The 144,179-nt window shown below is 34.8% G+C and overlaps 10 protein-coding genes, 3 long non-coding RNA genes, 3 other non-coding genes and 1 pseudogene across 19 annotated transcripts; 9 read left to right on the forward strand and 8 right to left on the reverse strand.

The window, feature by feature from the left end:
* Positions 1 to 6,765: 6,765 nt before the first annotated feature.
* Positions 6,766 to 7,523, reverse strand: LOC142526977 (basic form of pathogenesis-related protein 1-like). The gene has a single exon (XM_075631676.1). It carries the CDS (start codon positions 7,497 to 7,499, stop codon positions 7,008 to 7,010), a length of 492 nt encoding a protein of 163 aa, XP_075487791.1. The 5' UTR covers positions 7,500 to 7,523; the 3' UTR covers positions 6,766 to 7,007.
* A 3,498-nt stretch (positions 7,524 to 11,021) lies between these two features.
* LOC142527229 (amino acid permease 6-like) lies at positions 11,022 to 14,721 on the reverse strand. Its single transcript, XM_075631968.1, has 7 exons — positions 14,394 to 14,721; positions 12,843 to 13,067; positions 12,526 to 12,619; positions 12,175 to 12,389; positions 11,942 to 12,084; positions 11,627 to 11,854; positions 11,022 to 11,542 (listed from the first exon to the last, which is right to left on the reverse strand). Exons 1-7 carry the CDS (start codon positions 14,473 to 14,475, stop codon positions 11,129 to 11,131), a joined length of 1,401 nt encoding a protein of 466 aa, XP_075488083.1. The 5' UTR covers positions 14,476 to 14,721; the 3' UTR covers positions 11,022 to 11,128.
* Positions 14,722 to 16,718: 1,997 nt separating this feature from the next.
* On the reverse strand, positions 16,719 to 20,086 carry LOC142527449 (protein SHORT HYPOCOTYL IN WHITE LIGHT 1). Its single transcript, XM_075632259.1, has 4 exons — positions 19,843 to 20,086; positions 19,517 to 19,756; positions 18,726 to 18,791; positions 16,719 to 17,155 (listed from the first exon to the last, which is right to left on the reverse strand). Exons 2-4 carry the CDS (start codon positions 19,697 to 19,699, stop codon positions 17,006 to 17,008), a joined length of 399 nt encoding a protein of 132 aa, XP_075488374.1. The 5' UTR covers positions 19,700 to 19,756; positions 19,843 to 20,086; the 3' UTR covers positions 16,719 to 17,005.
* Positions 20,087 to 23,413: 3,327 nt separating this feature from the next.
* On the forward strand, positions 23,414 to 33,911 carry LOC142526516 (pre-mRNA-processing protein 40A-like). 2 transcript variants are annotated; one of them, XM_075630972.1, is made up of 29 exons: positions 23,414 to 23,734; positions 24,878 to 24,930; positions 25,639 to 25,710; positions 25,809 to 26,135; positions 26,222 to 26,563; positions 26,686 to 26,762; positions 27,001 to 27,070; positions 27,334 to 27,386; positions 27,496 to 27,553; positions 27,657 to 28,009; positions 28,091 to 28,166; positions 28,283 to 28,381; positions 28,547 to 28,615; positions 28,689 to 28,766; positions 28,892 to 28,978; positions 29,111 to 29,145; positions 29,286 to 29,391; positions 29,621 to 29,701; positions 29,786 to 29,878; positions 29,969 to 30,022; positions 30,128 to 30,244; positions 30,324 to 30,422; positions 31,253 to 31,300; positions 31,380 to 31,472; positions 32,222 to 32,329; positions 32,420 to 32,472; positions 32,738 to 32,840; positions 33,114 to 33,386; positions 33,498 to 33,911. In XM_075630972.1, the coding sequence occupies exons 2-29, from the start codon at positions 24,898 to 24,900 to the stop codon at positions 33,639 to 33,641; spliced, it is 3,201 nt and encodes a 1,066-aa protein (XP_075487087.1). In that variant the 5' UTR covers positions 23,414 to 23,734; positions 24,878 to 24,897; the 3' UTR covers positions 33,642 to 33,911. The 2 variants fall into 2 exon arrangements, with proteins under 2 accessions (XP_075487087.1, XP_075487086.1); XM_075630971.1 differs by having other exon boundaries at positions 23,414 to 23,718.
* Positions 33,912 to 37,667: 3,756 nt separating this feature from the next.
* Positions 37,668 to 39,022, reverse strand: LOC142527524 (protein SOB FIVE-LIKE 5-like). The gene is made up of 4 exons (XM_075632354.1): positions 38,403 to 39,022; positions 38,214 to 38,300; positions 38,019 to 38,095; positions 37,668 to 37,869 (listed from the first exon to the last, which is right to left on the reverse strand). The coding sequence occupies exons 1-4, from the start codon at positions 38,841 to 38,843 to the stop codon at positions 37,845 to 37,847; spliced, it is 630 nt and encodes a 209-aa protein (XP_075488469.1). The 5' UTR covers positions 38,844 to 39,022; the 3' UTR covers positions 37,668 to 37,844.
* Positions 39,023 to 46,690: 7,668 nt separating this feature from the next.
* LOC142527226 (protein CYSTEINE-RICH TRANSMEMBRANE MODULE 13-like) lies at positions 46,691 to 48,178 on the forward strand. Its single transcript, XM_075631964.1, has 3 exons — positions 46,691 to 46,912; positions 47,026 to 47,209; positions 48,082 to 48,178. The coding sequence occupies exons 1-3, from the start codon at positions 46,861 to 46,863 to the stop codon at positions 48,125 to 48,127; spliced, it is 282 nt and encodes a 93-aa protein (XP_075488079.1). The 5' UTR covers positions 46,691 to 46,860; the 3' UTR covers positions 48,128 to 48,178.
* A 25,697-nt stretch (positions 48,179 to 73,875) lies between these two features.
* Positions 73,876 to 81,167, forward strand: LOC142526652 (telomere repeat-binding factor 1-like). 2 transcript variants are annotated; one of them, XM_075631176.1, is made up of 7 exons: positions 73,876 to 74,005; positions 74,498 to 74,685; positions 74,825 to 75,042; positions 75,853 to 75,937; positions 77,392 to 77,475; positions 77,615 to 77,962; positions 80,847 to 81,167. In XM_075631176.1, the coding sequence occupies exons 2-7, from the start codon at positions 74,536 to 74,538 to the stop codon at positions 80,868 to 80,870; spliced, it is 909 nt and encodes a 302-aa protein (XP_075487291.1). In that variant the 5' UTR covers positions 73,876 to 74,005; positions 74,498 to 74,535; the 3' UTR covers positions 80,871 to 81,167. The 2 variants fall into 2 exon arrangements, with proteins under 2 accessions (XP_075487291.1, XP_075487290.1); XM_075631175.1 differs by lacking the exon at positions 73,876 to 74,005 and having other exon boundaries at positions 74,037 to 74,685.
* A 9,199-nt stretch (positions 81,168 to 90,366) lies between these two features.
* LOC142527728 (uncharacterized) lies at positions 90,367 to 100,504 on the forward strand. 2 transcript variants are annotated; one of them, XM_075632633.1, is made up of 19 exons: positions 90,367 to 90,435; positions 90,854 to 90,916; positions 91,499 to 91,592; positions 91,752 to 91,860; positions 91,959 to 91,997; positions 92,220 to 92,303; positions 92,559 to 92,620; positions 92,812 to 92,914; positions 94,190 to 94,339; positions 94,751 to 94,819; positions 94,912 to 94,968; positions 95,048 to 95,314; positions 95,525 to 95,608; positions 95,684 to 95,794; positions 95,933 to 96,003; positions 96,867 to 97,058; positions 97,526 to 97,619; positions 97,881 to 98,196; positions 99,766 to 100,504. In XM_075632633.1, the coding sequence occupies exons 2-19, from the start codon at positions 90,856 to 90,858 to the stop codon at positions 99,792 to 99,794; spliced, it is 1,992 nt and encodes a 663-aa protein (XP_075488748.1). In that variant the 5' UTR covers positions 90,367 to 90,435; positions 90,854 to 90,855; the 3' UTR covers positions 99,795 to 100,504. The 2 variants fall into 2 exon arrangements, with proteins under 2 accessions (XP_075488748.1, XP_075488749.1); XM_075632634.1 differs by lacking the exon at positions 94,912 to 94,968.
* On the reverse strand, positions 98,033 to 107,706 carry LOC142527729 (uncharacterized). The gene is made up of 3 exons (XR_012815518.1): positions 107,396 to 107,706; positions 99,800 to 100,507; positions 98,033 to 98,162 (listed from the first exon to the last, which is right to left on the reverse strand). It is a non-coding gene; the product is annotated as an uncharacterized LOC142527729 (long non-coding RNA).
* On the forward strand, positions 103,376 to 103,447 carry TRNAP-CGG (transfer RNA proline (anticodon CGG)). Its single transcript has one exon. It is a non-coding gene; the product is annotated as a tRNA-Pro (tRNA).
* Positions 104,345 to 104,416, forward strand: TRNAP-UGG (transfer RNA proline (anticodon UGG)). The gene has a single exon. It is a non-coding gene; the product is annotated as a tRNA-Pro (tRNA).
* TRNAP-UGG (transfer RNA proline (anticodon UGG)) lies at positions 105,543 to 105,614 on the forward strand. Its single transcript has one exon. It is a non-coding gene; the product is annotated as a tRNA-Pro (tRNA).
* Positions 107,707 to 111,329: 3,623 nt separating the features above from the next.
* Positions 111,330 to 117,945, reverse strand: LOC142525783 (uncharacterized). Its single transcript, XM_075630074.1, has 10 exons — positions 117,892 to 117,945; positions 117,674 to 117,778; positions 117,519 to 117,594; positions 116,077 to 117,151; positions 113,476 to 113,488; positions 113,160 to 113,382; positions 112,887 to 113,050; positions 112,631 to 112,729; positions 111,761 to 112,540; positions 111,330 to 111,686 (listed from the first exon to the last, which is right to left on the reverse strand). Exons 1-10 carry the CDS (start codon positions 117,943 to 117,945, stop codon positions 111,330 to 111,332), a joined length of 2,946 nt encoding a protein of 981 aa, XP_075486189.1.
* Positions 116,012 to 119,608, reverse strand: LOC142525784 (uncharacterized). The gene is made up of 4 exons (XM_075630075.1): positions 119,200 to 119,608; positions 117,892 to 119,109; positions 117,674 to 117,804; positions 116,012 to 117,594 (listed from the first exon to the last, which is right to left on the reverse strand). Exons 1-2 carry the CDS (start codon positions 119,606 to 119,608, stop codon positions 117,959 to 117,961), a joined length of 1,560 nt encoding a protein of 519 aa, XP_075486190.1. The 3' UTR covers positions 116,012 to 117,594; positions 117,674 to 117,804; positions 117,892 to 117,958.
* Positions 119,609 to 120,701: 1,093 nt separating this feature from the next.
* Positions 120,702 to 125,410, forward strand: LOC142525785 (DNA polymerase kappa-like; annotated as a pseudogene).
* Positions 125,411 to 126,421: 1,011 nt separating this feature from the next.
* LOC142527464 (uncharacterized) lies at positions 126,422 to 127,743 on the forward strand. Its single transcript, XR_012815466.1, has 2 exons — positions 126,422 to 127,045; positions 127,565 to 127,743. It is a non-coding gene; the product is annotated as an uncharacterized LOC142527464 (long non-coding RNA).
* A 544-nt stretch (positions 127,744 to 128,287) lies between these two features.
* On the reverse strand, positions 128,288 to 128,896 carry LOC142527465 (uncharacterized). The gene is made up of 2 exons (XR_012815467.1): positions 128,778 to 128,896; positions 128,288 to 128,451 (listed from the first exon to the last, which is right to left on the reverse strand). It is a non-coding gene; the product is annotated as an uncharacterized LOC142527465 (long non-coding RNA).
* Between the last annotated feature and the right edge of the window lie 15,283 nt (positions 128,897 to 144,179).

Here is a 144,179-nt window from a genome sequence, read left to right on the forward strand (position 1 = left end):
ACAACAATGATCAGGCCCGGGCTATGGAGTTGGATTTGGTGGAAGAAAAAAGAGACTGGGCATTCATTCGCATGGAGGCATACAGGAGCCGGGTTATGAGATCATATAACAAAAAGGTCCGAATCCGAGACATCCAAGTAGGGGATCTAGTCATGAAGAAAGTCAACCCTGCTGGGGATGTTGGGAAGCTGAAAGCTCGGTGGGAAGGACCTTATAAAATTACCCAGAGGGTCAGCTCGAGATCTTTTTATCTAGAGGATACGCAAGGACGCTCTCTCTAGAGGCCTTGGAATGTATTTAATTTAAAGCAGTATTATGCCTAACAGATGTAATTGATTGATTGAAGATATAATGAGGATATATTTTTCTCAGAAAGAGGTGTTATATTTCTTGCATCTTAACTCGGGAAGTACGAGTTTAAAAGCCCAGGGCACTACACCCTGGCTCGGGGAACCACACCTCAACCATTCCCAAGTCCCGGGACCTGCTCCCCGGTACAAGGCTCCGTACATTGGTTCTTAAAAGCTCAGGGCACTACACCCTGGCTCGGGGAACCACACCTCGACCATTCCCAAGTCCCGGGACCTGCTCCTCGGCCCAAGGCTCCGTACCTTGGTTCTTAAAAGCCCAGGGCACTACACCCTGGCTCGAGAAACCAGACCTCGACCATTCCCAAGTCCCGGGACCTGCTCCCCGGCCCAAGGCTCCGTACCCTGGTTCTTAAAAGCCCAAGACACTACACCCTGGCTCGGGAAACCACACCTCAACCATTCACAAGTCCCGGGACCTGCTCCCCGACCCAAGGCTCCGTACCTTGGTTCTTAAAAGCCCAAGGCACTACACCCTGGCTCGGGGGAACCACACCTCGACCATTCCCAAGTACCGGGACCTGCTCCCCGGCCCAAGGCTCCGTACCTTGGTTCTTAAAAGCCCAGGGCACTACACCCTAGCTCGGGGAACCACACCTCGACCATTCCTAAGTCCCGGGACCTGCTCCCCGGCCCAAGGCTCCGTACCTTGGTTCTTGAAAGCTCAGGGCACTACACCCTGGCTCGGGGAACCATACCTCGACCATTCACAAGTCCCGGGACCTGCTCCCCGGCCCAAGGCTCCGTACCTTGGTTCTTAAAAGCCCAGGGCACTACACCCTAGCTCAGGGGCACCACACCTCGACCAATCTAAACCCTGAAATATGCTCTCTTACCCGACTTTTCTACTTGTTATACGCGCAAAGGTTTTATATCCGGGTTTAAGGTTGCTTACATCCAGTTCATTTACGAAGTGTGAGTTATTTTATTCATTACGGGGATCAATAACTTGGGTTCTTATTTAAAGTCACCGGTTAATCCAAAGCACTTAGAAGATTTTTAGGTTATTTACATATAAACAGTTATATCACCCGAGTTATTGAAGACATATCGGAATATGATTGCAGAGAAGATAAGGGGAAATGAAGATTTTCATTAATAAAAGCCCGAAGGCCAAAGGATTACAAGACAGGAAAATACGAATGAAAATACAATCCTAATCTATATCGACATCTTCAGGCCCGGGCTGCTCTTCTCGGGATGCTTTCTTCTCCTCCTCACCTTCCTTGGGAAGGGAAGCAATGGCCAGACCAAAATCGGGAAAGTTTTCCCTATCTGGAGATAGGAGTCCGGCTTCCTCAAATTGCTCCAGGCATTTTTCAAAACTGGTCTGAAAGAGAGGATAGGCCTTATCCACGACGGCCTTCTTGAACTCGGGAGATTGAAGGAAGGAAGCTTGCCACTTGTCTTTGTTATATTCAGCCAGGGCCAGGGCACTTTCTGGCCGCTCAGCCCGATGCAATTACCTGTTCAGAAATGGCGTGGAGGCTCGATTCCGAGACAGACAGAGAGCCTTGCAGACGTTCCTCTCGGACAAGGCCTTCAGTAATGTCCTCTTGGACCTTGTCCAGGGCTGAGCGCAGCTTAGCCACTTCTTCCTCATGGGTGGCTCGAGCCCGGGCTAGCTCCTCTTGCAGCCTCTCCTAAGCATCTTGGAAAGACCGGGCTCGCTTACCAGAGATAGTGGCAGCCCCTGCAACCTCCTCAAAAGCCGAGATCAGCAGGTGAGCGGCCTGTTAAAAAACAAGGTCAATAAGAATCAACAGTGATCAGAGTAAGAAAAGATTATGGGGACTAACAAAAAACTTACCGACGAGAGCTTGTTCGAGCCCTCAAAAATTTTGGCAGAAGCACGAGCATTCTTCAAACGAGCCTCCTCGTCAGGAGTGAGAAGCTATTTGAAAATCTTCATCCCCCGTGCCGAAGGCCCCTCCTCAAGAATATTTATTCTGGGAGGCTGCTCGAGGAGAGGAGGTTGTTGATTGGGTTGCTGCTCGAGCTCGAGGAGGTGAGGCTGTTGGTCAGATCGTTGGAGGGGAGGGGTGGTTGACCGGGTCACAGGAGAGGAGCTTTGACCCACCTCCCAGCTGTCCTCGGCCAAAATATGCTCTGGGCTTGTGATAGCCTTTCGCTTCCTCTGGGTCAGAGGGACGTGATCTTCAGAATCCTCCCGGGGTTCATCATGGGTGGCCTTCTCCTCCCGATGGGTCTCGGCCCTAGCCCGTTGTGCTCGTTGGGCCGCCTCCTCGGCCTGTTTCTTCTCCAAAGCAGCTTTCCTGGCTGCCAGCTTCTTTTCTTTGGCCGCCTTCTCGGCCGCCCATTTCTTGGCAAAAGCCTCCTGCATTCTCGAGTTATCTAAATAAATAGGGAAAAGAAACGTCAGTACAAATTGCAAATTCGCATAAGAAATATTAAAAGACGGGTATGAAAGGATATATACCAGGTTGAGCACCCGAGCCAGCAACCTCGTCGATCACCCTGTCCAAAGGGTCCTCTACCCGGGCACTCAACCCATAAGCCACCAGATTCTCGTTGGAGATGAGAACGGAGGATGAATATTTGTGGCCCTCCACCAGGGTTTGACTTGCGAGAAAAGGTTCCTCAAATTTATAAGCCTAGGGAAGGGCGGGTTGCGTGGGGAGAGAAGGGAGAAACTCGGTCAGACAAGGGAGAGGATCGGGGAGTTGAATAAAGAAATATCTTCCTTTCCACCCTTTCTGTGAGGAAGAGATGTCATCAAGGAATCGGGCATTTTGCCGGGCAGTCAAGGAAAATGCATTGTCCCCAAGCCGACAAGAAAAATAATAATGAAGAACAAGGGGGTTGATAAGAAGATTATTCATTTTAAAGAGAATATAGGCCGAAGCCATGATACGAAAGGAATTGGGGTGGAATTGGTTGACAGGCACACCAAAAAACTTGGTGACCTGAATATAAAAAAGAGGGAGGGGAAAACGAAGACCATTTTTGACTTGGTCCCGGAAAAAGGTGGTATAACCCGGGGGAGGGCTGTTTGCCCTATCAGAGGCCCCGGGGATTATGATAGAATAGGGCGAAGGAATAAACCCCAGAGTTCTGAGTTCCTCGTCCGCCCCCGAGAGCAGAGAGCTGCTCATTGAGGAAAACCAAGGAACTCCCGGGGTCTCCGTAGAAGGGTGGCCAGAAGCCCGGGCTTTGCCCTTACCCTTGTCCTTTTTAGAGACACGGGAGGTGCCCGAAGAAGAGGGTTTGGTTTGAAGAGTTTTTGATTTTTGAGAAGTCTGGGAAAGGAGGCGACGATGAGGGGGAGATGAGGAGGAGTTTGAGCGCAGCGCGGTGGACTCATCACTGGGAGAGCCTCGCGCATTGGCTCCAGAAGTAGAGGAAGTAGAATTAGACATGGTTGGGAGAAAGAACTTACGATTTTAAAGAGAGATGGGTGGTGGCAGCGACGGAAGTTCACCGGAGAAGAGGGATTTTGCGCAGAGGAGACTTCGAGAAAAAATTTTGCAAGAGCTTCGCCGAGTTTGTGAATTTGAAAGTGTTTTTTTCAAAATAGGAGGCCTAGTATATATAGGCGGTGGGGGAAGATCTCAGCCGTTGATCTAAGAACACGTGGACGATCGCGATGAGCCTTGAAAATTGTACCGGGCATATGAAAGGACGTGCACGATTATCAATGTGTCAGACTTATCGGATTTTCGGAATGCGAAACGATTTTCGGCGAGAGTTTAATGCTAAAGCATGCGCCATTATGACACCACATTAATTGCCCGAGAATATAAAACGGTGCTCTATTCTAAGCCCGGGAGATATGAGGTCCCGACACTTTATTTTAAGCCCGGGAGGTATGAGGCCCCGGCACTTTATTCTAAGCCCGGGTGGTATGAGGCCCGGCATTCTATTTTGATCCCGGGAGATATGAGGCCCCGGCATTCTATTTTAATCCCGGGAGATATGAGGCCCCGGCACTTTATTTCAAACTCGGGGGATATTAAGTCCTGGCATTTCAGTTCGTCATTTATCAGTTATTGTCAGCTAGTCTTATGTCAGTTATTTTGTTCAGTTCATGATATATATATCAACTGATGAAATTAAATTCTTGCAGCAAAGTTAAAAACAAAGATAAACTAGATAAGTATTTTATTTATTTAAAGAAATTTTTGTGGATTACATTGAAATACTCCTCCTCTACAAAAGCCATCCACATGGTCATCCATTTTTTTTACTTCTCCAGTGGACGTCTTGAGGAAACTATCGGAGTCGGTGATGTTCGTCAGAATCTTCCTCTCCTTGTGAAGCATCAATTGGTAGACGTAGTCATCTTCAAAGAGATTCACTATCTCGGCAACGTGCAGGCGTTCCCGATATTTCTCCAGCTTTGCCACCAGTCGAGGGGCGGTAGCTTCTCCACATTCGTAGAGAAACTGCAGTCCTTGCAGCTCCTCCCAGTAGCGAATGATCTTTTGGAAGACTTCATCTTCCATTTCAGCTTTTCGCTTTTCAAAAGCTGCGTTCATAAACTCCTCCGCCATATCAGAAGTCTTCGAGCTACTTGAACCTGCCATTATACTTCTCGGATAATAATTTGCTAATATGATTGAAAAATAGGTGGGTTACTATATATAAAAGAAGGAATCAATCTCCGCCGTTTATCTTAATCAAATCGGACGAACAAGACGAATCTAGGAAATTGCGCAGACAGGTGGAAGGGCGTGTACGGATATCGAGGAAACAGGCTCATTATTGCCTCGAAATATGAAAGGAATTTCGGCGGTGTAAATGCTAAAGCACGCGTCATTATGACACCTCTTGGACTGATCGAGAATACTAAACGACAAGAATTGTAGAGCCCGGGAGAGAGGAGGCCCCGGCATCTTACTCAAAACCCGGGTTGTATCAGATCCTGGTATCCCATTTCATATGTGAAATATTTGAAGACCCGATGCTCTTATTCACTCTGAGTTATATTTCAACAAGATTACAAGTATGACTGATCGGGACAACGAGTCAAGCTCTAGCCCGACTATTTTAGGGATGGGTGGTGATACCCCCATAAGAATCCGGGTCATTTCAGCGATGACCCGGGTACCATCAAGAACCCGGGCACTTTCTCCTCTTCTCGGGCAGTCATCACAGCCCGGGCTCTCATCCAAATACCCGGGTAATCGACTACCCGGGCTATCCTCGAGAATTGAACCACACTCGAGTATGATTGATACAGGCCGTCTAATCTGTCAGAACAACTTGGGCTTGGAGTGTCCTAGAAGCCATCAGAAGCTAGAGTATGGGCAACCGACTTGCCATACTTAGTACGTGGCACTGGAATCGAGGTACCTACCTCGTTTTCTTACTATAAATAGCAGGTATTAATGTCATTTATATATTCTGAAATCTTTGAACCCTAGGGATTATACATATTTTCTCTCAAATATTGCTTGTGTTCATCTTCAACCTGCTGACTTTAGCATCGGAGTGGCTACGTCGGACACCCCTCCGGCGCCCATTCACGAGTTCTTTTCATTGTTTGCAGGTGCTATCACAGCCATTATTCTCACTCAAAATTCCCAAACACTATAAATTGTTGATTCAATCCGGTGGAGCACCCGACCCTGCTCATCCATTTCACTAGGATCACATCACTATGCATTAAGCCTCATGTTCTCATTCTTTCTACATTGACTTGCTCATAGATAATGCAACGATATACATACTAGGTGACATCTCTTTTCATGTTCTTCTACCAAAACTTAGGTCTTAAAATACGTTACATCTTTCTGTCACCTAAGTGGATATTGTAATGAGTGCATTGAGCCTCATTAGTATGGCTACACACAAATTAGGAATATCTGGATCGAATGACTAATCTCACATTCAAATGAAGGAGTCACCATAATGAAACATGAATCAAAATTGATGTTATTGAGCCACTATGTTATAAGACTTTTGTTTATGAGAATTAGCGTCTATAACACTCCGAATCAACTTTGGTTCAACAACAATATGTGATAACCAGAGACGTAATTTTTGAAATATAGATATAGGATAACGTAACATCTGCAACTTTACGACTTAGAGCATCAACAATCACACTCATCTTTTCTGGTTGGTACTAGATCTCACAGTCATAATCCTCTAATAGATTCATCCAACATCTCTGTCTCATATTAAGATATGATCGAAAGAATAAATATTTCAGATTTTAATGATATAAATATATCACCAATTGTTCATGTCTCAAAATCTGATAATATTATCATTCTTAAAATATAGTTACAAGATTATTATAAAGTGGAAGATATTAATTTTGATATTGTCGTTTACTCATCATACAAAAGGGTAATTTTTAGATAAAACTTTTTCAATTAATTGTTCTGGACAGGATTTTCTAGTGTGTGTGTGTGTGTGTTTTTTCCCCTTTTGGTGCGTGTGCTTGTGATCAATTTTATTCATTCAGATAATTAAGTTCATGTTCTACAAAGCATCACTTCCTTGAAAAAAATGTGCACTCCCACAAGATTTTAACTAAATATGCAACAAATATTTGCATACACGCGCAATCTTTTATATTTGATCCATGATCCTCGTCATTATTAATTCAGTTTCGTTGCCAAAGGATAATAGAAACTTAGAAAAAGGACACAAGGGGAACCACGTTGTTCAATAGGGAGATTGGCCAATGACATTGCCTGGAGGATCATAGTTGCAAGAAACAAACCAACCCTCATTCTCACATTGAACCCGAGCACAACCGAGCCGAGCCGATTCATTCCAGACCACTTGCGTATAGTGTCCGCACATTCCTCCGGTGCAAGCGTTGGACGAGTAGTCGTAGTTGGACTTCTCCCCGACCCACAAACTCACCGCATCTGTGCCGGTTAACTCACCGCTCCCCTCAGCAAGATTCTCCCCGTATGGACCCGAGGAGTGCACGAGTTCGCAATCACCAGTGTGTTGATTCGCGTAGTCTTGTGCATAAGCCGCAACATTTTCGTCCCATGTCATAGGCTGAACACCGACCTCGGCACGGGCGGTATTGTGAGCGTTTAAGTAGTCTTGTGGGGTGTTTTGTGCTTTACCGGAGTAAGGTAACATGGTTAGGATAATGAAAAGACTGACCGGTGGCAGTGTTGTTTTTGTTAGACTTCCCATTGTGATTTTGGAGATAAATGTTTGGTGCGAAATCATGCACATGAAGTAGGGCTTTATATAGAGGAAAAAAAAACGTACAGCGTCCCACGGGTATTATGAAAGGCAATGAGTCGTGGTTGATTTCGTCGCTAACGTCTACTGCTAAATTGTCTATAAAAACCGTCACAAATTGTCTATAAATATCTACGTTTTCGATCCATTTTCATCTACATCACTTCACAACACTTAAAAATTTTCTCTATGACTATTTTAGTTTCGATTTAGGGTAAATTTTTTCGTTTCTATTTTTGGTAAATTTTTAAGTGTTAGTATTTTTAGCGACGATTTTTTTATCATGTCCGTCGCTAAATCTGTCGCTAATTAACGACGTTTTTTGATGAACCATCGCAAATAGTAGCTACCACAACTGATTTTATCTGTTGTCGTTGAACACACTTTCAACAACATCCTCAGTTACAACAATTTTAAAACACCTACGAAAACGGATTTTATCTGTTGTCGTTTAGCGTTTTTGACAGCAGTGAATTATCTAAATACTGATATAGGTAAATATCAAGAAATAATATTAAATATTTTGTTAAAAATCCATAAATATTCTGAAATAGATTTATATGTTAGCCAGAGGCCACATGTCCTTATTCAGGTACACAAGTGATGCAAGATATTCTTTTGGCGTTTGATATACGTTGCAAAAGCGATAGGCTTCTCGTGTCTCTCTGAGTGTCCACAGTACTACGTGCTGACAAATTACACTTAGATATGTGTCCCTTCTTACAGTTACTTTTCGTTTGTTTTTCGAACTCGACGAAGCACTATATCCCAACATTCTGCTATATATATATATCCACGTATATGTATATGTCATCACTGAATGTAATGGTTATCCAAACTGTCCATGTATGAACATCAATCAGCGAAAAGGCAGCACACTCAGAGAAATGGGGATGGTTGCCTTTGGTCTGAAAATATCTCACATTTTGTCGTCCCAAGTATTTTCCTTGTAACCTCGTACATAAATTTTCTCTTGTTCACACCATTTAGCTCAAATCTCCAGGAAAGAATAGAAATGAGTCAAGAAATTTCTTGACCCATGATTCATGCGTTACATTGGATTTCGTGCCGGAATCAGTTGAATTTTTTCTCGACGCATGATGGAAAAGAAAGAATTTATGTGAAAGAAGATACCCCATTCAGCGGCGGGTTATCAAATATTTTATATAGAAACAATATTTTTCATTACACTGGAATTAGATAATTTTGGTTCGCATGCACCTCTTTTCACCAGGGGTGTCACTGAGGGATGACAATTTTTTCCGAATCTTATCAAGAATTTGATACTTAAATCAAATGGAGGAATGTAAGGAGGAAATTTTTTATCCAATAATATAAATGAGTAATCGGATATGAGATATAGGCGGATCTGAAAGAATATTATCTATACCTGACCCCAATACCCGATTAAATCAATATATATATGTGTATGTGTATGTGTATGTGTATGTGTGTGATTTTTTAACTATGATGTCAATTCTAATATGTTTTTTTGAATGATATTAGTTGGATAAAATGAAAAAAAGTATTAGTGTAGAATTGATGCTATTTTCGTTGGATAATGATGTTAGGATAAATTGTTTATAATATTTTGTTATTTTTTCTATAGTGTTTAATTTTGTTAATTTTTATATTTTTTTTATTATTCTCAACAATTTAATAAATATATATAACTTACTCAAAATAATTCAAATTTGACAAAATGTAGCTATAAGTGGCAATATGATATTTGGGTAGGATATGAATATACAATTTGAATATCTGATAGAGATGAAAACAATTGGAGGGAAATATAATTTCAATATTAAATTTATTTCCCAAGATTAATTTTTCTTTGTTGATATGATTTTGAATATTTAAATATGATTTTGCATTTCTAGATAATTTGATAATTATGCTAAGATTTTTGGGATATGATATCTTTGTTTAAAAAGAGTTTGTTTCTAATAAAATATTTACTATTGTGTAGGTTTTCTTGTTGATAAACACTATAAACAAGAGTATCATCTCATGCAAGTGTGTGGACTTTTTATGCAGAAGCAATATACACTGTTGCACTTTGACACGCCATGAGCTTTAGAGAAAATAATCTACAAAGTTGATGTTGATTGAAGAGTGTTGAATTCACGTGTCGCCGTGATTGTTGGAGACATCTGCAGACAACATCTATGAAGGAGTTGGATGGAGATTTGTTTTTGTTGCTTCAATTTTTGGCTTCACGTTTTTGCTTTCTTAATTGTGTTTTAGTGTTGTTGGTTGTTTTAGAAAGCATTTTATTTGCTCAACGTGTTGAAAAAATTGATTTTTGATTAAAATCAATAATGTTGGTTTTTGTGTAAACTCGTTGGTTTTCTAGTGTTTATTTTTCCCTGAGGCACCACACAAGTATAATTCATTCTGGCTCATCTATTTTTTTAAAGTTAATTTATGTTACAAATTTATATATTCCGCTGCATGTTGTCTGAAATGTCGTAACATTTCGCACAATACTTAATTCTGATAAAACACAAATTTACTGTCACATACGTTTATACTCATCGTTACTGTCAAACAAAATAGGTCTCAAACCTTACAACAATGATATAGATAAATATAATAAATAGAGATTGAATATTGCTCATTGTATAGATAAATAAATTTTATGTTAGATTTGCGAAGCTTGCATATCCCTATGTTTTCGTAGGATATTTCTGACATTAATTAACACATAATCAAACTTTTTTCATGTCATATTAATTAAAATGGACAGAATATAAAAGCCACCTTTGACACACAAAAAAAGACGTATAATTGAAGATATTAAGGATAAAGATGTTAAATTTAATGCAGCGATTATGCCGCTGAACAAGGGAAGGAATAGCCGTAATTAATTCCAACACGGTGAATCTGCCTCATCACTTATAATATAATACACAAGTCCAATCAGGAAACATATTTAAATCAAATGAGATGATTTTAAGCAATTTATATAGGGATCAAAAGATATACAGGATAAATGGAAGCAATTTCTTAGATTTGAATGGAGCGAAATACAAAAATTACAGAGTATGTCTCTTGTGAGACGGTCTCACGAATCTTTATCTGTGAGACGAGTCAATCCTACCGATACACAATAAAAAGTAATACTCTTAGCATAAAAATTAATACTTTTTTATGGATGACCTAAATAAGATATATGTCTCACAAAATACGACTCGTGATACCGTCTCACACAGGTTTTTGCTAAAATTACATAAATATTTTAAATTTTTTTGTTGCCCCTACTGGATTACTTGGCAACTCCAAGTTAGTCAGTAAATTTGGAGTACGTGAAGCAAAAATATTGGAAAAGTGGATTTCATATTTAAAATCCGCTAGAACGTGCTGCATTGTACTAGCTAAGAAGTTCATGTTCGGGTTTGAAATATTTATAGATATGATATTTCCTCATGACTCATGGAATATAGTTCGAAACATAAACTGATCAAAGCTCGAGTGTTTTCTGTAGGGTACTTCACAAAGATCTAATAACTAATACAACATACTTTTTCCTTCCCAGCTGCGAAATTCATTCGTTACATAGAGCAAACAACACAAGCTCACGACACCGAATGGAACGGCTTGTAGGTCGCGAGGGACTTGAACAGTCCATTGATGGATCCAGCTGCAGCGAGCAGCGATATAATCAGGCAAATAAGACTGAGAAACTGCATACAAACCCAAGCGGAAGAGCCTCGCCTTATCTTCGCTCTCGAGATGTACATCTCTATTGGTAAATAAACAGTCAAAGGCCAAAATGTAATGGCTCCAACAAGCCCCACAAAGTCATTGAAGAATGGAAACAGCATGGCCACAACTGTGGTAGTTATCACGTATGTTGTTCTCCAAACCAGCCTGAATAAGTTTAAGCTGAAGGTGTCACATATTGGGAATTCTTTTGTGATGAATTTACTATTTCCCCACTTGGTTCTGGCCCAGGTCTCCACAAAACCAAAGAGTGGTTGGCTATATACCTATATATGTTGAAATCAATCCATTTCCATTGTTTTTAACCACGGGATGATCGAAACTCGAATCAAACGATGACGAAAATGTACCTGATAAGCTCCAATGAGGTGAATGACAATGCATAAGTTAGCTATGTCAATGAGCCAAAAAGGTTCATAGAAGCCAAATCCAGTCAGAAAATTTCCAGGTGCATTGTTGCCAAATGCAGCATATCCCAAAATCCCACACAACATGTAGAAAATGGTGGAGATTGAGATTCCAATTAGAGTGGCCTTTTTCATGACAACGTTTTCATGGCCTCCGGATTTTATGGTATCCTACAAAACATGCAGAAATGCACTTAACTTCATGAAAACAACATCCGAAGTAATACATATAAACGAAATTTAAACCGAATAAACCACCTGAATCTCGACGAGAACTTGAGGGAAAGCATAAGCAAATGCAATGTTTCCAAGAGCAGAAAAGGTGTTCCACATCTTCCCCATGCTTGTCATGTTATCTCCAATTGGTATTCCAATTAGACTAGTCTTAGGATGCCCTCCCTCTACATTACAAACAACATGTAAAAAAGGGCATAGTTAACTATTTATTCAAATCAAAGTACTGGGAAATTGCTTTATAAAATGGTGATCACCTGCGATTTTCGCCATGGAAAGAGAGAGGCCGATGGAGGAATAGGCGAAAGACATGACAGCAGCCACGATCGAAATCAGCGAGAGCTTGTGAAAATTCGGTATTTGGCTCAGAAATATTTGTATGAGTCCATTTGTCATAATGTAGACATTGTTTGATACATGACAACCGGATTTATGCCCTTCTTTGTGGAAGCAATTCGACCTCTTCACCGCCCTAACATACAACAAAAAGACTTATAGATTAGGCACCATACATTGATTTGGCTTCATGTATGCAATCCAAATTAATGTTCATTTGGACTGATGAAATGTATAATTTTCAGCCTGCGGCGTCGACTTCGTGTACTTACACCATGCTGATAGAGGTGGTGATGGAGTATCCGATGGATACGCCCACTATAGCGCCATATTGAGCTATCACACAGAGCAAGATCTTGAATCCTCCTGCATATATACATGACCATGCATGGTAAAATCTTGAAAGTCTACAAATTATTATTCATGTTTTTTCACTTTGAAAACATTGATGACTAAAAGTGGTTTCACATTTTCTTTGAAGAAAAAAAAATTGATGTTTTTTCCCCATGAATATAAAGTTGTAACACCAAAAGTCTCGAGTTTGGGACGTAGTTTCGGGTCCGAGACCCGTCGCATGACATAATATTACCTAAATAAGACTTGACAGCAGCTCGATAGGTAGGATTTCTCTTGCCATCAAATGATCGATAGCAATCCGCCATTAAAGTTGATGTAAACCAGGTAATTACAGAAAAGGCCAACAGAGAAATGGGCCCAGCGATCCAGCCCAATTGAGCAATGGTCCAGGCCAGAGATAATACACCCGATCCAATTACAGCGGTTATTATGTGAGCGGTGCAAGTCAGCGTTGTTCCTGCATCATTGGATAAAATATAATATATTAAAGTGTAGGTTTCTGGTGAGACGGTCTTACGAATCTTTATTTGTGAGACGGATCAATCCTACCGATATTCACAATAAAAAGTAATACTCTTAGTATAAAAAATAATATTTTTTATCCAAATAAGAGATCCGTCTCACAAAATACGATCCGTGAGATCGTATCACACAAGTTTTTGCTATATTAAAAGCCGTCATTCTCTTCGTCAATGATCATGATTTCAATTATTTTCAACATTTTTCTGATGAGTCTGTCATTTAGATTTTGTTCAATATTCTTTACCGGACCAGCGTAGTTTTCAAGATACATTAAGAGTTTACCAAGTGCGCGCTTCAAAAAATATCGACTCCGGGTTCATAATATTGATGGACTTTATTTTATATTGTGTTAGTACATAGAATGTTAAATTTAACATCATTTTCTATTAGACAGTGCAAATTTATATCATCAATATTATTATATCTATTAGTCTATTAATTAAAATATATTAGAGTAATTAATCTCAGTGTAATAGTGAAGCCTTTTTGGCTTTGTCTAAAAAGCTAGTTTAGTTTTTAAACGTCATCTTGTAAAGATTAATAATTATTTTTAAAATATTTAAAAATGAACCAATATATTTTTATTTATTAATTTTTAAAAAACTTACCTTATATTATACAAAAATTAAAATATTTATGTAATTTATATTTTATCCACTATTTTACACAAGCCTATGAAAAAATATTTATTAAATATGAAATTATTTTATCCAGCGGTTCCATCAGAAGCTGATATTGAAAATTGTTAGTGAATGTAGAATTTTGTTAATAGTTTCGGGAAAAAAATTATAATTCGTTGACAAGAAAATAAAATTTAAAGAATGTAGAAGCTCAGAACTTCAATTTCTAATTAAAAAAATATAGATACGTTAGAGAATTGATTTAAAACTTAAACTGAACGTAAGAAAATCCATAAAAAATTTGGATTAAAATTTCTCAGAAGGAGAGAATGATAAAAAAAATGGATATATATCATAAAAAGTATTTTTAAAAAACAAGCTATATTTCCCAGTATTCTAAAGATGGGCAGTCACTCACCGCTCCTATTTTTAGAAGTCGCCTAATATAATGTATAGAATTTTTTATCTTTGATTTTTTTAAAAAAATTGTTTGACATATTTTTCAATCAATTTGTGTCATACAAAGAGGAAAACTATGTCATTTTGAGTTTGAATCCGATAAATTCTTAGAGAAATACTGAAATAAACAAAAAACAATTAGATATATATATATATATATATATCGAAAGAAAAAAAAATACCTGTTCTTTTGATGCGACCATCGTCATCGAACTTGGAAAAATCAGCTCCCACTTCAGTCCTGAAACTTGCCTCCGTCGTCATATTTGCTCAATCGGACTAAATATCTTTTATACGAAATCGGAGGAATATGCGACGATTTTTTTTCCAAGAAATTGTGCACCACAAATGAGAACTAATAAGGTTGTACCCTAGATTTTTCTACACACCCCTCCAACTAATGCATTGAAAAAATTCAAGAAATGTAGTCATGGCGTGTGTATATATGTGTGTGTGTCGATATATATATACACACGAGTGTGTGTGTGTATGTATATACGTATATAGTAAGAAGACCAAAGACATTGAATACTTTGGCTATATTTACATAACAATGCAAAAAATATGCATGACATAATATATATATATACATTGAATACTTTGGCTATATTTACATAATAAATATATATATATATATATATATGTATGTATGTATATGTATATATATATATATATAAAAGACCTAAGAAATTGAATATTAGGCTATGTTTAGGTAACAATACGTTAATTTCTTTTTAAAACATTTGTATTTGAAATTAGAATTTTATTTGTATTTTATGAATAGTTTCTAATAAAGTCAAACGACGATTACTATAAGATCGAGGGTGGGGAGTCGCAACAGATTCGGAAGAATCCAAAAGGTTTTCCAATATAATGGATAAATTGGGTCATTGATTATATATGGATTTTATCAAAAACAATAACATGGATTTTATACATAAATGAATATTGATTTAATGGGGTTTTCAAAGATTTCAACAATAGTAAATTTTTTTGGAGTATGTCTCTTGTGAGACGGTCTCACGATTATCTGTGAGACGGATCAATCCTACCGATATTCACGATAAAAATTAATACTCTTAGCATAAAAAGTAATATTTTTTCATGGATGACAGGAATAAGATATCAGTATCACAAAATACGACTCGTGAGACCGTCTCACACAAGTTTTAGCATTTTTTTGAAGCTATTTTGAGATTGATTCTTTGTAGACTAGATTTTATACTAGTAGAAACTTGTGTCACTTGATTTTATACTACACAAATATAATGTTTGAAACAATTTTTTTTTATTATTTTATATGTATATTAAAATTTTCATGCCCTGAATCATTTATGAATAACGGATATTTTCCTATCATAAATGAATGAGATATGGCTTTTAACGTACCTAGATTAATCCCAAGGGGTTATCCATTTATTCAGATGATAGTCACATTTTTTCAAAACATTAAATAAAAGAGTCTTTCTTTTATGAGGACGGACTCACATATTTTTTTCGTGAGATCGGTCAACCATATTTATATTTACAATAAAAAATGATATTTTTTATATAAAAAATAATATTTTTTCATCGATGACCTAAATAGAATATTCATCTTACAAAATTAACAAAAGATGTCGTTTCAAAGGAGTTTTTATGTAAATTCAATTACATCTTTGAATTGAATAGAAATATGAATGAAATGACACTTATATTTTATTCAATTATTGATATTAAAGAAATAATAGAATGGAATTATTTTTAATAATCAAATTTTTTTAATTAAAAATTCAAAAAATATCTTGCTCAATAATAATTATTATTATTAAAATAAGAAATAATTATTAACACTCTATTAATTATTTTAAAATTAGCGTTATCATATAATTATATTATTATTTTACTTGATAAAATACTATCATTATATAAAATATTATAATAATTATTACTAAATAAATATTTATTTCATATTATTTTTTTTATATGTTTATATATTAATATTATTATCATCATAACTGACTTATTATTTTATTTATTTTAATTATTAACATGAGTATTATTACCAAATTATCATCATTTTATTTTTTATTATTAATATAAGTATATATTATTTTATTGTTAATATAATTATTTATTATTATTTTCGTATTCTCATTAGAATGAACATTCTCATTCCAATGTCTTACTAGTCATGAGTTAAGAAATGAGACAAAAATGTTCATTCTATTCTTACCTAATTTCTTCTACCAAACATGTCCTTGACCTAATGATCTAAAAATGACATCTAATTAACTAAAAATTAGTTATATGTCCAAATTAGATAAGACAACTGAAAATGGTACTTATTAGTGCCTTTGCCTGACAAGAAGGTCCGAAGGTACAGCTTATTATTTTCTCTCTTTAAGCTCTATATTTGTGTTTAATTTTGGTTTTAATTGAATCAGAATTGGGACTAGCCTTTGCATATAATAAATATTCTTGAAATTTTTTTGAACATCTCTTGGTCACATTCTCTGGTGTGCCGGTTCATTGAAAACTGCTGTTATTGCTGGGTTCCAAGAGAAGACAAAAGCTATTACTTTGGTTACATAGTTACATTACGAATCAAGACAAGTACAAAGATTTGTGGTTTTGACTTCTACTAATCTTTATGGACCAGCAAGCTTGATGAGGGTGAGATCTGAGTCGGCGACGAACCAGAAACTTCGCATACAGTCTTACAATGGAACTGTAGACTATGTTTATCTTTGTGTCAGGTGTCCACTTAAGCATGAGTCTTATGAATTTTTCTTCTTGGTGCAAATGATCAAATTCAAATGGCAGGTTGGGTGCCAGTCCAAGCTTCAGGTTCATCATCCTCTGCTCTATAACTACGGCTTTCTTGGAAGTAGGAAATCCCAGTCCATATTCCACGAATCAACAGAATACTTGTAAAAACGACACTGCCAAGGGTGCATATTACCTAAAATGATACACAAATGAGAAGGGAATGTAGGAAGTTTGGAACTGAAACAATCCGGTGTAATGTAGAGTGCCCCCCAAAAAAATTATGAATATAATAAGAACATTGATCTTCAAATTGGAGATCCCAAGTATCAAAACTAGCATGATTTATAGATTATCATGCTCGAACAAAAAAACTGAAGGAGAACATACACATTGTATACGTACATACATATTGCAACATAATGTAGATTATGCATCCAATCAGTTGGTGTCATCATGTTTTAAAAAGCCATTGCCAGAAACTGCTTTTCTTAGAGCAGGAATGCATGATTAAAATCCATATGGAGAGAGAATATTGCACATGAAATGTGGATTGATGGATCATGTATTGGGTAATATCCAAACCACGACAACTCAACTGCAACTTGGTGCAAATTCTAGGGATCATTCTTCTCGAACAAATCCTACTGCCCCAAAGGAGAAAAATTCTGTTCGCATGGATACACGATAAGGAAACAATAAATTTGAAGCAGATAATGAGGTTCAATGCATTATAATGAATTGATTTTTATAGACTCTTTAATGTTTCGCAACGAGAGATTGCTGAATCCCTTTTGTAACCTGCATGACAGAAGCTTGATATACTATGAACCCATGTTTATTATCTAATATCTAATAATTAACAGGAAAACCATCTGCAATTCAAATTTTTCCACCCGGCTATTTTAAGCCTCAGGAAAGTCCACAAAACTATTTTGTTATGCTTCGTAAGCAAAATATGCCTTTTTTGAGTTAAAAATAACAAAAAATAGTGGGAACATTCTAGTATTGGGTGTGCCATCACACCAAAAATTATAGTTGACAGTAAAGACAACTCAAATATTTTAAATCTTAGTGGATCAAGACACTAGGGGCAATGGTTGATAAAAATATAAAATCAACCTCTGGTTAAACGCAGCAGTTGAACCTGTCAACGAGAGGGTTATAGAAAAAAGATTCCCCAGATGCTCCGATGAGTGTGAGAAATTACAACTTTGTTATGGCCGACAAAAGCATAACTCCCACATTGAACATCCTTGCTACTACCCAACCTTTGAATATATTAAGGTTGCACTTGGATTGAAGGATTTTTTAATTGGTACGAGAGATTTGATTTGAGGAGGGATTTAAAGAATGAATTTGAAATCACACCCAAAAATGGTGGATTTGAAATTCATCCACCAGAAATTCATCCAAGCAATGGATTTGAAATCCGTCCAAGCAAACCATAAAAGCATTTGTTTCAAACTATCTTTGATATTGACATCCTCAATCAATCAAAAATAGGCCTACAAACGTAACAAAAGGTTTCAAAAATTAAGCCAAAAGACCATAAAAAGCTTTGTTCTAACAGGTGCCGCAAAACCCCCAGAACCAAGGAACGAACATACATGCTGTTAAATGATCAAAGCTAATCACGAATAACAGAAAAGTTTTGTTTCCTGCTAAGGATTGGTAGACGTAGAGGACTATAAAACCAACAGATAGAACGTGTAACATTCCCTTTGTACAAAACAAATTTGAAAGTAAAAGAGAAGAATTCATACCTCCAAGAATGCCTTCAGAACCCACAAAAAGGTTAGAATTATGATCCCATTGACAGCAAATCCCACCTGCATCCCAAAAGAAATAAACAACCACTTTCAAGAACAAAAACAATCTCTTCAAAGAAAACTTGAAAGCTGCTGTTTTAAACAAATAAAACAAACCATATAGTAAGTTTCTCAGCTCTATACAACCTTGATCAATACTGGCTGTTTCCTTTTTCCATCAGGTTTTGGTTTCTTTGAAAACAAACCTCTTGTATAAGTTCATATGACTTCCTTAAAACAGCTCTCTAAACTACAATTGGACCAACAACCATCTCACGATGTCATGAATCTAAAAAAAAAAACCTTGCAGCCATAATGGAAACTAGTTTGTTGGGAAGTCGCATCTAGTTTGACAAAACATTTTCATTGACTAAGCTCCACACATGTAAAAAGAGATTAAGATTTGGATGCCAGCTTCTTGATTCAATTTATTTTCTTTTTTTTAAAGGCTTGATTCAATTTCTTACAGTACTCGCAGTCTAAATGCTTGATGGCATTTTCAAACATCAAGATTGAGACAAAAAAAAAAAAGCACCAATATCATGCATTTCTAACAACCGAAAAATCATCAAATACCCAAAAAAGTCGAATTTACTCTCAATCATTCAAGTCAGGATAAATCAAATCTGAAATGAGAATTCAGCACCTTTATGGCAAATATAACAACTCCTTAACTAAGCCACCTTTCTGAGAGATGAGAACTATATTAAACAGACCTAAAAAAATACTAGATAAATTACTCCTACCAGTTTGGTGGAGATAGGAATAAGAAGAACAGATTTAACTGACTTGCGTGCTTTCCTCGACACCTTTTTGAACACATTCTCCACAAACCTGACCAGAAGATCCAAGCTCCTGTCTTCCTCTTCATCTTCATCATCATCCTCGTCATCTTCGTCAAAATCACCTCCATAGTCACCCATCACCATACCGCTTCGCGAGTTCACTCGCCAAAAGCCATTATCGCGAATTGGATTCCGACCTCTCTGTTCATTTTGAGAAATTAAGGTATTAATAGAATTGCATTATAATATGTTAAGTTGTTATTGCACACTTCGAGGAAGGGTGTAACCTGGAGGAGAAGAAGAGTAGCGGCGGGGCGGCAGCTCTGCAATGGCAGGAAGGTGGTGATTGGAAGATGGGAGTCGGTGGAGAAATAGTGCGATGGTGATTGAAATTTAGCGGACTAAGGCCGAGTTTGGACAGAGACGGTGGCCGCCGACATGAGACCGCCGACTGGAGCTTTCTCTACGGCTCTTCAATGCACTGAAACCTGGAAGGAACTAATACGTTTTGGAAAGTTGGAGGACCGATCTTTAATTATTCAGATTTCTTCTCACTTACTCTTTTCCATGAAATGTCCAACCCGTTAATACTTATAACAAAAATTTGCATGAGACAGTTTCACGAGTCGTATTTTGTGAGACGGATCTCTTATTTGGGTCATTCGTGAAAAAATATTATTTTTTATACTAAAAGTATTACTTTTTATTGTGAATATGATAGGGTTTACATGTCTCACAGATAAAGATTCGTGAGATCATCTCATAAAAGACCTAATCATACTTAAAACTCACGTCCGACACGATCTATATAAGAAGTTTAATAGGTTGGATCATTAGACTCGGTGTTATTTGCTAGTAACAACATGATTGAAGTAGGCAATCAATATAGATCTATCGAAAAATATATTTATATTATATTTTGACATATTAAACTTTTAATTAACACAATTAGAGTATCAATATTGAGTAAGTTGTTCAATTGATTGTTAAAATGTCAAATTTATGTTAAAACTAATGCGAATCGTTTCATTCAATTGCCAACTCAGCAATCGCGTTCAAATAAATGAACACGTTCAATTTTTATTTAATTGCAACACGTGTCAGACTTCCACCCTCTTTTTGAATTTTTTTAATCTTTTTTTTATTTGTGATTATTTTATTTTTAAAATTTTGTGAACATATTTGTTCACAGTACAACAACAATCCTTGAATTAGTATTTTATAACTTCTCTTAAGTTTAATTTTTATGTTGTTTTTTTTTAAATTTTTATGCAAGTGTGATTTATTTTTATATATTGTACTCTTTCATTTCAAATTTAAAAATGAATCTTCCACTTATTTGATGGGTTGGTTAAAAAGATATTTACAGTTGAACTATTCATTTCACACGGTTCCTAAGTGATAAAAGAAATAAATATTAATAAAATAAAATAAAAATCCAATTCTGTTCTGATATGACCTGTTCGAAAAGGAATCATACCTTTTGGTTATTAGCGGCATCTCGGAAACGTCCGGACCCGTATTTTTTCTAAATATTCTGCCAATTCTTCCAGAAACGATATCGATCGTGACCTTGATACGGAGCTGGAACTGCTAATTTTATTCTTAAATCTTGTTCATGAGATTGAGCAAAATAAATTTCGAATTGTTTGTTGACACGGACGAAGTCAAGGAAAAACTCCAGAAATGAAAAATTAATAATTCATATTTTAAATACACGACACTCATAAAATAAGATAAAATAATTTTACGTACTAAATAAATATACATATATTATCTATATAAAATAATAATAATTTAAATCGTGCACATAATTTTATCAAGAGTTTTATAAAATATATCTTGGCCACATTGTCAAGATTGGTCTCTTTTTTATTCTTAACGGTCCACTCAAACCAGTGCATCTCCATCATTTGTGAATCACCTCTAGAAGCTGCAACGACTGTGTTTGCCTTTACGATCTCCGTATGGCTATAAGTGATGACATATCACATGTTATCGTCATGTGCAGATAAATATGACTGCATAAGAATTCTCCAATCGTCATAATCTTTTTCAGAATATATTGAAATCTTGTTGAAAGATGTCATTTGAGTATATGTACATAAGAAGTCAAGAAAAGCCTGTTCTGATAGCACTTGTTGGAATGATGTTAGATTTTAAAAAGGATGAATATACAAATTTTAAAAGTTTCTCTATAATACTACTAAATAGTGCGACCGATAGTATTATTTATATAAGATCAGATTTTCTCGACACTTTTCGGACCACAGATTATGTGGAAACGGTATGATGATTCTTAAGATGATTATATACTCAAATATAGCAAGTAAACGATATATGTAAATGCAGTAAAGAAAATAACAAAATGATTTTATGGATGTTCGGAAACTTGAGCCCCTGTGTCACCCTTTCTTTCATTTAGGAATGATTTCATTATTAGACTTTGGTTTTACAACTCTATTTAACAACTCACTCCAACCTTAGGATTTATCCACTACCTAAGTCGAAACTCTTAGTTAAACTCATACAGTTGAGACACTTAGTCTAACAACCAATATAACACCGATAAAATAAAAAGATGAATCCTCATATTCAAACGTTCAAACAACTCTTTGATCTGACAGAAGCCTTTGATGCTTCTTGAAAGATCTGATGAATGTTTTTGATGCGAGGACTATTGAGAAGTAAAGACTGTATGAAGATTAAGAGTGCTTAGAATATTCTTAGAAAATGCAAGCTTGAATGTGTGTTCTCGTGAATTTTTTGTTTCTTCAATTCTTCTCGACATACTCTATTTATGTACCTTTTGAAATTGTTCGTTAACTATAACTTGTATTATTTCCCGAATATATGGACATGTCACCATCGTTGCTGCAACTGTCATTTATTGTTCATTAATATACTTTATGTTTTTGTGACTTTAAGTCCATAAATTATCAAAAAGCCATCATTATGCAGATTTTATGTAATTCGAAAATAGGTAGGAACTTTTCACAATCTTTCTACTTTAAGCTTTTTGCTTGTAATGTTACTTTGCAATATCCATATGGAAATTTAAAATTAGACCGTTTTTAGTGCAGTTAGGAATCAAATTTTATAACTTTACACACTGATTTGAATGCTTTCGACCGATCGAATGGAGAAATCAATAAATCTAACGATTGGATGACTCTGTATTATGAGGACGGTTGAATGAGACCTTGAGACCAGTTGAAAGAGTATCTTCTGAATCTTAATAGAGACGTGGTCGTGTACATGTAATACACTAAAAAAGATAACTTATACTTATACAAATATGAAATAAATATACACCTCCTATTTTCGCAATATGACTATGATAATCTATATTTATATATTCTACACTTAATACGTAAATAAAAAAATAAATAAAAGAAGATTCATTATTTTTATTAAATTCTATTTGTCATCGGTTTCATGCTTCCTCCTAGCCTGCCACTTCCTTATATTTCATGTCTATTAATAAAAGAAATCGAAATTTTAACATGATGCTAAAAATTGAATAATTGTCCAAACTTGAACTCTTGTAGGAAAGTAAACAAGAAAAGTAGAGCCGTAAATTAAACTAACCAAAAGAATTTACAAAAAAAAAATTAATGTGAATTGGATCGTTTTACGGGTCAATTTTTTGGGACATATATCTATCTGATCAGACTAAATTCGTTAAACAATATAAATTTTTATGATAAAAGTATAACTTTTTAATATAATTACGAAACAAATATAGATTTGCGATAGTATCAAAATAAAAACATATAATATTATTATTGTATGAAATGAAAATAAGAAGTATTTTTTTGAATCATCATGGAAGAAAAGGGGAAGAAAACCCACAAAAGCTACACCCAAAACCGCGAGAAGGGAATGTCCCGTTTGTCAGGGCGTATATAAATAAGAAGACAGCGTTCAGTTTCATACCACCAAATCCACAGCCCCGTTTTTTTTTTTTTTTTTTTTTTTTTTGGATTCAAAATTTTCCGCAAAACAACTCAGAAATTATTCAGAATCACCCTTTTGCTTTTGTTTTATCCCAATCCTACTCACCTTTCCATTAATTATTCATTCTCCCCCTGCCGTGATATATTTGACGCTGGGCGACTTGGTGCATTCACAAAACGGAGTCTCTTCTCTTCAATTCCAATGTAATTTCATCGCCTAGTTAGCCTACCCATGATTTGTCCTTGCAATGGGTTCTTGGTTTTGTAGTTGGGTTATGGGGCTTTTGCATTGTTGATTGATTTTTGGTACCTTTTTCCGCAGAGGATTTCTTGAGCTTCTTCTTTGCAAAGAAAAAAAAAATGATCTTTTTTTATTGGGCTAGAAACTACTTGAAAAGCAACCTTTTTCTGGTAGTTTATATTGTGTATTGGTTGTTTCTTTAGGGTTTACCTTAAAAAACAGGTGTGTTTGTGTATGTTTTTTAGAATTCAGTTCTCCTTTGGCTGCTGAGTGATGAACTGTGGCAGTATCAGTCATGATTAACTTGATTGAATTCTTGTTTGACGAAGCCAAATTCTTGACTTCTTTAGGTACTCATGGTTAAAAGCGTGTGGTTTTGTGTGAAAATGGAGAATTTTTGAATTTATAAAATGACAAAAAGAAGAGGTGAAATGAAAAAGAAAAAGAGGAGAATTTCATGAAGATCTTATTTCCATTATGAGATGTATGTTTCTTGTCTGTTAAAGATAACTTTTTTTTTAGTTTGATCCTCTGATCTGTAGGGTGGATTTGAATTTCTGTACTTTATGTTAGATCAATTTGCACATCTGTAAAATAAAATCCTTATTGTATATCTCAGTCATTGATTTCCTTTTACAAGTTATGAAAATATAAAGTTTTAGATGAAATAATCTCCCCTTGCTGATAATACCTGATGATATTAGTAGAGGAATTGAGAAAATGCTATTGCTCTGAAATCTTTTATTATCTCTTGGTTGATCAATCACAAGATTCAGAATCTTTTTGTTGTCGGTATGGATCATGTGTGGAGTGGACATGATTTTCTATTTATAAGTTTTTCAGTGTTGGCCACGAGGAAAATTAGCAATGATTGTTATCGCAACTAAATTAACGGTTATGTCCAGAACTAGTTACTATTAATTTTTTTAAGCGTGGTCCACTAACTGTGTCACTTTATGGATCATCTTCCTTATATTATTCCTCCTTTCGCATTTTATTCTGTGATACTAGGTTTTATGGTCGTTATCCATTTTATTTATTAACAAAATTTTATTTTCGTATGGCCGTTAGCTTGCTCAAATATATAAACTGACATTTGGTGCGTTTGCATTATTGTTTCAGAAATTGGCCATTATCTTAAAATGGCCAACAATCCTCAGTTCACTGGCATGCAGGTATGGATTTTAGATGGTCTCATAAACATTTCAATTTGAGATTTTTTTCTAAAATTATCGAAGAAATTTGAATATTCTGTTTGTGGCTTTGTGCATGTAGGCCCTTGTGCTTTTATATTATTTTCTATGTAGTATGTTATTCTTATGTTGGCTATTTAGCTTACTGTATTAAACATCTCATAATACTAAAGCAGAAAGGAATCTTCAGGCAATTAACTCAAACAACTAAAAGAGAAACATGTATCGTATCCTACTAATTAAAATTTCTTGAGAAGCCTGCCGTATCCTAGTAATAATAATTTCTTGAGAAGCTTCTACACTTTCAGTCTGTCACATTATTATGCGCCGAAAATTATAAAGTTCAAAGTTATTTTAAAAGATTATAAGTTTCAAATTTTTAGCAATATGAATGACGGTTAACTAAATTTTGGGGATGGACACTTGTAGCCTTGCAATGTGTTCTAGTCAGATACACGTCAAAAGCCGTAACTGCCTTATTATTTTGGAACCATTCATGGCATCTCTGAATGCACACTTGGATTTGCTTCTATAACTTTGATGATATGTCACCACTCATGCATTGTTTTCAGTTTCTAATGGTAAATATCTTTTAGCACTATTATTTTCCAGCTTTTTTTATTTATGAATAATTATACACGCAATGAGCATTATTCCTTTTTTTTATTAACATGATATTGTGGAAAATAGCCTCTCCGGCCTCGCATAGTTGGTGGTCACGTGGGCCCTCCTCCTAGCCCTCTTCCTCCCATGTCGATGCAAGTAAGGTTTTCTTGGATCTTATTTCAAATGAGGTATTTGTAAAGGTTTTCCTTGTAATTTTTGCCCTAGAAGAACTATTAATTATTACTTCATTTCAGTTTCGATCAGCAGTTCCACCCCCGCCGCCGCCACAGCCACCTCAACCATACATTCCTGTGACTCCTCAGCAATTTCAGCCTGTTGGACATTCAAACATGGGGATGCCTCCTCATCCCATGCCAATTCAGTATCCCCAAGGAGCGCCACTGCCTCCCCCACTGCCCCCTGCTCAAAGAACTGGTCTTGTTTTGCCGCAAGGACCACCTCTGCCTCTGACAGATTTCCAGCCTAATAGACCTGTGATGCCTGCTCCTGTTCAGCCTCCAATCTCGAATAATTTCATGCCTAGTTTTTCTGGTCCTGTTATTTCTCCAGCGGCATACACTGTAAATATCCTCAGAAGTCCTCCATAGTTGTGAAGTTGTGTCTTTCAAGGTTATTATTTATTAACATTTATGGCCATGTTTTTTAGGTATCCTCGTCATCTAGTGGCCTGCAGCAAATGAATGTAGGCTCAATATCTCAGAATCAGTCGATGCCCCAGACTAATGTTCCCAATTTTTCTATCAGTGGACACTCATGGTATCCTATGGGGAATCAGAACTTGCAATCGACTATCCAACCACAGCAAGAGGTGGAACTTAGTGCTGGAGGACAACCATGGTTTGCAACTGGGAACCAGAATTTAAAACCTCTTACCCCTTTTCAGCAGACCGGGGAGCAAAATACTGGTGCACAACAATTGATTCCAAGTACAAATCAGAATGTACAATCAGGAATACCTTTTCGGCAGACTGAGGAACTCTCTGACACGGTCAGTCCAGTGACAATTTTATGAAGTAGTTGTGATATTCCTTTTCTGCAGTGTGTAAAACATAGTTGGCTGCGCCACTTTCTTTTTGCTAGGACTATGATTCTTGATTTTTTTGATTTCAGGAGAAACTTACCAAGCCTGCCGTCATTGAAAAGGCTTTATCAGAATGGAAAGAATACACCTCTCGTGATGGAAAAAAGTATTTTATTTATTAAGCAACTTATATCATGCTATTCATATTGATTGAAATGCTCTCTGTTTTATGGTATTTGAGCTTGTGAACATCTATGCTATATGTATTTGATGATTAATACATTAACTTATGATACATTCTAACAATTGATATAGTTACATCTGCAAGAGTGACTTGAAAGTTTATTCCATTCGAGCTATGATTTTTATTTCCGTTGTCAAATCATGATGTATCTCAACTGCAGATATTATTATAACAAACGGACAGGGATATCTCTGTGGGAGAAGCCTTTAGAATTGATGACCCTCACTGAGGTGAGACATACTTCAACCTCTGCTTTAGATTCGATTTATTTCTTATAATTTTCCATTTTGTGTGAGATCGAGTTGTCCCTGACTAAATTTTCGTAAATGTCTTGCCCTTGTGTCATTTTCCCAAGTATTTTCGATTGAGTCTTTTAGTGCATCATTGGAATCTGATTCCTCGAAATGAAAAATTCCTTATTCACGGACTTCCATATACTCCAGTTCTTTTCCCATGCACGACCGATTCATTTCGTATCATTGTAATATTACAGAGGGCAGATGCATCAACTGACTGGAGAGAGTTCACTACTCCCGAAGGAAGAAAGTATGTGACTTGATAGTTTTATGGTGTTTGCTTCTATTGTGGTAGAAGTAAAAGAAACTCATCCATTTTCTCTTCAACCCAATTATGTTTATTCAATATTTTTTAACAGGTATTACTTCAATAAAGTTACCAAACAATCGAAATGGGCCATTCCAGACGAAGTCAAGGTATTCTTATCCGGTTCACCAAATATTGAACTTGGTAAAATAGTAAAATAACTAAGCTACTTATTAATGATGTTTTTTGTCTGATGTCTATATGACTGTGTAGTTGGCTCGTGAAAGGGTGACAATGATTTCATGTGAAGGAAAACCATTAATGAAACATGTTACTTCCCTTGCCTCAGCTGGTGTTCATACTTCTGAGATCCCGGCTTCTTTTCCCAATGCAAATAATTCATCTTCTCAAGGTGGTAAAACAATTGTGTCAAGCCCAGTTTCAGTGGAACCTGCTGTTAATCCAGAACCTGCAGCCACTTCTGGATTATCAGGCAAACTAGAGGAGGCTGCTTATACACAACAAGATGTAACAGGGTCACATGATCCTGTAGAAACTGCTTCTTCTATTGTTGCGGCAGATACATCAGTCCCGATTGAGCTTGACAGCTCTATAACTTCACCAATGTATTCCATGTTTTCTTTAGTTATCCATCGAATATTCTCTTGATTCCTCAACATCTAAGATTAAATGCAATGCTGTTGCAGAAGAACTGCTAAAGGCATATCACCTCGGGAAGCTGCACCACCATCTGTTGATGAAACTTCAAATGGAGGTCTGGAGGTATTACTTCTTTACTCATACAATTAGTTTTTATTAATTTTTTTTGGTACATTAAAGATGCATTTTGTTTTCCCATTTTTCTTAAAACATGACGTTGCTTGTTTATATTTCTGCAGGAAACCAATGAAATATTTGTGATTTCTGGAAGCGGGAGCATCATTGCATCTGAAGAGAAAAAAGTAGAGCATGGACCTGTAGTCTATGAGAGTAAAGAGGTATTGTGAATTGGTTATGTTCCTGTTCTATAGCTATTTCACTTTTGCTTGAGGTATTAGCTGTATGAGGGAAAGATCATTTAGAAATTTACTTGTTATTCATTTATTTAGCTTAATGACATCATTCTCTCCCTCTTTGTCTCTCTTTTGCTGTTCTGGCTTTAGGAGGCGAAGAATGCTTTCAAAGTTCTCTTGGAAACAGCAAATGTCGGCTCTGATTGGAATTGGGACCAGGTCGGTTGCTTTTTTTTACACTTTTTGAAGATTTCGTGAGAAAATATTTGACATGGATACTGTATCTAAGCAGGCCATGAGAGTGATAATAAATGACCGGAGATATGGTGCACTAAGAACTCTCGGTGAAAGAAAGCAAGCTTTTAACGAGGTGATTTAGCGTTCACTACAATGATTTTGTTTTGATGGTTATAACCTCAGTTTAAATACCTCTAGCTGTTGTTTTCCATTTTCTGCCAATGACTTTTTTGAGCATGTTTGTGATCTGTGGTTCAGTTTGTGGGACAGAAGAAAAAACAGGAAGTTGAAGAGAGGCGTGCCAGACAGAAGAAAGCGCGGGAAGATTTCAAGAAAATGTTAGATGTAAGTAGATTGTTCTGACTTTACTAAAGATTGCCATTAATTTTTTTTTTTTTGAAATAACTATTTTTTTAATCATCAGTGAATGTTATGAATCTCTAATCAAGTCACTCACCCCAGTCATATTTTATGCAGGAATCTGAAGATTTGACTTCATCAACAAGATGGGGGTTTGTATTTGTTTTTCGGTTTCGGTGTTAAGAATCTTAAGATATCATCAATTCTGTTCGAACATGTTGAAATTTGGTCTAGCCTACTTTTCATACATTGCTGATTGATGTTTCGTAGTAACATTGGACTGATGTTGCAGCAAAGCAGTATCTATGCTTGAACATGATGAACGTTTTCAAGCTGTTGAACGAGCTAAAGATCGTGAGGACCTCTTTGAAGACCATTTAGAGGATCTCAAGAAAAAGGTATGGTCGATAGTTTGCTATTAGCATGTAAGAAAAATGAGGTGGTCGCGAATAGCGTAAACAAGCTTTTAAAGGAGGTTTTGGAAGTGGGGTGATCCTGTCCATCATTGGAAATCGAATAACTTGATGAGGAATTTACATGTGTACACAAGGATTTACATATCAATTGGACCGAGCATTTTAGAAACACCTGTAACTTTTTTCTTGCATATTTCTTTTTCTCGGTTAGGAACGAGCAAAGGCTTTGGAGGAGCGCAAACGTCACAAGACAGAGTATTTGGAGTTTCTAAAATCTTGTGATTTTATCAAGGTATTTTTCTCTCTACATTCATTGTATTAGTCCTTAAATCTGTGCAGCTGGCTAACATGTTACTTCTTTATTTTTATTGAAAAGGCGAGTAGCCAATGGCGGAAAATTCAACATCGTTTGGAAACTGATCAGAGATGCTCACGCCTAGAAAAAATTGAGCGCTTGGAAATCTTCCAAGTAAATATTAGTTCCTATATTCCTGTGAAATTGCCATTAAATCATTTTGTGCATGAGATATGTAGTCATTATTGTCGGGATGTGTTTTAGGAATATATACGAGATCTAGAGTTGGTAGAAGAGGAACAAAGAAAATTGAGAATGGTAATATGACCAGATTTTTTCTGGTATTTATTTGCACCTACTTCTCTCCCTTCCCACCTCCCCTCCCTTCTCTCATGTATAAACAATTTGTAATTGCTGAAATAGGAGGACATGAGGAAAGCAGAACGTAAAAACCGTGATGAATTTCGAAAGCTGATGGAAGAACATGTTGTTAATGGCATACTTACTGCCAATACTCATTGGCGTGACTATTGTACAAAGGTTGGTTCTATTGTACATATAGACATGATTTGACCAATAACATCTCGATTATTATGCTTTAACTTCAAGTTTGTTTTAGGTTAAAGACATGCCCGCGTATCTTGCAGTATCTTCAAACACCTCAGGGTCTAAAGCAAAAGATCTGTTTGAGGATGTCATAGACGACCTTGAAAAACAGGTGGTCCATCCTTTCTTTTCTGAAAAATGTTATGAATCGAAAAAATTATTTTCTGCCAACACTCGTCTTATGTATGACTAATATCTGGTTTTGATCATTGGTGACTTGAAACTTCTCTATCTTTGACACCATTATATATGTCTTCGTGCTCCTGGATGTGTTTTTCAAAATGGGAATTGAGATCCTGATGTGATAAAACTGCCGAAAAATATTCTACCTCCATTTGTTTGGTTGTAAAAGAAGTTTTCATACTTCGCTTAAAAATGATCCAAGTAACGGGAATGATGACCGAGGGTGTTGTATTTTAACTCAACATCTCATTGATCTTACATATTTCATTGCTTTTAGTACTTTCTAAAACTTTGAAGCACTATGTTCCGATTCTATGTGAGGTAAAACTTTGTAGATTATGGAATTTGAGAATCATTTACATTCATATGTGCCTTTCAAAATGCGATGATTTTCACTACCTATGCACTTGACGATCTCTCATGTATAATGTATATTATTTCTTCATGTGGAAAATAAAGACAAGGAAAAAAGATCGTGAACTTGAATTGTTGATGACGTGAAGATTCCTGGAGAATGTGGTAGAGCATTGTTAAATCTTGACTTGCTATAATCCACTTGTATCAGTAAACAATCATATTGTGGTTTTTACTCCTATTATTTCTTATTCATCGTTAGAGTTGTCATGGATCACTTTACAAGTTGTAGGAGGCAATAAAAGACACTGTAAATCAGTAGTTAATATACCTGCCGTTTACTTTCCTCCTTTCATTTGCCATGGTGCTTATATATTATGTGTTTATTTGATAACTCAATTGCAGTATTTGGAGGACAAGGAGAAAATTGAAGGTGCGATAAAGAATGAAAAGGTATTGTATTGGCGGTCCCTTTTAGCATTTTTTTGGGATTCTTAATTTATCAATCTACCAACTTAGTTTGTGGTTGCAGATATCCTTGTCTACATCTTGTACTCTTGAAGACTTCAAGGCTGCACTTCAGAAAGCAATTACATCAGCAAAAATATCTGAGATCAATTTAAAGGTATGCTGGCAAATTATGATTCCATACTAATACGCTGTCAGAAGATTCAGTTAAATGTTATTGTGAACCTTTTTTCTCATAATAGACCTTTTAGGTAGTTTTTTTTATTGTTGGCAGCCTGGCGTACTATTATGAAGATGGCACCAGTTAATGTCTATTTCCCTATCTTTGCTTCTAAAATCACGTATTCATGTAATTGTACCTGAATATATAATTATAATTAAAAATGGCAGCAGAAATTCTTGTGTCACTCACAAAATTTGCATGGAGTTATTTACCTACACGTTTTAGGTCATTTCACCTTCTAGATGGTAGCATGGAAGTTGTCTATACTTTTACTACTGGGCATCTCTGAATGACAGTTTTCAATAAATCTTGATTGACAAGATTTAATCAAACAAATTGAAAATTCTTCTTCATTGCTGAACCAAAGCCAAAAGAGAATTTTGAAATCTGATGTCTGGAGCGACCAAATTACAATCTCTCCACACCAAACTTTTTTATGCGAGCTGTAATTTCTATCACAGACTGTTTCTGCTCTTTTCATTACTTCTCACCTGGTAATCTGGCTCACTGTTGCCGATTTTTTTCTTTCCACGTATGATATATCTGTTGGTCAGCATATTTTATCTATTAACTATAAGTACTTGAACCTGGTTGCTAGTTCTTTTTTCTTTCCTTTTCTGTCATTGCTTGTATATTGTCTAAGTTTGCAAATATATGTACTAAATAATTTCCAAATATTGCAGCTTGTGTATAATGAGTTGTTGGAAATAACTAAAGAGAAAGAAGAAAAAGAAGCTAAGAAGCGTAAACGTCTAGCTGAAGATTTCTATGACTTCCTATTCACTTTAAAGGTACACTAACCTATGTTGAATTAGCAATGCAAGTTCATTAAGTTCCAGATTTACTTTATAGTTGTCCTATAACAATGATGTATTAAACAGGAAATAACAGCATCCTCGAAGTGGGAGGATTGCAAACCACTTGTTGGAGATCGGTACACCTCTAATTTACTAAACTATTATAACTTCTGTTGTATTCAATAGAGAAAATTAGCCTGTTGTAGCTTTTGAAGATTTAGCTTCAAACCATTTTTCTTTTCCTGCTCAAATCTTGTAAAACATGAATAACTTTGGTGGCACAAATTTTTTTCAGCTATGTAAATGTAGATTTAATGTTTATGCTTTCTACTTTATCCTCTGATGCTCCCCTTTATACCCAACCTTCTGTCAACCAGTTTGTATGATTATGCCCTTGGACAGGTTTCTTGGAGATGAAAGCTTTTTCCAGGAAATCTTTGACAACTTCATTATTGAACTAAAAGAAAAGGCAAAAGAGAAGGAGCGAAGGAGAAGAGAAGAAAAGGTATTAAAAGTTCTTATCACTTGTGTTTTGTTACATAATTTGTGGGATTCGTATATTTCAGTGAAGAATTGTGCTATAGTTTCCGAGAATAAGACGATCTTTATTTTCTTTTTTATATGCAATCCCACACTATTTTCAACCTTTTATGAATGGGTCGAGCCACTCTCGATGATTTACTTAATTATTGCTTCTTCATCTTTCCTTGGGCTGATCAATTTAATCTATATATTATGTTTACCGTGCAATATGTGGACTGAACTATGTTCTTCACAGGCAAAGAAGGAAAAAAGAAGAGAGGATAAGGAGAGAAGGAATAAAGATCGGAGAGTTGAAAGCAAAAAGGGTAGAGAGAGACGTAAGAAAGGTGAAACCGACAGTGACGACTCTAATTCTCACAGTTTTGAAGAGAATAGAAGGTCGAGAGACAGAAGCAAGAAACATCGGAAGCGGCGCATGGACTATTTTGATGATACCAATTTTGATGGTGACGATAAAGATAGGTCTAGGTCTCATAGACACATCACCGATACCAAAAAATCGAAACTGGTATCTCTCGTTGCTATTCGTTAAATATTATGAGACAACTGAGAATTATTTTGCTTTTCAGCGAATCATAAGCTTGAACAACTAGAAGTGATAATCATGTAAATTTGATAGATTGAGAAGCAATCTTGCTCCGCGGATGTGGATACTGAAAACGAGAGTAAGAAACACAAAAGGGATAATCGGGATGGCAGGAACGAGGACGTTGATGTCGAGGAGCATAATGAAGAGCCGTGCGAGGATGGAGAGGTTCGATAGCATCCAATCCATGCATATCTTCACCCTCTTACTAGCATCTTGTGTGTAATATGCGTCTGCTAGGGATCTCTGTTTTGTTTAGAACTACAAAAATTTTGCATATCACCTATATTGGTCCTTTAGACTAATAGTAACTTAATCTCATCCAACTTCTTTTATAACATGCTGTTGTTCAAAGCTTGACATAGTTAGTAATTTGGAACTTGAGTCATTTCCAAACTTGGATATATGTCGATTTTTTTAAAGGAGGATATATGTCGATTTCATGCATATTTGCTGTCTGCGTAGATTTTACTCTCATTTCGGTGTCTATAGTTTCAGATAATATTTTCTGCCTGGTTAGCCCCCTATTTCGAGTTTCTGTTGGTTCTTTCTTGTGAAGCTGTGTTCTTGTGTTCTGTTATGGTCTTATATGAAGCATTCTCGTATCTAAAAAATTATCGGTGACATAAATATAATAAAATGCACCTCAAATAATGAAGTTTCCTCCAACATTAAATACACTATATCAAAAGCTATACAAGGATTGAGATGTCTAAATTGTTGGGTACGTAGATAGTGAAGTTGGGTCCCCTGCACGAGTGGATGCATGCATGGACGATGGGATGATTGATTGACCACATTCATTGAACCCCAACTTGCATGATTCAATCCCCCTCCCTCTTGCTTGTACTTTGTAGTACAGTCGTCATCGTATTGATTTGTGGTCCTCTGCACTCATGTTACATAGCCTGTAATCTACTCCTATCCTCAATCCACTCTAAGCATATACATCTCTATACCGCTGTTAATATTTCGATTGAGTTCTTGATATCCTGAATTCGATGAAAGGTAATCCTAAAAGACAGGTTCGATAATGTATTCACTAATCTTGAAATGATATATTCCCTATATTCAGAACCGTATGTAATCCACGTTACATCAGTAAATACCTTAACTTCAAGAAACGGGGAATTAGACCAATTCTGCAATGTCACTGATCCACAGCACATGCCCCCCTGGAGGCCTGCAAACAAAATGCTTTCAAGTAATCATGATAACATTTACAATGTACATACATATACATACATACATACATATATACACACACAGAGGGTGGTCTGAAAAGTGATTAAAAAAAGAGATAGATGCAGAGATGAAGAGTAAAATGCCATGAAAGTATGCAGTGGGTGTAATGTAGGATTGTCAAGTGGATTGGGAACAGTCGTAGGTGAAAAATTAATTTGGGCACATACCAAAATTGGCCTAATGTTCGAATCATCTCTTACAAACTGTGACAGAGGATTGGAGAGTTTGTCTTGGTTGCGACAAAGATGCTGTCCTCCATGCTCAGCTTCGATCCTCAACCCAACATTATCAATTATTAATTTATTGCAGAGAATGAATTGTCCAATCATCCTTTCCTTTCCCTTTTTTTGGTTCGGGTACAACGCAAGGGACATTTGTAAGATATTTTGTTTCTTGCTTTTTATATTATAAAATAAAATAGTTTTTTTTGTTATAATTTTCTTTTGATTGGGTTTGCAGTGCATACACACTAATTCATCTTTAATTCTTTTTTTTTCCTTCTTTTCTTGTCGCATATTGTATGCATATATGTATGTAGGTTTCACTATCAATGCATGAGGAGAGTTATTTATATGCTTTATCATTGGAAAATGATGATATATATAATGAAAAACTCGCTTTTTCGGAAAATTAATTATCATTAAACATCGGAGATGTATCAGATAAAAAAATTTAGGGTCGAAGAATTGTCGTTTTATAAAAAACTATGACATGTTACAACAATGTAACTTAAATCATTTAAATCATACAAACAGCTCAAACGCTATGTTACGATACCAAAAGAATGATTGATCAAATTCTGTCATCGAGATTCATTGTCTATTTATTTGTTTTTTTTCCTTTCGGGATGACATTGAATGCTTATCTTTGTTGCATTCAGCATATTTTTACAACACATTCGAACCCACAAAAGGGCCATGAAATGAAATATTTTAATTTTAATTTTGATTTTATTTATTTGGCTAACACCATGCTACTTCCACTTGCAAAATTAAATGAGGAAAAATAATTGACAATATAAAATTGGGGGCATGTTGCATTAGGTCAGGAAGATATGAGGCAGGATCTCTGCACTTTAAAAATATGAATTATGAAATATTCCAACATATTATTTTGTCATTTCCCCTCTTCTCTGACTGCCCATAACCTAGGATTAATTGTTCAATGATCATCCTCAAAATATATTGCAGCCTACAATATGTAAAAAGTCCACTCCTTATTTATCTCAAAAGAGATGCAAGTTTTGTCTAGAATATTAATATCATTTGTTTAATACGAATTAAAATTTTTAAATCCCAATGCAATGTTTTTTTTTTTTTGAGAAAAAAATTAAATTTTATTTTTTGAAACAGATTAAATAAATAACCCATTCTAATTAAAAAAAAGAAGCAAAAGAATTGGAGAGTCGGCCCTTGAAATTACCCATTTTCTAGAAAGTTTAAAATTCTAAATTATTTTATTTGATATAGTTTTTAGGTTGTATGTTAGAATTCGAATAAATTTGTTTCGTTTGTATCTATATACAGAGTAGGTATCTTGTAAGACGGTCTCATTAATCTATCTGTGAGACGGGTCAACCCTACCGATATTCACAATAAAAAGTAATATTTTTAGCATAAAAAGTAATAATTTTTCATGAATGACCCAAATAAGCGATCCGTCTAAAAAAATACGACCCGTGAGACCGTCTCACACAAGTTTTTGTCATATATATATATATAAGAATAAACTCTAGGAAGTAGTCATCCTTTCTTGCTCGGACTGAGCCACTTTTATTAAAAAGAATTGAATTTTCATCCTGAAAAATATTCATAGAGTATGATACCATGTCATTAGCTCATGTCATATTACTATAATTTAGAGAAACGTTATTTTCATTATAAAATTACACCTTATTAGTCAGGAAAAATTACAATTTTTGTTGTAGTGTTTTGCGATTTTGGCCATTTATGATATCAATTTTATTCTTAATCTTGTATGTATCTTTTGAATTTTGATAATTTAATTTATTCATTTTTATTGGGAGTGTTGACGTAATACTCCACATGTGAGCTCCGTATCAACGTCGCACGGATGCACATCAACGACATGTCTGAAAAAAAAGAAAATTTGTCAAGAAAAAGATAACATATTAAGACTCTAATTTGATAAGATAAAAGACGAAAATTGCAATAAAACAAACATACAAGACAACAAAAAATACAATTTTCCGTCTCCGAACGCTTGACATCTAATATGGAGAATGTGAAAGTATTTACTATTAATATAGAGTTGCACGAACATTGGACAGAGGAAGCATGTTATTTTATTTTATTTTATTTTAATTTGTTTTTTGGTTTGAGTAAAAGCATGTGATAATTTTGATTTATAGGAATGTGTATTGGCTGTCACATGTGATTATAACAATACTATTGAAGGTTAAAGTTGTCTCCCTTTGAAAATTGTTGTAATAATTAGTTACGAATTTATTATTATTATTATTATTATTATTATTATTATTATTATTATTTAAAGAATTAGTTGGGGGAGTACACTACAATTTAATGAGCTGAAAATCAACACAATTCATGCATGCATCTTCACAAATCACAATCACAAGAGATAAATATTCAATTCCTCACAAATGGAATTCTAATTCAAACATATATTTTATTTTGTATATCCAAATATTGATAATAAAATTATTTTAAAATTTTCTTTAAAATATGTATATATATTTTTATTGCATCAACTATAAAGGACAAGAAGATCTTTATTTTTCTTTCTCTTTTTTATAGACAATATGATCTTTCCCTTGTTAAATATATATAGGGAACATGGGGGCTCCTTAAAAAAGACAAAAAAAAAAAAAAATTTCAAGAAATATTGAAATAAATTGCTCAAATATTTCATTATTAATTTGTAGACAAGAAATAATGGTAAATCTTTAAACAAAATGAAATTCAACTGCCACGATTTTTTCTTTCATCTCTTTTAATTTTTTTCCCCTTTTCCAAGCTTAAGTCCCACTAAAATATTCAATCAAAGCTACAAATGAAGAGAAAAAGAAAACAATAAAGGGAAACATCTCTTCATGAATTCTCTTTGACTTAGGATCAGAGAACCAAAAGTGCTGATATTCAATGTTCTTTGGAATCACCATCGCTTCCCTTCAAACCACCTGCAAGAATTTGAGACCAAAACGTAAATAAATGTAAGAGAAGACAAGATTTTAAGACACTTGTATATATTTAACATCCAAATAATTTAATAAATTTAAGGTTAGGTTAAAATATATATTTGAAGAATCTTATATGAAACAAACGTAACTGGTCTTGGTAAAGCTGATTTCCAGAAACTGGAGACTGGAAAAAATCAAAAGTCTCGTGGTAATTAGGAGCTCTTCCCTGAAAAATAGTGAATAGTAAATCACTGATTAGCAACAATAAAAACCCATAAAATAAAATAAATTTATTTTTTGAAAATAAAAAGAAAATGAATGTATAAGAATAATATATATCATACTTCAAAATGAGTCGTGGAGTATCCTTGTGAATATTCCAACTCATTCTCCATTGAAGCCTGCCTCGATCTTGTGTGAGTTAATCTTTCCTGTAAATTCACATTTATGTCAAACATTAAGTAAACCATTCACTACAAAGAATTAGCAACATAAAGGAGAACAAGAATCAAGAATCAAGAATACAAACTTACGGTGGAGAAGCCAAAGAAAGGAGAACTGGCAGTGTCATCAAGCAAATTAGAAGAAGACTGATCTTTATTAATATCCTTGATTCGACGTCGATTTTCTTCTGTTTTCTGTCTCTTGAGATTCTTTCCAGACAATGCAGATTCATTAATATTCTCATAAGGATAAAAACATCCTCCATTGTTGTCTTTTCCAGTTGAACCATAGCTATCTTCTTCATTCAAGTGTGGAGGTCCAGACGAAGCGTCGGAGACCATGGATAAATCTTCATCTTCTTCTACCTCATGGTAAACACGATTTCTTCCTGCGCCGAAGAAATCGTGTTCTTGGTTGCTGAGAGCCTGTGGAGAGGCTGACGAGTGCCCGAGGTAAAGCGTCCAGCCTGACTCACACCCACTACTGCTGCTGATTTCTTGATTATCTTCAAACGGGCAAATGTAATCCATTCTTGCGAGTTTGATTCTTGAATTTGCGTGCCTTTTATATATATATATATATATATATATATAGTATACGTGTGGGGATGGGGTAGGGTGAGGGGCAAAAGACGAAAGAGAATGAGAATGAAATCTTACAAGGGTTTTGTCTCCGAGTTAGACTATTGAGCGTCTCACGAATGCCAGTTGGATTTGTAATTTGTAGCGTGAAATATGGATGGTGGATGTGCTCTATTTATATATGAAAATTTTGAGGGTTTTATTTTATTTTAATATATATTATTAGCATGTAGGGTGTGTGTATATTAAAGTATAAAAGATAGAAGATTTATGTTCAAGATTTCGTGTCATTTATTTGTTTCTTACAGAAACAATTAAGAGTATACCGAGGGGAATTTGTGAAAAAATCGATGAATTTAATGTTGGATCATTTTTATTTACCTAGATTTATATGTGAATAATTATTTGTTGTGAGTTGTCTATTAAGTTAAGTCCAAAATAAAACGATCAGTTAAAGTTTTGGTTATTGGACTTTAATATATGTATCTAATATGCAGTGAGATTTTAATGTATAGAGACATGAGTGTGATTTTTGTTTTTATGATGGGTTAAAACAGAAATATCAGAAGATCATGATAGAAATATATGAATCATGGTTCCTAGATCGTACGACATCACGTTCCATATTCTATTCTCCATTAAGAAAAAAAATTCAAAAGAGAAAGCTAAATGATTCTCTCAAGGAAAAGAGCGAGTAGATCTGTAAGATCAAGACACGTTCTAAAGAATTTATGATTATGACTTCAGAAATGCTTCTACTTAAATTTTAGTCAAATTCTTAATGATTTAGCGCGATGGATTCTGTGATCAACACCCGAAAGTCGAAAAAAAATCCATGTTGCATGCATGTGTGTTTTTTTTAAAAGAAAATATAACCTCATAATGTTCACCTTGGTCTCTTAATTATATGTTTGAGAAAATAGGTGGAATACGTGTGTCTTGAATTATTAGAAATTAACAATGAAATTCACTTACAAATTATTGGTTAAAATAAAATTGTTGATTTCGTGCCTTTTCGATAAAATTGATTGTAGAAAAAGGGGATGTATCTTGATATATATATATATATATATATATATATATATATATAGGAGGAGTGAGGGGGTTCACATGCAAGACAGCGAGGCTAATAACAAAAGGGGGTCACACCTCCCCATCTCCTCCTCCTCCTCCTCACTGTTTGGACAACTATACCTTTAATTATTTTCTTTTTCTTTTTTTAAATCGACACCTATATATAATTTTTGAAAAAAAAAAATATTTGAATGGTAATATTACACTATATTATATAGGGAAAAAAAACTCATACTAACATAAATTCATATATTATTTTCGTTTGACTCTATATGCACTGCTCGTTATAAGTTGGAGGTTGCAGAAGAAAAAAATGACGTCATTACTAGAATTTTATGTTATTTTAGAACGCTCATATTTGCTTTATGTTTACACCAAAAATAAATTATTAATCAAGAAATGGTGAATGAAAGTCCAACAAGTTTGAAAATATTGGAAAATTGTGGGAAATAAGTGCAGGGAGTTGGAAACCGTGGACTGAACAGAAAGAAGGGATCGTCAGAAGGTGATAGGAAGAAGAGATCTCTCATACAAATTCTATTTTAGCAAACTCCATGCAGAATTTTCATTGTCTTAGTCGAGCGTTTTCATACCAGAGTTCAATAGTTCAAGTCATTTTTTCTTTCAGATTTCAACAACGTTCTTTTGATTATATTTCAATGTTTTGTAAATTCCTAAATTTCGTTGAAAATATAAATCATGTCATGAGTTTATCTCTCATTAATTTTCAGTAATTTTTCTTTACTTTTCTTCGTTTATTGCGTTATATTTGCTTAGGAGATTAGATCGAACGATCAAGTTAGAAATTCCTTCTCATTTGAATATTCAAGTTAGATATTTTATCATTTTCACATAAATTGTTGCATTATTGTGTTTGGTACGCCCACATCATCACAAATATTGTGTAAACACTTTCAAAATTTTCAAAAGAAAATAATATTTTGTTTTGCAAGTTGTATATTTTTCATTATTGGTCATATTATATGTCAATTAAGGGAGTGTTTGGTTGGCAGGATTAGGGGGTATTATTTTTTTTATCCTGCCTAGTCAGCTGTTTGGTACGCGTGATTATTTAACCAAGTCAATCCCTCCTATGAATGATTAGGTTATATTAGGTAGGTTAAAATAATACCTCCTCACCCCCTAGGATTATTTATCCAACTCTTAATACCTCATATTTTTCCAATTTTACCCCTCTATTATATTCAAACTCACCACCACTTCCCGCCACCGACCGCCGCCACCGCCACGATCGCCGCCGGCCTACCACCGGCCGACCGTCGGCCAATTTTTCCGGCTGGCCGTTTCCGGCCGCCGCCCCCGTCAGCCGTTTCCGGTCGGCCGCCGGCCCCCGCCGCCACTGTCGCCGTCGCCGCCGCCGCGAAGGGGAAGGGCAATTTTGTCTTTTCATCAAAAAATTCAAAATTATCCTACACTTAAAAATCTTACCAAACATAATATTATTTTACACCATATATTACAATCCTACCACAATCATTTTCTTCATCATTTACATACTAATCATTAGTTTATCATATCCTTCCAACCAAACGTAGCCTAACAAGTTTATTAATCTTCCTTTCAATTTTAGTTATTTATCACCGGAATATTGATATGACATCAGGTGTAAAATGACTAAATTCTTTTTTTATAAAAAAAAAACAATTAGTGTGTTAAAATTATGAATTGACTGAAAACATGACCAAAATAGAAAATGTATATGTTGTCGGACAACTCGATATTTTAAATGAAAACTAAAAGTGAGACTACAATGATTCATCACACATTTTTTTATTTTTTTTATACTCTAAAATGTGGGAGAGAGATGTGATTCTTATCCATTAAAAAATAAATCTCAAAGCCCACAAACAAAACCTAAAATATAGTATTAATTAATCCAACTATATACTGTTCTATACTTTAACAAATATATATATTCTTACAAGTGTGAGTTCCAAAAATAGATCATTATTTAATGTAATATTAAATTAAATTATTGACTACGTAAGAAGAAAATTTAAAAAATTAAGAATAAAAAAACACAGTCTAAAGTATAAAATATGTAACCAGTTAAGAACTAAGTCAGTTTGACTGTGAAATACGTTGAAAAAATATATTTATTTTATCCAATAAAGGAAACAACAATGTACTTGCTAGAAGTGCAAGTGTACTCAAGAATACGACAATAATTGATTATATATGTAAATACAAAACTCGACTACATTCACAAGAATAATATATTAATATTAATTTTTTTAAACCATAAAGTAATAATTTAAAAATTACTCCAAATAGTATTGGAACAATATCTGATTTTTATTATAATTTGGATTGTGATATTTTAATGAAAAAAATTAACTTAGAAAGAATATATGGGAGAATTGGAGTGCGACAACATCTAGATTTTTACTATCTCGTTTGACACTCGTGGTTGAATGTTGCCAATACTCGCCATTGCGGTTTTTCGCTGTATGTTAGAAGAGTTTTATGTCACTGCATCACAAGTAACTGAGGTAACCCGTATCACAGATAAAGATTCCTGAGACCGTCTCACAAGAGACCCACTATATATATATAATGGGTCTCTTGTGAGACGGTCTCACGAATCTTTATCTGTGAGACGGGTCAACCCTACCGATATTCATAATAAAAAGTAATACTCTTAGCATAAAAAGTAATATTTTCTTATAGATGATCCAAATAAAAGATCTGTCTTATAAAATACGACTCGTGAGACCGTCTCACACAATTTTTTGATATATATATAATAACAAGTATTAAAATTAAAAATTGTTGAAAGGGGTGATTCATCACATAAGCTGGCCACTTCCTCTCCACTCCAGATTACACGCACTCACACACACATGTATGCACGTGTGCATATATGGCATTTAGAATTTCCAAGAGATATACACACATGTTTGCACGTGCGCACACATCTCAATCTAGAGAATAATTTTTTTTCTTGGGTAAATTAATTTAATTTGGGTTAATTATTTGAATTAAGGCCTTAATTTATTTCTAATTGTCTGTTATTTTTTTTTTACTGAATGACTGGACAGGACAGTTGGATTGCATTGAGCATAATGCATATGCTTCGATGGGGCATTGGTTCTTTCGTTGGGTCAAATGTTAAATAGAAACATCATGTGATTCTTTGGATCACTCGTTAAATATCATTTTTATTGGTCATTCTTCACATACCAATCCAATTTTTCAATTGGGATTATTCAATATGTTTTAAATTTTTTTTTTTTAAAAAAAGACAACAGTTGAAAATAAAGGCACAAAAAATGAAGTTTGTCTCCTTTGAATACTTCATTGGAAAAATAATTTTTCTATGAATTTTTTGTTCTCAAATAATCTCTATATTCTTGTTTGCACAATATTTCGATTTACGGACGTGTCAGGTGCAAAAATGCATCGATTTGTGTAAAAACAATGAAAATCTAACTTCTAAAAATCACGACGATTATAGACACTAAATTTGACCGTTCGTTATAGTTTTCTAAACTAATACAACACCAAAACGAAAGAAAATACAATAGAAATTGATGAAATAAACTCTCAACATGAGTGTGTATCAACAAATCAATAGTAAATCATAAAAAAACATGAAAAGTATAACAAAATAGTGCTAGAATATGTACGAGGATACTAAAATATGACTGGAAAAGCACGAAAAAGTTTGACTAAATTTATTAGAATTATGCAGAGAGTTGTCTGGAGTTGTGCAAGAGATTGTTGTGTGTTCTTCTGTGTTGGCCGATTCCTCATTTTTCTTCACTGTGCGATACGGTTTCTTCCACTCCCCATTACTCACGATCTTCTCCCATTTTCTACCACGACCTCATTCTTTTTCCACGATCTCCTTGCTTGGACGTTATCTGCTTATTTAAATACACTAATAGGCCTATTGTTTTTCTCTATTAATTTAAACTTTTGGGCTTAGAAAATAAATTGGGTCCAATTTAATTTTTGGTGCAAACATCTATATATATAATATATATATATATATATATATATATATATATATATATATTGGTCTGCATCACATCCAGCTCACACATGGGATCGATCATATGTCGACAATGCTGATAATTGTTTGCTAACTTGTCTGCCTGAACCGGCCGGTTTAATCAAGAAATTAGATGAATTTAGTACATGTAATAATATAGAGACAAACTAATCCTTTACAGAGTGTTGGGTTTGGGATTACAACTTTTCCCACAGGTTTGGAGCCCCGTGGAGAAAACCCGAAATGACATTGAGGATTCCCGATTTTTTCGAGTTTGAGTTCGAGTTCGGGGATTTTTTTAAATCTCCGATATAGTTCGGGACGAGTATGAGATTATTATCCTCATCCCCGAACCCGCCCCGAAAATAATATTAATAATAAAATAATAGTATTACTAATATAATAATAATATTATTTTTTAAAATATTAATAATATTATAATTATTAATATTGATATTAATATTAATATTAGCATTAATAATAATAGATAATAATAAGTTTTGATTTGAGAAAATTTTCGAATCCATCATCGTCTTACCATATTGATATTTTTGAAACGGGATGAGGGTGGGGATCGGAAGTTGATCTCCGAAGTTTCAGGTTTAGGGATTCCCTGAACCCGAAAAAGCGGGGATCATGGCGGTTATGAGGGTGGGGATGGAATTCAGGGACGAGGATGGGGATGAGAAACCCACCCTCGCCCCGTCCCATTGCCATCCCTAGTTGGGTTATCTTGCATACACGCATATTTTATCGCATCATAAAATTAAATAGTTATTCAATCTCTAAAATTGATCTAATTTTAGATCCTACTATACACGCAGAGCCGTACCTATTGCGAGGCGAGAGAGGCCATCGCCTCAGGGCCTGACCATCACAGGGGCCAAAAAAAAATCTCATGTTGTTGAGGTCTGCACCTAAATAGTATGTGCATTGGACATTAAAAAAAATGGACATTGACCCATTGAAAACATGATTAAATATGATGATTGTGTTCATTGATGATTTAATCAAATTATGTAGAGCCCAAACAATAAAACTACACGGCTCATTAATTAAATTTTTAAAAATTTTGTATGCATAAAATGGTAATGTTTGTCCAATATATTTATTATTTTATCTTGCGTCAATTCGTATGTTAAACTTTTATATTTTACTTGTCCATTATTTGACATCTTTTCTTAAATTTATGTAGTTGGACACATTTCAAAAAATAAAACACAAAAAATTATGATACTTACCTATTTTACATATTTTTATTTTTATTTTCTTGAATAAAATATTATATTCATTATTTAAAATAAATCATATATTTTTACAATATTGGTTCATTATATTTATCATTTTGTATTTGAATAGTTTATATTGATAAATTTCAATTTTAGCAATATATCTTACAATTTTTGCCAATTTCAATCTTTTTCCAATATAATTATTCATATGACACTGCATTACGTTAAAGTCATGCTGATGTTGTGGCGCACGAAGAAAAAAATCGCAAAAAGATAAATATATAACTCGTAAATTATATTTTCCTTATATCTATTATTTGGTTATTTTTAATTTGCAAACTGAGCTTTACGATTATTTATCACAACAAGATTTTTTTTAACATATCGTCTTAGGCCTTGTGAACCACAGGTACAGCTCTGTATACACGTGGTCGATATTGTAAGACGTTACAATAGTCGACTTGTAAAAATATCGGTTCCCTAAAACTTAATTTGAATTCTGTCACGTCCTCGTCTCTAACAAAAGAAATACATTCATAGAGACAACGTATACAAAACATGGACTGTATAATTAGAGACATCATGTGCCCACATGGTGGAATTCAATATTTTGTTGGGAAATTGAAAAACCGAATATATATATATATATATATATATATATATATATTGGTGGTTTATTTAATAATATGATATCCCTTAAAAAGGAAAATACATATCGGGTGGCAGTTGTACACGTGGGAGGTGGTCTCCGATTGGGTCCCACCATGTTTGTTAATATAATCGTACGGATTCCTATGTACCAAACAATGTGTGTGTTATAAATAAAAGGTTTAAAAACGAGACTCTCTCCCATTAGTCATTGGACCTAATTGAGCCCAATCAATGTTTCCCTCCTTGGCCCAATTGATTACAGCTTTTGGGCTTATTCTAGGCCTATTTTGGCTCGAATCCCAACTTGATTTCTAGTTGTTAGATCGTTACACAAATTTTTTTTAAAGAACTTTTCACGCTGTCAATTTTGTGAAATGAATATCTAATTCGACTCAGCTTATGAAAGAATATTATTTTTTTTGTTAAAAATATTGTTTTTTCAAAGTAGATATATGTCAACTCGACTCGTCTCAAGAATGTAGACTAGTGAGACGATAATTATGTTCATAATATAATTAAGTGTTGATTTGCTCATATATTTCATTTGACAAAACTCATTTCCAAGTTTTTCATGTCAGCTTTCCATTGTAATTTCGACTCATACATTAGTTTTCAAGTAAGATTGACAATCAAGTTATCGTTAGTATTGAGTGTTGATCATGGTTATAAATATGTATTACAACTTCTGTAAATTAATAATGTCGAAAGTATGCAACTTTTGTTAATTTAAAGGGTATCAATTAATTTTATCGAATAATAATTGTAAAAAGATGGCCATTTTCAATATATTTTTTGAAAATTACGATGGCGCATGCATCCTACTTGTTCCATTGGCCACCGGATTAAAACAGCATAACCAACCAAAGGAAACTCGTCCTTCTCGCCTTCAGATTTCTATCTCGCTGGCGATCATATTTCCAAATCCAAATCTCCCTTTTCCCATCAAAATAAAAGAAATCTTAGCGAAGAAAGGAGGAATCAAGAACAGATCATGAGTTACTACAACCAGAATCAACCCCCTGTTGGTGTTCCTCCTCCTCAAGGCGAGTTCTTTGATTCGATTTCCGTATAGCTTTTTCTTGATTGTCATTGATTTGAACTTTTTGGGGGGTAACGATTTGGCCTTTGTTTTATTTTATTTTATTTTTATTTACAGGATATCCGCCGGAGGGGTATGGAAAGGATGCGTATCCGCCGCCAGGCTACCCGCCGCAAGGGTACCCACCGCAGGGCTACCCACCACAGGGATACCCACCTCAAGGATATCCTCCGCAGTACGCCCCACAATACGCACCGCCACCTCATCAGAAGCAATCCGGTTCTGGCTTTATGGAAGGATGGTAAGCATCCGCTCCGATCAAAGTAGTTTTATTCTGTCTATTTGTTGCAGGATGCATGTACATTATTACGTTTACGTGTTATAAAATTTACGGTAGCTAATCTACATCCATGCAGATCTGGAGATCATCTGCGATTTTATATGTAAAATTTTAAATTTTAGGGGTTTTTTTGTTGGATTGATCTCGGATGAATTTCTTCCCCTCCTCAGTGTGTCTTTCCGGGCAAGAATTGGGTTCCCGGGAGACCTTTTTTTACGTGAAATGTTGGCCCCTTCACACCCACACACACATGTGTGTGTGTGTGTATATATATATATATATAGTCCAAACTACTGTTTTCTAGCACGTTGTCCTCTTCTGTGAGGCTTGATAAACAATGTTCGTCTTTTCCTCTCTTTTTTTTAGGTTATATTCTTCAAAGGTTTTTCTTCTTTTTCAAGAGCTTTTCTTCCTTTCTTAATATTTAGATTAAAATGTTGCTGCCCCTTTTTATGCTCTTCAGGTTAGATACGTGCATGGATTGATGATAAGTTCGAAACAATATTCGATGTCGTCAATCAACTAATATTTCATCCTTCGAAATAATTTAGAAGTATTTGCACTTTTATCATCATGAGACGTAAAAACTATCACGGTTTATTACACGGGCTTTACTTGAATTTAAGAACACAGCCATGGCAAACACAGTTATTGATTATTATAAGTCTTGTTTTCGAGTAATACTGCGTACTCGTCATTGTTTCTACTAATTTTTCTCGCTTTGATCTCTAAGCAACTGACTAGCTCCTATAGTATTTGTAGCCAAAAAAATTGTCTTCATATCTTTAGCAAAGTGAAAACAAAATTTGATATTCTTGCTCTTATTTGTACAGTTTGGCTGCACTATGCTGCTGTTGCCTCCTTGATGCATGCTTCTGATGAAGAAACACTGGAGGAGAACTTCTTTGGTTGGTTGTTCTTCCAGAAAAATAACTAAAAAAAATCGACGTCCTCCTATTTTTACATTCATTCAAGGGATCTTGATTCTTGTCAACGATGTCTATGGTTTGCCCATCAAGAATTAGTTATATATATATGTTCTGTTTTCTAATTAGATTTCTATGTTTTCAGTTTGTGTATATTCTCATGATGTGGTGTGAGTATGACAATGCTTTAATTTCTTGGATGGTTTCTTCTCTTGTGTACATTGAGTCGAAACATTATCAGGTGTTTGAGCTGGTTGGTGTTGTAATGATCTATTCAAAACTTCATATGAAATGCAGATTAATTAATACATGTGAAAAAACATATTATAAAAAGTAACATAATAAATTTAGTTTTTTTTCCTTCTAATTTGTTAGGTGAAAATCTGTTGTAAAGTGAATTGGTATAGACAAATCAATATATTTGTCGTAATGAATTTGAATTATTTGGTTTCATATCGACCAATTTAAACGTCACGAAAATTAAACTGAAATGGTCTAAACAAATCAATATATTTGTTATAATAGATTTGAAATCTTTAGTTTCATATCAACCAATCCGAAAGTTACCGAAGTAATGAAGTACTTGTGTTATACCTAAAACAAGCTAAGCCTACAAGAGTTACCAAAGCCCGTGAAATTCCAAGCCACAGCCAAATAGAAGCTAAGCCCACAAGATGTGCAAGCAGTTGGTCCAAGAAAAGCACGATGCGGGGAGTTGAGCCATGACCCAACGTGAGTGATCGTGGAATGCGGTTGAAACTCCCCCGTGGAGTGTGACAAAAGCAGTAGGAATCAGAAAGAGACACACAACACACACATCCAACAAATCTACAGCAAACTTCTGCAGAATTCTATCATTAATTGTTTGCTCATTTTCAATTTACAAGCAGTCTATTTTCTAATTCCTTCAAATTTATTGTAAAATGTCGATCAAGTTCATATCAACATAATTATATTTAATGTTGTTAATGGATTCCTCCTGTAATTTTGTCATATTTCTCATTTTTTGTTTGCGCTTTTTGAGCCATTTCGAAGGAGTTAGAACTTACGACCGAATCGAGACCTACAACGTTTGGTTAAATGAGTCAGATTATTTCACAACTTTGGCACGATCACGTGCCTGGCACGCCCCGCAATTTTCGTGACAAACAAATTGGCACGCCTGGTGGGACCCAATGCCTCCAAAGCATACTGAGAAGAATGAAGGAATTCCTCCATCACATGAGAAAAGTCATCGTTCACAGGAAGAAGAAACTGATACAGATGGAAGAGCAGTTGAAATACTTGTACACCAGTTCGAAGAAGAGGCTGTGAAGGAAGGAAGTCGCAGTTTCTGGTGGCGATGGGGCTTCATCAAACATCATGTTGACCATGGAGAGAAATATCCGCAATGATCGCAAAGAAATGACCAAAGCTTTCACTACTGTCATGATGGAATTTATGGCAGAAGTAAAGAAACTGAGAAAATCTGCACAAGGTGAGATTATTACATCAGAAAATGATAAACTTCAAGAAGCTGACATTAAACTGTCTAAAGATCAAGGCCAGGGATCAGGGATTTCTCAAGCAGGCGAAAATCGCCGTTTGAGAGAAGCACTGATTCACGAATCTACCAGGGAAGGAAGATATACTCCTCCACACAAAAGGGACGAGGAGTTGGGGTTGAAATACCAAAATTGCAGTAACAGTAAACAAATGACTGGTAATATATTCTTTATGACGTCTTTTAACTTGCATCCGCGGATGTATGGTGATGGAGGAATGCTCGGTTATGCAGTACCAAATGCGGAGAATAACACCCGGGGGCAATCTATTCTCCACACCAGTTACGACAAACTCCAGTGTTAGATTTTGAGACGGTACATGATGTTATTCAAGAGTTGTATGGCCCAGGAGTGAGGCCAATCAACCGACCAGAGTTTCACAAACCGCATCCTGATATTGTTGATCGTGACAACCCTTATCCACGAGGATACCGCATTCCAGACTTCACTTTATACTCTGGAGAAGATGATCAATCTAGTGTGGAACATGTAGCAAGGTTTACAATCTAGTGTGGGGAATTAGCGAATTTGGAAAAATTTTCCAATTACAAGCTACGTCTGTTCCCAAATTCTTTGATTAGCACTGCTTACACGTGGTATGCGACGCTACCTCGAAACTTTATTATGACTTGGCATGATATAGAACGTCAATTCCATACACAATTCTTTCGAACAGTACCTTAGATTAGTATAGCGGAATTGTCAAAGGTGGTCCAAAAGCCGGGGGAATCTACTAATGATTTCATTTGTAAATTTAAGAAAGTAAGAAGTAGATGCCGAGTATTCCTTCTTGAATCAGAGTATGTGAAAATGGCACAGCGAGGGATTGATTTTGGACTTAGGAAGAAGTTCCAAGGGATGGAATTCCACGATTTTTATGAGCTTGCTGCCAAAGTATCAGAATATGAAGAATTATTGTGGGAGGAGAGTTATAAAAGGAAATCTACAGTAGGCTCTTACTTCCAAGAAGTTGAGGAAATTGCCTTGGCAGAAATGGTAAATTCCGGATCACGCACCGTACCTTTCTTGAAACACAAGAGTGAAGAATCTGCTAAGAAAAACATTCACCCAGTGAAACACCATATACTTTCGATGTGTCAAAGACGGAAGAAATATTTGATCACTTGGTGAAGGAAAAGTTTATAACATTTCCCCCAGATCATAAGCTACACACCAAGGAGGAGATGAAAGGAAGAGATTACTATAATTATCACAATTCCTTCAACCATAATACTAATGCTTGTTGGGCTTTCAAAAATGTCTTGCAGGAAAGAATAAAAAAGGGAGTCCTGAAATTTCCCGAGAGAAAAGAAACAATGATAGTGGATGAAGATCATTTTCACCCGGTAGCAAATGTGAATGTGAGCAGTACTGACTTGCATTTCTTAATCAATAAGAAGAAAAGGGGTGGAGGTGAGGGCAGGTCCATTAAAGAAGTGTCGAGTGCCTCAGAAAATGATATTTCAGATTAAGGAGAAGAAAACAGAAATTTTTCATGAAAAAGACCGCTATTGCAATGGGAGTGGTGTGCATTATAGTGGGAGGAATATGAGGTATGATAGGGAATCTATGGCCAAAAGGCCAGAGAACCAGTACCTCAGAAGGAGCTCGTTTCCTGGGTTGGCGAATGGCGAGAGAAGAAGGGACCCACAGTTGGTCCAGAAGATAATACAGAGGCCAGAACCTCTAGGCTCTGATAAAACATATGAAAGGAAACCTCGTTTTGTTGTTCCTCCCAGAGCAACCCCCGACGGTAGATGGAAGCGGGTAGAACATCCAAAGTTCCCAAAACCTCTTTCTCGGACCCAAAAATGACGCGTGTTGAGAGAAAAAGCTGCTGAGCGCAGGTCTAATGGAGGAGTCATTCAAAGAGAAGAAAAAATTTGGGAGGAAGGCTACTGAAGATAATGAGGAAGACGATGATGACTTGTTATCAGAGGAAGACAATGAACTGGTTAAGAAGGCTACTCTCAAGGTAGGACATATTCTCGTTTCATTCGAGTGTGCCACTGCTCATTAATGTTGCCAGAGGAGTTTAAACGCAAAAGGATGTTTGAATCCGATGTATCCACTGGAAACCAGAGTGTTACGGAATCCATTCAAACCAATATTTTGAATGATTGCGTTGGTGTTCTTGTTGATGAAGAGAAAAGAGAGTTGATGAAGCGACCTACCAATGAGATGACTAAACATATCAAACCACTCTATATTATAGCACATGTTAATGGAAAGCCATTGTCTAGGGCGCTGATAGATAATGGGTCTGCTGTGAATATTTTACCATACTGAATCCTTCAGAAGTTGGGGAAGAATGTGGAAGACTTGATTCCTACCAAAGTCTCTGTGGTGGATTTTACTGGAGAATCTACGAAAACTTTGGGAGTGTTGCCAGCAAATGTTACTGTAGGGTCTCGATCCTCGCTGTCAAATTTTTTCATGGTCAATTCCAGTGATATTAATATGAGTCTAAAACATATATGAACATGATCGTAAGTAGCCATGTTAGCCCGGAACCATCCAACGTCGCCTACAACATGAAAATGTGAGAAACAAGTGTATAATCTTGACATGAACATAAATCTTGAACATACTTGCATGAAAATGTTTCTCACAAACATGAATGCTTGAAAATCCATACTATTACTTGATTGATGAGAAAAGAAACGTAATATACATGCCTTTGGTCTTGAAACGTAAAGAATCTCGCAAATCTCGACGATCCGGACACGAGGAAGAAATTTGGAGCTTCTTGCTATTCTCAAATGGTAGAATCGATGGAGATGGAGCTCAAGAACACTTGAGGAGAGAAGGGTATTAATGAGGGGAAATTGAGGAGAATTGATGGGGATGTGAAGTTTCTTCCGGAGAAGACTTGGCCGAAGTCTTGAAATTTGAGGCAAGTGGGGTGGTTTTAGAGATTTTAGGGATAATTTAAATATATTGATTATGTTTAAACTAATTAATCAATATATGGTGTAGTCCAAATAAAATTTTAGACTACTCGAGGCTTGAAAACTGATACATAAAATATTCCTAAATTTACAAAATTTGCAAAACAATTAAGGGAAAATAAAATACTAATTGTCAGAAAATAAAATACTCCATAACTTAAAATAATTTTTGGGCAATGAATTTGGCTCAAAAATAAATATCTCAAATATCATATCCTCGGTCCGATCTCGTGTATTTGCCTGAAAAAATGAAACTCAAATAATACAATTAAATTATACATGAATAAAATAATATGTAATTACATAAATATATTTATAACAATTAAAATATGGTGCATGCATAATTTAAAATAATATAAATAAATCATGTTTGATTTTACGTGTACTATTAAATTTTCGGGGCTTTACAATCTACCCCCTTAAATTGAATTTCGTACCCGAAATTATAACTTACCAAATAACTCGGGGTAACGAGCTATCATCTCGGCTTCTGACTCCCATGTAGCTTCTTCATCTGAATGATGCAGCCACTTGACTTTGATCAGAGATAACTTTGTTCCGTAATTTCCTTTCTTGTCTGCCTAAGATTTGAATAGGTCTTTCCTCATAAGACATATTAGGAGTAAGCTGCAATGGTTCAAAGTTCAAAACATGCGAAGAATTCGCCATGTATTTCCTTAACATAGAAACGTGAAACACATTGTGCACTCCAGCCAGATTCAGCGGTAGAGCTACACGATAAGCTAGTGTCCCCACCCGTTTGAGTATCTCAAATGGCCCTATGAATCTCGGGCTCAACTTGCCTTTCTTTCCAAATCTCATAACACATTTCATAGGTGCTATCTTTACAAACACATGATCTCCTACAGCAAATTCAAGATCTCTCCGCCTTCTATCAGCATAACTCTTATGTCTACTCTGAGTAGTCTTCATCCTGTCTCGGATTTGTACTACCATGTCTGCAGTCTGTTGAACAATATCTGGCCCAATCTCTGAACTCTCGCCAACTTCATCCCAATGAATTGGCGATCTGCATTTTCTTCCATACGGAGCCATACCTATCGACGATTGGAAACTATTGTTGTAGGTGAACTCCACTAGAGTCAACTTCGATTCCCAACTCCCATAGAAATCGATCACACAAGCACGCAGTAAGTCCTCCAAAATCTGAATCACCCTCTCTGATTGTCCATCTGTCTGAGGGTGGAAAACTGTACTGAAGAGTAGCTTGGTTCCCATGGCTGTATGCAAACTCTTCCAAAAATATGATGTGAACCTTGGGTCTCTGTCAGACACAATCGAAACTGGGATCCCAAGAAGTCTGACTATCTCCCAGATGTATAACTCTGCATATTGTGTCATGGTAAAAGTCATCTTAATCGGTAGAAAATGAGCATACTTCGTAAGTCGATCGAATATCACCCAAATGACATTAGATCCCCTCACTGATCTAGGAAATCCCACTACAAAATCCATGGTAATGTTCTCCCACTTTCACTCCGGAATAGGAAGTGGCTTGAGAGGTCCTGCTGGTCTTTGATGCTCTGCTTTAACCTGTTGACAAGTTAGACATTCAGATACAAATCGTCGAATGTCTCTTTTCATACCTGGCCACCAATAGAGCAATTATAGATCCTTATACATCTTTGTACTCCCTTGATGAATGGAGTACGAAGACATGTGTGCCTCAGACAAAATATCACTCCTGATCGAATCAATACTAGGCACTCACATTCTACCTCTGTATCTAATAATCCCATCAACCATTGTATAGATCATTCTGCCATTGGATTCATCTCTCAGTCTCCATTTTTGCAACTGATCATTAGAAGACTGTCCATTACGAATTCGATCGGTTAAGGAAGACTGACTGATCAGTGTGGATAATATAGGAATTGTGTCACTAGAACAAACCTCCAGGTTCAACCTCTGCATCTCCAAATAAAGAGGTCTCTGTACTGTCAACTGTGCTACGACTACTATTTTTCGGCTCAAAGCATCAACAACTACATTAGCTTTCCCTGGATGGTAGCTAATGTCACAATCGTAGTCTTTTACCAACTCTAGCCACCGTCTCTGACGCATATTCAATTGCTTTTGAGTGAAGAAATACTTGAGGCTCTTGTGATCTGTAAATATCTGACATTTCTCAACATACAAGTAATGCCTCCAAATTTTTAAACCAAAGACAACGTCGGCTAACTCAAGATCATGAGTAGGGTAGTTCTTCTCATGTACTTTCAATTGTCGAGAAGCATATGCAATTACCCTGTCATGCTGCATCAGAACTGCACCCAACTGAGCTGGAAGCATCGATATACAACACAAAATTTCCTTGCCCCTATGGCATGACTAACACTGGTGCTGTAATAAGAGCTTGCTTCAAAGTATCGAAGCTCTTCTGGTATTCAGTGCTCCACAAAAACTTGACATTTTTCTTAGTCAAGGAAGTAAGAGGCACTGCAATCGAAGAATAATCCTGAATGAACTTTCTGTAATAACCCGCCAAGCCAAGAAAACTGCGAATCTCTGATGCGTTCTTGGGAACAACCCATTGTTTCACTTCTTCCACTTTAGACGGGTCAACTTCAATGCCACTACTTGAGATGATATGACCCAAAAATGCCACCCTTTCCAACCAGAATTCACACTTGCTAAACTTTGCGTACAATTTATGGCTTTGCAAAGTTTGCAACATCGTACACAAATGCTGACTATGTTCCTCACGGCTCTTTGAATAGATAAGAATGTCATCAATGAATAATATGAAAAATTGATCTAAATACGGATGAAACACGCGATTCATGAGATCCATGAAGATCGCTGGAGCATTAGTCACTCCAAATGGCATCACTAAGAACTCATAATGCCCATACTGAGTCCTGAAAGCTGTCTTGAAGATATCAGAATCTTTTACCCTCAACTGATGATATCCAGAACGAAGATCTATCTTCGAGAACACCCTGAAGCTGATAAAAAAGATCTCCAATCCTTGGTAATGGATACTTGTTCACCGTCACTTTGTTCAACTCTCGGTAATCAATACACAGCCTTAAACTCCCTTCTTTCTTCTTTACAAAGAGAACTGGTGCTCCCCATGGTGAGAAACTAGGGCGAATGAAATATTTGCTCAACAACTCGTATTTGTTGCTTGAGCTCGGACATTTCCTTGGGAGCTAATAGATACGGTGCCTTGGAAATTGGCACAGTACCTGGAAACAGATTAATAGAAAATTCCACCTCTCTCTCCAGTGGAATACCAGCAACGTCATCTGGAAACACGTCAGTAAAATCCCTGACCACTGGAACATCTGATAAAGACTGGCTGGGTACTTCGGGAGTTGAAATAATACTGGCCAAGAAAGCTTGACACCCCTTGAGTATGAGTTTCCTCGCTTTAATAGATGAAATAATTCGAGGTAAATTCCTGAACCTATCAGGCTCAAACACAAATGGTTCCGTGTCTATAGGTCTCACCAAGACTGTCCTCCGCCGAAAATCAATTGAAACTTTGTTCTTGTCAACCAGTCCATCCTTAAAATGACATCGAATTTTGGCATTGGTAGCAAAATCAAATCAGCATAAACTAGATGGCCTTGCATTTCAAGATCTATGTCTTTGACCATACTATTAGCCGATATTTCTTCTCCGGATGGAATTAATACAGAGTAATTCACTTCTATTCTAGTGGACTTAACATTCAACTGACTTGCAAACACATCTGATATAAAAGAGTGAGTAGCTCCAGAATCTATCAGAATCTTCGAGACTACCCCAGATGGAAATATCTTTCCTGTAATAATAGTAGCATTGCACCAGATATATTTAATATCCTAAAATTCCCATAAATTGAAATTTTCATCTAGATAATTACCAAATTAATCAGCATACTAATATCACTAAAAATTCAATCAAGCAAGAAAATCTCAATACTGATAAAGTACTTAAATAAAATGTTACCTGTGAGAAGGGTAGTGTCTGGGTTTGCCTCCACGGCAGCCATAGTAAACACCCTGCCCTGAGTCGGCTGACCTCTCCGTGGGCATTCCTTGAACATGTGGTCGGTAGAACCACATCTGTAACATTTTTCTGATCCCCATCGGCACTATCTAGTATGCCTGCGCTTACAATTCGAACATTGAGGAATATTATAGGGCTGCTGGTTATTTGTCCTCTGTTGTTGTGGTCCTGGACCCTTAAATGGCCCAAAAATTTGCCTTTTGTTTTGTTGTTGACCCCGAGGCACCTGAAATGTCTTCATGTGCTGCTGTTGCGACAGCGTCGCCTGGAAGGGCCGTTTCCCATGTCGATCATTCTCAATGTCCCTCAAATCCTGCTCTGCAGATAGAGCTCGGGACACATCAACTTCATAGGTAGTGGGGCCAGCAACCCTAAGATCTTTGCGCAAGATAGGTCGCAGACCATCCAGGAAATGCCGCATCTTGGCATTTGCATCATTAGCAATTAGGGGCACAAAATTACACCCCCGCTTAAATCTTCGAACAAATTCAGCAACTGTAAGGTCTCCCTGCTTCATAACCATGAACTCCCTTGTTAACCTGGAACGTACATCCTCCGTGAAGTATTTGGAGAAAAATACTTCCTTGAATCCTTCCCAAGTCAGAGTAGCCAAATCCAAGGATACAGATGTGCTCTCCCACCAGAGACAGGCATCACCAAAAAATAAGAAAGTTTCACATCGGACTTTATCATCATCCTCCATCATCATAAAAGCAAATATCACCTCGATGGATTTAATCCATCCTTCAGCAATCATGGGATCAGTCGTTTCAGAAAATTCTTTTGGTTTCATCCTCCTGAACCTCTCATAGACAGCCTCGGACCTAGCTTGCCTGGCTGCAGCATCATTCCCCGAAAACTGTGCGAAGAACATATTCATCCCAGCTAACATCTCAGTATTCGTATCTGGAGGTGGAGGTGGTGGTGGATCTCTTCCCTCGGGAATTTCACGCTCCCTATTGCGTCTAGGAGACATACTTGTTCCACAATTATTCCACACGTAAATATCATGCATGAAAGAAAATTTAAATAGCATGCTAGTATTGGTTAAAACATGAGCGTGCATGAAATAAATGTCGTAAACTTACAGACTTGAGGCGTGATTTCCTGAGTTTCTCGTGACTGGCAGTCGAAAAAACCCTAAGAACGACCGCTCTGATACCAACTGTAACGACCCATACTTTTTTTTTGCGGAAGAAATAAAAATTTTCTTATTAATACAAACTCGAGTCGTTACTAAAAATAAAATACACTCATGCAACATAAATAAGTATTTTTACAATACACAACCCAATTTAATAATATCAGAATACTGCAAATTCAAGTTTATAAAATACATAAATAAATACAACACTGGTGGCCCTCGGGTTTTCAACTGCCACAGTCCGAGACCACTCACTGATCACCGCCCCTAGCCTCCTCATCAACAACATCTGCATCAATCAAGTATAGTGATTCTAAAAACTCAACATGCATATACGTGGATAATGAATAATACGTAATAAAAATCATTTTAACATATCTGATACATGGTAACTTGAACATGAATAAATAAATATGTATGACTTGGCTTCTATACATGAAAATAATTTCCTGAGAACAAACTGTAGTCTCAACATAAATATGCCATAATATGACGAGAACATAACTGACATGAAACTGTGTGAGGCTGGAATATACTGTTCATAATATTGAGATCTACTTTTCAAATCGTGGCACACATGAATCGTTTGATCAAACTATACCATAGTACTAGGCCTGCAAGGATCATTCAAGTTTTGGGTCTGGATGTCCAATCATAACATATATAACTGAATCTGTTGGATAGTTCACCAGATACGTGTACTCTGGGTTCCTAACCCGTATTTTGGAGTGTTCACCGGTCACGATACTCGGATTCCAAACCCGTAAAATAAGTGGCCACAAGACAGTTCAATATCTCAAAAATATACTTTTAAGACACGTCATACCTGATATCATACTTACAAACTTTGTAGACTTCGTTGGATTGTTCCCGGGTTCGCTGCAATTGAACTTGACATACAACTCAAAACTAGTCCCAAATCGTATACGTGTAACTCCCAAAATTCATTCGACGACTTAGGATCTACCGATTGACTCGATACTCGAATCAACCTTAAACAACATGTTAACTTACTGTCCAAAAACCTAAACCATGACCAAAACACTTTCGAACAACCCAAAATAAAATAAGAAAGCTTACGACTCTAGCCAATCCCAAGAAAGGACACTTTACAGCTTACGGAAACAATAAAATTTCTAAACACAAACCGACTCGAATCAACCTCGAACAAAAACTTAGACTTGACCCTAAGACACTTATTAAGACCATGACTTTGCTCAAAACAACTCAGGAAATGATCTCAAACCCGAACACACACCAAAAGCGTGAACAAAGATATTCTCGCACAATTAAGACAGCTTGAGCGGTTTTATGAGAAAAATCATAACTCTTTCGTTTCTTGTCCAAAAATTACGAATTTGACATCGAATCGAAGATAACACAATAAAATACAGTTTTTGTGTTGAAAACATTTTCAGAAAATGGATGGATAGATACCAGAATTTAAAAATACAAAAGATCAGATTTCAAGAGTTTGCTGTCAAAAATATTCTTCGGACAGATTGTGCGGTTTTGCAAGAAAAATCATATCTTCCTCATTTCTTATTCAAAAATTACGAATTCGGTATTGAATCGAAGATAACATGACAAACTACAACTTTTATGTTGAAAGTTTTTCAGAAAATAAATTGATTGATACCAGTTTTCGAAAAAATGAAAGTAAAATACACATCCAGAAACTTACTGCACAATGAACTCATGTTGTCAACTCTTACCACCCAAGTGCTATAAATCCTCAACCAACATACCAATATGGGTCTGAAACATATATGAACATGATCGTAAGCAGCCATGTTAGCCCGGAACCATCCAACGTCGCCTACAACATGGAAACGTGAGAAACAAGTGTATAATCTTGACATGAACATAAATCTTGAACATACTTGCATGAAAATGTTTCTCACAAACATGAATGCTTGAAAATTCATACAATTACTTGATTGATGAGAAAAGAAACGTAATATACATGCCTTTGGTCTTGAAACGTAGATAATCTCGCAAATCTCGACGATCTAGACACAAAGAAGAAATTTGGAGCTTCTTGCTATTCTCAAATGGTAGAACCGATGGAAATGGAGCTCAAGAACACTTGAGGAGAGAAGGGTATTAATGAGAGGAAATGGAGGAGAATTGATGGGCATGTGAAGTTTCTTCCGGAGAAGACTTGGCCAAAGTCTTGAAATTTGAGGCAAGTGGGGTTGATTTAGGGTATTTTCGGGATAATTTAAATATATTGATTAGGTTTAAACTAATTAATCAATATATGGTGTAATCCAAATAAAATTTTAGACTACTCGAGGCTTGAAAACTGATACATAAAATATTCCTAAATTTACAAAATTTGCACAACAATTAAGAGAAAATAACTAATTGTCAGAAAATAAAATACTCCATAACTTAAAATAATTCTTGGGCATTGAATTTGGCTCAAAAATAAATATCTCAAATATCATATCCCCGGTCCGATCTCGTATATTTGCCTGAAAAACTGAAACTCAAATAATACAATTAAATATATACATGAATAAAATAATATGTAATTACATAAATATATTTATAACAATTAAAATATGGTGCATGCATAATTTAAAATAATATAAATATATCATGTTTGATTTTACGTGTACTATTAAATTTTCGGGGCGTTACAACGCCTCTCGCCTTCGTCCGCCTCCCTCACGCCTTCCGCCTTCCTCTCTCCTCGCCTCGCCACTCCGACCTTGCCCCTCCTCGTGCATCATCCGCCATTCGCCCGCCGCCCCTTCGCCACACGCCACAGCTCGCCCTCCTCGCTTCCATCTTCAAGGTCCTCTAAGGCTTTAGGTAGGAGAAATGAGTACTTCACTCACCCTCTATACTTCAAGCTCCTCTACCTAGGGTCAAAACTTCATCCTCACCACCTCAAGCTCCTCTACTAAGCTTCATCCTTAGTAGAAAAATTATTAACCCTATGAACCATCACCCTCCATACTTCAAGTTTTTCACCATTACCACTTAAAGCTCATCTACTAGGCTCCAACCTTCACCTTCACGAGCTCAAACTTCTCAAATAGTCTTCAACCTTAGTAGGAAAAATGTGAACAATCACTCTCCACACTTCAAGTTCTCCGCCCTTATCTTCAAGATCATATACTAGACTTTAGTCATAGTAGGAAAAATAAAACTCTCACCTCCTCATCTCATAACTCCTCTGCTAAGCCGGGCCTTAGCAGGAAAAATGAAATTCCTTACCACATTGCCTCCCCACATAACTCCTCTGCTTGATATAGCATTAGTAGGAAATATGAAAGACCCTTTACGACCTCGCCGTCGACCTCGACCTAACTCCTCTTCTAGGTATAGTGCGGATAATAAAAGTTCCACCTCCTTACCCCATGACTCCTCTGCTGGGCGATACCTTAGCAGAAAAATAAAATTTTCACCTGATCACTCCTGACTCATCTGCTAGGCGATGCCTTAGTAGGAAAATAAAAGTTCCACCTCCTCACACTCTGACTCCTCTGCTACGCGATGTCTTAACAGGAAAATAAGAAATTTCAATAACCCAAATCTTCTCCTCTACTAAGCATAGTCTGGATAATAATAGTTCCACCTCCTCACCCCATGACTCCTCTGCTAAGCCGGGTTCTTAGCAGGAAAATAAAAGTTTCACCTCCTCACTCCTGAAAAAAATAAAATTTCTACCTCATCACCCTCTGACTTCTCTGTTAGGCGATGCCTTAGCAGGAAAATAATAAATTTCAATCTCCTCAACTCTTCTCCTCTACTGGGCATAGTTTATATAATAAAAGTTCAATCTCCTCACCTCATGACACATCTGCTAGGCGATGCTTTAGCAGGAAATAAAAGTTTCACTTCCTCACTCCTGACTCCTCTGCTAGACGATGCCTTAGCAGGAAAATAAAATTTCACCTCCTCATTCCTGACTCCTTTGCGAGATGATGTCTTAGCAGAAAAATAAAAATTTCACATCCTCACCCTCTGACTCATCTGCTAGGCGATGCCTTAACAGGAAAATAATAAATTTTCAATCTCCTCAACTCTTCTCCTCTACGAGGCATAGCCTAAATAGGTAAAATTTAATTTTCAATCTCCCAAGCTCTTCTCCTCTTTAGGCATAGCCCAAGTAGGAAAATTTAATTTTCAATCTCCCAAACTCTTCTCCTCTACCAGACATAGCCCAAGTATGAAAATTTAATTTTCATCTCCTCACCTCTTCTCTTCTACTAGACTCAGCCCCATTAGGTAAAATTTAATTTTCAATCTCCTCACATTTTCTCCTCTTCTAGGCTAGCCTTAAGTAGGTAAAATTTAATTTTCAATTTCCTCAATTCTTCTCATCTACCAGGCATAGCCTAAGTAGGAAAATTTAATTTTCAATATCCCCAACTCTTCTCTTCTACCAGGCATAGCCCAAATAGTAAAATTTAATTATCAATCTCCCCACCTCTTCTCCTCTACTAGGCTCAGTCCCAGTAGGTAAAATTTAATTTTCAATCTCCTCACCTCTTCTCCTCGACTAGGCATAGCCTAAGTAGGTAAAATTTTAGCTCATGTCATCCTCATAATACAACAACATCCACGAACTTAATACAAGAGCTTGGTTTTATTAAATTTCAACTGATTACGTAGACAAATTCAGAAACGAAATACATCAAGAATAAAGTCAAGGGCAATATTTTATAAGGTTGTAAGCATTCCAGAGCCTCTTTAAATCCTTCTCCTGTGCATTCTCCAAGTAATAGGCTCCAGAATTAAGCTTCTCGATCACTCTGAAAGGGCTTCACACTTTGGGTCCAAATTTCCTCTCTGCTCCTCTTGTACCTCCCTCAGGACCAAGTCACCCACTTATAAGCTTCTCTGAATGACTTTATGATTGTAAGACTGAGCTATATGATTTTTAGAAGCTTCCATGCGAATGCTCGCGGCCTCTCTTTTCTCTTCCATTAGCTCAAGGTCAGGGGCTATCTTGAGTGTCTTTTTCTTCGGATCCCAACTCTACAATCTCAGGTTCTTCGTACGCTATCTTCTGAACCTCCTTCTTCAATACGGGTAACCCGCTTCTTTCCTTCATAATCATGTTGACTTCTACATGTGCTCCTTTTCCATCTTCCTTTACTACCCCTTCATAACACCGAAGCGCGACTTTTTGGTCTCCGCACAAGACTCCAACTCCTTTTCTCCACAGGAAACTTAAGCTTCTGATTATAGGTGGAAGCTACGGCTTTAAAATTCTTTAGGGTTGGCCGTCCAAAGATTCCATTATACGATGATGGAGTATCTCCAATCGTGAAGGTTATCATCTTTGTTACCCGTCGAGGATCACTCCTCATGGATAAGGGAAGAACAATTTGACCCAATGAGTGAATGACCTATCCCGCGAACCCATACAGAGGGGTAGAGACCGGCTCAAACTCAAATCCTTCCTCTCTCATCTGATTCAACGTTCTCTTGAACAAAATATTCACGGAACTTTCATTATCAATAAATATTCTTGCCACGTCATAATTGGCAATGACAGTCGTCACCACCAAGGATGGGATCTTGTGGTAAGTCCGCATCCCTGGATATCTCAAAGTTCTCCAACCTTCTTCTGTGTGCTCTCCGAACTCGCCCAGAGTCTCCATTGGTAGCACCTCCCTAGACCATATGAATTCGTAGGAGGGTTGTCCCCGTTCATTCTTCTCCTTGGATCGGTAGGCTCTCGAGGAGCATCTTGACATCGCCACTCTTTTCTCGGCTCTATTACCCTATGATTTATCTAGGGAGGGCTCTGACCTCGCCTAGGGGACGGGCAATACTTTGGCCGAATCTCAAATGAGGATCCCTCTCGTTTATCAGGCAGAGGAAATCTAGCATCATTTTCAACCTTCTGCAATTTTTCCCACCTCCTTTCTGCCTCCCTCACCTCATTCACCTTATCTCGATTCTTATTCAAAGTAACGTGGGATAAGAATTGTCCTTTACCTTTAGCTTTATAATCTTCTCTCTTACCGGTACCTCTCTTCCTACTTCCTCATTTCTCCCTCAACCCTACTTCCCACAGGTCGCTGCTCCATCCTCTTGTGCATCCTCCATATTCATGTACTTTTCTGCTCGAGCTAAAAGATCATCATAGCTCAACGGAGGTTTCTTTACTAGCGATTTGAAGAATTCCTCTTCTCTCAGTCCTTGGGTAAAGGCACTTTCATGATGTCAAGGGTAGCTGCTGGTATCTCCAGCGCTGCATCGTTGAAACGCTGGATAAATTCTCGCAATGTTTCAGCTTTTTGCTATTTCATCGCGAACATGCTCAGGTAATTTTTCTGGTGCCTCTTGATGCTAGCAAATCGGTGCAAGAAATATGTGGAAAGATCATCGAAAGACCGTATAGAATTGGGTTGCAACGTATTAAACCACTGCTGGGCTGATATCACCAACGTGCCCAGGAACACCATGCACATAACACCATCTGAGTACTGATGTAACAAAGCCGTATTTTCAAATCTTCCCAAGTGTTTTTCTAGGTCAGTACGCCCATCATTATCTCCCATGATTGACTGTCGAAACCTTGGGGGAAGCCCTTCCTCCAAAATGGCGGGAGAAAAAGGACTCTCTTTCTTGGGCGTTAAAGCTCTGTTTCCCAATTGCAGACTCAACATTCTTATCTCCCTCTACAACTCCTCCATCTCTGGATTCTCTCCACTTGGGAGGAGCCGTGTCTCTTTAACGCTGCTATGATGGCCCTCGGCATTCTCCTCTCGTTCCTAGCGAGTGGCATGTTCTTCGGCAAACAAATACTCTTGGTTCCTCTTCATGGCCTCGTATACTGCCCTTTTAATAAATTGGATTAAATTTTCCAGGGTCAAGTTCCCCACATTCTCATTGGGACGAGGTTGCTTGGCTCTCGTCTCAGGATGAGGTTGTTCCTGTCTCGTTTCAGGACTAGATTGCTTGGGTCTCATCTGAGGACATGACGATACTGGGTTAGTTCTTCTGCTTCCTCTCCAGCCTATCATCTCTACGTCTCAGCTCAAACTTCTCACAGACGGCGCCATGTGATACTCACTGAAAATTTAGGGTTCGATTCCAGCAGATGATACTAGTCCGAATACAGACCTTGTGTAACGTCCCAAAAATTTGAAGGTCCACGTGAACCACATGCATGCGAGTTATTAAATTTCTTTGGTATTTTATTAAATTGTTTTAAAGCATTAAATGCATGTTTATTTCATTAAATTGTATTTAATTATTTTCATGCATTTTATGCATAATTATTGCATGGTAGAATTTATTTCATGAAATTTTAAAGGTTTATGCAATATAGATTTTTAAGTTGCTTTTCGCGCTCGAACGAGGAACGAAGACCGAGAAATTATCAGAAAAAATTATTTTACTACATGATTAATTTTTATTAATTATTTTAAGATGTTTTTAAGTGTATTTTTCAAAAATGGGATTTATTGGGTATTTTTATCCGCGAGATTTTATTTTTAACGGTACGTAAATTTTGTCGAATTGGAGACTTTTTGAGAGCTCGGCTATTATTTTCAAAAACTTTCCAACAAGAAATATTTTTCGGGAGTGTGTTTGAATTTAATGGACCTACTTTTAAGCTTATTGAGCTTAAATATCTTTTTAAACTCCTAATTGGCAATTTAAGGCCCATTATATACTAAATTATTATTTAATTAACACCTTAACCTCACTTAACCTAAGCATATTCCCTCCTTCAGCCGACACCCTCCCCTCAGCAGGTTTTCCTCTCGGTTTCAGCACCCCAATAGCTGAATAGCATCGGCCTTGGCTTGTCTTTGCAAATAAATTATTTCGACGCTTTCCCGTTGCTCATTTCTTCGTCGTTCTTGCGTAGAATTCATCAAGGCACGCGTTGTATTTCTTCTTTACTCATCACACACGTTTTATATGCTGTTGAATGTGTACATCCAAGAAAACTTTCGATCCCCCCTTGTGCATAAAAGATTTTGGTGATACAATGTATTTCTTGCATTATTTTGTTGTTCACTCATGATTTTTCTGGTTTGTGGTGTAAGGGGCTGCTGTAATAGGTTGACAGAGAGCTGTTAAGGTCGAGGTTGATGAGATTTAGATGCTGGAGTCGAAGTTCGATCGGGGTCGTTGAGATTGTTGAGGGCCGATTGGAGTTGAGGCTTGTGTGGGGGCTCGATCGGAAATTCTGTTGCCCCGGTTGTGCGAGGGTCATCCCCAGCCCTGGACCAGACCCTGGTGGGTCTGAGTCGTGGTCTGGGATGACTCGAACCATGCTGGAGTCGGTGGAAAAGTTGATCGAGCAAGGTTGAGTCGGGTAGGCCGCGTGTAGGAATTTTTTTGGGATGTTTCTCGGCTCTTAGAAGATAGCAGCGGGAAGGGGCTGTGTGGGTGGGTTCAGCAGGTTCAGAGGAGACCTAGGGGGTCTAGGGAAGGGTGGATCGCAGCTGGTCCCATCAGTAGAAGGCTAGGATCTCAAATATGTAAAGTGGTGCGCTAGGATGGGTTGGATTGGAAAGTGTCGCAACTCCAACAGCTGGTGGCCTACTGTTCTAAGGTTTAGGGGGTTGGCTTGGATGGTTTAAGGCTGTAAATGATTGTAGGTGTGGAAAAAAAGTTAGGGAAAGTTTTGGTTCGATTCGGGTTAAAATGGGGACATCAGTCCAAGTTTCAAAACGAATTGGTTAAGTTATAAAATGAGCTCGAATTTATGTCTAGGAATGCTTTTGAAAATGTTTTGGGACATTTTAAAGATGTTTGGTAAGCTTCGGGTAAATTTTAGAGGTCCAGGGTTGAAACGTTAATTTTTGGGTTTCCAGAGGGCAAAATGATCATTTTGCACCCAGAGTGAGATTTTGGTCTTGGCAGCACCCTGAGCACAAATTATAATATTTTAAATGATTATGCATCATGTTTACGATTTTTATGCTATTATGATAATTATGATGCATGCTTGGTTTAAAGGAAAAATTATGTATATGCATGATTTTATTAAGTGATGAATATAATGACACATTTTGAAGGAAGTGATTTAGTTGTGACTGACATGATGACACGATGATATGATGGGAGATATCGTGAGGGAAAAGGCCCCAGAAGGAGCCCGTTTACGGGAGAAGGCCCCAGAGGGAGCCCGACGATCGTATTTCCATTGACATGATATGATGACATGATAGGCTCGGGCTCAGTTGATGGGTGAGAGTGTCGCTGATGTCCCCCGCCGTCGGGTATCGCGGTTACACGTAGATGGATCCATCGACTGACATGATGACATGATGATACGAAAGTCACATATAATGAACGGAATTCAAATTAAGATTTTAACACGTATATGCTGATACGATGATACATGCTATTACCATGTTTTGACATGTCACAGTTACGCATACGATATGATAACATGATGAGACATGTTTTGACACGCTTATGTTCATGTTTTTAAGCTCATGAAATGTATGTTGATTATGCTATTTTTCACTGTTGTGTGCTACGTATATGTACTTGTTATTACTGGTACAGATGTGTTGAGTCTTTAGTCTCACTAGGCGTGTGTGATGCAGGTGAGCATTTTGAGCAGGAGACAGGAGGTGCTGAACTCTGAGTAGGCAGTCTTGGTGAGGTGACATAACCCGAGGACCGCGCGTTTTTCCGCATTTTGAGTGATGATTTTTGGAGAGGAGTTAAACATTTTATTTACGTAGAGGATTTTCATGATTTTTACTCATTTACGTTTACGTCGATGTTGGTTATTTTTTACTGTGATATTTTCATTGATAAATAAATATGATCATTTTAAATGTTAATTTTTAAAATGAGAGCTCAAAAAAAAAAAAATAGTTCCGCGTTTTAAAACGAGTAGACGTTTCAGTTGGTATCAGAGCAAGGGTCCTGTATAGGGTTGTGTCACTGCCAGCATTCTGCCGCTCAGTCTTGAAGCCTCAAGTCTGTAAGTTGTATGATTTTACATGTTTTAAATGTTTTAATGCTATCACCTGCATGTTTACATGATATACGTTTTACGAGACATGTTATGTTTTTAGATTACGTGCTTTAAAATTTTTATACATGTTACGACATTAAATGAGAAATTATATGATTTTCATGCATGCTGGCTTTGTGGTGGAATTTGACATGAATAAGAATTTGGCTATTGGGCATTAGGAGAGGTCGGAAACGAATTGATTATATTATTTTCAGGTAGTAGTACTGATGTTCTACTCGTGGGTAATAAGTTAAACTGGAAGATTATGAATGATTTTGGGACTTGTAGATTTTCTAAGAAATTACTGATGGTTCGTGGTTGCTAGTCGAGTTAATTTTTGAGGATTCCATGTAAGGATTAATGATTCGAAGAATACGAAAATCTTTAGAAGTATAAAAATGTATAACTTGGGATTTAAGGATTAAATTGCATGAATTGAGAATTTTAAGGACCTAATTGTAATAACCAATATTTTGAGGAGCTAAGTGCAAAAAAAAAAAATTCCAAGGGACTATTTTCGAATTTCTCAAATTTTGGGATTAAATTTTGAGTTTCGAGAATTTTAAGATTTAAGGATGCTAAGTCGAAAATTTTATGTGGAAAAAAAAATGCAAATTTCGAAGAGTTGTAGGGCCAAAAATGTAATTTTTGAGAACTTTAAGTGCCAAATTGCAAATTCCAAAATTTTTGAGGATTTAATTCGAACTTTGAGGAACAATTGGGTTAAATCAATAATTTTTCGAGGTTATAAGAATTGATTTTGAGTTTAATAAATTTGAAGTTTCTTAAATTTATGTACGAGAAACCTATAAAGTGGGATTATGAATACCAATAACTTATAGGTAATTGTTGAATTCTTGAGATTAAGGACAAATCGGATAATATTCGAGGAAAGTAAGAACTAATTTTGTTATTTTTAAGAAATTTGGGGGATTTGTTTAGTAGTAAGTGAGAAGTGAATGGTTTAATTGACTGGAATTTTTGATGATTTAGATCTGAAGGGATATTTGGAACATGAGATATCTTGGTTATAATGTTATAAGAAATGGTAATCAAGGACATTGTGTGATGAATCAATCTTGGGATTGAAAATTTAAGTGTTAGTGAAATAATGTTGTAGCAAATTAAGAATTTAAAGTGATGACAATTTAAGGTGAATTTGATCAGTTAATTAAGTTATAAGAGTAGACATGAAGCTAACAAAATTTTGGGAACTTGAGTTTGATGTATCATAATTTTTAATCGTGATCTTAAGAATTAAAATTATATCTTTGTTGGAATTTAATTTTTCTAGAAAGTTGGGTGTGATTGATGGTTAAGATATTTGATAGACGCATGTGAGAGATGAGGTAGACACATTGTCTTGAGAAATTTTGAAAGTCATTAAAAAACTTGGAGATAAGAGGATATGTGTACTGGAATTATTTAACCAAAGCTATTTGGATTAGGTAAGTTGAATTTCAAATTTATAGGATATTTGTTCATACGGAAATTTTGGGTGAAATAAAAACAAAAGGGAATTAGTTGTGTTCAACCTAAGTAATCAATGAATGAATATTAAGACTTTTATCAAGTAAGAAATCTAAATCTTGATATGAGAATTCTAGAATTCTAAGGGTTATAAGTAAAAATTGGTTTGTTAGAGTTAGTCCAACTTTAACATGAGATAAGTTAGTAAGTTTTTTTTTACGCTAGAATTATTTAAGCATTGAGGATACGTAAGTATGCGACATTCGTTCCAATGGGGAAAGTTCAAATGTCTTAGGCCTCAACTATATTGTAATTGAGAAGAAAATAGTTTAAGAATGTAATTGATACTAGAATGGTTTTATTATTAAAGTAGAAGATCGATATTGCCTATCTTGGGTTTTATGGATTAACGTTACTCGAATTTAAGAATTGCAACAATTTTATATTTGGGGGCATACTTGTAAATAGTTAAGTTACGTAAGTTTGGTGCCGTAAGATAAAGATTCGATTAAAGGATCTTAGGCTGATTTTGTTATGGAGCTGAGATAAGGTTTAACTTTTAAGTGTATCACCGATGATATAAGTCAATTAGTAAATTTTGGTGCTAAGGTTACTTAAGTCGAACTGCATAAATGATAATGTAATAGGTTGATGATGGGTATTGTATAAGAAAAGTAAAGTACGTTAAGTTTGGATATCCATTTATAGCATGGGGAATTGCGAGATAGTCAGAAATTTGAGGACATAGAAAAATAGAACTAAGTCACCATAAGTCGTTTTAAGTTAGGATTCACAGACGAGGATTTTGGTAGGCAAATTCAATTAGGATTGAGGAGACGTAAGGACAACTTATCACTTATTTTATCAAGAGTAGCGCAGCGGAAGCGTGGACTATTGAGATTCTAGAATTGAGAGTAACTTTTTGTTTTTCGAGGGTAAGCAAATTTCGGGAGACGAAATTCAATTTAAGGGGGGTAGATTGTAACGTCCCAAAAATTTGAAGGTCCACGTGAACCACATGCATGCGAGTTATTAAATTTCTTTGGTATTTTATTAAATTGTTTTAAAGCATTAAATGCATGTTTATTTCATTAAATTGTATTTAATTATTTTCATGCATTTTATGCATAATTATTGCATGGTAGAATTTATTTCATGAAATTTTAAAGGTTTATGCAATATAGATTTTTAAGTTGCTTTTCGCGCTCGAACGAGGAACGAAGACCGATAAATTATCAGAAAAAATTATTTTACTACATGATTAATTTTTATTAATTATTTTAAGATGTTTTTAAGTGTATTTTTCAAAAATGGGATTTATTGGGTATTTTTATCTACAAGATTTTATTTTTAACGGTACGTAAATTTTGTCGAATCGGAGACTTTTTGAGGGCTCGGCTATTATTTTCAAAAACTTTCCAACAAGAAATATTTTTCGGGAGTGTGTTTGAATTTAATGGACCTACTTTAAGCTTATTGGGCTTAAATATCTTTTTAAACTCCTAATTGACAATTTAAGGCCCATTATATATTAAATTATTATTTAATTAACACCTTAACCTCACTTAACCTAAGCATATTCCCTCCTTCAGCCGACACCCTCCCCTCAGCAGGTTTTCCTCTCGGTTTCAGCACCCCAATAGCTGAATAGCATCGGCCTTGGCTTGTCTTTGCAAATAAATTATTCTTCCCGTTGCTCATTTCTTCGTCGTTCTTGCGTAGAATTCATCAAGGCACGCGTTGTATTTCTTCTTTACTCATCACACACGTTTTATATGCTGTTGAATGTGTACATCCAAGAAAACTTTCGATCCCCCCTTGTGCATAAAAGATTTTGGTGATACAATGTATTTCTTGCATTATTTTGTTGTTCACTCATGATTTTTCTGGTTTGTGGTGTAAGGGGCTGTGTAATAGTTTGACAGAGAGCTGTTAAGGTCGAGGTTGATGAGATTAGATGCTGGAGTCGAAGTTCGATCGGGGTCGTTGAGATTGTTGAGGGCCGATTGGAGTTGAGGCTTGTGTGGGGGCTCGATCGGAAATTCTGTTGCCCCGGTTGTGCGAGGGTCATCCCCAGCCCTGGACCAGACCCTGGTGGGTCTGAGTCGTGGTCTGGGATGACTCGAACCATGCTGGAGTCGGTGGAAAAGTTGATCGAGCAAGGTTGAGTCGGGTAGGCCGCGTGTAGGAATTTTTTTGGGATGTTTCTCGGCTCTTAGAAGATAGCAGCGGGAAGGGGCTGTGTGGGTGGGTTCAGCAGGTTCAGAGGAGACCTAGGGGGTCTAGGGAAGGGTGGATCGCAGCTGGTCCCATCAGTAGAAGGCTAGGATCTCAAATATGTAAAGTGGTGCGCTAGGATGGGTTGGATTGGAAAGTGTCGCAACTCCAACAGCTGGTGGCCTACTGTTCTAAGGTTTAGGGGGTTGGCTTGGATGGTTTTAAGGCTGTAAATGATTGTATTAGGTGAGGAAAAAAAGTTAGGGAAAGTTTTGGTTCGATTCGGGTTAAAATGGGGACACCAGTCCAAGTTTCAAAACGAATTGGTTAAGTTATAAAATGAGCTCGAATTTATGTCTAGGAATGCTTTTGAAAATGTTTTGGGACATTTTAAGGAGTTTGGTAAGCTTCGGGTAAATTTTAGAGGTCCAGGGTTGAAACGTTAATTTTTGGGTTTCCAGGGGCAAAATGGTCATTTTGCACCCAGAGTGAGATTTTGGTCTTGGCAGCACCCTGAGCACAAATTATAATATTTTAAATGATTATGCATCATGTTTACGATTTTTATGCTATTGTGATAATTATGATGCATGCTTGGTTTAAAGGAAAAATTATGCATATGCATAATTTTATTAAGTGATGAATATAATGACACATTTTGAAGGAAGTGATTTAGTTGTGACTGACATGATGACACGATGATATGATTGGAGATATCGTGAGGGAAAAGGCCCCAGAGGGAGCCCGTTTACGGGAGAAAGCCCCAGAGGGAGCCCGACGATCGTATTTCCATTGACATGATATGATGACATGATAGGCTCGGGCTCAGTTGACGGGTGAGAGTGTCGCTGATGTCCCCGACCGCCGGGTACCGCGGTTACACGTAGATGGATCCATCGACTGACATGATGACATGATGATACGAAAGTCACATCTAATGAACGGAATTCAAATTAAGATTTTAACACGTATATGCTGATACGATGATACATGCTATTACCATGTTTTGACATGTCACAGTTACGCATACGATGTGATAACATGATGAGACATGTTTTGACACGTTAGCATTTTACACGACACGCTTATGTTCATGTTTTTAAGCTCATGAAATGTATGTTGATTATGCTATTTTTCACTAATGTGTGCTACGTATATGTACTTGTTATTACTGGTACAGGTGTGTTGAGTCTTTAGACTCACTAGGCGTGTGTGATGCAGGTGAGCATTTTGAGCAGGAGACAGGAGGTGCTGAACTCTGAGTAGGCAGTCTTGGTGAGGTGACATAACCCGAGGACCGCGCGTTTTTCCGCATTTTGAGTGATGATTTTTGGAGAGGAGTTAAACATTTTATTTACGTAGAGTATTTTCATGATTTTTACTCATTTACGTTTACGTCGATGTTGGTTATTTTTTACTGTGATATTTTCATTGATAAATAAATATGATCATTTTAAATGTTAATTTTTAAAATGAGAGCTCAAAAAAAAAAAAAAAAAAATAGTTCCGCATTTTAAAACGAGTAGACGTTTCACCTTGAATTTACTCTAGGTCTGAAATCACGAAGAAGATCGTTAGAAGGGGGTCGGTAGAATGTCCTGACGTAACCCCTCTGACGCTCAAGTCAGATACTGCGAATATGGTGATAGAGTAGCTAAGGGTGCTGCTACAAATCAATATAGTGAATGCATGAATTAGACACTCAAACCTGGTATTTACAGGAGGATACATGGGCCTGTCATAAGCCTTCTACCTTGGTTCGTGATGAGCCAGGGGATCGAAATCTGGTGTGAGCCCAATTTTAATGGGCTCATTCATGGGATATCACTATGTTAAGTTATAGTTCGCCACCAATAATATAAATAAATGAGTTGATTTATAATAATTACAAAAAACTCAGTTATAAGGATTGTATCTATCCTACATTTGTTATAGCTAAATTTAATAAGTATATGTATATCCCCTCTTATATAAGGGATCAAATAAAGTCTACTTAATTTTTAAGTTAACGAGCATAAATATAAATACAAGACAGATGCAAATATCACATTAGAAATATATAATTTTCAAAATTAGATGGAAATTTTTATAATTATTGCAGATCTTAGAACGTATACATGTAATTACCCCAATAATAATAATAATAATAAATTAATAAAATGTACGTATGAGTTGTATTGACGAATGCGATAAATCGGATCGACATCGGCACAGCCTAATCAATCCACATGGTAGATAAAAGAAAGAGTATATAAATTTTTATGAGATCGTCTATTGTATTAATTTATGATAATTTTTTTAACAGATAAGAAATATTATTTTTTATATTAAAATTATTTATTTTTATTTTTATAAATATGCCCGTCAATCTATTTATTTAGACGATCTTGGACTCGTGGCAAATAACTCAATGAGCAGATAACCTAGGGGCAAAGAAAATTGGGAACCGTTTGGTGTTTGGATTTCTGACGCAACAATTGGAATTGGATGGTCAAATTAAAACTCCAATCTCTGCGTAACAGACAATTCTCCCTCTACAATTGCTGTCCCGTTTCTAGTGGCGCATTAATCTCAATTTTATATATTTTTAATTGGGTTCAAGAAATTAGGGTTAAGGTTCGGTAGCTGCTGTTAATCAATCCTAATTTTCATTTTTCCATCTGACATTAACTGGGTTTTGATTCATATACTTTAATTTGCCCCCAAGGTTGGTATTTTAATAGGCATTTCGGCTTGGAGAACTATAAACTAGTTTCATTCTGCAGCTCTGTTTTTTTTGGTTATAGAAATTTGAAGGGATATATTGTTCGCTTGGTTTAAATATATTGCCGGTATCTAATTTTTATTTTTCAAAAGCTAGGATAGATCAGCTCCCACGATCTTTTGTCTTTTTACTTCCAGCATTGTCATTTCAGGATACTGTATCAATGTTATGCTGTTCGAGTAATGAATTGATTGAAAGGTCGTAAACTCTATTTCTTAGCTGATGTTTACTTTTTTTACGCAGTTGATCTCGGGCTTGAGTCTATTTGTTCTTGATTGTCAATGGGAGCACCTAAACAGAAGTGGACTCCAGAAGAAGAAGCTACTCTTAAAGCTGGAGTCCTTAAGCATGGGCCTGGCAAATGGCGTACAATTCTTAAAGACCCGCAATTTAGTGGAGTTTTGTATCTGCGATCTAATGTTGATCTCAAGGTAGAATTGGTATTCTAGTACAGAATTTGTATTCTAGTACCATTGTTATCAGAATCATCAATCATGTCACTTGGATTTTGGGTTCTAGTAATACAATTGCTTGTGTTTTTACCCGACTTTGTTGGTCCGATTTGATTAGGACAAGTGGCGGAACCTGAGTGTTATAACAAATGGATGGGGGTCTCGTGAAAAGACCAGGCTAGCACTGAAAAGGACGCACCCTGCCCATAAGCATGGAGAGAACGCTGCGGCTCTTTCAAGCTTAAGTCAGAGCGATGAGGAATTACCCAGTTCACGGCCTCTTGCTACATCAGGTGGTTCTTCACCAAACGATGGTCCAAAGAGATGTGTCATGAGGTTAGACATATTGTGGAAATCTGTAAACTCATCTAACCTGAAAGCTACAAGACATCATTCATTTTCATATAAACATTTATTAGAAGGCCCATAATTTTCAGGTTTCCTAAATTCAATTTTTGTGGTGCTTTGTACTGCCTCATTGGCACCTCCTTCAACACACAAAAACACACAAAATGAATTTTGTTTCCTGTTGAATGCCCAACTTTTTAGGGATAGAAATGATTAGGAATGGGAATCTTTACCTCTTCAAGTTGAGCTTGTGAGACGTGAGTTATCATGTTTGTTAGCTTCGAATGAGCTGCCTGATACCCTTGTGTTAGGAGATGCTGATTCTAAGCCACACGGATGAAATATAGCAGGAATAATGATCGATCAAACACAATTGATAACGCTGTGATATATAATATTTGTTGTATTGATTGAAATAAAATGAAGTATTTCCTAGAGATGAATCTCTGTACAAGCAATGAAATTGCTCCCCTAGCCAGTCTTGGTATGGGCTCAATATAATCGGACCGGTATCGATATTAAAGTCCGTCACACCTTGCAAGCTATATTTTTTGGTGATTTTTCCCTTACTGCGAGAGCGAAGCACAAGATCCTTACCTCATAAATGGTTGAGTTGATTTTGATGTGCATGGGTTTTAAATTTTTCAAAGAGCATAATCACATTTTGATACTTTACTTCTATTTTTGTGTTTAATATCCAACAAAGATACTGTGTGGTTGTTTGATGGTTGCCATGCTTGTATTGTTTGGACTGCTGGTGATCACTAACATAGGATGTTTGCATTTACTTTATTCAAGACTGGACAATCTCATTATGGAGGCAATAAATAACCTGAGGGAGCCTGGTGGTTCGAACAAGACAACCATAGCATCATACATAGAGGTGGCATTTCTATTCGAGTCCATACATGAACTGGATAATTTTTTGTTCATGTACTCTAAATGATTTATAAACTATGAACAGTGCTTTATTTTTTGTATATGATCAGTTACACTATTATAACTTATACTACAATGAAACTACTACTACTGTGACAATAATTTAATTTACATTGCAGACATTACTCGATAAACCATGTTTTCTTTTGGAAACGATATCTTTTGTAAACACAGTTTTAATTATGCAAGAGGGAACCCGAACTATCATAAGAAATAATAAAATTATGTACAGAGCAACTTCTTTTTGTTTGTTGAAGCTATCAAGTATAATTTGAAAATATTAGTTAGTTCATTAATAATTTTGTGCACAAAAACTTTGTGCAGTTGCCATGGAGAAATTCAGAATAGGCTTATCTTCTTTTATTCACATTCTCGTCATTGCACAACGATTACCTTTTGAAGGTTTCATCAGAGTTGCACGTGTTTGTGAATGGGAATGGGTATAACATGAGAATGGAAAAAGGATGCAAGCTGTCATATTTTATCTCATTTGTTGATATTTTGCTGAGAGAAGTTGTGAATTTCTTGAAATTCCGAGTTTAAAATAATAAATGCTTGCTGAGAACAATCACCTCTTTGATCAGAAACCAATCTATACAATCTTTCATTTCTTTTTAAACCATAGCGAACTTCATGGTTTTGAAAGGGAGTCCTTTTTGATTGAGCTGGTGACTTGCTATTCACAGTGCATTCCTCCACTGAGTTGGGATTTATCAGCTTGTTGAATTAGGGTGATCTCTGTAATAATCTATAGTTGAGTAAAGGTGACCTGCCTTGTAAACTTTGGTATTTCATTGTGAATGAGATTTAAGGGGCACGCCTGTATGAATAAATCAATAATCTGCATATGCAGGTCTCTCCTGCAGTATTCTCTAGCATTTATCCAAAAACTGAGCAAGATTATTAGATCTTTATATTCCAAAGTTTATTGAGATTTCCAACTGTTGCATAATTTTGTGCTAGTAATTACTGTTTAATTATTGTGTTTCATTACATTCTTCTTTTTCTTTTCTTGTTTGTAAATTAAGGCGCGGTGTGTAAGACTCATACCTGTTTATTAGAAAAGAAAAAGACGATAAAGGAGAGGGGAACTATACCAAGATATTTCGAAGAAAACGATTATACAGATTTACTAGAATCACCTAAAATCTTGCAACCAATTCTATTTAATTTCACAATCCTGTTATCTGACTTAAAGCATCTCTTCTGTCAAAAGTGGAACCATTTACTCTCAATAATTTGGGCCGTGCATTCCGTTACGTTCTTGGTACTTGCGGAATGTTACGAACTTGGAAACCAATTCTTTTTGTATTAGTTATACATATGCTGACTTTTTATCCTGTTACTTGGTGACACAGTTACAATTTAGCAATATTCTAATCTTACAGTGCAATACAGGATCAATACTGGGCTCCTCCAAACTTTAAGAGGATATTGTCAGCAAAGTTGAAGCATTTGGCTGCAACTGGAAAACTTATTAAGGTGTCAGCCCAACTCTTGACTTTTTACCCTGGCATGATCTGATAGTTGCTTAAGATCGAGAATTTATTTGCTAGTTTTATTGGCATCCTTGAGAATTTCATTTTGATGGCTTAAATTTGGAGGCCGTTGTCTCATGTAGATGAAGCGCAAGTATAGGATTGCTGCAATTTCCACTTTATCTGAAAGAAGAAATCCTGCCGCACCTGCTCTGGAAGGAAGACAGAAAAATTCTTCGAAAATTGATCGTGATGATATTATTAATTTCTCTAAATCTCAGATTGATTTAGAGTTAGTCGATATGAGTAATATGACTCCACAAGAAGCTTCTGCAGCCGCAGCTCGAGCAGTTGCTGAAGCAGAAGCTGCAATGGCTGAAGCTGAAGCAGCAGCAGTAGAAGCTGATGCAGCAGAAGCTGATGCTGAAGCAGCGCAGGCTTTTGCGGAGGCTGCAGTGAAGACGCTTAAAGAAAGAAGCACGTCTGGAATGGTATGATATATGATCTTTCTGCTGCCCTGTTTCCTATTATAAAACACCGGGAAAGTGTTATGGTTTCCGGCAACACCTCCGATTACTAACAGAGAAAGAGAATATATATTGCAAAAGGGAATAACAGAATCTTGTTACAATCACTCTCTCTCACACTAACAAATAGTTAGTGACTTACTCACTGAATAATAACTGAATACCCCACTACCCAACCTCCCCTCTCCTTTTATACTTGCCTCTCACTTGTTCCCTTCCAGCTCCTAACATATACATTAACAATCTTGGGCCGGATCTTCTCGGACTCTTCAGGTAATGGGCTTCATAATCTTGGACTTACTGGGCTCAGTAGGTTTGGGCCCATAACATGCCTTGCCTCATCAAGATTCGCCTTGTCCTCAAGGCGAAATCCAGGGAACTGTGTTATGAAGTTTTCCTTGTCTTCCCATGTGGCTTCCTCAACCGTTCTTCCTCTCCACTGTACTAGCAACTGTCGGGCTATCTTCCCTTGTACTCGCTTAGTTCTTTCGGCCAAAACCCTTTCAGGTTCGAAAGTGAGAAACAAATCAGTATCCACTTCACTAGGCAATTTAATTTCATCAGGATTCCGACCCACTGCTTTTTTTAGACACGATACGTGAAAAACTGGATGTATCTTGGATCCTTCGGGCAGCTTCAAACGATAAGCCACTTGCCCCACTTTCTTCAACACCTGATAAGGCCCATAATACCTTGCTGCTAGTTTCTGGAACACCCTTGTAGAAACCGAATTTTGGCGGTGTGGTCGTAACTTCAGATACACCACATCGCCTTCTTGGAAATGAACCTCCCTACGCTTTTTGTTGGCGTATTTGGTCATTCGTTGTTGAGCCCGCTCCAAGTTATATTTGAGCTGTCTCAAGAGTTCATCCCCGTCCCCAAGACACACCCCAAAAAACACGTTTTTGTCAACTGCTAGACCCAATTCGCTTATTAATTTTTTTGAGATGAAATTGTGACTCTCGCCACTGTCCACCATTGCTACTACCTCCCTTCCAGCCACCCTCGCCCTCATCTTCAATGTTTGTGGGTGATTAATGCCATTGACACAGTACAATGGTAATTCAAGGGTGTTGTATTCCACGTGAGCTTCTCCCACCTCTTCTACTTCCCTCCTCGCCTCCTCGTTTTTTTCCTCTAACTCGACTTGCTCCCACTCGCCATCTTCTCCTTCTTCCTCCGCTAGAATCGTCACTCTCAGGCTCTTGTTGGCGCATCGGTGCATCGGGTGGTAGGGTTCTCCACATTTGAAACACAGTCCCTTCTCGCGTCTGTGTAAGAATTCTTGATGAGATACCACTCTGGCATCACGACTTTTTTGATCTGGTATTCTCATCGTCCCTCCAGCCCCTCCTCCCGATTGACCACGAGGCCCAGCACCATGAGATTGCAGCGTAAGCGAGCTTCGTGCTCTCTGCTCTCCTGGGCTCAGTGTTCGCATATTATTATTGGGTTGTGGGTAATTTTTATTCCGGTCCTTATCATGCGCTGGAGCCAGATTGGCCCAGCCCACATTAGTTACCGGTTTCTGCGCATACCCCAAGCCCAATCCGAATTTACTTTTTCCTCGATCCACCGCAGTCCCATACAATTCCCTCTCCAGCCCCCTTGCCAACATCATCGCACGATCCACTGTTCGGGGTGCGTGCACAATCATCCTCCGCCTTATCTCTTCCCTCAGCCCACTCATGAAATAGCCGTGGCCTTGATCCTCCTGAACCTCTCCCAGCTGCGCAATCAACATCTCGAAACGCTCGATGTAAGCATCCACCGACTGCTGCTCTTGATTCAGTGACGCCATTAGCTCAAAAGGGTTGGCATCAATTCCACTGAAGCGTTTGATCAGTTCTTCCGCAAATCTATCCCAACCCATGTTTGGAATTCTTACTTTCATCCATCGGAACCAATGCACAGTGGTACCATGCATACAAATGTAAGCTAATTTGAGCCTGCAATCCCGTGGGGTTTCGTGGACTTCGAAATACTGCTTGATTTTCCCCAGCCATCCCAAAGGATCTTCTCCTTCAAATGCAGGTAATTAAATTTTTTTCAATGCCATTCTCACTTCCTCTGAGCCTTCTTCCTGTTCTCTTACCTGGCGTGCAACGCTCTCGTCCTTCCCGTGCATCTCACTCCCTACCCTTGGTTGTTCTCCACCATCATTGCTCATTGCCATTGCTCCTCCTTGTGCCTTGATCATCTGTTCCATCATTTCCTTCAGACTTAATAATCCCTCCACCGCTTTATCGATCTTATCCAGCCTACCTTGCACTTGTGACATGTTGTCTTGTACTCCCATCAATGCCTTCTCCATGCTTTCTATCTTGGCTTCTGATCGTGTGCTGGCCATTGTATTCCGTCGCTCTCTCGGATCCGGCAGGTCGGACCAATGTTATGGTTTCCGGCAACACCTCCGATTACTAACAGAAAAAGAGAATATATATTGCAAAAGGGAATAACAGAATCTTGTTACAATCACTCTCTCACACTAAGAAATAGTTAGTGACTCACTCACTGAATAATAACTGAATACCCCACTACCCAACCTCCCCTCTCCTTTTATACTTGCCTCTCACTTGTTCCCTTCCCTCTCCTAACATATACATTAACAATCTTGGGCCGGATCTTCTCGAACTCTTCAGGTAATGGGCTTGATAATCTTGGACTTACTGGGCTCAGTAGGTTTGGGCCCATAACAGAAAGTTAGGTGATACCATCTTTCCCTTTTTAGCTTACAACCTAATTGAAAATTGTGCCCTGTTGTGAAAAAAATAGATCCTCTGCTTGCTTCCTAGTTGAACGCTCGTTTCAATTTAAAAGAGAGTAAAATGGAATTTGTTCTTTGCAGAATGTACAGATGATTCAGGCATGATGGAGATTGGCGCAATGCTTATGAAGTGAACTTTTGTCGAACTGATGCTAACTTCGTATTCTTCTACAGACTTTCTTTGAGATTGTACATACAATATGGACTGACTAACAGCTTATTTATATAGTCGACTTAGATGGTTTGGGATTAAGATTTGTACGGCGATCATGACCTAATGTAGTTGGCACGATTTGCAGATTTAGCTTGGCTAGTTAACTGTAGATGCCATTGTTGCTTGTATTCTTGAAGCTGATGTAACTAGATCAAGAAATTTGAAGAGATGTTTCATGATGCTGTTCAGTGCTTTTTGTTCATTTATTATTGGAACAAATGCGAAAGATGTTACAAGGATCTCAGGGGGGAGAAAAAAAAACATTTCTCTCTTTGTTTGCCATTTGTTTTTGTCATAATTGCGTTAACACGACTTTTTTTTTTTAATCTTTATTTTGTCATAATTGTCGTTATAACTGACTAGGAGTCATCTATGCTTCATTGAACTCATATTTTAGTTCAAAATTTCTCTTATTTAATGTTCATTCGATGTTTTATGTATATATTTTCATGTGTGTGAACAATGGATGAATTAATTGATGGAGCGTCTTCATTTTGAACAAGTTGATTTGATTATCATATTTTTGATATACTCTATTTCTATCAGTCTTGGTTCAACGTTCCTGTCACAAACTTATTGTCAATGATAAGGTATTTTTTTATTTTAGTTTAGATTAGATTTGATGGAATAAAATATGACAGATTAAGAATGATTATTTTGTTCCTGATATGCGGAGATTTTATTTTATTATCTTTGGCTATTTAAACATACTCTTTTGGATGAATTTACAATTAAGAAAAGTAACTTCTCTTCACTAACATATCCTACTACATTTTCTGCATGGTACCAAAGACTGAAGATCGGTCATGAATTTTAAAGCGGTCATGGTCGGCACTAGGTCTATCTCTTCCGAATATAGCGGCGGCGACATCACTGTCCTTCCAACCGCCGGTTCTTAGGCCCCACCACACATCACACTCAATAAAAGTTCCCTTCAAATAACCATCCATAAATTAATAGGAAAAAGTATCTTGAATGGGCTCAATCTGTGCGATTGGTGATCCATGGTAAGGGCAAATTGGGACACTTGAACGGCGAGGTGAAACCACTGGAATCTACAGATCCAAAATACTAACTATGGAGGTCGGAAAACTCTATGGTTACTGCTTGGTTAATTAATTCCATGGAACCTGCAATAGATAAACTCTTTATGTTTTTACCTACTGCTCGTGATGTTTGAGAGGCGGTTCAAGAAACATACTCTGGTTTGGAAAACTACTTTCAGTTATATGATCTAAATACTCGAATATAGCGACAACAAGAAGGAGATCGAGACATGACGTCTTATTATAATGATTTGTTGACTATTGGGCAAGAATTGGATTTTACTAAGCTCGAGATTAAATATATAGGATAGTTGAAGTACGATGTTGGAATAGAAGTAGCAATGTCTAAGAAATGAATTATGGTGTCTCAACGACCCACAGACACTCCATTGGAAGTCAACACAAAACTAGGAGAAATGAAAGACGGTATCCATATGGATAAAAATATATATCAAATATTGGATGGGATACTGATTTATATGTCACACACACGACCAGACATTACATTTGTAGAATAACATCTTGAAGCTGTATATCTAATCCTCATACACTTGAAGGGAACATAGGGAAATGAATTTTCTTTGATAAAAGTAACAAAAGAGAAATTGAAACATACACAGATGCATACTGGGGAGGCTCGATAGCTAATTGAAGATCAACTTGTGGATATTATACATTTTATGGGGTAATCTAGCGACATGGAAGAGGAAAAAACAAGGCATTGTGACAAGAAGCAGTGTAGAAGCTGATTTTAGATCAATGATTAAATGCGTATGTGAAGTTCTTTGGCTCAAGAGAGTCGTGGATGAATTGAAAAGACCGATAAGTGCTCCCATAAGGTAGTAATGGATATTACTCATAATCCAGTTTTACATGAGCGAAAGAAGCACGTTGAAATTGACCCACTATTTCTTTAATCCATTTAATTTATATTTATTTTTTTTTTATTGACTCTATTTTTTTTGACACCTAGCAAAAGAAAATTTATTATTTCTTTCGTATTTCGCAGTAAAATGCCTAAAAAAAAGAAAAAATCGTGGAAACGCTTTGTAAAAGAAAAGCTTGAGAAAGAAACAATTTGTATCCCGTTTGTTCCAACCATCTAGCAATTGTGGATGTCTTAGCTAAGGGCTTGTCTAGACAATCCTTTGAAGACCAAGTTAGCAAGTTGAGCATGACTGAAGTGATATTTTTTAATTTAGTTTAGATTAGATTTGATGGAATAAAATTTGAAATATTAGGAATGATTATTTTCTTAATATGCAGGGATTTGATTTTATTATATTTAGATATTTAAATGTACTCTTTGAATGACTTTACCATTAAGAAAAATAATTTTTCTTTTCTCTACCATACCTTACGTTTTCTGCACTTAAAGAAGTTCATGAATTTTTTATATTATAATTTAATGAACTATTTTTCTAAAAAATATATGAAATTATTATTCGGGACATTGAATTATATATATTATTATTCGGGACATTGAATTAGAGTCAGTATTTTGGTCATTTTAATAGATACACAAAACTACATCTTCTTTCATTCAATAAAAATTATTATTAGAACTTATTTAATAAAGTTTAAAAATATTTAAATTATTTCTTAATCATAATTAATAACTTAAAGACAAATAATCATAATTAATAACTTAAAGATTTTAAAAATGATTAATTAATTTAAAAATCCATGCACACAAATTATCGCATGTGTCATTTATTAGTATAAATAATAAATATAAATAAACAATAAAATATAAGAATAATTGTAATTTAGTCCGTGTATACATCAATTGCTATGTAAATGTTATATCGAAAAAAAAACTAAAATTAAAAATTGTTGTGAGGGTTCGTGCTCTTAATTAATATTTAATTACCAAACAACAAAGATTAATTTGTGTAAACAGCGAAAACGAGTTTAAAACGTTCATTTGGGCCTACAGAAATTTCGGGATGACCTCCCCGTAAGTAGGACGTCCCAAAAATTTCAAAACACAACAACAACAATATACGCTCGAAAATAACATCAAGTTCACAATCAGTCAAACAAATATCCAACAGCCGCACTGGCCAAGACTAGACACAACATACCACAAATAAAATCCAAACAACATTAAAACATAATCATACAGCTACACATGGTATCTCTCTGGCAAATGTATCAAACCAACATAACATATATAAATATCTGGGAACTCTGACACAAACCAACTGACTACTGGGTACCACTCGCTGACGCTCCATCAAGCGCGTCAAATCCCCTGGAATGACCTGCTATGGCATCAAAAACAACCACAACATAAAAAGAAAACATGGGTCGGACCACAGTACGACAAACCAGTAAAATCACGACGTATATAAAAGACATGTAATAATAACAAGTAAATGCAATGATATGCGATGCATGAATGGTAACAATGGAATAACGGATACCAAACGGAGTCCAAACGAATAGCATCATCAACAGTAACAGTGGCCACTCGTGCCAGGAATGCAGCATCAAATCGCCGCTCGTCCATGCACGTAGCATCGGGAATGCGAGTTGTAACGCTCCGAAAATTTAAAGGTCCACGCGAACCACATGCGCAAATTATTAAATTCATTGTGTATATTAATTAAATGTTTTAATTGCATGGATTAATTATGTTGTGCATATTTGCATGTTTAAAATATATTTTTCTACATGATTGCATTAAAATATATTTTTAAAGGTTATTCGAGTTGCGATCGAGGAACGGAGACCCATGGCTGAAAAATAGAAAATGTTTTTATTGGTTAATTGTTTTTAATTATTTAAAATATGGGTGATGTTTTTTATTATTTTTTAAACTAAGGGGTTTGGAAGTGATTTTATACGCCGGGACGTAAATTTTATCGGTGTTGGATTTTTAGTAAAAATGCAAACGTTTGGACAACCCGACTATTTAATTTACAAACTTATTTTACCAAAACTATTTTTATATGTTAATTAAATACTAATTAAGCACTAATGGGTCTAATTTTATGTTTAATGGGCCTAAGCCTAATTAGTAAGCAATTAACTATAAAATATATTAAAAACCCTCCCCAAAACCACAACTTCACGCCACACAATCTCAAAATTGTAAAACTCTTCCCCCAGCAGCCCTACTTTACGAAGCACACGGCACACACTTTAAGCTTTGAAGAAATTTTCGTGGGAAGCTTAGGGAGATTCAAGCCAAAGGTTCTCGTCCGTTCTTCGCAATCGTCAACGGTTTTTCGTACGTAAATTACGCAAAGGCACGCCTATTCTTTCCTTCAAAAACCATCATCACATCATAGTATCCTTTTATGCATGAAAAACATGAAAATAAGTGCCACTTTTATGTATTTTCGTTTTTTATCATAATATGAATTGTTAAGCAAAGTTTTTGATTCCTAAATCATGTTTGTGTATTGTTTAAGGGCTGCCATGATCTAGGCTATGATTTAGGATGGTTTTCACGTAACTTTGGAGTCCTAGAGACACACCACACACGCTGGAAACCGAAGGAAACAAAATAGAAGCAACACGCTATCATAGGGGATCAAGGGCTTCGGGTTTGTTCTTCACGGCTTGGCTTGGTGCGGCTCATGTCCAGGCCTTGGCTAGGGAAGTGTATGAGTCAGGGGTAGAGTCCTAGCCATGCTAGGACTCGAGTAAGTCGGCTGGGAGGAGTCCTTGCAAAGAAGGACTACCACCCGTGAGGGTGCATGCGAGACGCGCAGGGTGCGTAGACTTGCAGGGGGTCTGTGGCTCGGCCTGGGGGCTTGAGGCTGGGCTAGGGTGCGTCATTAGTGTCTTAGGTGTGCGTACAACACTGAGGGTTCAAGGCTGGTCTGGTCAGCTAGAGTCCTAGGAGGCTGAAACGTAGAGTCCTAAGGTGTATGCAATTCTCGGCAATCATGGGTCCAAGCTTTAGGGGTTCAGTTTCGGGTCCAGGGGCTAGGGCCGTGGGTTCTTATGGGTCAGTAGGCTGCATAAGTGTGTTGGAAAGGGTCTGGTTCACTTTGGTTCGAGGGCGGCACGAGAAAATCGCAAGATGACTCAGGTGCTAACTAAATAGGGTCAAGCGGAGGTTTTTTAACTTAAAAAACTTGAACAACGGCTCACGGGGGGGCGAGTCGTGGTTCATAGGGACTGAAATAATATAAAAAGACTAAATTTAGAATTTAGGAATTTTATATTGAAGTTTTGGATTTTTCGGAATTAAAACGCCTTCAAAACGTCCAATTACGAATTAATTAAAAAGCCTCGTTTTTAAGCTAAATAAAATTATGGAATTTTAATTTAAGCTTAAATAATTATTTGGGACATGTTAGAGTCAAGAAAATCAAGAAACCGTCAAAAACGTAAAACGTCACGTCCAGGAGTAAAACAGTCTTTTTACACCTAGAAATTAGTAAACGTCATGGCAGTGTCCTGAATGTTGTTTTATGTGCTAATATGATTATTTTCAATGATTATGGATGTTTATGAATTTTTATATGTTAAATTATGATTTTTAAATGTCTATGATTTTTATGACTTTAAATTGGACATTTAAAAAACATGTTGCATGCTTGGTTTCAAAATAAAAATGATATTATATGAATGTTTTTATTAAGTGATGATAACATGTTGAAGGACGTGAAGGGATTGTGACTACTACATGTTGGAAATATCGTGAGAGTTATGGTCCCAGAGGGAGCCCGACGATCGTGTTTCCTTGGATACGAATACGAATACGAATATGAATACGTGATACGAATACGAATATGTTAATACGTAGGCCAAGGCCCAGTTGACCGGTGAGAGTGTTGCTGGTGTCCCCGTCGCCTAGTACTGTGGTTTTTCTAGATGGATCCATCGCCCAATACGTTTAAGAATACGAGTCACAATCACGATCTGAATTCAACAAACACGAATATGAACATGAATATGAATATGTTGATATGAATATGAATATGTTTATGTTTATATGAAAATGTTTATGCATAAGATTATGAAAATGTTTTTATTTAAAAGTTTTACGCATCATGAAATTTTTACGAAAATGTTTATTTTTATGCATCTTCATGAAAATGATATTTTAAGTACAATTATTTCTCACTGTTATATGTTATCTGTATTATGTATTACTCGTTATCAAGAATATGACGCGTTGAGTTTTTAGACTCACTAGGTGTGATTGATGCAGGTGATATTGATTATGAATATGATAATGGAGGTCTTGATGGTTGACTTTGCTGGACTGAAAGTGCACATAACCCGAGGACCGACGCTAGTTTTCCGCACTAGTTATGATTTATGATTTCAAGATATGTTAAAAATATTTTTACGACGTTTTATTTGTGAGTGGTTTTTGAGAGGTTATAGTATGTGCTATACTTTTCAAATGTTAGTTGGTTGATTTATTTAAAATGATATCAAAAATATTTTATGCTTGTGTAAGCAATTCAGGCCGATACTATGTGAGGTTTTTTTTTTTAAAAAAAATCTAGCACGTTTTAAGAAAACGAATAGCAGACGTTTCACGAGTAGCTAATTCGCTCGTCCCTAGCTGTCATCTGGGAATGTGGCCAATCTTAACTCACTCGTCCCTCTGATAACTCAATATATGTCAACAGAATCAACATAAATCGCCGTCAAAGGAGTCAAGGCTCAATATTTTATGCCAACCCAATTAATGCATGAATGCAACAGAATAAACATTCAAGGCACATAATAGCAAACAATATTCACCGAATATTTTTACACGTCAATATAAGCATCATAATGATATAGGTTTGAGCGTACCTCAATTTCAACTTACAATACCACGGTAATTTCGTAAGGACTATCGAATGAACTCGTCCAACGATATAACCTACAATAAAAATTCGATATATACTTCAATATATTGCATTCCAACTGACTAAAACAATTTAATTCGAAGCGGTTAAAATTCGAATTCCGGACAGCCTACAAAACCCGTTAAGAATCTGAAATTTCAAGCTTAATACCTCAAGAATCAAGGCTAAAACGCACAACGTTGATCTTGCGAAGGTGGCTCGCCGAAAACACTATTCACACGCCGTAAACCTAGCTGAAACAAGCTGGAAATCAGCTGAAAACAGGGAAATATAAAGTGCTTCCTACTCCTTGCTAAACAAACCCACATCAACAAGAAAAATTGAAGCTAGAAGCTCACCAAATCTGAAAAAGAACGAAACTCAGCTGCTGCCTGAACGCGAAGGATGGAGCTCTGATTTCTACCGATTCATGGCAGGAAAGAAGTTAATAGAATGGACGAAGAAGATTGCTAAGCTGCTGCACTATTCATCCGGCTGCTGGCGGCGCGACGCGACTGAAGCAGGAGGAGGAGAAAAGCGACGGGTTGCAAGGTTGGGGAAAAAGTTTTCTGGATTGAGCGATCTGATTTTTCTTCTATCAAATGGGTTGGTTAATATATTATGGAAATGGGCCTATTATAGTTATTGGGTCTCACAATTGCAAAAAACAAATATTGTAGAATAAAATTGACAACATAGAATCAAGACAAACAAAGATAGACGAACAAAATCATAATTTTTCCCAAAAATATAAATAAACATGAACAATAAACAAATAATAGTAATAAAATTCTTACACTGTGTTTGACAACCAGGATTTAAGAAGATTTCATGGTAATTGGATTTCAAAATCCTATTTTTACAGTTTGACAAGGTGATTCAAAAAAAGAATTCGAATTTGTTTATAATTTTATGGGATTTCAATTAGTATATCCAAATTCCATCAAATTTTATAATATTTGATGGGATTTGGATTTTAAAAACATACAATTACTTTTTTATCCAAATGAAATTGATTTGGGGAAGTCAGCATGATTCACGCAAACTTTACCGCACTTTCGGTGATTTTGTTAATAAGTTTCTTTGCTCCACCACCAGGCATCTTTCTCGTTTTTTTTTTTTTTGGAAAATTCAAGAAATCTTCTGATTCCAAATTTCAATATTTTTAATATAATAAAAATTATAGTAATTATTAAAGCCTCTTTTACGTTTAATAATTAATTTCATTTTAAAGTTTGACTACAAATTTCATTATTTTTTTTGTTTTTGTTATATTTTTGTTAACAAAAGTACATCATGCTTTTGTGTGCTACTATTTTATTATTTTTGGTTATGATATATATTGGATTTATGCGATGGTTCTTTTATTTTATATAAAAAAATTATTTTATAGATGAATGGAGTCAACGAATTAACTCGACTATCACATATTGCGGTTGTAGCAATAGTAGCTTGTGTTGCTTACTTGAATATGTTATTTCATAAAAATAAGAGCTACATAAGTAACATCATATCAAAAAAAGTAACATCATATCAGAAAAAAATTAAAAAAGAGATGTAGTTCGGAAGGAGTTAATGTATCGTATTGAAACTCATGAAAGAATTCGTGGGATGTTTCGCTATGGGGCCAACAACATTTATGAAATTTTGTTACACTATTACGAGAGAAAACTTTCCTCAAAGATACTATTTAAAGCAAGCATAGAAGAACAATTTGCAAAAATTTTGTATGTTGTTTGGTAAAATGAAAGTACTCGCTCAATGGGATTTATATTTTTACGATCTGGAGAAATTATCAGTCGACATTTTCACAATATCTTGAAGTCGATCATATCTCTTCATATTTTGAAAGAACCAAACACACTGTTACGGTATACACTGAACTGACAAAACTTAATGGAGTAGATGAAGATTTCGTTTTTGCAGCAAGTGATTATCTTATGTCAAATCCAACTGCAGCTGATTTTTTCTTGGGGATTCCACATCATGCTCGTCTTCGCTGGTTGAATTGGAAAATGAACAACTCGTCTTAGAATAAAATATGAATTTGATTATACATTAGATTCGTTGATGAATTTATTGATGTTTTAGATTGTTTTAGTTTCTTTATTGATAATTTTTTTGGATTTATATTTTCATATTTTGAATTTATTTGATGATTTTTTAATTATTATTTTATGTGCACTATGATTAATAAATAACAATTAATTTTTGAATCTACATACACAAACAACATAGAAGAATTATTAATTTCTAAATTTGTTTGGTTTATTTATGTTTAGATTATTTCTAAAGGTAACTTAGTAAAATTTTAAAATTCCAAATTTGAATCATTTTTTCTCAAAACAAGAAATGAATTTGTAAATACTATTTTTAAATTTTAAACCAAACACCAAATGAAATTCCAAATAATTGAATTTTTCAAATCCAATTCCAATTCCAATTCCAAATCCAATTCCAAATTCATTTTCAAATTTATAATCTGAAAGAACCAAACACACCGTTAATATTAATTATTAATGGAGATGATATAGTACACAATCCAGAAGGCTACCTCGAGGAAACAAAGGCGACAGAGGATTATATCAATCGATTTTCCGGTAATTATTCTGATCTGAACCTTAAAATTCATCGATTTCATGTGCGTTCACTGTTTATTGGGCATTCTTTGAGAGTCTCTGATGATGGAGGTGACTGCGTGCATGGATTCCATGTTCGATTATCACTCATATGTTTGCAAGACATTTGTTTCAACTGCGGGACATTCTGAACATTCGCTTCGAATTTTGGATTTATAAAAATAGTAAAAAAAACGGGTCCTTTTCTATAATTGTTATAGGGTGCCAATCAAAGTTCAATCTTTAATGTTTTCCCCGATTCTGAAGTTTCGAACTTCATTTTGATTTTATATGGTTTGAACTATATCTGAATTCTTCTGTGTTGTACTACTTTTTTTTTTGGAAGCTGTATTCAATATTTATATATTTGCAATGGCGTTTGTTTTTGTTTGCATTTCAGCAATGGATCAAAATTCAACAAGTAACGAGTCGTTGATCGTTCGCATTGAACAGTTGGAGAAGGGTATGTATGCATACGTGTTTGGTTCCTTAGATGAGGACGTGCCTTTTATCTGCTTCTAATGTTATTTATTTGTTCGGAAAGCCTGCTGAAGTAGTACTTCATTTCCAGGTGTGATTGATTGTGTGTCTGGTATGATCTTGAATTGACTTCGTTAAGTTATTACGAGGACAAATCTTGTGATATTATATACTCTAAACTGCGGTAGTACTTTACTTTTACTTTTTGTGATTCAATACGAGTTCACAAAGTAGATTTCAGTGTTACTGAACCAGTGGAAGTTGAAAGATAGTTTCTTTCTCAAAAACAAATGTCAATCATCTATGCATATCGGAGGATTTTTCTATTAATAAGGAGTTTCTTTCTCCAAAATGAATTTATACGTTCTACGAATATGTTTTTAATCGAAGTTAAGATTTGGGAAAGATACTCTTGTTTTGGCCCTTGGGTACATGTTAAGAATACTAGAGTGGTGATATAGCAGAGGCGTTTTTTTATTCTTGGCATTTGCTTTATGTTGGCTTTAAGTTGTGAATAATTTATGTCCTTGTCACTGATCTCAAATGTAATTGATCCATCTGGCAGAACGGGATGAGCTTCATAAAGATGTTGAACAGTTGTGTATGCAGCAAGCTGGACCTGGTTATCTGGGAGTGGCAACTCGAATGCATTTTCAGAGGTAGAGAGAACTTTTTAATACTTTGAGGCTGATATCCTATCACTAGTCCTCTCCCATGGGTACCTGTGTTTTGGACCTTTGGTCCCTTGGATGGGAAGACTGGAGAATGCATTGTCTCTTTTTTCATAGTAAATGATAGAATCTGAACTGTCACACTAGGACGGCTGGGTTGGAGCAGGAGATTGAAAACTTGAAAGCAAAATTGGCTGTTTGCACTAGAGAAAATCAGAATCTACAAGATGAGATATCAGAGGCTTATCGCATTAAAGTGAGCCGTGAGATCAGCTGCAATTTATCTAGTGTTACTTGCATGATCATTTGTTAATCTTTTATTGAACTCCAACCTGACATGCATGGTGTTCTCAGAGCCAATTGGCAGATTTACATAGTGCCGAAGTTTTAAAGGTATCTCTCTCTCTCTCTCTCTTATTTAGAGTAGCTGTAAAAATTCTCGCTTTTTGAAATGTGTCAATGGTAGTTGGCACAGCTTTTTCGATCCATTTCTTATCAGGCCAAGTATAGTTGCTAATGAAACTGACAAAAATTGCTGAAAGTCTAGGATTTAGGATTGATTAGATGTCTGTTTTTTACTCGGATTTTTTCTTTTCCTTTTTTCCATTTTCCCAGAATATTGAAGCTGAGAAACAGCTTAAATTTTTCCAAGCTTGTGTTGCTTCTGCTTTTGCTGAGCGAGATAATGCAATTATGGAGGTTAATTTCTCTTTACATTTTCCTTCTCCTCTTCCCAACCCCACCTACTCCACTTGCCCATTTTCTGTGCTCGATTTATTTTCTATTACCCTTTGTTCAACATTTAAATCCTGGGATGTGAGGTGCAAACTAACCACTTCTGACAGCTAATTATATGGCGAAAATTGGTGGTTCTTCTTTTACTCATTTTTGGCTTAAAAGGATTTGAATGCCCAGCTATGTAAACCGGTTGATGTCGATTTATTGTGTTCACAGGCTGGGAAAGCTAAAGAGAGAGAGGAGCTCATGCCACATGAGCTGAACAAATCTCAGAAAAGGTATTTTACGGAATTATCTTTGAACGGGGCTAAACTGTGTAGTAGAACTAAAAATCCACACAATATTTCCTGCTTGTAATTTCTTTAATTTTGTTTTATGTCTGATACTGCCATCTATCTAATTTAACATGGAATATAATTATGTTTTTGCTGGTGCAGTAAATTAAAACTATGTCCTTCTTACACTACAGGATTGAAGAACTGACCTCTGAACTTCTTGAAGAAAAGAAACTACTCACCACCCTCCAAATTGATGTAGAAAAGCAAAAAACTCAACATGAGATTTTCCAAAAGGTATTATCCCATATTCTGAATCATACTCCTTTCCCTATTAGAAAATATTTTTTTCCCTCTTTTGTCATGCAAAAAAAATTTATTTCAATGATTAGATGGGTTTTATTTTTTGAGAAAAAATGTGTTGTTTCAATTGATTTTTTTTCTCTTTAATCCTATTACTAATTCTTTTAATTACCAAACTTTTGTTGCTATAGTTTTCTATTGCTTCTCTATTAATATTTACGTGCTTTCTTTTTTGGTATATTCCATGATGAGATAGTTTTGATAAATATTTTAATTATATTGCTGATTAAAATTGAAAATCACATCAAAATTGTCAAAAATCTTAATTTCTTCGTTTGAACTTCTTTTAGTTAAATATTTTTGTCTTTAATACTCTTATTATATTTATGTATTATACCATGCACAAGCAACACACGTGCAGAACCACTAGTTTAAATAATAGATATAAAATTTACACCAAACAATTGCACCTAAATTGCACTGACGTGTGAATAATTCCATTTAGAACTTTGGATGATGACTTATTATCGAGTAGCTGCTGACACAATTTATGCCTGTGCAATTGTATTGATTTAAGTTTGTATAATGAAATGGTTATGACATTTCGGGTTTTTCATGAAGAGTTATGTTTCAAGTCTATACTTCAAAATAATGTAGCATCCATCTACCACTGAATAATGTCGATACTAAATTTTAAGCCACTTCTATAAATAACAGAATGAAATGAAATTTCTCTGAAGAAATGAAGGAGTTCCTTGACTTTCACTTCAAAATGAAAAAAACTACTGAACCACCTGAAGACTTAGGAGTTGAGCTTTAGTTTTGAGTCTGATTTGCAAAAGTAGGATGCTCAAATGGAGGGGAGGAAGGGAATACAGTTGCGAAGGTGGGTGCCCTTAGGGGGTCAAAACTATAGTCTGTTGTGTTAATTCTATTTTTAGGTTAAGACTTAATATTATTACTGAAAAGTGAATATGCAAATGATTATAGATAATCACCTGCAAAGAAAATTTATAGGCATTTCTTTGTTAGAATATTGGTATGAAATTTTGGCATGTACTTGGGAGTTTACGTATTCGATAGTTAGAGGCTGACATATTCTTTTGAGAAAATCTTTTGCATGTAATTGTGCATCACACTTGAATTTAATACATTTCCTGGTATTATGGTCCTGCCACTTGCTAAGTATTAGTGAAAATAAAAATCACAATCTTGTTTGAACATGTAAATTGACTGTTCTTCATGTTAATAATCATTTTTTGATGACAGGTCATTGATAAATTTTACAGTATCAGAGAGAGTTACCTTGAAAACATAGTTGATATGAGCTTGGAAGATAAATGTGACTGCCTTTTAAGCGATTCAGCTGAAATGTGGAGGTTTGAAAACGATGAGGAAACTTCGACCTCTAATTACATTGTACGTTGTGAGGTCGTTTTACTCGAGCATTCAAAAGTTGATTAGCCAAATGTCTGAATCCTACTCATGCTAATTTTATTTAATTTATGCTTTTACCTGATTGGAGATACTGTTGTTTTATTAAGATTCCGCTTGTTGGTGTGCTGTCCTCCCCCTTCTTTCTTGGCGTTCTTTGTGTCATTTCGATGCTTAAAGTTTGGTACCTTTTTATTGATGTGTCTAATTACGGGTTCTTAACATGTACAAAATTACTGTTTCTGACATAAAATGTTAGCATGTTTGTTTAAATATTGCTACGTTCAGTTTTTTACTTGGTGATGAAACTTCCTTCGGTTCGTAGTTCAGCATAGAAGAATTCAAAAAACTTCATTTAATTACTGTCAGCAACTCGATTAACTTTTCTTCAGACAGAGCTCTCTGGAATCAGAAATTGACATTTTGAAAAAAGGTGTGGATAATCTACAAAGCAAGCTTCGTATGGTATGCTTCTATGTTTTTTGTTCTCTTTCTTTTTTGTTGTGCATAATACTGCCAATTCTTTATTGATCATCCTTCTGCCAAAATCTGATTAGGGAGTGGAAATCGAATCCCATTTAAAGAAGAAATTTAAAGAAATGCAGAAAAGCAAAGTTAGTATCTTTTGTTCTAGGTATAGGAAACGCGAGTTGCATTAGTTTGGTACTAATTGCAAAGCAACTGATTGCGCAGAGTCTTTCTGAAGAGAAGATGAGGAAGCAGATGTCAGCATTAATTTGTTTCTATTCTCAGTACAAAATTAGTATTACAAACATACTAGATGAGTGGCGTATGGAGCTGAAATCAATCAGTGATATGGTGGTTGAGAAGGTGAGGGAGTTTGAGCTTAGTGGTGAACAAAATCTGAAATCTTCTCCAATACAAGATGTAAAATTAACTGGGAGCGAATGCAGAGATGTTCATATCAATACTGACTCCGATGGAACATCTAGTACTAAGGTTTGTTCTGACTGTATTGCCTTGTGTTGAGTCAGGTCTTGTCATTGCATGAATTATCTCATGCAATTTTTCTTCCTTCTCTTTCTCTACTTTGATGAGGCGTCTCTCATAGTCAAATTTCTGTTTCTATCGTTTTAGCATTCAATGCTAGAAAGGGCTTATTTTGTCGAAAAAATATAAATCTAACTTTCTTTTCTCCACATTTTTAAGAGTATTCATCCCGACTTGCAAAGCCCAAATGCTTCTGGAACTGGTGATACCTCCAAGGCCCTTGCTCAGGCATTGCAAGAGAAGGTTGATAGAAAATCCCTCCCTTTATTTTTACATTCTGAGAGCATACATGTGCTGATATTTTTTCTTGTTATGCAGGTTGAAGCATTGTTACTCTTATCACAACAAGACGAAAGACACCTACTGGAGAGAAACGTGAATGCAGCTCTACAAAAAAAGATAGAGGAGCTTCAGAGAAATTTATTGCAGGTTATCTTCTTATATATCTTTAGATTTAGGCATTTAGCATTTGCGTAGCTTGCAACTGCAACTTTTTTTTGCACCTTGTAAAATGGTCTTTCCAGTTCTGCCTGTTATATGTAGTATGATTATCTTTTGTTAGTTTAGGTTACAAATGAGAAGGTAAAAGCTCTGATGGAGTTGGCACAGTTGAAGCAGGAAAAGTATGTACTGCAAGAGTATGTTCTCCTTTTTGTTTCATTATGAAGATACCCCTATGTGATTCTTAATAGCTTATAATCTGAAGAATACGTATAAGATGGCACGAGGGATGTTGCAATATATCTGCCCAGTTTTTTTGTTCATCTCTTCGTTCTCCTTATTTACCATATAAAGTTTCTTAATAGATTATATCATCTCCTCCCCATTATCTTATTTTACTCGATCCTTGCCTACATTACCTGATCTGAAGAACTGCAAGTTCTGTGTTCTCAAGTGTTTTTGACAAGCTTTTATTGAACAGTGTCCTTGATGCAATGCATTTTGGAGCCATCAACTTTGTGCAAAGCTTTCTATCATTATTATTTCGGCATTGACAATAGTTATTTCTTACTCAAACCTGGCACTTCCAGTTTTACCTTTTCTACATTTTTATCTCAATTTTTGGGTTTACTACCTTTGGCGACATGATGAAGTGATCGACAAAATTGTTAAGACTTCAAATAGCACTTTTAAATGCTCTTTGACTTTTCATGAACTATCCGGTAAGAGTGATGGTGTTTTGTGGAGGTAAATACAGTGATGTTTTTAGTTCTACCGAAATGCCTTTGCTTGATTTGGAATGTTAAAATATTGGTTTAACTGAAACTGGGTTGTTTTTACCATTAAAGCTCGGGATGATGTAGCGGACGACTACATTTTCTTGAATGGTTAAAATGCTTGCTCCCCCCTTTCCTCCAAACCATTTGTTGTTGACTTTGATTTGAATTCATCAACTCTCTGTGCTTTACTTGATCTGTCTTTATTGTCATGTACCCTCTTCGCTGGAGTTTTTCCCCACCATTGTTTCTTATTTGTACCAATCTTGAGAAATTTCCTGCAGAAAGATCAGTCAGGATATTGTCCGAGGAAAGCATTTGAGTGAGTCTGGTGAACAAAGACCGGAGAAAGATGGGAAACTAAAAAATTTCCTGAAGAGAAATTATCTAAGCCGCTGGGTTGGAGGTTCAGAAGGAATTGATGCTGAAGCATGTCTGAATTATGAAAAGCCCAATTTTCAAATGGATTTTGCGAGGCGCGTAAAAATTTGTCAAAGACTACATGTTTTCCTTTTCTTTTACATAATTTCAGTAAATCTGATACCACCAATAAAACAATAAATAACAAAAGAGAATTGAATCTAGCTTTAATTTTATATATCTGGAATGAAGAATGTTTGCAACAAAACTACATGACAAGGAAGAAAAATCACATTCTCTCCTCTCTTGCCCCCCTCTCTCGAGTAACCACCCAAAGTGATAAGAATATTTCCCAACTTCCTCTTGTGTAGACTTTGTATGTGGGTTCTCTTTCTCGGTCCATATTTTCATTCAAGTCCACCTGCTGTTTGCTTACAATATCACATCTCAGAAATGTTTAGTTGTTGCATATGTGATTGGGAGTTGTTATAGGCCTGGCTATTTTGTCCTGTCTCTATGGGGTAGGAAAAATGAAGTAATATGATCTTATCCTTGTTATGTTCTTAGCCTGCTTAATGTGCAGGATGAAAATTGAAAATGCAACATTTAAGGAGAGCTTGGAAAGTATGGAGCATCTGCTTTCTTCCATTCGGAGACTTCGAATCTCACTTTTGAAGGTGATGATATCATGCAATTTAGTTATCTTTGTTAAATCTCAAAGACGAAAGGCGGCCTATAACTATTTTTGTGAGATGGGCGAGTTAACAAATGTGTTGTGACGTCTGAATTCTTGGTTGTCCTCATCCTACATTCTTCTTAGATAAACTAGCAGACTAAATGAGAAGCTTTTTTTAGCATGGTAGCTATGGCTATGGCTGCCTTTTCTATCATATAACCTTGAAGTGAATTTGCTGCCCTGCCTGAATTCTGTGGTGCAGGTTAAAGATTCAGCTGCAGATAAATCCGAACACAAGAACTGCTATGACTCGCTGGATAAAATTATCGCTGAATCAAGACTAGCGAAGATTGCCCTCGGCAGCTCTCTTCCTGCAGAAACAGATGGATCTCACAGTGAGATAAATGATGGTGGATCAGATCCTGGTCTCGAAAAATTTGATTTTGTTTCTGCTGCTGGATTTGAGATAGTTGATCTCTTAATCTTTGCTGCTCATGTCCTGAAAGAACATATTTCTCATCAAGATCAGGGAGAATGTGTGACCCTAAGACGATCAGCGAAACATGAAGACTATTGTACTGTTGCACCGGGTTTTTTTTAAAAATATTATAAATTAATAAAATCATTTTAAAAATATAGCAAATTGTAAAACTTTGTAAAACTAGTACAATTCGGGACCAGTATGTCCCGGATTCGTATGTCCCGGATTCAAATTTTTTTTTTAAAAAAAAAAAGAAAAGAAATTGAGGCTCGGATTTTAAAAAAAAATAAAAGGAAGATCGGCGACGGTTTGTGCACAACCGTCGCTATTTGCGACGGAAACCGTCGCTCTTGGCGACGGTTTAACCAAAATCCGTCGCCAAGAGCGACGGTTTAACCAAAATCCGTCGCCTTGGCGACGGATTTTGGTTAAAACCGTCGCTAAGGTAAATCCGTAAATGTCACGGATTCTAAGATGTGTTTTCTTCAATTTTCTTCGATTACATATAAATGCGGATATTCTTTCCATCATCGTCGAAAATAATATTTCCTCATATTCATTCTCGCAACTTATTTCTTTCATTCGATTTATATGTGCAAAATCCATCTTTTCTGCTTCGATCATATATTAATATTATTTGTTTATTTTATCGTCCATTTCATTTGAAGAGATACGAAGATGTAATGTTTAATTTCGTTGATAATATTATAATTATATATTAAGAAGTAATTTTTTTGTGTAATTTTTTTTATAATACTTGTCATTTATTTCAGATATTAGCATCATCCGTTGATATTATTACAAGTTCCGTATAATTACGTCTGAGAAGGTAATTTAATTAATTTTTTTAATATGTTGTTTGTATTATTTATATTGTATTAATGTAATTATAATTTTGTTCATTAATATTATATGATTAAGAAATAATTCTTGTTAATTGCAGGTACCATATTTATTATTTTTTTAATATTCAAACTATTTTTTAATATCGCGATTAATATTAAAAATATACTATTTAACTAAATTATAGTTAATTATATAATGTTAGTGAACAAAATTATAATTACATTAATATAATATAAATAATACAAACAAAATATTAAAAAATAATTAAATTATCTTCTCAGACGTAATTTTACGAAACTTGTAATAATATCAACGGACGATGCTAATATCTGAAATAAATGACAAGTATTATAAAAAAAATTACACAAAAAATTACTTCTTAATATATAATTATAATATTATCAACCAAATTAAACATCACATCTTCGTATCTCTTCAAATGAAATGGACGATAAAATCAACAAATAATATTAATATATGATCGAAGTAGAAAAGATGGATTTTGCACGTATAAATCAAATAAAAAAATATGTTGCGAGAATGAATATGAGGAATAATTATTTTCGAACGATGATAGAAAGAATAATCCGTATTTCTACTAGAGGAAGAAAACACACAATGACATGGCTTCTTAGAATCCGTGAGAGCGAATAACGGATTTACGTTAGCGACGGTTTTTGGTGAAACCGTCGCCAATAACCGTCGTCTATCTCCCTTTTATTTTTTTTAAAATCCGAGAGTCCCGGATTGGACTAGTTTTACAATTTGGCACATTTTTAAAATGATTTTATTAATTTATAATATTTTTTAAAAAAAAACCCTGTTGCACCATGTGACATTGAGATATGAAAAACATGCGTATAATTAATTCGGTATCTGGGAATCAGTGAGATCCTTGATTACTGACCAAATAGTTTATTAGTTAAAACAGATTCTTGTCAGCAGCTGATGCTGCTTCTTTTTTAGTTACTTTGGAATGGGCAGTTTAATTTTTTTTAGACTTGAATCTGCGTGGGAGGGATAGTTCCAACTTCCAATCCGACCAACGGGTCGTTGGCAGATACTCGACTACCTGTAAATTCATGGTGTTGCTGACCATTTTAAATTAGAAGAGTGATGCAAATGCCTATATTTGCATCCATTTGATGTGGCCCTGATCACTAGCAAGATCGCTCGGAGATCATAAGACCAGCAAAAATCTTATATTGTAATTTGTTCAGTATTTTTCTGTTAAAGCAAATGAAGATCCATCGAATAGATTATGATATCTAATTATATTCGATTTTTTCAAAAAATTCAATTTAGTCAATATCGCAAGTAACAGAAACTAGAACAGGAGTTATTGTTCCGTTGCATATAAATAACCAAAGCTTATTTTAAAAATATAATTCAAAATCCTACACAGGAGGGCATTTGGCTAGTGGTATGATTCTCGCTTCGGATGCGAGAAGTCCCGAGTTAAGTCCCAAGTTCAATTCTCGGAATGCATTCCCTTTTACGCCTAGCTGTTTTTCTTTTCTTGCCCCAAGGCTCGTCTCATGGTCAAGTCAACTTGGAAAGATCTGCTATCAATCAATAAACAAGCTAAAAATGAAAGCTTTGGGGTTTTTCATAAAAGTCCATAGTATTCAGAAAATAGAAATATTTTTTTTATTTGGAATAAAAAAAGTAACTAACTAGATACTACGTTATCATTATACATAATTTAGGCAATTATCAAATGATATTATGCAGCAATAACAGAGTGAGCCATCCGTATTATTATTGCAGGAAAGCCAGATGTATTATGACCAACTAAACATTAACATTATTGACCCTATGGAGGCTGTAAATATACAACATTCATTTTCTTCAATTTAGATTTTTCCAGTAATTAATTCTATTAATGATCGATGCTGAAGTTTTGAGATCCAAACTCAAACGAGCATGTGGAACCCACAGCAAGTAGGTAAGAAAAACTTGAGTAGATCATACATAAGACTTGATACATCCTCTGCTGTATCAACAGCATATTGGCCACATGCTCTACATACCGGAAAAAAAATATGACAAGGTATGCAGGAAATATCTCATCATTAACATCTCATCATCTAAGGATCGCTGAGCACTAAAACGACCGTAAAATTAAATGGCTATGGCATTCACGTCTAAGGCTACAAGAAGCAATCTAAAACTGATGTTGATTCATTCCAATGAATTTCATGTTATGGATGTTTCCTTTCGTTTTGAAATCCACCATGGACTAATCAAACCTAGCCAGCTAATTGATACTAACACTAATAAACCAAGTTTCTTCAGTTAATTCAAAACAATAAGAAGTGTTGGGTTAATAGAGTAGCAGGACATTACAAAATCTAACTACAAGAACAACGAAAAGTTCATCAGTAATTGCGCATTTGGTCTGGTGGTATGATTCTCGCTTTGGGTGCGAGAGGTCCCGAGTACGATTCTCCAAATGCCCCAGCTGAATAAATGAAATGAAACTTAACAAATTTTTTTATATAGCCATGTTGGATGGGGAACAGGGATGATAGACAAGTCACAAAATGTCAACTGAATCATGCATGGCAGAAACAAAATTAAAAATTCTCGATGGAGTAGTTAATTTTATAGAATAGTCATTTACTCAAATGATATTACTGACTTAATGCATGAACACAAATCAATTGATTTACAAGGTTGTCTATCACTTAATCAACAAAAAACAAAAAGAAAAAGGTAGGAAACACACAAACAAGCAAGAGTTAACTAGGCTCCAAAAATGTAGAAGCAATTAATGTTTACCAATGATCTAAAACTACATAAGATAAAAGCAACCAAAAAGTCGCCAATCAGTGGAAAATGAATATGGCTCACACTTTGGCGTGCGAAGGACCCAAGTTCGATTTTTAGAATTCTTTTGCAAAATGTAGGATCTTACAGATCCTACAAACATTTTACATTTTCAGCCTTATTTCATTTGGTTGTCCAGATATTGTCCAGATCAATAGTTAAAACTTAACACACTATCAGATGACACAATAGCAAGAAATGAATTCAAGACCATCATAAGTTTCTCCAAAGAAAAGATAGAATATATACGTTTAAAAACCATCATGTGATTGTAGAATACACGTAAATAATTCGACTTCCCGATGCATGCCAATTTCTCATTGGAAAAAAATCGTGGGGCTCAGATCTGAGTAAATAAATTGCTAAACTTGAAGAAAATATTTTGGCATATAGAATTGGATTCGGTCAAGTGGTTTATTCTCATTTTCGGTATGAGAGGTACTGACCACTGAGTTCACTTCTTTGAATGGCTCATACAAATTAGTCAATACATTTTCTTTGTTGCTCCTATCAGTTTAATTTCAGGATTATCTGACTTAAAGTCAAATAGAAACAGGAGTAGATTACCTTTACAGAAGCCAAATCAAGCTCAGAGAAACAGCACTGTGGTCAGAAAAGGAACGTGAACAAAATGTTAAAGGTTCCAATGAAAAAAAAAGAAGCATTTTGACATCAAACTGGGAGGAAAAGAGTAAAATTTTTATCTAAAACCTCCAGTCTCACTTTTTGGCACATATATTGTCCAGGCTGAATCTTTAATTGAATTTCTACACTAAGTCATCAATTTCATACAGATTTATGGTGAATACGCAATGTTTAGTTATTGTAATCTCTCGCTAGTAGGAAATAATTGCAGGAATACTAATTACCAAGAAATTAGTATATTGTCCAGGCTGAATATTTCCTTGATTATTTCTTCTCCTAGCAGCCCACATTTTTTAGCACATCATCGTAATTTTTTGATCAACTTATCATGGAAAAGACCAAAAGATTTCAGTGAATCACCCTCAGCTCCAAATCAAACCGAGAGCTCAATAAAGCCACTAAATAGCTACTAGTGAGAAAGACCAGCTAAAAGCTGTAGGAGATATCGACAGTCAAATCTTAATCTCATAACTAAGCAAAAGTCTTCATAGCAGATGTTTGATATCCTTCTAGTATATGGATTTTGTTATTAAAAAAATGGTTTATGAGAACATGATGAATTTTGATGAATTCACAAAAAGTAATGCACCTGTTATTGGAGAATTTAAAAGTCCAGAAAAAGATTTGTTCATATAATCAAGGAACACAAACTCAGTTAAAATTTTTTTAGAGCAAACATCATTGTGATTCATATCACGGTTATCAATCTGTCAGATCCTAGTGAATTTAAAAAATACATACAATTTCAAGAATGCATCTGTGTTCCATTAGTTTCTTATAGCTACTTTTTTCCAAGCTTGCTATGCAAATATTACAAAATGCAACATCAAACATAGTGACATAATGCTGTTTAAAGACCCAGGTCAACTTCATCTCCCATCCATATGTATATAGATTCACACTTAGGCCATAATGCATAAAAACAGGAAAATAGAGACTGAGCCTAAACAACAGGGCATTTGGTCTAGTGGTATGATTCTCGCTTCGGGTGCGAGAGGTCCCGAGTTCGATTCTCGGAATGCCCCATTCAATAATTTTAAAGCCTTTTTTCTTTCCTTTTTATCAACTTATCATGGAAAATACTGAGATGTAAGTATTACAAAACGCAACATCAAATCTAAAAACATAATGCTGTTTAAAGCACCCAAGTCAACTTCATCTCCCAACTATATGTATCTAGATTCACACTTAGGCCATGATGCATAAAAAAGAGAAAATAGAGACTGAGCCTAAACAACAGGTATGCTTCTCGCTTTGGGTGCGAGAGGTCCCAAGTTCAATTCTCCTAATACCCCATTCAATAATTTTGAAGCCTTATTTCCTTGATTATTTCTTCTCCTAGCAGCCCGCATTTTTAACAGATCAGTCGTAAATTTTTTATCAACTTATCATGGAAAATACCGGGCTTGCTTTTTGCCGAGCTTGCTATGCAAATATTACAAAATGTAACATCAAACTTAGAGACATAATGCTGTTTACAACTTCATCTCCCATCTATATGTTTCTAGATTCACACTTAGGCTATAATGGATTAAGAGCGGAAAATACAGACTGAGCCTAAACAACAGGGCATTTGGTCTAGTGGTATGATTCTCGCTTTGGGTGCGAGAGGTCCCGAGTTCGATATGCGGAATGCCCCATTCAATAATTTTAAAGCCTTTTTTCCTTGATTATTTCTTCTCCTAGCAGCCCGCATTTTTAACACATCACCGTAAAATTTTTATCAACTTATCATGGAAAATACTGAACTTGCTTTTTGCCGAGCTTGCTACGCAAATATTACAAAATGCAACATCAAACCTAGAGACATAATGCTGTTTAAAGCACCCAAGTCAACTTCATCTCCCATCTATATGTATATAGATTCACACTTAGGCCATAATGCATAAAAACTGAAAAATACAGACTGAGCCTAAACATCCGGGCATTTGGTCTAGTGGTATGATTCTCGCTTTGGGTGCGAGAGGTCCCGAGTTCGATTCTCGGAATGCCCCATTCATAAATTTTAAGGCCTTTTCTCCTTGATTGTTTCTTCTTCTAGCAGCCGCATTTTAACACATCATCGTAAATTTTTTATCAACTCACTATGGAAAAATACCAAAAAACTTGAGTGAATCACCCTCGGCTCCAAATTAAAAAGAAAGCTAAAAAAGTCACTAAACAGCTACTAGCGACAAAGACCAGCTAAAAAGCCGTAAAATCTAGATAGCAAACTCTATCAACGTAGATTTCAGCACTTGCATTATTTTATTTCCACACTTAATGTCATGAAATCAAGATCTAGTTCTTTAGTCAACCTTTGAAATTCATATATGTTTATTAACTAAAACATAAAGAATTATCTTGAATAAACACAGTCCGATTTCAATCTAATGATTATCTATAATAAAGTCCAGTAGTAAATGGATTAATGTGACATCAATTTAATAGGTTGTCTTCATGGATTGTCAGCTTGGATAGTAGGTTTTATCTTTTTATACTTGGATGCGTTTATTCAAATATTCAATGAAAAACAACATTTGCAAAATTCCAGTGTAAAAAAATTGAAACTTATGATCCTCTCTACTCGATAAAAATGAATTGAACAACAGGATCTCATGAACCCAATATTAAGAGATCGACAATCAAATCTTAATGTCATAACTAAGCAAAAAGTTTTCATAGCATATATACGTTATCCATTTAATTTATGGTTTCTGTTATTCCAAAAAGAATTATGGTTTATGAAGAACACAACGAATTTTGATAAATTCACAAAAAGCAATGCACCTGTTATTGGATAATTTAATAGTCCAGAAAGAAATTTGTTCACACAAAGAAGGAACACAAAGTCGGTTAAACATCATTATGATTCATATCACGGCTATCGATATGTCAGAGCCTAGTGCATTTTAAAAATAAAAACATGTTCAAGAATGTATCTGTGTTCCAGTAGTTTCATATAGCGACTTTTTGCCGAGCTTGCTATGCAAATATTACAGAATGAAACATCAAACCTAGAGACATAATGTTGTTTAAAGCACCCAAGTCAACTTCATCTCCCATCTATATGTATCTAGATTCACACTTAGGCCATATAATGCATAAAAGAGGGAACATACAGACCGAGCCTTAACAACAGGGCATTTGGTCTAGTGGTATGATTCTCGCTTTGGGTGCGAGAGGTCCCGAGTTCGATTCTCGGAATGCCCCATTATTCATAAGTTTTAAGGCCCCTTTTCCTTGATTATTTCTTCTCCTAGTAGCCTACATTTTTAACACATCGTCGTAAATTTTTTATCGACTTATCATGGAAAGGACCAAAAAACTTCAGTGAATCACCTTCAGCTCCAAATCAAATTGAGAGCTCAAAAAAAGCCACTAAATAGCAACTAGCGACAAAGACCAGCTAAAAGTCATAAATCTAGATAGCATTTTCCACCAACTTAATCGGTACAACTACAAGGCATACATTATACAGATTTCAATAATTAGCATTCTTTTATTTTCCACCTTTCATGTCATGGACTCAAGGTCTAGTTCTTTAGTCAACCTTTGAAATTCATATATGTTTATTATTAAGTAAACCAGAAATAATTATCTTGAATGAACACAGTCCACTTTCAATCTAATGATTTAGAAGCTATAATAAAGTCCAGCAGTAAAACTGAACTGAAAGGTTAGAGCTGACTTTAAATGGATTACAGTAACATCAGTTTAAAGATTGAATTTATATGGAGGAATTAATCAGGAAAAATGAAATACTAAGAGTCTAAGAGATTATCTGAATCTGCCTCTCTAGGTTTTCCACTGGGTTGCCTTTATGGACTGTTAGCACGGATAGTAGGTTTTATCTTTATATACTTGGATGTTTTTGTTCACTTATTTAATGAAAAATAACATTTGAAAAATTCCAGAGTCAAACAAGTTGTAACTTCTGATCCTCTCTACTCAATAAAAATGAGGCGAACAACAGGATCATGTGAATCGACTTAAGAGATACCGCCAATCAAATCTTAATTTCAGAACTAAGCAGAAAGTCTTCATAGCAGATATTTGTTATCCTTCTAATTTATGGTTTCTGTTATTCCAAGAAAAGAAAAATTTATGGCTTATGAAAAACATGATGAATTTTGATGAATTCACAAAAAGTAATGCACCTTTTATTGGAGAATCGAATAATCCAGAAAAAGAACTGTTCATACAACGAAGCAACACAAAGTCAGTTACACATTTTTGAGAGCAAACATATTATGATTCATATCATGGCTATCGATTTGTCAGAGACTAGTGCATTTTAAAAATATATACATGTTCAGGAATGTATCCGTGTTCGATTAGTTTAATATAGTGGCTTTTTCCCAAGAAGCACCAACATCAAATTCATCTCCCATCTATATGTATCTACAATCACAACTAGGCCATGATGCATAAAAAAGGGAAATACAGACTGAGCCTGAGCAACAGGACAATTGGTCTAGTGGTATGATTCTCTCTTTGGGTGCGAGACGCCTCGAGTTCAATTCTCGGAATGCCCCTCGTATTTTTAGTATCTACCAATAACCAACCTTCATTGATAAAGTTGGATCCTTCACAATTTACATATTTTTTTGTCCAGGACCTCAATATTATTTTCAAAACATCTACTTTCAGGGGCAAAGTGTGATATCTTTCGTATTTATTTTTTACTTATCACAACATTTAAAAATTCAAGCAAGCCACTTAACCCTAGCAGAGAATATCCCACATTCATCCATGATCTCTTCCCTGACAATTTTAAAATATTATATAAAATAAAAAAAAAAACCTACACAAGTAGACTTACATAACAAATAAACAAACAAGTCTGAGACAACAGACAATAAATAGCTTCTATTCAACGCAATAATAGCAATAAAAAAATAAAAACCCAGAAAAAATTTAACTATACAGATATTCATATAAAACTTAGCACTATTATAAGAAGGAATTGAACAACAAGAGACAAGTCATACCAAGCAAACTCCAAGCGGCTTCAAGCGAACATTATTACACAACTAGCATATAATTTCACCTCATATAGCTGGTTCTTCCTGAAATTGCTCCACGAAAACAGACACAGAGTAATTTAAACAATAATTTTAAGAATATTTTTAAAATTTGCACAGAGAGAAGAGGTGGAAAATTGAGTAGTTTATTTTTTGCGGACTGTTCGAAGTGTTCCAACACTTGGATAGTTGAGAAGTAGTCGGTGGAATAAATCAATATTTTCTACTGCCTTCGACTTCGAACAATAGGCCCATTCTTAGGGAGGTCGATTATCTGGCCTTGGGGAGATCTCACGAGCTATGGATTAAATTTTATTTTTTGAAAAAACCACGGGCTATGAATTCTTTTTGATACAATGGGATGGGGTAATTCTATCTTAACCCACACAAATGAGATTTGAGCTCAAATTTCATGGGTGGTGTAAACGAATCGAGTTGTTTCGCGAATTTTCAAGTTCACTTGAAAAAATTTGATGTGTATTCGAGCCTATCGAATTCGAGTTAAACTCGAACGTGTGCGAATTTTTTCGAGCCCGAACTCGAGTTCAAATTATTTTGTTAAATAGTTCGCAAATTTTAGTATTTTATTAATATAATATAATTATCTATTAATTAAATAAATTTTGAGCATTTCGAGTACTTATTATCTATTAATTATGTTGTCCAGATATGGACATGAAAAGTCCGAAATACATTCATCTATTTCATTGATGATTACTCACGATACATGTATATGTACATGCTTTATAACAAAAATGAAGCACTTGAAGCAGCCTTTAAGGTTTTTAAGGCTGAAGTGGAGAAGCAATGTGGAAAATAGATTAAGATCGTGAGAATTGATAGAGGTGAAGAATGTAGATACACTGAGAATGAACAGACACCTAGTATGTTTGCGAAATTTCTCCAGGAACATGGGATTGTTGCCCAATATACTATGCCTGATTCTTCGGACCAAAATGACGTAGCTAAGAGGAGAAACCGAACATTATTAGACATGATGACGAGCATATTTAGTAACTCCAAAACTTCCTAAATCCTTGTGGACTGAAACTCTTAAGACAGCTGTGTATATATTAAATCGAGTTCCAACTAAGTTTGTCCTTAAGACGCCATTTCAATTAAAAATTTGGAAATGAAACTATGATGTGATATTTTCTCATATTTGTTGTGCAAACATTCATTGATTCTAGAAATATCAGTAAAATTGGACATCGAATAAACATAAGGTTTATTCATTAAGTTATACAAATTTGAGATACATAATGCATTGTAATACATGGAAGATAATACTCGTTTTAAAATGACTTATCGCCATGATTCATATATTTTATTTTCTCATATGGTAAATGAGATATACGTGTCAAGTGGGATAATGTAAGAAAAATGACCCATATCTATAAAAAGAAGGAAAGACGTGTAAGAAATGGCGAACGTCATATCCTACATTTTTTGACAAACGGTACTGCATCACCTCAACTCTAGAAAATTGATATGCGCATGCGCCTCTTCTTTGACAATAAGGCTCTCATAATAACTCATTCATAGTATGAGAGGCCTATAAATATCGATGATTTAGGTTCCTAAGCACACACCTCATAAAGAACAAAATACATCATCTACAGAGAGTGTTGGAGTGCTTAGAAGACTTCAATCGAAGGAAAACAAAAAATTTACAAATTATTCGATGGCCAGAGGTAACATTCGATCCACTTTCATATATTGTTTATCATGTTTACAAATATGTTGAATTTTGAAAAATTCTAACAACATATCCATCACCCAGTCAATCCATTTTGTTTAAAAATTGGGAGCCACTCACACACATAGTACGCGCGCTCATCCACAGCATGACACGCACACACACATCACAACATGCACATAGTACGAACACGCACACACGACTCATGAACATGTTTTGAAATTTGCTTGTCTTGAAAGTTTCGCATAATCCTTTCGCATAAATATAAAAAATCCTCATAATCATAATGGATAACTATCACATATCTTCTCAAAACATAACACCTTTAAAATTTATAAATCTCATCAAAACTTTAAAACTTAATACGATTTCATCGAAACGTCAAAAAAATATCACTTAACTATTTATCGTAGATGGTTTAGAGATGATTCCGACGATGAAAAAACACCACAGACACTGAGAATCCTTCAAATTTTGCACAAAAATTCGGCCTTCTATGAAAAACCTAGCCCCCCTTCCTCTCTAATTTTTGAAAATTATTAACGTGAAAAGTGTTAACCCAATAATAAATGTGCTACTACTTTTAAAGTTCCCAACTTTAATTTAAAAAGTGCTACGTCAATTAACATTTAAATTTTTAGCAACTTATTCTTTAGGTAATAAATTCAAGCATTTAAATTTCTTTTCCTCACTCCTAATGGTTGATTTTTAAAAAATTCACTCCTCAAAAAATATAAAAAAAAAAACTTTTACCTTGTTCGATCGTTTTCCTCCGAAATATTGACTACAGTACCAATTACTTGAAAACTTCACATAAATTTATCGAAAATTGATCAAAACTTAAATCCTTGATTTAAATAATTAAATATTTATCAGCGGTCTACATGGTTCCTATAAATCTTTGATCAGGCGTTACAATTATTGTTGCAGAATATTATTTTGTGTCATATATAAAGTCATAAAAAACAATTAACAAACATAAAAAACATTATGCATAGCATTTGAAAAATTCTAATGAAATATTTAAACTAAAAAGCAATAAATAAAAGTTTAAAAATCTAATATTCATGTCATTTAAATCATCAATTTCAAAATTTACTACGAGAGTTTAATTATAAAAAATTATTTCATAATTCTATAGGAATTTTTTTTTGGGACTAATAATTGAATATTTGAACTTATTTGGTTATTTTTGTAGGAGTTTTTTTTTCCCCCTAAAACATAACATATTATAAATAAATCTTTATAATAGTTATGAGGTTTTTTTTTTTCAATCCGTTATGACAAATTTTATATGATTTGTTGCAGAGATTTGCTGATTTTTTAAATAAGATATTTTTTTTATGGAGTTGATAGATTTCTACTTACTTTTACAGATCTCACAGATTTTTAAAGATTTTCACAGAATTTTATAGATATTTTGCTTGATTTTTATTGATATATGTAATTTTTTTTTATATAACCCTATGAGTTTTGTAATTTATTATTGTTATTTTTTTAAATTTTTTTGAACTAATAATTGAACATGAATAATTTTTTATTTATTTCAAATATGTATCTCTCTCAATATAATATTTTTTACATATTGATTTTAGGAAAGACAATAAATAAGTTAGCACTAAATGTATTGCAATTAAACTTCAATTATTCAATTCAACATGTTTATTTAAATAATTAATATTTTTTAAAAAAACATAACAATAATTTTTAATATTAATAAATAATCAAACTTAAAATAATTTCATTCATTTTAAATAAATTTTTGTATAAAAAATATATCAATTTTGTTTTTGACGTCAAACAAAAACATAAACAAGACAATTATTTGTACCTGAAAATAAATAATAAATATGTTAAAATATTTGTAATTAGGGTGATTTTATAAAATTTTAATATATTTAATTTATTATAGTTATTCTATATATGTGTAGATAAACATCTAAAACTATGTATCAATCGCACACGCAAACACACAATTTAAGTGTGTGTGTATTTTCATTTAAGTGAATGAAAAAAATTGTGTGCAAGAATTTTTAGTTGTATCAAAATCAAGATATAAATTAACTAAAATTAAAGAGAATAATTAAACATCAAATGTTATATATTAATTAATAAAAAAATAATTATTAATTTTAAACCGAACCTCAGGCATACAAAAATGAGTTGAAACACAATATGGAGTGCAAAACACCCTTCGATCTCTCACACTCTAATCTTATACACCAATCCACCTTCCTCTTCTTTCCGTTCCGCGTTTGGCACCACACTGAACTTGTGGCTTTTTACTCCCCGGGGATGGCTGATTTCCGCTTCATATTCGCCGTGGAACAACGATGTTTCAAACACGCCATTAGCGTCCGTGGTTTCTTGAACACCGTCTGCTAGAGTCAATGTCTGCAAGAACCTGTCGACGACATCGCCGGTGGGTAAATTCTTGAAGCTGTTGTCTGTTAAACACATGGCGTAGCATCCGCCAGGACTCCATGCTGACCAAATCATTATGCCTTGTACTGAGGCATGCGCGTGAATTTCCCTTAGAACTTGATCCAAGCAACTTGCCTGTTCAAACAATGAGTGATTATCTTGTTAGAATCATTAATGGTGGGATTTGCTAGATTGTATACTACATTTACCTGGTTCGGCCCTGACTTGACGTCCAATTCAGTGATCCAGATGGGCAATCTAGCGGAAGCGAGCTGATCGAGCGAAGACCTCAAATAAGGCAAATTGGCATTCCCGAAATGGCCCTGAAGCCCGATCCCTAAAGGGCCATTATACCCCTGCCGCCGCAACTCCGAGATCTTCTGCAGATACTTTGGCGGCGAGGACGATAGATCTCGACTCTCCTCAATCGTGTTGTACTCGTTCAAGAATGGCGTGGCCCTCGAGTCAATAAGGTTCGCCTGCTGGTAAAAGTTGGTTGATGCACTTCCGCCAAGCTTACTCTCAAAGAACGAATAGTGCAAGTTCTCGTTCACAACGTCCCAATGAATAAGTTGCCCCCTATACCTTCCCACCACGGACTTTATCCTCCTGTCCGAAGCTGCCCGAAAGTCATTGGGCGAAAGTCCTCCGACCCACCCAGGCTGGTAAGATGGGTTGTCCCAGAAGACGTTGTGTCCACGAACCGTGACTCCGTGGGATTGGGTGAATCGAAGCATGGAATCTGCGATCGAATAGTCTTCGACTCCGCGGGATCGCTCGGTTGAGTACCATTTCATCTCGTTTTCGAACACGCTGTATTTGAATCTCTCCGTGAACCAGTTTTGGTACGCGGGGTATTGGAGAATGTTTTGGTTTATGGCGCACCCCACTGGGAATCTCGATCCGTTCTGTTTGATGAAAACTGTGGCATTTGAAACGGGTTGGCCATGTTGATCCAAAACTTGGAATTTCACCGATTTCTTGCGCATCTGCGAATGTATATATAATACTCTTACATCAATTACTGTGGAAGTCTTTGAAAGAAAAATTCGATGTTATAGGATAGCTAGTTCCCCCACCTTCTCGACGCTTTGATCTTGGTGAGATTTCCATTCTTCATGCGTAAATGGCTGGAGCGAGATACTATCTGCCAATATATCTACTTCCGCATTATCGCTCTGAAAATTTGAGGAAGCAATGGAGGAGAGATGGTCAAAATCTTATGCTAAAACTGAGATTTTTATGGCAGTACAGTAGATCATGCAAACAAATTATTTCTATATCCATAGGAAATAGCCAAGAACATGATGTAGAAGTGAAGATCAGGAGAACAACCTGAAAGTAGAGCTCGGCAGGGCCGGAAGCATTGACGAGCAAACCACCCTTGAGCATGGACCAACACCCCTTGCGTGCAATAACCCAACCAGCAGTCTCATAGCTATCATCTGTTTTGAACATGGCGGCTATGTGCGCTTCTCCATGGCTTACTTGCAGCCATGCTACAAAACCCAACAAGCAATCAGGCCCCGATAAAGAATTATATATATATATTCTTATACATATGTTTTTTTTTATATCAAATTTCATAAATTATTGAAATATGAAAACCTGAAAATGTGTAAAGTTTGTCTTTTTCTAAATGAAATATCTGCGAGAAGCTATGAAATGGCTGACTTCTATTCGACGCAACGATGTATTTGTTGCCATCTTTGGATTCTTGGTGCTCAATTTTCGACTCTCCAAATCGTGTCCACCCCTCCAATCCTCGATTTATCTCGGGATTCGTCACTATCCCTCCACCATATTGAGGTCCAAGAGGATTTTCCAAACACTATAAATTAATATAATTGCAATAGAAAAACTTAAATATAAATATAATATTCAGATTTCCCTTCTTGAAAATCAAATGATCGAGTTTTTGTACCTCATTCGTGAAGCTGTAATCATAAGGCACTGCATGGATTTTTAAACCTATATATTACAAAAGTAGTGATTGTTTTTACCAATATAATCATAATTTAAATGAATATTTTTTTGAGAAACATGTAAATTTTGTATCTCAAATATACCAAATCTCTCACAATCAATTATCGCAATAGATTAGTTTAAAAATAAAGTTGAACTATATATCATTATATATAACAACTTTGATAAAGACAAAAATTGTTATGAGATCATTGTCTCACGAATCAATTTTTGAGACGAATCTCTAACCCGACTTGATCCTATGTGGATCGAGTTGATACGTGAGACCGTCTCATGAGAGACCTAATCATCACTATAACATAAAGAATAATAGAATCGCCATATTACCATGCTCGAGACCAAGAACAAGAAAGAAGAACAAACAATATTTCAAGAATCTTGCCATGGATATATAAGAACTTAACTGGCTTTTTTTTGGGGGAAACAATGACATACAATATTTATAGTGATTAGTTATTAATTGAAAAATTAATTGCTAAAATCTGTCCCGTTGATTTTCCAAAATTAATTTGGAAATTTAACTTAATTATGGGTACTTAAAGCATAAGATAATTCATTTTCCATCTATATATAAATACGTGATATTTAAATTGGATTTATCAAAAATTAATCGAATTTCCTAATTAATAGGAGGTAAGTATTGAGTCAAATTAGTTAATAAAAAATTAAAGATTCTACGAATTTATTTAAATTTTACTGCTGCCTGATTTGTTTTAGGTGGTAATGTTTTTTTTTTTTTTAAATTTACTTATATTTGAGAATGTCTTTTGTGAGACGATCTCACAAATATTTATATGTGAGACGAATCAACCCTATCGATATCATAATAAAAATAATACTCTTAGCATAGAATTAAATTAACACTTTTTCATGGATGACCCAAATAAGAGGTCTGTCTCACAAAATACAACTCGTGAGACCGTCTCACATAAGTTTTTACCTTTATATTTTACTTCTTTAATCAATCTGACTGCTGTTTTGGAATTATAAATTATATCCACGTATATATTCGCTTTCTTCGATACTTTTCCTATCGATTAATTTCAATTTTTTTATTATTAATTGAACATCGAACAATAGATTATATATTAATTTCATATTATTTATTCTTAATGGCATATATATACATATTAGAAATCTATACATTATAATTTATAAATTATATCTTTGCGTGTGAGCATTTTGTACGCAGCAAAGTCAGCATTGAGAATATTTTCTTTTGGAAAAAATTATTATTAATTTGTTTCTAAGTTAAAATTTGGAAAAAAATATTAATTTACCATGTGGCGTGATATATAATAATATTTTTTTTGTTTTATTTTAAATAAGATAGCACGTTTGGGTTGCGGGTTTAGGTAGGCTGGGTTGGCCCGTCACTTTATTATAAAAGAAATTAAATTTTAATATATTGTTTATAATGCTTATATATGGTAGATGAATTTTGAAAATTTTATAATATTTTATAATTATTTATGTATTATTTTTATTATATTATTTCTAATGGTTTATATATATTGAAAAAATTTATATTATTTGAAATGGTTTATGTATGATTAATTAGTTTCGAAAGAATTATATTATTTATAATGATTTATGTATAGTTGATTAATTTTTTTAAAATTATTTATAATGAAATGAATACATTTGATGATTTTTGAAAAAAAAAATTATTTATTATGGTCTATATGTGATTTTCGATTGATGAATTTTAAAAGATTTAAATTATTTATAATAGTTTGCCTAAAGTTGGTTTTTTAAATTTATGGCGTCTTAGAGTAGATGTGATAGTTGGTGGATAAAATATCATGGTAAAAATTTGTGTGAGACGGTCTCACGAATCGTATTTTGTGAGACGAATATTTTATTTGGGTCATCCATAAAAAATTATTACTGTTTTTGTTAAGAGTATTACTTTTTATTGTGAATATCGGTGGAGTTGACCCGTCTCACAGATAAATATTCGTAAGACCGTCTCACAACACACCTATTCAAATATCATATATACTAGTTATTCTGCACGCGATGCATGTGTACAGTCTTTTATATCATTATCGATGGGCATGGTTCGTCGGAACTGTCGCGGAACTCGTCGCGGCGACCACCGTTCCAGTTCCAATATTTCGTCACGGAACGGTCGCGGCGCGGACTTACAAAAAAAATTAATTCAAAATGTTAGTAAAATTTGTGATCGAGCAAAACTTTCACAAAAAAGTTCAACTAAAATAATATAGTCAATTAAGGCTTGTTGCGTATTTTACCTGCAAATTTTAGAATTGAAGTGAGCTCTGATCAAATGCAAATGCTAATACTAAAATGACATAATATGCATAAAACACATACAATAATGATGAAAACATACACTAAACTAATGCAATAAAACACGTAAAAACGACCTATATCAATTTTGTAGAAATATATAAATTACATTATATTAAAATATATAAAATCATTAAAAATTAATACTTCAATACAAATTATTTTACAATACTAGCACATTAAAAAATATATCGTAAAAATTACACCTTACCAGAGCTAATACCATGAGGAGTGACGGGGAGGAGCTAAATCATCAATATTTTCTCCCTGAGTATCCAGTTGATCAAATTGATTTCTAACATGTGGATATCGATATAAATTATCACCAAGTTGTCCATAGGGATATTGATTTGACTGGGTGCATGAGTGGTCATTGGAATGAGATGAATGACTCTGTAAAAGTGTTTCGTCACGTCGACTGTAATACCCGAATCCACGATATCCACTAGAACTAGCAGCCGTACTCGAAGATCCATACTCAGGACCACGACGTCCAAAACCGCTCCTTATAGATGATGAATGATTAGGAAATCTATTGCGAGCACCATGAAAATAACTCTCAGATTCATTGTATCTATCACCGATATAATGAGACGATCCATAATCAAATCCACGATGTCTAATTCCACTTGTATCGGATGCTGATGTATCAAAAGAATCATGTCTAGCACTATAATTACCATAATATCCATATCCAGATGATTGATTTCCAATCGGATCATACCCAACATGTTGAGAGTCCAAATTATAACTCATCGATCCATAATTATCTCTCATTTGAATTTTCCGGTTTTCCCCCAATCCGAGGCATCTTATATGTTCTTCGACACCCATATATGGTCGAGAAGATCCAGCTGAATGTTCTTTATCACTAGCACTAGAGAATTCTGACAAACTTGCCAAGAAGCGACGTTGTTCCTCAATCCCAGGGCGATAACCATGATCAGTATCTTGTGTTGCATAATAATTTTCATCACCTTCTGCCCATGTCATACCTTCGATATGATGGTCATCGTGACGACTTTGATCATGTGTTGTATCTTGTGATCTATGATGCTTTCCAAGTCCTTGTTGATCATTTCCATCATCTGAATCATCACTATCTTCACTATCTTCTCCATCATCTCTAGATAGAATTCTTATTTCTTTTGATTTTGTTGACTTCTGAACATTTTTATTCTTTTTTGCACGACTCTGACCGTTAGTAGTTGTGTTGTGTACATCGGAATGTAATTCTTGAATTCCTTCATCTAGCCATGCCAAATCGTCATCTTGTAACACCGGCAGGTTCATTATCCCTTATCCACTCGCTTAAGATATCATCATCATGAAAAATGTGATTGAGGTCTATCGTACTGTAATAGTCATCTTCTTCTTTTCTACATGTCAAATTTCGTACCATGAGCCGCATGTTGTAATGAACATAAACTAATTTGTGCAGCTTCTCTACAGCCAAACGATTACGAAGCTTTGTGTGTACAAGAGACCATGTACTCCAATTTCTCTCGCATTCCGAAGATGAGCATGTTTGGCTTAGAATTTTGATTGCAATTTTTCTAAGGTGTGGAGCATCGTCACCATAGTCATTCCACCATTCAGTTGATACAAAAAAAATAATTTTATATACATTTTGTAAATTATAAATTCTTTTGAAAAATACTAAACCTGGGAGAGATTTTTTCACAGCCATTTTTGCGAGTGGTGATCCAAATTCACCTGTCTGATCAGTGAATAATTTAATCTACAAGAAAGAATAAGAAAAAATCATTATGGTTTATATTTCAAATATATAGTAGGAAAAATAAGAAAAAAAATTCTACCTCACTCATCGCCGAAGCTTGCGCACTTAAGTCTGGTTCAAGTCTCTTTATTACAACCTTTAATCCTCGTTTGACCTCATCAGTATAAACACAAGTTCCAGAATACTGAAGTAATGTATTTAAAAAATATGCTGAAATAACATTTACATAATCACAGATTAGAATGACAAATATATAAATGACTTTGATTATATGCTTTAAATAAGTTATATTGTTACCTGCAGCATGCAAATGTTGGTGTAATTGATTGTACCAACGATTATCGATGACATCCCAATATGATTGTCAATCTTTAGTATTTTCTTTTATTGCCAATTTTGCCCGATCCATTGCTTCATAGATAATTGACATTGTTGGCTTTTTGTCTTGATCAACAAGTTTCAAAACTTTTACAAGTGGTTCCATTGCAGCACAAACATCACGAGCTCTCTTCCAAAATCTTGCATCCATGATAATATTAACAGTTTTTTCGGCTATTTTTCTTCTTCTGCTGGTATTATTGATTTCTTCCCACTCCGCAGAAGTGCACAATCTCTTCAAATCTGAAGTATGCCGAACAAGACTTTCAATATAAATGAATTCTGTAGCAAAGCGGGTTATTCCTGGTCTTAGCAATTCACGGTCATTGGTAAATGTTTTCATCAAATTCACAAGTTTATCACTGTTGTATATGAAACTTGTGATTTGTTTGGCTTTTTCAATACACTTTTTTACCTTTTCCATCTTACCACCATCTTCCAAAATGAGGTCAAGACAATGTGCTGCACAAGGAGACCAAAACAAATGTGGTCTTTCCATCATCAATTTTGCACCTGCAGCCTTATTTGCACCTTCACTATCAGTAACAACTTGCACAACATTTTCTTCTCCAATCTCGTCAATCACTTTATTCAATAGAGATAAAATGAAATCAGCTGTCTTTGTTTTGTTGGAGCAATCAACTGAACTATGAAATATCATATTACGATCACAATAAATCATAAAATTGATGATCGGATGCTTGTTGCGCGTGCTCCAACCATCACACATAACTGTACACCCGTACTTGGGCCATTTAGATTTTAATGTATTCAGATAATTATTTATCTCATCCACCTCATCTTGTAAATAAACCCCACCAATTTGGCGTCCTGAGGGACCTTTTATTCCAGTTCCAGCCTCTGCAATGGTATTAATCATGGATTGATAATATGGTCCACTATCTGCTGCATTGAATGGAATAGCATTGTATATAAACCATTTTGAAACAGCTTTCCCAACTTCTTTGACTTTTTCAACAGCAAACCAATTTTTTATACTCTTACGTTTTGAGGGAAACATAAATGAGTCAATCCCTTTTGATGGTAATTGAGATCCATCTTTTACACTAAAGCTGCGAGGCATATCTCTTTTTAAACCAGGATTTAGGCCAAAAGATGAACTAGCACCAGGAAATCCTACAATTATAAAATTTAAGATTAGACATGCGAAATAAATTAATAATGTATGTACACACGAATTAATAATATTGTTTATATATTGTTTACCTAGACCGTGTCGGTTACGCATTTCCTCCTCAAAAACGCTTGTTTTACGGTTTTCCTTCATGACTTTTCGCAATTCTCGAGTTTCAATATCTTCTGAAGCATCTTCACTGCTACTATCACTTTCCAATCCATGTATACTTTGTTGTATTGATTCTAATACTTTTTCTTTTTTCTTTTTCAATAAATTTCGTTTTGCCTTCGAATCTTGGAGATGTTTTCGTAACATCAAAGATATTTCCTTGGGAGCATTATAACATGTTTCGACATTTCCAGTAACGTGTGCAATATGCTCTTTTAATCTCGTAACTCCTCCGGTTACAACTTTTTCACAAAATTTGCATTTTACCGTCTTTCGATTATCACCTACCATATCACCGAACTCCCAACCAATATCGGGTTTTGGAGCCATTCTACAAAAGACTTAAATTTACAAATTCACAACCCACTTCATTTTTTCACTCTCTAAATTGACAATATCAACCAAAAATATTTATTCTATAATTTTACAGATAATTTATCAACGTAAATTTAAATACTTTTTAATAAAACTAATGATTAACTAAGTGAATTATACATAATTAACTAAGTATACGACAAGGCCACAATACATTAATTAACAAAATTTCTTTTTTTTTTAATCATAATCAACTACATTTATTAGTGGAACATATATAACATTAGTATTATTAACGTAAATACTTCAAAATAAATATCACCTTAGTTAAACTTTGTCGATAATTAGCTTCCAAATCCAAATAAAAGCTTCCGAATCCAGATTACAAATATTTGTGTACAAAGGAGAAACGCAGCAACAAGAGGTGTTTTTAAACAGAGAGATGATTTTTACGATTTCTTAATATGAAATAGAAAGATAGACTTGAAATTATTGATACAAATTATTGATTCTTTTGCAGGTTGTCTGACACTCTTTTTTTACTCCTCTTTTCTTACCCTCGGCACTCTCGGTCCATTGTTTTCACTTTTACTAGTCTTGTCCCCACAGGCCAACTCATTAGTTTTCAAATTTCTTCTGTGCGTCCAAGTCTTCTTCATCCATAAGCTCATCCAAATTCATTTTGAACAGCCGAACCGTTCCATTCGCACCGGCCGTTCTGTTCCGGCCGAGATATCGCCGATTTCACGACACAAAACGGCGTGACACTACACTCAACGTTTTGTACTGGAACTTTGACGCGCTAGGGGCCGTTCCCGTTCCAGAACGACCGTTCCGGCTAAGACCCGGCCGCTCCGGTGAACCATGTCGATGGGATAAAGCGAAATTTGCCAAATTATGAAGGATTAAATTGATATTTGAATTTTTTTTTTAAAATGCGTATTGAATTTTTTTTAAAAAAATAATAAACAAAAGTGTAATATTAGTACGTAAAGTTGGGAAAAAAAAGTTGGTGTCCTTGTTAAGTGTCCCTCAACTTTATAATAAAATTCAACTTTATAATAAAATAGAATATATATATATATATATATTTGTAATTTGATTTTTGGCGGCGTGTTCCTCAATCCCTAATTTCAATCAGTGTTTGCTTGTCTTAACATTCGCAAAGCCCTAACTGAAAAATTACGTACTGATGGAGAATGGGGAAGATTCAATTTCAAGTAACGATATCGCTCGTCCATGGCAACCCTCCTATCACACTTTTACACCAACGCGAAAGCAGGTATTTTTTTTTATCAAGTCCAGGGATTGGTGCTAATTATGTACACACGCAATTCGGAATATTTTTTTCATGAAGATTAATTGGCCACTCGACTAAATATTGGGGGATTAGATTTGATATCGGGATGGAAGGGGTGGATAAGGAAAAAGTGCAGAGAATAGTGTATGAGATGAGCAAAGGGTCCAAATATTTCGAAAATGAGGAAAGAAAGGAAGCTTACATGAAGCAGAAAATCGAGAATATGCGGGTGCGGCTTGCGAAGCTCACTGCCTCGGATATAGCCAATTACCAGAAGGTGTGGTCCATCCTTACCGAAAATGAAGCAAAACTGAAATAAGTGATTTGTTCAGTTGGTTGATTTCGAACTTGATATGTTTTGTCATTTTGCACGCTCCTTATATGATTTATTATGTTTAGTTATGCTGACCATATTTCCTTCAATTGTGAAGGGATTAAGTTGTCCTGTCGGGAACATGTTATCTTTACTTGACATTTATATATCTTATACAGATTGCTGATAAAAGGTTGGTAGATTTAGAGGCCACGCGTGATTTGTCTAGGATTTGGCTACATGTTGACATGAATGCTTTTTACGTAGCTGTTGAAACACTGAGCAATCCTTCTCTGAATGGCAAGCCAATGGCTGTTGGTAGTTTATCTATGATCTCAACTGCTAATTATGAGGTCGGAACAGCCAATTTTGAGTTTATCGGTTGATTGTGAATGCTTTTTTTTTTTTATCTCAGCTAAGCCTGTAATTTATCTGGGTTCACATTTGATTAGAAATCCCGAGTACTTTTTGTTGCTTAACTTTGATGAGGCTCAAATATTTTCTTTTCAGGCGAGGAAATATGGGGTTAGAGCTGCAATGCCTGGATTTATTCCCAGGAAGTTGTGTCCAGAACTCATTTTTCTTCCAACCCACTTTACACTCACTGTAGTGATTTGACCAGAAAAGGTTAGCTTCTTCGTTTTTTCCCCTGTGAACTGTTTGATGCGCAACCACTAATGTTTTTTTCTCTGATTTTCCTGACACTCTTTATTTCTTTTTAGTTTCCACAATTACGATCCCAACTTCTTTTCTTCAAGTTTAGATGAGGCCTACCTAGATATAACAAACTTCTGCAGCGAGAGGGGATTAACTGGTGGACAAGTACGTTTGAAAACTGAACTACCGTGTGATCCAATATTTATCTGTTACTCTGCATTGACATTTTTTCTTTTCTATCAATCATGGTTCTGATACTTGTATAATTAATTCATGATGTTTATTCATCCTCAAGGTGGCAGAAGAGCTCAGAGAAAGTGTTTAAAGTGAGACTGGACTCACATGCAGTGCTGGGGTGGCACCAAATCGCTTACTTGCTAAGGTTTTGCATGATTTATGCGGAAGACTTTTTATGTTATCTAACTTAAAATTTGATTTCTATTCTGTATTTGAGCGTCGCTCCAATGTTAAAAATCTCACTCTTTTTCTTAAACAGGTTTGTTCTGATATAAATAAACCGAATGGACAGTTTTTGTTGCCAAACGACTGTATGGCTGTCATGACTTTTATATCTTCGCTACCAATAAGGAAGGTACTTTTACATGCCTGTTAAAATTTTTTGAGGGGGTGGTTTTTATGTTTTTTTTAAATGCGCAGGTTCTATTTCAAATTCACAAAAAAGTATTCTGAATTCGAAGAATTTCTTGTGTAGATTGGGGGCATTGGTAAGGTCACTGAAATTATTTTGAAGGATGTGCTTGGAATTACAACCTGTGCGGAGATGCTGCAGAAGAGTAGTTTAATCTTTGCACTATTTTCTCGCTCATCGGCAGGTTTGTGGATAGAAGTTATAATCTCTTCCTACTCATTCTGATGTGATTGGATTTTTTTTTGGTCGTAGCCCGAAAGCTCTGTAGATTCTAATTATCTGGCACTGAAAACTGTCAGATTCTAATTGCTTGAGTAGACTGATGTGAGTTTCCTACTTCATATGTACTGAATGTTTTTCCTCGATGTTGTAGATTTTTTCTTGTCTGTAGGCCTGGGGCTTGGAAGGACAGATACACCTGAAGTGACCCACAGAAAAAGTATGAGCACCGAGAGAACATTTTCGTGCACCAAAGACGAGACTTCAGTTTACCAGAAATTGGGTAATTGGATTAACACGTCTTGCCTTATTTACCTCAGTGTCATAACTCATAAGACCCATCCCTTCTTTCTTATTCTCAATTGCATGATAATTCATTTAATTTTCTTTAAAATAGTTCAACGGCAGCTTCTTACTAGAACCACAATTTTAGTTTCGGTATTACCTTACTATAGTAACAACTTCATAAAAAAAACTTACCTCACAATTTCAACCCAGCCTTCGGTGATGATTGGGTATTTTTTGGGGAATCACTATACGCTTCTTGCCCAGTTACTTTTTCGTGGTCACTAGATAGCGTTGTAAACGAATCGAGCCGACTCGATAAATATTTGGTTCGTATTTGAACTTATAGAACTCGAACCAAACTCGAACTTGTTTTTTCGAGCCAAACTCGAACCAAAATTATTTTGTTTGATAGTTCGAGAGTTTTAATATTTTATTAATATAATTATATATTAAATATATATACATTTCGATCATTTCAGACTTTTCGAGCTTTCGAACTTCAATGTCTGGTAAATAGTTCGAACAGTTCGCGAATATGTTCGAACATTTCGACCCGAACTCAAGCCAAAAAAAATAAAATTTTCGATCTTCGAATCGAGCTCGAACTTGAATATGCTTAACTCGAGACTTAAATTTTTACTAATATTTGACACAATTCGGTTTGTTTACACCTCTATCACTAGGCTTCATGGCTTTATTGGTTTACTGTTCAGCATCAAGTTTTAGATATGCCAGTTTGATCCATCCAGAGTTCCATTTTGAAACTTTTATGGTGTTAAATGGATGTTTTGTAAGATTTAATTATTCGAATAAGAACATTCATTTTAAAATGAGTTTAATGGACGAAGGCCTTTAAGTAATTGCTTCTTGTGCTGGGTGGTATCTCTTGTGAATGGCGCACAAACTTTTTATTTGCTGTTTTCTTGATGTTTGTGCATTCTCAAATTAATCCATAATATTCCGATTTGCAGTTGATCTTGCCGAAAATCTTTCTACCGACTTGAAGAAAGAAGGCCTGTGCGGAAAAACATTGACATTGAAGTTGAAACCTTCGTGTTTTGAGGTATTGTTTGATGCACCACTGAAATTTTGGGTGAATGAACTCTCTTTCTAGAGATTGTCTCTGAATGTACTTTTTCTGTAAGTTCAGTGTCTGCTCCAAATTTCGTTCAACGATAAAGTTTCTGTGTTAACATGTCCTTTGAAAGGTCAAACAGCTCAGCACGAAATATTTGACCAATTAACTAAAACTAATTCACCCATCAGTTTGTACATCCCCACACATGCCATACTTATGAGTTATGACATCATCCTGCCTTATGACGTGAACCAAAAATACGAACTGTTTTTCCTTGTATCCTTCAGTGAAGACAGCAAAGGTTTTTCCTTGTATCCAAAAATACGAACTGTTTTTCTTTGTATCCACACATGCCACGGTACATTTTCTCAAGTGAGGATATTCTGAAGCATGCAATGACGCTTAAGGCTGAACTCCCAGTATCTCTCCGACTGATGGGTAAGACACTCCTTTTTGTGCATCCATTATACAAATTTCGATCCACGGTACTGTTCTAAAGTGATGCATTGAACTTTGAAATCTTCCGCCTTCTTTCAGGACTACGGATGTCACACTTCAGTGAATACAGCAAAGGTTTTGCAGTAGACCCTAAACAAAAAACACTTTCTACTTTCATCGTTACAGATGATACTATGGGAAGAGGTCTAACAGATCAAAAGCTTTCGGAATTCAATCTCAAGGATGATACTTCATCCATAGGCAGAGAAACCAGTTTCTCTGATGATACACATTGGACATTTGAATCTACGGATTTAGTAAACTCCCAGAAAGTAAAAAATCTCGGCCATACTGACTCCAGGAAGGGCCAGGTCGTGGCGGAAGCCTGGGAAAGTTCTGATCTGCAGATTGATTGTTCAAGACACCATGTAAGTTAACTAGTTTTGGTTGTTTTTGGCATTGAAACTTTACCCAAGTTAAACAAGTTGCCTCTTACCTGATCTACTTTTTTTTAGTCCAATCAAAACTTTTCTGAGTCTTTCTTGTTAATTAGGTTGATGACCACAGTACAGAGAATGATGCAATAAAGATGGTTCCATCCTGTGCTGAAAGAAGTTCTTCTTCTATGCAGTACGAGGAAAGCGGCCTTGAAAGACGGAAGAATAATCGGCTGCAAGGATGATGAACCGGTGTCTTTACACGACAAAGAGCCTTTTCTTTGGTTGAACGATTACATGTGCTCCATATGCGGTATCGAACTACCCCCTTGCTTGACCGATGAAAGACAAGAACATTTTGACTTCCACCTTGCCGAAAGGCTGCAAGAAGAAGAGTCGAGCAATGTTCTGAGGATTCCCAAGCCTAGGAAGAGGTAGTTAATCCATTTTATTGCTTTTTCCTGAACCATGTGATTTCACTTCCCCTCATAATTTTTTTTGAATCTGTTCCAGGCTCATCCACGATGACCATAAAGTGATCCACAGCCGACAGAAAAAGAAGTCCAAAAGCATGTCCTTTGAAAGGTACACACATTCCAATTGATATGTTCTTTGTAAAGGCAAGTCAAAATTTCTGAGATTGTATGATACAATTAACTTTTTATTGTGTATATCAAGAATATTTATTATAAGAAAAATTTTTATTATTGCAGATATTCTCCATTGCATTTAAGGTTACATATTTTGATTAATTCCATGAGATTCATAAATAATTTTTGACTGACTCTGGTGAAAAAAGATGAAAAAAAAAAAACCATGCAAGTTAAATGATTAAAAAAGAAAATAAATTATGTAAGTTACACGACTAAAAAAGCAAAAACACCGTTAACTTGACAAAAAATGAAAAAATATGTAAGTTATATGACAAAAAATACAGATTTATGTTTGTACCGCTCCTCGTAGAGTAGATCTACATCCAACCAAGTCTTTGAGTCTTTGACTAGGGAACGAGATAATATTTTTAACATAAACAAAAGTGAAAAACGTAAATTATAAGACCAAAAATATTATTTTTCGGGTTAGAAAACATTAATCCAACAATATCGTGGTAACATTCATCTATGACTTGAAATACAAATTAGGCATCATATACATATAAGATTGTGATATTTTAGTTTTATATTTTTTGTTGAATTAATTATAGTCTTTAATTATGTCTCATCATTTTTTTTTTGAAAAACATGTAACGTAACGATTAATATCATTATTAAATTTTTATAATCATGTGATTAATTTTTTCATGAGATACACATATTTAACAATGATATTAATCATTTAATTGTGTAATTTAAAAAAAAACTAAAATTAATTATAAAAATATAATTACAAAAGTATAAAAAATTAAATAAAAAATAAATAATTTAAAATATCACACCTCAATACATAATAAATTCACATTTAACTTATAAATTGTTATGATATTTATTTCATAATAAGATACTAATAAATACTTTGCAAGAAGCAAGTACCGCTGCCATCCTAACATGTGAAATCCAATCCATGCGGATAACAAATCCTCTGAACCATCCCGTTTCCCCTTTTCCTCCACAAAAAACCCTAATCTCAATCCAAAACTCACAATTTCCAATTCAAAAATGCAATCCAGGCCGACCCCAATTCCGAACCAAATCCAGGCAGACCCAAAACCGATATCGGAACACCAATAATCATGAGATTGAGTTGCCAACAATGTCCGAAATCATTGAGGCATCAAGAGCGCAGAATCTCGACCTTCAGCTGCAAACATTTGGACCCTTTTTCAGAATCACAGCAACGAGTTTGCTGACGAACAGGGATCTGGGCAGGGCTGATGGGTTGGTTAGAGTTTGGTTTAGAGGGAAGATTCTGCATTTGGATTCCATGAAGCTTCGAAAGGAGACAATTGGAATGGAGAAATCGATATTCGGGATCGGATTGTTCCTCGGAGCAGTTGCGATCAGACATGGATACGAGTGTGGTTGCAGCACAGCTGAATTGCTTGCTATCAATGACACCGATTTGTACCACTCCAAGGTTATCTTTTTACCTCTCAAAAATTGCCAGCCAACTAAAAAATTCATGATTTTTTATTTTTTAAAAAAATTTTTGTTAACGGGTAGTATTTTTACGAGATATATATTTTATTTAGTTCATTCATAAAAAAATATTATTTTATTTTTATGCTAAGAGTATTATTTTTTATTGTGAATATCGGTAGGAAACCCGTTTCAAAAATAAAGATTCGTGAGACAGTCTTACAATAAAACTATTTTTTTTAAATCAAAGTTTGTTTCGAATAAATAAAATACCCTTCAAGTGATCATGTGAATAATTCAATTTTATTCTCTCATTTAAGCAATGATTCATCCTTCTTGCTTCTGTTATGCTCAATCAAATATTTTGGACCGTGAGATACTAAACTAACTTGTTTGAATTCTTTCAAAAAAATATAAACTTTGGGTCGAAATTGTGAGCATTGCAAAGAAAAGATCTCAAATTCGAAGCTGCGTATTGGTACTTAAAGATGATAATGTGTTCGATGGTAAATTGCAGCTTGTGAAGTTTTACACGAGGCTTGGTTTCAAGAAAGTGTACGAGGTGAGGGGTGAATCACTTGAAGATTTGAGTCACATGTTGGTTTGGGGAGGAGTTGGCACTCGAATGGATGCAAATATTCGACAACTTATGATCAAATGGTGTATAAGATTCAAGAAAAAGATTTAGTTCATGAATTACCATTTTAATATTATATATATATATATATATATATATGACAAAAACTTGTGAGACGGATCTCTTATTTGGGTTATCCATGAAAAAATACTATTTTTTATGCTAAGAATATTATTTTTTATTGTGAATATCGATATGGTTGATCTGTTTCACTAATAAAGATTCGTATGGTTTTTATAACTTTCTCTCCTTATATATAGGTTTTTGTATGGTTTATATAGTTGGTTGCAACGGTTTATCATGGTTTTTTTGTTAATTAAAGAATGTCATTTTTCAAATAGATAAGGAGAGAAGGTTATAAATTTAAGCATTATTTTCAAACTATATGCATGTAAAATTTATCATTTAGATAAATTGAACTATTACTTCTCATTAATGAAATTAGAATTCGTCTGAGAATTTACCAACAATTAAAGCAACTGTGTGGTGCTAAAATTGCAATTAGACCCGAGAGTTGTTCTTTTCAGTTATGACCAACTTCTGGGTATCTATATCACTCGACAAAGCTTGTCGACAATAATAGTAACAAGCACAATAAAATACATTAGCTCCACGGCTCGATCCTTCTCGCCTCACGCATTCTGCCTCGATCAAAAGGTCGAGTCCACCTACAGCGTTAGCACATGTAGTTACGCACGAACCCGGACTCGAGGAAGCGCACGAGTATAGTATATCCATTTGGCAAGTCTCCCATTTACCCCAACAACCTACATACATTAGGAAATCGATTTTAAAAATCAGTAAAACACTTATTTTTTGCACATTTATGTCTCTAAAATATCAAAGGATTACGTATAAAACTCAGATATTTACATGTCAATCATACTCATATTTACAATAATAAAAATAATATTTTTTCATAAATTACTGAAATTGGAGATCTGTCACACAAAATTGACTCGTGAGACCGTCTCGCAAAAATTTTTGTGATGAAATTGAAATACTTTGTGCTTCATAAGTGATTAGTTTTAGTTTTACATATTTCTTTTAGCAACTTCGAGTGAAAGATCGAGAGTAAATAAAAAGTCGATACCTGAAATTAAAATGAAGCAAATAACTGAAACCAAGCAAGATGCCAATAGGTTTGCCATTAGATCGTTAAATGAATACTTCTGATTCTAATTATCAATGTATTGTACAAGCAGATTTTTTTTGGTATAGAGCCAAAGAGTCTAGCCATAATGTGTATATATATGTGTGTGTGTGCGTGTTTGGCGTTGTTGTTTACGGAGGAAAATCTCGTCGCTTGATTACGAGTACAATAGATATGGAAACTAAAGGAATGTGAAATCATATAAATAAACATAATATTTTAATTCCTAAAAAACATATTATTTTAACTTAAATTATTTCCGAATGTGCTAAAAGAATAAATTAGTACCAAATCTTGAAGATTTGTATAAGAGGTTTTGGCAATTAAAATTTAAAACACTAGTTATTTTTTAAATTTCCGGATGTTTTATAATATCATTTAGTATTATTCTAGATCGAGGGGATATGGTTATTTTGTGACTACTCTAAAGTTTGTTTTTATAAATTTTTTACAAAAGGTCAAAATAAATTGTTTTAAAAAAATTTAGGGTATCTCAACTTATTTGAAAAGCTCTTATTTGAATAGTTTTTAAAAACCAAATTATTTTTATTAATTTATCATATTTTAAATCTACTCTCATTTAATATATGTATCATGGAAATTAATTTTAAAACTATAATAATATACTTATTGTGAGAACCATGAACCTTCCACACATGGTTCAAAATTCAATAAATCTTAATCATGCAAATTTCAGTATTTTGCTTATATATGCTCCGTTCGTTTACAAAAGTTTCATTCGAACATGCTTTTCCTTTGATATATGTTAATTTGAAATATACTATGTCTTGGCATTGTGAAAATTAAACTGAAAATAAGATGAAATTCCAAAGTTGTGGCTATGATACGGTAGGATACAATTGTTGGTATGATCTTGTCTCCTTAGAGGTTACAAATGATGGACTGATATCAATAAATAATGGAAAGTGGATGAGTCTGAGTGCTAAGTACTAGAACTATGAATATTAAACTAAAAATGAGATGGAACTCCAAAGTTATGAACTTGATATGGTTTGATATAATCATTGTAATGGTCTTGTCTTCTTAGAAGATTATTAATTAGTTACTGATATCAGTAAATCACAATATGTTATGCTATGAACCATGAAAATGGCTATGTCTCTTTTGAAAATCTGTTATATGTTATTATTAGTGCTCGAATGACCCATACTTACTGAGTGTTTTCTCAAACACTCATCCTTACTTCTTTCCCCAGATAAAGATGAGAAACAAATAGAAGAAGATGGACATCAACAGTTCTAAGCTGGTGATGAAGCCAAGTTTATTAGAGAACTGTACGCTGATGTTATTTTTTTAACCTTAGTTTTACTCTTCCACATTACGTTTTAAATTTTTCATTATGAAGACGATGCTTTGGTTATGTTATAAACTGGTTTGGAAAGTTATAAACTACGAGATTTGTTGTTTAACGATTGTGTGATTGTTGAACAATGTCGAATGTCCACGCCAATTATTAAATAAGTAATTCAAATAATTATTATATTAAATAAATATTTATTATAATCAATATGAATAATAAAAATAATAAATATTATAATTATACAATATAATTATAATTTGTTTTCTCAATTATTTGATTAATATGTTTAATAGTAATTTTGTAACATATCATTTTCAATGTTTTTTGAAAAAACAGCAAATTTTAAAATTTTATCTTTTTTTCTATTTGAAAGGATTATTGTATCGAATAAATAAATTTTTGAATATGTTTAGAAGAATATTTATAACTTTTTTCGATGACAGAGATATAATTTATAACAAAGGCTTTGATAAACCAGGGAACAAAATGTATTAATTCATTTTTTTTCGCAGTATTCATAAAAACTGTCTATAATATATTCATTTTTTTCATAAAAACTTTGAAAATACATGTTTCTGAAAATGTCCTATTTAGAATTATAAAATTCATTATTGAACTTCGCTCTAGCACGAGATCCTTTTGTAAAATCTATTTTTTTAATCCATAAGTTAAACAAAACTCATTTTTGGTATAATATCAGTTTTTTAAATGTTTTGAACATTTTTATTACCATGAAAAATGTTATTTTTGTTAATGATTAATTTTCAATAAGATCCTCTCTAGAAGATTCTGATCTTATGTCTTCTTTTATTTGAGAAGTGGAAACTCTAGATGTTTGTGGAATATCCACAATATAATCCAAAGTAGAAATATAAGAACAAGTAGATTTAGAAATAGATCTGGATGATAATTTTCTTTGATCATTATATGTTTGTATAACTTGTTGTAAATTTGTTGGGTGCAATAATTGTCCCTGTTTAGTAGAGCGATCGAACCGTGGTATTTGGCTGCTGTGCGATTTAAAAGATTTGAGTGGTACCATTACCACAAGCTATAATTTTTGGTAAAGCGGCATGTGCTCGGTCCTACAATTGGTATCAGAGCCAAGGTTATGGGTTCGATTCTCATTGATTGCAAGGAGTACAATTATTGGGAGGGATATTGTTGGGTACAATAATTGCTCATGCTTGGTAGAACGATCGAATCGTGGTGTTTGAGCTGCTGTGCAGTTTAAAAGATTTGAGTTACACCATTACCACCAGCTATAGGTTTTGGTAAAGCAGCAAGCGCTCGGTACTACAATAATCTTATGAGATATTGTTTCCAAGATTTTGGAGGAAGCGTTGTGAATGCGGTAGTTAGGAGATATGGATTAATTATAACTCGTGTGTCTAAATTTTATGAGATTGAAAGTAGTGAGAAATTGTATGTAAATATTATGATTATTGATTTCTCACAAGTTTTCAAATTGGTGAGATTTAGTTATAGCAATGTCTGTATGCATTAGAATTAAATTCATGTGATGTGTACGCCAAAGCATTGCATGGATAGTACATGTGACATGTCATACTTACATGATTTATATTTGTTTGGTAATGCTTCTGAGAGGTTCGTGATTGAATATGAAAATTTTTATAATCATAATGAGTATATGATAAGAAGAATAAAATTTTCTCTCTACATTCATTGCATGAGCTACGTGTCATTTTTACATATGACCATAGTTTAGTGTGTAAATATGAAGTAGCAAAGATCATGGATAGGTACATGAATTTCATTATGACTACATATAAAGAGATATGTTGAGTGAGTTAGTGAAACACGCATTGCATATGAGAAAACGACATCTAGGTTAGATTCTTATATCTTGCATTAACTATTTCTTATTCCTAGTGAGCAAAGGTCGTACGCCTTTGTGGATTTTGTTGTGGGGTTAACTAGATCTAAGAAAGGGATAAAATTAATTTTTGTGATGCTTAATAAAATTTTATTATTATCATTTGGTGTTATTTGTTATTTATCGTCTGGTGTAATTGATGAAGACGTGACGAAGGCAACCATAGAATTTGGATTTTTATGGTTCATGGAGCAGGTGGAATATAGCATCTACAAGCTAGAGTTGAAATGTGAGCATGTTGATAACTTCTTGACTTGTGTCCAAATTTCCATGCGGTTAGATCAAGATAAGAATGGTATTATATTGTCTTCTCGATAAGAAAATGACTTTCCCGTAGTGAAACTCCCCCGCCTTCACCCCCACCCCCTAAAGTAGTAAAGAAAGGCTCTTTGGATCTAATTTTCTTTCTATCTTCTGACAAGACAAATGGGGATGGGTTTAGCCTTGTGGGCTTTTGCCTTAATATAATTCTTTGTGTTGCTAAATTTTTTTATTTTAATGTAGGTGGCTAAGATTTGAGGAAAAATCTTCTTGAAGAAGGAGAGTATGACATGAATCTGTTCGGGCATTACATGCTAATAATTGGAAGGCATTTCAAGAAGCTTTGTTATCTCGAAGATACAATCTTGATGGTGATTAAAGATGAAGCATCAAGGATATTCAAGTGATTAAAGGAGTTCAAGGAAGCACTTAGTGGGATTGTATCGAACTATCAAGCATTTGATTGCAAAATGACGTGGGAGAAAATAGTTGGCGCGCACCTGCGCAGTATGAACCTGTAGCCAAGTTCCAGGGAAAAGTAATGTGCACGTCAGGCAGCGGGGCACACACAGCAGCACGCTACTGCGCGTACCAACGCGCTAATATTGTGTGGCTGCTCTTCTGGGTCTACCCAAGGAATGCACGAACGGCAGTATGCGCGCAACAACACAATTTCATAGCACACCAGCGCCACGACTCGGATTTTAAGAAGAAAACCCTACTTGCGAGATTTACATAATTTGTTGCCTTTATTATATATAACAAAGTTGTAAGCATTATTATTCAGTTTATTGGTATATTGAAGAATACTTTCTATCCAAAAGCTTTCGATTTGTTTACATCTTTGTATGTTCTTCAAATCAAAGTTTAGTACTTTTTGGTGTTTGTCGATTGTTCTTCGTGAGCGTTGTCAAATATGAGTTCTTTTGAATGTTCCCTTGAAATCAATTATTTTTTTATGCTATTTGTTACTAAACCACATTGTTTAGATGTATATATCATGTGTTACTTGTTTCGAAGATCGGAACAAAACTACAATAATTCTTTTTCTTGTTTATTAAATTGAAAGCGTGATTGCATCAAGTCATGTTTGCTTTTCATGCATACAAGAATTCACATCAAGATAGTTGGTGGTGAAGATAGTCATGACAGGGATCGAATGTTTATGTGTGATCCCTTTTTTTGTTAAATCAAAGAAAGTTAAAAACTCTTGTATGACAAGTCATTGGGATTCAAAAGGGAAGAAAAGAAGATGTGTCACTTTATCTCGATTTTATATTTTAGTTATGTTGTGGTATATTTGATTTTACATTATTTTGAATGATAACACCTTCACCTCAACATTATTTGGAATAATACGAAAGGAAGGCGAAAAATATTACATGTGTGGTCACGGTAAGTAAAATATTATTTTTATTTTAGGTGTACGTAAAAAATTTAAAAAATTCTTTGATATCATACTCATAAAAATATTATAAAGGAACACGGATTACATAACAACTTTAACGGATTCAGTCAAAATTTGATTCAAAATTCATACTGTAACTTTTCCAAGGTTGTGTTGTATAAATTTAGATTATGTAAATACTATTATTACATGGAGTAGTAATTAATTACTATAGAAAATCTGATGTGTTTTATTATAGGATGCTTAGAAGCCTCGATGATGGAGATTTTGGATCACAATAATAGATCATGCTTTTTTTCATTTGGAATGAAAATGTTGTGGAATTTCGACTAGTATTAAAAGATGAAATTTGACGATCTAGGGCATCATATTTTTATGTGATTTTGGAGTAGGTCTCTTGTGAGACGGTATCACGAAGCTTTATCTGTGAGACGGGTCAATCCTACCGATATTCACAATAAAAAGTAATACTTTTAGCATAAAAAGTAATATTTTTTTATGGATGACCCAAATAAGAGACATGTCTCACAAAATACGATCCGTGAGACCGTCTCACACAAGTTTTTGCCGTGATTTTGATTCACATTATACATCATTAGGCTTTATATTTTTATTGGACAAACATGAATTTTTTTTGGGATATGCTTAAAAATTTTATAGCGTCAAGTGGAAGGAGCAAAAAAGAACTTTTAGTTAAAATAAGTTTTAATGCCCAATAAAAATAGAATAAATATATAAAGGAGCTACATTTTTTGAAGATTTAAGTAATTATATCTTTTCTACGGTAGCATTTATAAATGGGTAGAATAGATTTTTATATAAATTTGTTAAAAATAGTTTAATTTAAAACTTTTGATTATGATTTTACCACAAAATAATAGCAGATTACTCCTAATTAAACAAGAATTCGAATTTATTTCAAAACTCGATATTGTTATAAGCCTTCATATTGATTTATTTCAGTTTTCTCGATTCGTTTTTTGTGTGTGAATATTTAATGATTATTCCTAAGTAAACAAGAATTCAAATTTCATTAAAAATAAAATAAATTTCACAAATTTGTAATAGCTATGTGCATAACATGAGGTTTTTAATAAAGAATTTTGACGATACCATATAATTTAGAGTAAAAATTGCAATTTTCGTTGTTTATATTTGTTTCTTTGTAATGTTAATCTTTTACGTCGTAAAATTTGTGTTTTAGTCCAATTTCTTTCAATTTTTAGTTATTTTTCATCAAGACTGTTGATATGTCGCTACACACTTGAGTGTCACATTATTGTTATCTCGGCTCCACACTTAACGACATAAATTATAGAAATAAGAAAGAGAGAATTATACAATACCAAAGTTGTAATTAATTTTCACCAATTTATAATTTAACATTTTAAGAGGTTGCATGGTGAAGTTATATACACATGGAACAAGGTAAAAGCAAGCAGATGGAAAAGGAGCGTAATATTAAATTATACTAGTGCACCGACGCACACATTGCATGCCTGTATAATATTTTTATAATTTATTTGATTTATATTAAAATGAATATCAAAATGTAATTATAAGAAATAGTGATGGAGTGCACTGTAATTTTGATATATAAATTAAAAAATAAATTGAAAAATAAAATAATAAAAAAATGACTTCAGTGAGAATTGAACCAAAAAACTAAACTCTACAAAACAATGACTTTATCCACTGAACTACATGTAACTTGCATTAAAATAACATTTTATTAATATATATATAATTATTAAAACAGACTATGACACCAAAGTTAGTTACTCTAAATGTCTCAAACTTAATAAGATAGTATAGAAGTATAGATATAAAATAACACCAATTAATTTTATAATTATCACAATTATTAAGTGAATTATTTCAACATTATATATATATATATATATATATATATATATATATATATATATTTAATGTGATTGGGGACAGAAGAACCAGCAATTACAACGGGTAGTCCGTTCCTCCTCCGCTTAATCCATGGGATCTGCAGAATGCTCTGACCAAAAGACTTCCCGCACGCTGTTGGCAAACGCTCGTGCAAGAGTGAAAATCATTTACATCACAAGGTTGCTCGATAATGTTAAGGCATATCGGCCTTCGCTCGTCGGCCCAACATCCTGTAATTCAAAAAAAATAGTAGTATATGAAAAATAAATAAATGCTATTATAATCATGGAAAACATAAGCCCGATAAATTTTGATCATATATGTTGTCAAACTGCGTATCAATACTATATTTTTCAATTTTTGAGTATTTTAGTTATTTTTTTATTCGGATTGTTGACGTGACACAGTACACATGAGAATCAAAATCAACACTAAGCTCAAACAATGATAAAAAATTGGAGTTTTTTTTAAAAAAGATATCGGACAAAACTTGAACTATGAAGAACATATATAAACAAAATCATTAAAAAAACAAATATACATATATATTATAACTTTTTTTATGACGCGCAAACCCGTAGTCTCTGCCCTACGATGTGTACTGGGTAAGCCCACGGACTAACGCAATAGTCTGCAAACTACAGTATCTAAATAAACCAAAATATCAAACTTTGTGTGACAAGTTCACCTGATAAACTGTTGATATCCTTACCACTGGCCAAACTCTCACATACTCTTCATTAATGTCATTGCCTCATATGCACTTACCCAGTAAATGGATAAAAAAATTTGGAAATATTTTCAATAAACATCATGTTTTGGTGTATTCAAATAGTTTGTTGAGCCGATCATGTGTAGCTCCATTTGGTTCCAAAATTCCAAGTTTGAGATGAGATCTCAGGTTCAAGACTCGATTGTAGCATTCTATTTTTCAATTCAAAAAATAAAATAAAAAATTCCGTGAAACATAATAACACAAAAAAAGTCCCGTGAAACAATCATTCAAACTATATATATATATATATATATAATAAGATCTCATATTTGACATAAAGAAATTCGAGTTTGAATCGACCTGAAACGAGGAAAACATAGATCGTCAAAACGAAAAACGATTGCCAAAGCCTTTCCATTTCCCTGCCGAATACTGAAATTATATATGTTCAGTCTTCTTTAATCCTAGAACACTAATTGAATTCTCTAACGGAATATTTATATTGGATGAATCTCTTACATGTCGGTTTTTTTTATAAAAAATTTAGTAATATTTCATTTAATGATACCAATATATTTAATTTTGTAACATATCATTTTCAATGTTTTTTGAAAAAACAGCAAATTTTAAAATTTTATCTTTTTTTCTATTTGAAAGGATTATTGTATCGAATAAATAAATTTTTGAATATGTTTAGAAGAATATTTATAACTTTTTTCGATGACAGAGATATAATTTATAACAAAGGCTTTGATAAACCAGGGAACAAAATGTATTAATTCATTTTTTTTCGCAGTATTCATAAAAACTGTCTATAATATATTCATTTTTTTCATAAAAACTTTGAAAATACATGTTTCTGAAAATGTCCTATTTAGAATTATAAAATTCATTATTGAACTTCGCTCTAGCACGAGATCCTTTTGTAAAATCTATTTTTTTAATCCATAAGTTAAACAAAACTCATTTTTGGTATAATATCAGTTTTTTAAATGTTTTGAACATTTTTATTACCATGAAAAATGTTATTTTTGTTAATGATTAATTTTCAATAAGATCCTCTCTAGAAGATTCTGATCTTATGTCTTCTTTTATTTGAGAAGTGGAAACTCTAGATGTTTGTGGAATATCCACAATATAATCCAAAGTAGAAATATAAGAACAAGTAGATTTAGAAATAGATCTGGATGATAATTTTCTTTGATCATTATATGTTTGTATAACTTGTTGTAAATTTGTTGGGTGCAATAATTGTCCCTGTTTAGTAGAGCGATCGAACCGTGGTATTTGGCTGCTGTGCGATTTAAAAGATTTGAGTGGTACCATTACCACAAGCTATAATTTTTGGTAAAGCGGCATGTGCTCGGTCCTACAATTGGTATCAGAGCCAAGGTTATGGGTTCGATTCTCATTGATTGCAAGGAGTACAATTATTGGGAGGGATATTGTTGGGTACAATAATTGCTCATGCTTGGTAGAACGATCGAATCGTGGTGTTTGAGCTGCTGTGCAGTTTAAAAGATTTGAGTTACACCATTACCACCAGCTATAGGTTTTGGTAAAGCAGCAAGCGCTCGGTACTACAATAATCTTATGAGATATTGTTTCCAAGATTTTGGAGGAAGCGTTGTGAATGCGGTAGTTAGGAGATATGGATTAATTATAACTCGTGTGTCTAAATTTTATGAGATTGAAAGTAGTGAGAAATTGTATGTAAATATTATGATTATTGATTTCTCACAAGTTTTCAAATTGGTGAGATTTAGTTATAGCAATGTCTGTATGCATTAGAATTAAATTCATGTGATGTGTACGCCAAAGCATTGCATGGATAGTACATGTGACATGTCATACTTACATGATTTATATTTGTTTGGTAATGCTTCTGAGAGGTTCGTGATTGAATATGAAAATTTTTATAATCATAATGAGTATATGATAAGAAGAATAAAATTTTCTCTCTACATTCATTGCATGAGCTACGTGTCATTTTTACATATGACCATAGTTTAGTGTGTAAATATGAAGTAGCAAAGATCATGGATAGGTACATGAATTTCATTATGACTACATATAAAGAGATATGTTGAGTGAGTTAGTGAAACACGCATTGCATATGAGAAAACGACATCTAGGTTAGATTCTTATATCTTGCATTAACTATTTCTTATTCCTAGTGAGCAAAGGTCGTACGCCTTTGTGGATTTTGTTGTGGGGTTAACTAGATCTAAGAAAGGGATAAAATTAATTTTTGTGATGCTTAATAAAATTTTATTATTATCATTTGGTGTTATTTGTTATTTATCGTCTGGTGTAATTGATGAAGACGTGACGAAGGCAACCATAGAATTTGGATTTTTATGGTTCATGGAGCAGGTGGAATATAGCATCTACAAGCTAGAGTTGAAATGTGAGCATGTTGATAACTTCTTGACTTGTGTCCAAATTTCCATGCGGTTAGATCAAGATAAGAATGGTATTATATTGTCTTCTCGATAAGAAAATGACTTTCCCGTAGTGAAACTCCCCCGCCTTCACCCCCACCCCCTAAAGTAGTAAAGAAAGGCTCTTTGGATCTAATTTTCTTTCTATCTTCTGACAAGACAAATGGGGATGGGTTTAGCCTTGTGGGCTTTTGCCTTAATATAATTCTTTGTGTTGCTAAATTTTTTTATTTTAATGTAGGTGGCTAAGATTTGAGGAAAAATCTTCTTGAAGAAGGAGAGTATGACATGAATCTGTTCGGGCATTACATGCTAATAATTGGAAGGCATTTCAAGAAGCTTTGTTATCTCGAAGATACAATCTTGATGGTGATTAAAGATGAAGCATCAAGGATATTCAAGTGATTAAAGGAGTTCAAGGAAGCACTTAGTGGGATTGTATCGAACTATCAAGCATTTGATTGCAAAATGACGTGGGAGAAAATAGTTGGCGCGCACCTGCGCAGTATGAACCTGTAGCCAAGTTCCAGGGAAAAGTAATGTGCACGTCAGGCAGCGGGGCACACACAGCAGCACGCTACTGCGCGTACCAACGCGCTAATATTGTGTGGCTGCTCTTCTGGGTCTACCCAAGGAATGCACGAACGGCAGTATGCGCGCAACAACACAATTTCATAGCACACCAGCGCCACGACTCGGATTTTAAGAAGAAAACCCTACTTGCGAGATTTACATAATTTGTTGCCTTTATTATATATAACAAAGTTGTAAGCATTATTATTCAGTTTATTGGTATATTGAAGAATACTTTCTATCCAAAAGCTTTCGATTTGTTTACATCTTTGTATGTTCTTCAAATCAAAGTTTAGTACTTTTTGGTGTTTGTCGATTGTTCTTCGTGAGCGTTGTCAAATATGAGTTCTTTTGAATGTTCCCTTGAAATCAATTATTTTTTTATGCTATTTGTTACTAAACCACATTGTTTAGATGTATATATCATGTGTTACTTGTTTCGAAGATCGGAACAAAACTACAATAATTCTTTTTCTTGTTTATTAAATTGAAAGCGTGATTGCATCAAGTCATGTTTGCTTTTCATGCATACAAGAATTCACATCAAGATAGTTGGTGGTGAAGATAGTCATGACAGGGATCGAATGTTTATGTGTGATCCCTTTTTTTGTTAAATCAAAGAAAGTTAAAAACTCTTGTATGACAAGTCATTGGGATTCAAAAGGGAAGAAAAGAAGATGTGTCACTTTATCTCGATTTTATATTTTAGTTATGTTGTGGTATATTTGATTTTACATTATTTTGAATGATAACACCTTCACCTCAACATTATTTGGAATAATACGAAAGGAAGGCGAAAAATATTACATGTGTGGTCACGGTAAGTAAAATATTATTTTTTATTTTAGGTGTACGTAAAAAATTTAAAAAATTCTTTGATATCATACTCATAAAAATATTATAAAGGAACACGGATTACATAACAACTTTAACGGATTCAGTCAAAATTTGATTCAAAATTCATACTGTAACTTTTCCAAGGTTGTGTTGTATAAATTTAGATTATGTAAATACTATTATTACATGGAGTAGTAATTAATTACTATAGAAAATCTGATGTGTTTTATTATAGGATGCTTAGAAGCCTCGATGATGGAGATTTTGGATCACAATAATAGATCATGCTTTTTTTCATTTGGAATGAAAATGTTGTGGAATTTCGACTAGTATTAAAAGATGAAATTTGACGATCTAGGGCATCATATTTTTATGTGATTTTGGAGTAGGTCTCTTGTGAGACGGTATCACGAAGCTTTATCTGTGAGACGGGTCAATCCTACCGATATTCACAATAAAAAGTAATACTTTTAGCATAAAAAGTAATATTTTTTTATGGATGACCCAAATAAGAGACATGTCTCACAAAATACGATCCGTGAGACCGTCTCACACAAGTTTTTGCCGTGATTTTGATTCACATTATACATCATTAGGCTTTATATTTTTATTGGACAAACATGAATTTTTTTGGGATATGCTTAAAAATTTTATAGCGTCAAGTGGAAGGAGCAAAAAAGAACTTTTAGTTAAAATAAGTTTTAATGCCCAATAAAAATAGAATAAATATATAAAGGAGCTACATTTTTTGAAGATTTAAGTAATTATATCTTTTCTACGGTAGCATTTATAAATGGGTAGAATAGATTTTTATATAAATTTGTTAAAAATAGTTTAATTTAAAACTTTTGATTATGATTTTACCACAAAATAATAGCAGATTACTCCTAATTAAACAAGAATTCGAATTTATTTCAAAACTCGATATTGTTATAAGCCTTCATATTGATTTATTTCAGTTTTCTCGATTCGTTTTTTGTGTGTGAATATTTAATGATTATTCCTAAGTAAACAAGAATTCAAATTTCATTAAAAATAAAATAAATTTCACAAATTTGTAATAGCTATGTGCATAACATGAGGTTTTTAATAAAGAATTTTGACGATACCATATAATTTAGAGTAAAAATTGCAATTTTCGTTGTTTATATTTGTTTCTTTGTAATGTTAATCTTTTACGTCGTAAAATTTGTGTTTTAGTCCAATTTCTTTCAATTTTTAGTTATTTTTCATCAAGACTGTTGATATGTCGCTACACACTTGAGTGTCACATTATTGTTATCTCGGCTCCACACTTAACGACATAAATTATAGAAATAAGAAAGAGAGAATTATACAATACCAAAGTTGTAATTAATTTTCACCAATTTATAATTTAACATTTTAAGAGGTTGCATGGTGAAGTTATATACACATGGAACAAGGTAAAAGCAAGCAGATGGAAAAGGAGCGTAATATTAAATTATACTAGTGCACCGACGCACACATTGCATGCCTGTATAATATTTTTATAATTTATTTGATTTATATTAAAATGAATATCAAAATGTAATTATAAGAAATAGTGATGGAGTGCACTGTAATTTTGATATATAAATTAAAAAATAAATTGAAAAATAAAATAATAAAAAAATGACTTCAGTGAGAATTGAACCAAAAAACTAAACTCTACAAAACAATGACTTTATCCACTGAACTACATGTAACTTGCATTAAAATAACATTTTATTAATATATATATAATTATTAAAACAGACTATGACACCAAAGTTAGTTACTCTAAATGTCTCAAACTTAATAAGATAGTATAGAAGTATAGATATAAAATAACACCAATTAATTTTATAATTATCACAATTATTAAGTGAATTATTTCAACATTATATATATATATATATATATATTTAATGTGATTGGGGACAGAAGAACCAGCAATTACAACGGGTAGTCCGTTCCTCCTCCGCTTAATCCATGGGATCTGCAGAATGCTCTGACCAAAAGACTTCCCGCACGCTGTTGGCAAACGCTCGTGCAAGAGTGAAAATCATTTACATCACAAGGTTGCTCGATAATGTTAAGGCATATCGGCCTTCGCTCGTCGGCCCAACATCCTGTAATTCAAAAAAAATAGTAGTATATGAAAAATAAATAAATGCTATTATAATCATGGAAAACATAAGCCCGATAAATTTTGATCATATATGTTGTCAAACTGCGTATCAATACTATATTTTTCAATTTTTGAGTATTTTAGTTATTTTTTTATTCGGATTGTTGACGTGACACAGTACACATGAGAATCAAAATCAACACTAAGCTCAAACAATGATAAAAAATTGGAGTTTTTTTTAAAAAAGATATCGGACAAAACTTGAACTATGAAGAACATATATAAACAAAATCATTAAAAAAACAAATATACATATATATTATAACTTTTTTTATGACGCGCAAACCCGTAGTCTCTGCCCTACGATGTGTACTGGGTAAGCCCACGGACTAACGCAATAGTCTGCAAACTACAGTATCTAAATAAACCAAAATATCAAACTTTGTGTGACAAGTTCACCTGATAAACTGTTGATATCCTTACCACTGGCCAAACTCTCACATACTCTTCATTAATGTCATTGCCTCATATGCACTTACCCAGTAAATGGATAAAAAAATTTGGAAATATTTTCAATAAACATCATGTTTTGGTGTATTCAAATAGTTTGTTGAGCCGATCATGTGTAGCTCCATTTGGTTCCAAAATTCCAAGTTTGAGATGAGATCTCAGGTTCAAGACTCGATTGTAGCATTCTATTTTTCAATTCAAAAAATAAAATAAAAAATTCCGTGAAACATAATAACACAAAAAAAGTCCCGTGAAACAATCATTCAAACTATATATATATATATATATATAATAAGATCTCATATTTGACATAAAGAAATTCGAGTTTGAATCGACCTGAAACGAGGAAAACATAGATCGTCAAAACGAAAAACGATTGCCAAAGCCTTTCCATTTCCCTGCCGAATACTGAAATTATATATGTTCAGTCTTCTTTAATCCTAGAACACTAATTGAATTCTCTAACGGAATATTTATATTGGATGAATCTCTTACATGTCGGTTTTTTTTATAAAAAATTTAGTAATATTTCATTTAATGATACCAATATCTTTTTTCAAATATTGCATTTATAATACTAATGATTTTATTTATTGCAAGTTTGAAATTAAATGCATTTATATGTTGTAAACTACTTTAATTAAAATTGCGTTTGGTTGAATGGATTTAAAATACATGAATTTTTATTATAATTTTATCTTCAACAGTGAAACGAAATGATAGATGAAATTTTTAATACACACCTTACTTATTTACATATCAGTTACACAAAGTAAATGTATTTCAAATGTCTTTATTATCGGGTGAACTTGAAATTCATCATAATTAATATGAAACACTATATAAACATGTACGGTGTATATTTGAATTGTATGGTATTGATTCTCTAAAACTACAAAAATACATTTAAAATTATTGATTTGAAATCTATCAATCCAAATGTAACATAAAAATTAAATGAATGCAGAGCAACATTTATGGTGAATGGTATATATTAATATTACTAAATTAATTGAGCAAATAAATTTTTATCCGTCTCATTTTTTTTTATTGGACTTTGCCGTTATCAAATTTAATCCACTGTGTTAGATTATTCTTCTCAAAATTATAAATTAACAAATACTTTGATTTTGAAATTTAATAAATTGTTAAGCTTTTATGATTGTTCATTTCAAACTTATTAATTCAATTTATTTTGTGAAATATTCACTCCCATTATTACCATTTTGAGAATAAATTCAGTTGGTTTGACTAATCAGAAAATTAATTCGGATTATTCATTTCATTAGTAAAAATACAATTATTAAAATTATGCGAAAAATATGAACAGTACGCAGACATTCGAAGGTAGACAAGACAAC

Source organism: Primulina tabacum, chromosome 15, assembly GCF_025594145.1.
Source record: "Primulina tabacum isolate GXHZ01 chromosome 15, ASM2559414v2, whole genome shotgun sequence".
Classification (NCBI taxonomy): domain Eukaryota; kingdom Viridiplantae; phylum Streptophyta; class Magnoliopsida; order Lamiales; family Gesneriaceae; genus Primulina; species Primulina tabacum.

Coding starts and splice junctions, on each gene's coding strand:
- LOC142527226 (XM_075631964.1), top strand. CDS start 46,861: ATGAGTTACTACAACCAGAATCAACCCCCTGTTGGTGTTCCTCCTCCT. Junction 46,913..47,025: donor TGGTGTTCCTCCTCCTCAAG/GCGAGTTCTTTG, acceptor TTTTATTTACAG/GATATCCGCCGGAGGGGTAT. Junction 47,210..48,081: donor TCTGGCTTTATGGAAGGATG/GTAAGCATCCGC, acceptor TTATTTGTACAG/TTTGGCTGCACTATGCTGCT.
- LOC142526652 (XM_075631176.1), top strand. CDS start 74,536: ATGGGAGCACCTAAACAGAAGTGGACTCCAGAAGAAGAAGCTACTCTT. Junction 75,938..77,391: donor CCATAGCATCATACATAGAG/GTGGCATTTCTA, acceptor AGTGCAATACAG/GATCAATACTGGGCTCCTCC. Junction 77,963..80,846: donor AAAGAAGCACGTCTGGAATG/GTATGATATATG, acceptor TGTTCTTTGCAG/AATGTACAGATGATTCAGGC.
- LOC142526516 (XM_075630972.1), top strand. CDS start 24,898: ATGGCCAACAATCCTCAGTTCACTGGCATGCAG. Junction 26,564..26,685: donor CTGAGGAACTCTCTGACACG/GTCAGTCCAGTG, acceptor TTTTGATTTCAG/GAGAAACTTACCAAGCCTGC. Junction 32,473..32,737: donor AAACCACTTGTTGGAGATCG/GTACACCTCTAA, acceptor GCCCTTGGACAG/GTTTCTTGGAGATGAAAGCT.
- LOC142527728 (XM_075632633.1), top strand. CDS start 90,856: ATGGATCAAAATTCAACAAGTAACGAGTCGTTGATCGTTCGCATTGAA. Junction 91,593..91,751: donor ACTCGAATGCATTTTCAGAG/GTAGAGAGAACT, acceptor CTGTCACACTAG/GACGGCTGGGTTGGAGCAGG. Junction 98,197..99,765: donor GAAACATGAAGACTATTGTA/CTGTTGCACCGG, acceptor TAAAAAAAAACC/CTGTTGCACCATGTGACATT.
- LOC142527449 (XM_075632259.1), bottom strand. CDS start 19,699: ATGGTGATGGGTGACTATGGAGGTGATTTTGACGAAGATGACGAGGAT. Junction 18,792..19,516: donor TTCCTATCTCCACCAAACTG/GTAGGAGTAATT, acceptor TTTGGGATGCAG/GTGGGATTTGCTGTCAATGG. Junction 17,156..18,725: donor TTCTGAAGGCATTCTTGGAG/GTATGAATTCTT, acceptor GTATCATTTTAG/GTAATATGCACCCTTGGCAG.
- LOC142527524 (XM_075632354.1), bottom strand. CDS start 38,843: ATGGATTACATTTGCCCGTTTGAAGATAATCAAGAAATCAGCAGCAGT. Junction 38,301..38,402: donor CTTTCTTTGGCTTCTCCACC/GTAAGTTTGTAT, acceptor GTGAATTTACAG/GAAAGATTAACTCACACAAG. Junction 38,096..38,213: donor ACTCCACGACTCATTTTGAA/GTATGATATATA, acceptor ACTATTTTTCAG/GGAAGAGCTCCTAATTACCA.
- LOC142526977 (XM_075631676.1), bottom strand. CDS start 7,499: ATGGGAAGTCTAACAAAAACAACACTGCCACCGGTCAGTCTTTTCATT.
- LOC142525784 (XM_075630075.1), bottom strand. CDS start 119,608: ATGGCTCCAAAACCCGATATTGGTTGGGAGTTCGGTGATATGGTAGGT. Junction 119,110..119,199: donor GCGTAACCGACACGGTCTAG/GTAAACAATATA, acceptor TTATAATTGTAG/GATTTCCTGGTGCTAGTTCA.
- LOC142525783 (XM_075630074.1), bottom strand. CDS start 117,945: ATGTCATCGATAATCGTTGGTACAATCAATTACACCAACATTTGCATG. Junction 117,152..117,518: donor TGTGAAAAAATCTCTCCCAG/GTTTAGTATTTT, acceptor CGAGTGGATAAG/GGATAATGAACCTGCCGGTG. Junction 112,541..112,630: donor AAGATCAAAGCGTCGAGAAG/GTGGGGGAACTA, acceptor ATACATTCGCAG/ATGCGCAAGAAATCGGTGAA.
- LOC142527229 (XM_075631968.1), bottom strand. CDS start 14,475: ATGACGACGGAGGCAAGTTTCAGGACTGAAGTGGGAGCTGATTTTTCC. Junction 13,068..14,393: donor TGGTCGCATCAAAAGAACAG/GTATTTTTTTTT, acceptor CCAATGATGCAG/GAACAACGCTGACTTGCACC. Junction 12,085..12,174: donor TTCCATGGCGAAAATCGCAG/GTGATCACCATT, acceptor TTTGTAATGTAG/AGGGAGGGCATCCTAAGACT.